Source organism: Ornithorhynchus anatinus, chromosome 7 (assembly GCF_004115215.2).
Source record: "Ornithorhynchus anatinus isolate Pmale09 chromosome 7, mOrnAna1.pri.v4, whole genome shotgun sequence".
In the NCBI taxonomy this organism is placed as follows: domain Eukaryota; kingdom Metazoa; phylum Chordata; class Mammalia; order Monotremata; family Ornithorhynchidae; genus Ornithorhynchus; species Ornithorhynchus anatinus.
This window is the reverse complement of record NC_041734.1, coordinates 18,942,972-19,087,150: the sequence shown is the minus strand read 5'-3', so window position 1 is coordinate 19,087,150 and position 144,179 is coordinate 18,942,972. Positions and strand designations below refer to the sequence as shown.

The window sequence follows — 144,179 nt, the reverse complement described above, 5'->3', positions numbered from 1 at the left end:
AACACATTGATGTCAGCACTAGGAGGGAGTCTCATTCTGTTGTTGAGTTGCATTTGGGAACATGTCTGTTTATTGTGGTATTTTATCCTCCCAAGTGCTTAGTACAGTGCTCTGCACACAATAAGGGTTCAATAAATGCTACTGATGAATGAGTTTCCATCATTTTCCAGTTACTGTCCACTTTGACTTAAACACTGAGGTTTTCCTTTGCAAGTCTAAAGGGGGATGGAAGATACTGTCAAGAGGAACAACTATTCAGTGCTTTGCACAAATAACCAGATGATTGTTTGGATTCTGAAGAGCAGGTTCCTGGGTGGTTACAGTTGAATGCTAGGACAGGAGACCTAGCAAGCTGAGGGAAGGGGAGGAAAAAAATTTAAATTTAAGAAAATCCAGATCTTATTTCTAAAATTTTCAGATGGCCCATGAGCATAGTACAGCGAGCTGCACATAGTAAACCCTAAGTGCAGCACTCTTAATTGGTGTATTGTACTCTCCCAACTGCTTTGTATAATGTTCTGCACACAGTAAGCGCTCAGTGATTGAACTGAACCAAACAGTAAGTGCTAAATAAATAAAGAAATTTTCCCCTACGGTTTCGATTCTGAGCCACTCGATACCAGTGGTGTGAACATACATCCGTGTCGGTCTTTAGCTGTAGTGGCCGCCGGGTCTACTGACACAGACCTATCTGAGATTGTGCCCTGTGAAGAGTCAAATGGATTTCATCCCTCCAAACTGAAGGGTCTTTTCATCTGGATAGGTCCTGGATAAAGAGAAATCAGACAAGAGTCCTGCTTAGTTCCTCTTTAAACAATCGATCAAGCGATCGATAGATCAATAATATTCATTGAATGCCCAAGGCACGCAGAGCCCTGTATTGGGGAAAGTACGAAGAGTTTACAGTCAGGTGGGAAAAAGAGAGGGCTAAAGAATTACTGAGAGGTGGAGTGATAAGAGAATTTAAGATATGTGCATAAACAGGGAGATTAGAGGTGAGTCAGGAAAGCCCTCCTGGAGGAGGTGTGATATCAGAAGGGCTTTGATGAGGAGAGCTGTGTTCTTTCAGATATGAATCAGGAAGAAGTCCCAAACTGTCAGTCAGTCACTTGTATTTATTGAGTACTTACTGTCTGCAGAGCACTGTACTAAGACTGTACTAAGAGTACAATATAACAATAAACAGATGCATTCCCTGCCCACAAGGAGCTTACAGGCAGGAGAGAGGGTGTGAGCAAGGGGTTTATAGCTAGAGAAATAAGAAAAAAATACAGTGTAGATAAGGGCAAGGGAGACAAAAGGTGAGGGAGAGGGAGGAGAGGGTGGGAGGGAAGGAGAAAAGAAGATTGGAAAAATATCCAGGCAAAACAAATGATTAGTCTCTGTCACAATGAATGAAACATTGCAAAGCAAATACTGGATTTACCTACAAATATATCCAGTTCCCCGTGGGTTTTAAACAAGCACCTTTTGTCCTTTATTTATTTATTCATTCATTCATTTATATTTATTAAGTGCTTACTGTGTGCATATCACTGTACTAAGTGCTTGGAAAGTACAACTCAGCAACAAAGAGAGACAATTCCTGCCCACAACGGGCTCACAGTCTAGAAGAGGGGAGGAAGACATCAAAACAAGTAAACAGGCATCAATAGCATCAATATAAGTAAATAGAATTATAGATTTATACACATCAAAGCAAGTAAACAGGCATTAATATAAAGTCATAGATATGTGTATATATATATACACACAAGTTTTAGCCTGTAAACTCTTTGTGAGCAGGAAATTCAATCATATTTACTCAGTTGTATTTATTGAGCTCTTACTGTGTTCAGAGCACTATACTAAGGGCTTGTGAGACTACAATAGAATAATAAACAGACACATTCCCTGCCCACAGTAAACTTACTGTGTCTGTCAACTCTGTTGTATCGTCCTCTTCCAAGTGTTTAATACGGTGCTCTGCATACAGTACATGCTTAATAATCTCAAAACAGTGTGTGTTCAATAAATGATTGTTCTGTGGACTGCTCCCTGTACGGGCCTTATGGATAGACTATACCTTCAAATGGTGGACCAGACTTCTGCCTCCTTGATTCTCTGAAACTGAAGGCTCTTTGTGAGCAATGTTTTCACAGTGCGGAAGGGAAGAGAGCAAGGTGGGGAGGACCAGCAGAAATCATCCAATCCAGAAAGGGAATATATGAGAATCCATGTCTACCCGGCCCCGAATCCCAGTCGAATAGTGAGGGAATCAGGTGGGACGAAATAGAAGGCACCGGGTAGATTATGCAAATTTCAACCAATTACCCATCTGAATGCCATCATCTCATTGCCGGAGCGGGAGTTGCTTGGATGGACACGTGGTCCATATTGAATGGCAGGAAGCAACAGACCATCAAAAAGTCTTCAACTGCCAAAAAGGAAGCCTGGCTCTATTCCCTACGAGGGCTGGGGAGGAAGGGGAGATTGGGCAAGATGTGGAGTGAGGGGAGGGGGCTCAGAAGGCAGTCTGCCTTGGGACCTGCTGGAAGGTTAATCCTCATTTCGGCATCAGACCAGACTCAAAAGTAGGAACCTGGGATCTGAGAAGACCCAACAGCCACGGCTCACAAAACAGCAGGAAAAAATGCGTGTTTACCTGACCGTGGCCGCTAATAGCCTGATGGAGCGAAATAAAAGCTAAACTGGGGATACACAAATCCGCCTTGCCCTCCCTGACCTCCGAGGAAAGTCACCTCGCGCACTCTGTGGAGAGAGGGGCAACAAGGAAGAAAGAAAAGGGAGGCAGTGGCTTTCATCCATGTGACAGACCCCACATTCCAGGCCTGAAAGAGGCCCGGCTTTCTTCCTAATTACTTTTACCGTTTAGTCTTGTTGGTTAACTTTTGGCCTTTGACTCCTAGTTGAACTACGCCACTGGGCCTGCTGGCTTCGGTCGGACTCACTGTTCGAAGGGAGTGTATCCCACAGGCCAAAAGGCCAAGAGGAGATCGTTCAGCTTTCCTCCCGGAGAAATCCAGCCAACTCTTCCTCCGGCAGCTTGTTGCGTTTTAAAACATTGGGTTCAATCAAATTCCAATTTGGGGTATAAAACTCCAGACTGCTTATTTCTTTTGCCAACCCAAAGTATTCTGCAAGCTTAAAATGTTGAAATAAATCTTTTATGTGGTAGTGGGAGTAAATTATATGGATTATTAATTCTGTTTTATGCCTTTTTGGATAAAGAGCATTGGTTTTTCACACCACTGGGTCTGTACATACACATCATACATTAGCAGTTTCCAGGATCTCCTTGGTAAGTGTTAATTTCTCTTGGTTAATGGAAATTCTTTCAGTGCCTGGGTGGAACAGAAGGAATTTTGGTCCTGTGGCTATTTTCACCCTCTGGTACCCCGTCGTTTGGGTTGGCTTGGAGTTTTTGGTAATAGAAATTTTAGGAGTTCGTTGTCAGCCCGGCTTGTAAATGAATTCACTCTGACCGTGTTTTCTAAAGCAAATGGAGTCGATGAATACTTAAATTTGGCTTAAACGAGAGGGTTCCGCTTTGCTGTGGAGCCCGACCCTTGAAATTCCACTCGGGTGCCCGCTACTCTTCCACCTTCCCTCTTTCTGGGGCTTCTCCATTCTTCATCATCTCCACGAAAATGGTTCTGATCCAATCTCTAAATCCTCTTAAGTAAAAATAAAGGCAATTTCAGACAATTGGGGGATAGGGTTTACAAATGTGGCTCTATAAAAAGTAATGAGGTTTTGAATTGTAAAACCCTCAGTCGAGGGAGGAGCGCGCTACAACGAGTGTGATGCTAACGGAAAGATCTAAAGAGTAAACAGCTCGGATCTCTGAACGGACCTCCGAGGAATGAAAATCCATGTAAAAACTAGCGGGAGGGAACAGCACAATATTAGAGTAAATAGGCTGTACCGATTCCAAGAGATAAGATTGATGAAATCCAAGGTACTGCTAATATAGCCAACCCACGTCGTCATAGAAATGGGACACGTTACCCTTGGCTGCCAAAATTGCAGGCTCTACCAAGGCATAGAAGAGCGCCGGTTTTGTGTTATGAACACATCGTTTGTTGCCCTGAGACACTCTCATAAACCAAAGCAGATCCTGGGTGACATAGAGTAGAACGAGACTACCAACTCTGTTATATTGTACTATCCCAAGTGCTTAATCACTCACTCATTCTTATTTATTGAGCGCTTACTATGCACAGAGCACTGTACTAAGCCCTTGGGAGAGTTGTTGTTGTCTTATGCCCTGGAGTCATCTCCGACCCATAGAGACACATCTCTCCCAGAACGTCCCGCTTCCATCTGCAATCATTCTGGTAGTGTATTCATAGAGTTTTCTTGGTAAAAATCCAGAAGTGGTTTACCATTGCCTCCTTCCGTGCAGTAAACCTGAGTCTCCGCCCTCGACTCTCTCCCGTGCCGCTGCTGCCCACCACAGGGGAGTTTGACTTGTAGCAGGCTGCCTTCCACTCACTAGCCTCTGCCCAAGCTAGGAATGGAATGGATATGTCTCCGCTTGATTCTCCCTCCCGTAGTCGAGATTGGTGGAGCACTGGAAACACTCCAGGTGAGACCCTGAGAGTTTCTTGGGAGAGTACCATATACCAATATAACAGACACATTCCTTGCCCAAAAGGAGCTTAAAGCTTAGTATGGTGCTCTGCACAGAGTAAGCATTCAATAAATACGATTGCCTGATTGATTGATCATTTGTGAATTTGTCTGGTTGGAAACTGTTCTCCCATGTAGAAACAGTGTGACCTAGTGGAAAGAGCGTGGCCCTGGGAGTTCTAATCCCGGCTTTACTACTTGTTGGCCTTGTGACCTTGGGCAAGTCACTTAATCTCCAGGCCTCGCTTACCTCATCTGTAAAATGGGGGTTAAGACTGTGAGTCCTATGTGGGACTTGGACTGTGTCCAACCTGTCAGCTTGTATGTATTAGTTGTGCCTAATGACCGACTAGCTGGCCAGCATCAAGGTCAAGACCGGTGTGAACCGGACCAATGTTGCCCCCAGATCCTCTTTTCTCTGACATTTAATGGGATTCCATTCCCTTGCCTATATTTCAGTCAAGACTATCAGGAGCCCCAACGAAGAAGTAAATCCTCTAAACTGTCAACCATCGATCAAATGATGGATTGATTGATCGATACACAGTGGCCGACCTCTGAAGTGGTGAACGATGTCTTCGATGCTGCCTAATTCCTCTCTGACTTGTTACTGTCCTGGTCCCCGATCTGCTGCAAGCTGAATTGTGGCTTCCCATCACGGTGTGTGACCTCTCCCACCGCCAGACCATCTAAGGGTGCCAAGCTTCTCTGCAAACGCATTATCCATCCTTTCTTCTGAAAGCGCAAGTCCCAGTGGGCAGCAAAGCAGAGGATCTGAGGGGCAAAGCCCAAGTGACTGAAAATACCCCACCTAAGGAAGTTGAGGAAGCACCTAGAGACAGTTTGTCTTCGAAGGACTGGAATTCTGGTTTGTCTCTATTGCAATCTCCCAAGCGGTTCATACAGTGCTCTGCCCATACTAAGCACTTAATAAATACCACTGATTGATCGATTGATTCCTGGGGCAGGGTGGGGCTTTTTCTGCAGCAGAGCTGGGGGTAGGAAGTGTCTAAAAAAAAAATTGCATGGAACAAATTCTACCTTTCTGCCAAAAGCAGTTAGAGAAGGCTATTGAGCAGTTAAAGCTGCACTGGGAATGGTTTGATTTTCTTTGCTGTGGTTAGGTTGCAAGGACAGAGAACAGCATGGCCTAATGGAAAGAGCACAGGCCTGGGAGTCAGAGGACCTGGGTTCTAATCTCAGCTCTGCCACCTGTCTGCTGTGTGACTATGGGCAAGTAACTTCACTTGTCTGGACCTCAGTTTCCTCATCTGTAAAATGGGATGCAATACTCGTTTTCCCTCCTTCCTAGACTGTGAATCCCATGTGGGAGGGAGACTGTGTCTAATCTAATGACTTTGTATCTACCCCAGTGCTTGGCACATGTATAACAAATGTCACATTTTTTATTATCATTTTCCTTGGACAAGAGGTATGGAGTGTCTATGCACCTAGCTCTGTTAACCTTGGGGCACTTGGCATTCACCCCACCTTCAGCCCCATGGCACTTAAGCCCAAATCTATAACCTTTATTTATATTAATGTCTCCCCCTCTAGACTGTGAACTCACTGTGGACAGGGAACATGGCTAACTCTGTTGAACTGTATTCTCTTCAACACTTAGGACAGTGCCTTGCACTCAGTAAGTGCTCAGTAAATACCATTGATTGATTTATTTATCTACCCCAGCACTTAGTACAGTGCCTGGCACATTGTAAGAGTTTAACAAATACCAATTTTTTTAAAAATGGCCCCACCTCTTCCCTTGACTAAAAATGTTCCCAATCCCAGAAATGGACTAAAAAGTGACTTTTGAAACTATTGCCCAGGAGGAAATGCCATCGAGGAGATCCTTTGTTATCACTATAGCGTGAGGCCGCCACACTCATCTAAAGTAGCAAACGATTCCCAGAATGCTTAGGGAAAGCTGACATACTGAACTAATCTTTAATATATTGATTTGCGACTTTACTAAAAAAGGAATCTATCGATAAATGGCTTTAGTTAAGAGGCTGAGGTCTAAGAAGCTATGGTAAGAGTTTGCAGAGGTACATCAAGGCTTATAAACAATAAATTCAAGAGCTTGTGGGAGAAAATTGATATCTGGGAAAGACACAAAAGCATCAAACAGTCCAAACTTTTTAAGCTCCTCAGTCACAACCTTGTTTCATTTTTATAATGACTTCTTTTTCTACAAAAGCGTAAAGGATGGGTGAAATTTTTCAGAAAAGACAAGAAGAAAACAATCGGTGAAATGAATAATTTAGGATTCCGGCATCCAGAAAATATAACTTGGGAACTTGAGCCTGTGTGCTTAATTATAATGATCAATTAAAGAAATCTCTATCTGAAGATTCCAAATAAGAAATGCTCAAATTATCTTACTATTCCCAAACAAGAATGATAAAATCAAAAAGACTGTGTAAGAGGAGAAAGACAAGGATATAAAATTAAAATGATCTTTAATTCTGAAGATGAAAAAAGTCCCCAAACATAATCAAATTGCTTCTAGGTCCCACAGTCGTTATATTATTCTAGCAGACAGGAGGAGACCGCAGCATCTGAGATTGTTCCTTCTCAGGTGTCTAGTGGCATTCTCTCTGCTTCCCTTCAAGTCTTGGAGCCCTTCCTGCTTTATTTATTGATTGAACGATTTATGGTATTTGTTAAGCACTTACTATGTGCAAAGCACTGTACTAAGCACTGGGGTAGATACAGGCTGATCAGGTTGGATGCAGTCCATATCCCACATGGGGCTCACAGTCTCAATCCTCGTTTTACAGATGAGGTAACTGAGCCACAGAGAAGTGAAATGATTTGCCCAAGGTCACAGAACAGACAAGTGGAGGAACCAGGATTAGAACCCAGGTCCTTCTGAGTCCCAGGCCCGGGCTCTATCCACAGGGCTGAACCGCTTTGCAGTTAAAACAGCCACCTGGGTCAAGGTGACTCCTTCTAACAGTGACAGGTCCCATAACCTGAAGGATGCTGGAAGCACTATCTATCACTCAGGCTTGATCATGTTGACCCGGCACTTAATACAGTGCCCTACACATGGTAAGCCCTTAATCAATATTACTAGAAGAGGCGGTCTAGTAAAAATAATGTTAACTATGGTACTTGTTAAGTGCTTTCTATGTTCCAGGAACTGTACTAAGCAATGGGGTGGATACAAGCAAACCAGGTTGGACAAAGTCCCTGTCTCATGTGGGACTCACCTTCTCAATCTCCATTTTACAGATGAAGTAACTGAGGCCCAGAGAAGTGACTTCCAAAGGTCAAACAGCAGACAAGTGGCTGAGCCAGAATTAGAGCCCATGGTCTTCTTACTCCCAGGCCCAGGTTCTATCCACTATGTCATGCTGTTTCTGGATCAGGGATCTTTTCCAGCAGCCCCCTGAGAAAACAGAGCTTAACCTAATGTATAGAAGGTGGGCCTGGGAGTCAAAAGACCTGGGTTCTAATCCTGGCTCCTCCACTTACCTGCTGTGTGGCCAAGTCACTTCACTTCCCTTTGTCTCAGTTACCTCATCTGTAAAATGAGGATTGAAACTTTGAGCCCCATGTGGGACGTGGACTACATCTAACCTGATTAGCTTGTATCTACCCCAGTGCTTAGAACAGTGCACATAGTAAGTGCTAAACAAATATCACTATTATTATTATTATCATTATTAATAAGCATCTAAGACCCTGCACAATGCTGGTGATCATCAGATCCACATCCATCCAGCCAAGGATCCAACTCTCTTGGAGGAGATATGCTCCAGTCAGATCTTTCTGGACATCCATTCTCAATGTGAAGGATGGATCAAACTTTTGCCTCTTTCTCCCCCGTGTTTTCCAACTTCCTGGCTCCACGTCTTCCAGGACTTCTCCTCTTTGGTCCAACCCTGTATGGACCATTAGCCCTAATGCAGATTCTCAAAATTTATTTTTAACCACAGAGTCCCAAAGTATCGGCTTATGTTCTCCACTCGAGTTAAAAAAAAAAAACAACAATGCCAGAATCACCCAGAGCCTCTCAGGCCCTGCCTACACTTCTTGGACTGAATCCAGGAGAGCCCATGTAATATCCTACAGCACGTTAACTTCTGTTTGTATTCTCCCAGTGACTGTAAAACATCTAGCGATCATTTCCCCAGAATGGGAATTTAGGTACTTAGGTTTGGTGAGGGGTTTTCATCTCTCTCTCCTCGGAGAAACCTCATCTCATCGGTACTTAGGACAGTTTGTCAGCAAAGTCATTGCCGCATTAGCAGGCTGTTTTTCTTAATACGTTTACTCACTGCAGGTTCCATCTCTCTTTAAGGGAAGCCCGTTCGAAAGCTTCAAATTCCAAATTCAACAAAGGGCATCAGGTGATGCTTCTTTCCGTCCCCTCTCCATCCCTAGGCAATAGCTGTCCAACAGAAGTGCTTCTGACTACTCAAGAACAGGAGAAGAATGGCTTAGTAGATAGAGCAAGGGCCTGGGAGTCAGAAGGACTTGGGGTCTAATCCTAGCTCTGCCACTTGTCTGCTCTGTGACCACGGGCAGGTCACTTAATTTCTCTATTATTCGGTTACCTCTTCTGTAAATTGGGGATTAAGACTGTGAGCCCCATGTGGGACAGGGACTGGGTCCCACCTGATAAGCTTGTACCTGCAACAGTGCTTGACCCGTAGTAAGCACTTAAGAAATGCCATCATCATTATTATTATTATTATGAGTTCACTGTAAAAATGCTCTGTCTCCATCAGCTCAACTTCATGCTTCTGAGTCACCCCATAGGCATTTTTTGACTGGGGGTCTATAAATCAAATCAATTGATAGATCAATCAATAGTATGTACTGAGTACCTACTATGGGTAGAGCAATGTATTAAGCACTAAGGGGAATACAATGGATTTAATAGGCTCAGCTCCTGCCTTCACAAAACTTACAATTGAGCACGAGTTGGGGATGGGCAGAGATTATATTAAAATAATTTACAGATAGGATTCGAAAACTCCATTTGTCAGCCAGCTAACATATGAATCGGCATTAGTATCATTAAGACACTAAGGAATTCCATGAAATGGGTTCTACTTGATATTGCATTTTACTTAGACTGTGAGCCCCATGTGAGTCAAGGACTCTGACAGATCTCATTATATTCTATCTACCCCAGTGATTAGTATAGTTAGAAGTAGAGAAGCAGCTTGGCCTAGCGGATAGAGAACAAGCCTGGGAGTCAGAAGGACCTGGGTTCTAATCCCCGCTCTGCTGCTTGTCTTCTGTGTGACCTTGGGCAAATCAGTTAACTTCTCTGCACCTCGGTTCTCCTCCTATTTAGACTATGGGACAGGAACTCTGTCCATCCCAGTTATCTTGAATCTATTCCGATGCTTAGAAGAGTGCCTGGCACCTAGTAAGCACTTAACAAATACCATAATTATTATTATCACAGTGTTTGTTACACAGTAAGTGCTTAACAAATACAATACTCAGTCAAAACCACTGACTGAATCAATCAGTGTGTCACTTATGAATTTAGACCTGTACCTTTAAGCACTTGATAGTCACCTCACCCTCAGCCCCACAGAATTTATGCCCATAGCTCTAATTTATTAATATTAATGTTTATTTCCCCCTCTAGACTGTAAACTCCTTGTAGGAAGGGAAAGTGTCTTCCAACTCTGTTGCATTGTATGTATACTCCCAAATGCTTAGTACAGTGCTCTGCACAGCCGTAACTGCTCAATAAATACCGTTGATTGGATCAATCAGTGAGTCTGAGTTTGGATTCTGAGCTGTACTCTTTAAGCATTTGATATTCACCTCACCCTCAGCCCCGAGGCACTTATGTAAATGTCCATAATCTGTTTTAATGTCTATCTCCCCGGTTGGGCTGTAAACTCTGTCGAATAGTATGGACTCTCGCAACCATTCATTCAATAGTATTTACTGAGCGCTTACTATGTTCAGAGCACTGTACTAAGCACTTGGAATGTAGAATAAGCAACAGATAGAGACAATCCCTGCCCAATGATGAGCTCACAGTCTAATTGGGGGAGGATTACTCCTTCCTCCCTACCCCCTAGAGCTTAGTGTACCACTTCGTACGGTACTCTGCAGTACTCTGCACACAGTAAGTGCTCAATAAAACCATTGATTGATTGATTGACTGAACATGTACACTACAGATCTCCCAAAGGCTCTCTTTTTTTATGGTATTTGTTAAGCATTTATTTTGTGCCAGGCACTGTACTAAGCTCTGGCCTAGATTACAATAATAATAATAATTGTGGCATTTGATAAGCTCTTACTATGTGCCAGGCACTGTACTAAGCTCTTACTGTAGATGATTATAATAATAATAATTGTGGTATTTTTTAAGCACTTATTATGTGCCAGGCACCATACTAAGCACTAGGGTGAATACAAGCAAATTGAGTTGGACACAATTCCTGTCCAACAGGAGGCTCACAGTCTAATCCCCATTTTACAGAGGAGGTAACTGAGGCACAGAGAATGAAGTGATTTGCCCAAGGTCACACAGCAGACAACTGACAGAGTCAGGATTAGAACCCAGGTCCTTCTGACTGCCAAACCCTTGCTCTATCCACTAGACCACCCTGCTTCTCTTCAGAGATGAGTCTCATCACTCTTCAATGCGTCTCCACTGCCACCAACACCCAAATGCAATCATTTGGCCCCAGTGCTCACTTCAGAGACTGACTCAAAGAGGAAATCCAACTGAACTAAATATGTTATTTCCAGCTTGATGACTGAGGCGTGAAATGGGGACCCACGGGATGAACAATATAAGGGAAAAAACAGAAGACTACTAGTCGGTCAGAAAGGAGTTTTTCCCCAAATCCAAGAAATATAAGCTTGAAGAAGGTCTTTATCTTTATCTCTGTCGTGGTTTTTCTTTTCCCATCCCCACCCACTCCCTGATCACAGATGATCCTGTTTAGAGAAGCAGAGTTGCCTAGTGGTTAGAACCTGGGCCTGGGAGTCAGAAGGACCTGGGTTCTAATCCCAGATCTGCCACTTGTCTGCTGTGTGATCTTGGGCAAGTCACATCACTTTTCTGTTGCCTCAGTTACCTCATCTGAAAAATGGGGATTTAAGACTGTGAACCCTAGGTGGAACATGAAGGTGCCAAACCTGATTTGCTTGTATCCACCCCGGGGCTTAGTACAGTTCTGGCACACAGTAAGTCCTTTACAAATACTACCATAATTATTATTTTTATCCCTAGACCCCAAAGAGAAAGTGCCAGTTTTTACTCTTTTTTTTAGTTTTTACTTTACAGTTTTTACTCCCAGGCCAATACTCTATCCACTAAGCAATGCTGTTTCTCTGTACTGAGTGTCTGGGAAAGTTCAGTACAACAGTGCCGGTTTTTATTTGTCTACCAACCCTGTTGAATTCTACTTTCCCAAGTGCTTAGAACAGTGCTCTGCACACCGTAAGTGCCCATTAAATAATATTATTAATAATAATAGTACTGTATGCCAAGCACTGTCCTAAGCGCCAGGGTAGATAGAAGGTAATCATTCATTCATTCAATAATATTTATTGAGCGCTTACTATGTGCAGGGCACTGTACTAAGAGCTTGGAATGTACAATTCAACAACAGATAAGAGACAATCCCTGCCCAGTGATGGGCTCATAGTCTAAACGTTGGACATAGAAGGGCGTGTACAGTAGACACTGGTGGCATTAGAGAATATCAGGAAACAATCAGCATTCATTCTGTAGGTTACGTGACATAAGAAATTAACATCATATGAATGCATGAAAAGGTTCTTTGAGAAAATCTGCAGTGCCTCGAGCATGTCTCCCGGGATCACCCACCACCCCTTTCTTCATCCACAGCTGTTGCATCACCCTTTTGTTTTCCTGTAAACATAGGCACTGTCTCCGAGCCCGGGAACTCGGCAGCAGAAGCTCAAGAAGAAGGAAAAATACAGTTCTTTCTCAGTACTGAAAACCTGACTGCCCAATATAAAAAACTGGGCAAATACCCACCCTAGTTTATAGGCTAGAAATCCAGGTTCTGCTAGATTGTCACCTTCTAGAGGGCAGGGATTGTGTTTACTTACTCACCGTACTCTTCCAAGCACTTAGCACTTAGTACAATTGATCAATCATATTTACTGAGCATTTAACTATGGGCAGAGCACAGTAATAATAATACTTACTAATATTATTATGGTTTGTGTTAAGCACTTACTATGTGCCAAGCACTGTTTCAAGCACTGGGGTAGATACAAGTTAATCAGGTTGGATACAGTCCCTGTCCCACATGGGGCTCACACTCTTAATCCCCATTTTACAGATGAAGTAACTGAGGCCCAGAGAAGTTATGTGACTTGCCCAAGGTCAAACAGCAGACATGTGGCGGAGCCAGGATTAGAACCCAATTCCTCCTGACTCCCAGGCCAATACTCTATCCACTAAGCAATGCTGCTTCTCTGTACTAAGCATTTGGGAAAGTTCAGTACAACAGAATTAGCAGACACATTCCCTCCCATAGCGAGCTTACCATCTAGAGACGGCTTGCAGTCTAGTACAGTGCTCTGCACCCAGTAGGCACTCAATAAACTCCTTGGAGGGGCAGATTGATGGCCCCTCTGAGGCTTATGCCAATGGAGCAAAGAGGCTGCACCTTACCCCAACTTTTGTGAGATATCTAGAGGAGGAGGGGCTGATGAGAAGAATGGAGAAAGCTGGCCAGGTCATTCCAGGAATAATAATAATTGTGGTATTTGGTAAGCGCTTACTATGTGACAAGTATTGTACTAATCAATGGGGTAGATTTGAGATAATCGTCTTCCCCTCTTCAAATCCCTACTTAAAGCTCACCTCCTCCAAGAGGCCTTCCCAGACTGAGCTCCCCCCTTTTTTCCCTCTGCCTCCTCTACCCCCCCTCACCTCTCCGCAGCTAAACCCTCTTCTCCCCCCTTTCCCTCTCCTCCTCCTCCTCTCCCGTCCCACCCCCTAAGCACTGTACTCGTCCTCTCAACTGTATATATCTTCATCACCCTATTTATTTTGTTTAATGAGATGTACATCACCCTGATTCTATTTATTTGCCATTGTTTTTATGAGATGTTCTTCCCCTTGACTCTATTTATTGCCACTGTTCTTGTCTGCCTGTCTCCCCCGATTAGACTGTAAGCCCATCAAAGGGCAGGGACTGTATCTGTTGCCGATTTGTACATTCCAAGCACTTAGTACAGTGCTCCGCACATAGTAAGAGCTCAATAAATACTATTGAATGAATGAATGAATAATCAGGTGTTTATAAGATAATTTCTCTGGACTGTAAGCTCGTTGTGGGCAGGGAATGTGTCTGTTTATTGTTCTTTTGTACTTTCTCAACCACTTAGTAAAGTCCTCTGCATACAGTAAGAGCTCAATAAATATGACTGAATAAAAGGTCCCACATGGGGCTCGCAATCTAAGTAGGAGGGAATCACCATTTTGCAGATGAGGGAATTGAGGCGCAGAGAAGTGACGGAATCAGGATTAGAATCCAGATCCTCTGACTCCCAGGCCCGGACTCTTTCCACTAGGTCACGCTGCTTCACCTACAGGATCCTCTCCAGGAGCAGAAAGAGGACAGAGACAAGACAGATCAATGGCAGAATGACCAGCCAGCTTCTCTGGACTGGCCACCATGGAAACTTTTCAGCTACCCCAGGCAATTGGGAGTAATTAGCCAAGTTCTGTGGATCGATTCGCTGCAGAAAACTCCATGGCCCTTGAGCACCATTACCATCATTTGAATATTAATCTGCTTGCTTGGGAAAGGGAAGGGGAAGAGTTAGGGATGGAGATGCACAGAGAAGCCAGGAGAGCTGGATTTTACGTGTCCATCCACAGCCGGTCTGGTGAGGAAGGCCGCGATTGCTTTTCTGAGACAGCTATTCAATATTTCTTCCACTAACTGTTCGCCGTTCCAGAGAAAATCTTTGGAGAGCAGGAATTGATGGTAATGGGGGAAGCAAGACCAGCCGTGGAGAAACCAGCGGAAACGTGCTCCTTATGTCTACTTGACAGTTTTTGCCAAACTAAAAGGCCAACTGGGGCTAGATTGTCACCAGCTATTTATGTTTTTTTATTTATTTATTATAATTTCCTTTTGCATTTAAAAAAAACCAGAGGAAGAAAAAAAATCAACTTATTATATCCTAGGGGGTAAATTTTGGTCTCAGTGTGAAAGAGTTTAATGCACATATCTCATCCTAACAATAATGGCATCTGTGTTAGCCAAACAGCCCCTTCCTCTGCACTGCAATAAAAATCTACTCTTCAAGGAGAGACACTTCCTAAGAGATTAATTTTATTTAAGTTTATTATTGAGGTGGAGGAAGAGAACAGCCTGGTCTCCCGGTGACAAAGTCTTCACTGTGCTTCTGAGAGCTGTAACGTCCAAAACTTCATTTGAGACCCGATCCCTCAGACACTCTGGGCAGAATGGTATGTTTAACCCTGGCCAGCCTGAGTATTCACTCCTGAAACAAAGAGCTGTCCTTTCCTCCAGACTGGAAGTTCCTCTTCTGGACTGGAAGTGCCTCCTCTAGACTGGAAGCTTCTCCTCTGGACTGGAAACTCCTCCTCTAGACTGGAAGCTTCTCCTTTAGATGGGAAACTCCTCCTCTAGACTGGTAACTCCTCTTCTAGACTGGAAATTCCTCCTTTAGACTGGAAACTCCCCTTCTAGACTGCAAGTCCCTCCTTTAGATTGGAAACTCCTCCTCTAGACTGGAAACTCCTCTTCTAGACTGGAAGTTCCTCCTCTAGTTTGGAAATTCCTCCTCTAGATTGGAAGTTCACGGTGAGGCAGGGAATGTGTCTAGCAACTCTGTCATAGTACACTGCCTGTCCCATAGTAAGAGCTTAACAAATGCTATAATCATCATTATTACTCACTCAAGTGCTTAGCACAATACAAACTCATTATGAGCAGGGAGCATTTCTGCTATTTCTGTTGTTTTGTACTCTCCCAAGCACTCCGTACGGTGCTCCGCACATGGTGAGAGCTCAATAAATACCACTGATTTCTCTACACATGGTAAGCTCTCAATTATAATGTCGGGTTGATGGTCAGCGGGGGAGAAGCCACCCGAACAAAGAATCAGGGGCCTCCATTCAGGACCTGGATCAGTCTCCTCCCAAATGTTTTGTCATCACCTTCCAAGATTCACCCTCCTAGATCAGGTCCTCCCACCCCCAATCCTCCACCCTTCCTCCTCTTTACATTAACGCCACAATTCCTCACTTTATACCTTTCCATTAGCCAGAACAAAGTGAGATAAATGTCCCGGGCATATAGATGTCCAGAAAAAACGTCTCTATAGCAACAGTAACTAAACTCGAGCATTTGAACTTTATTGCCATACATGCGATACATTGAGATTTGTAAATATTGATGGGGGAGGGCATATATAAACAAGATTCTGAATATAAAGGACAAATTGCTTCTTTATGGGCTATTTATGCAAAGAGAGTATATGAAAATGGATATGGACTATAAATACTTTTAAAATGCCCCAACGTTCTTTACTGCAAGGTTAAGGTTGGAAAAGTCAACTGAAAATTTGAAGTAAAGAGTTTCTATAGCAACGAGAATGCTGCCACATTTTGCCCTCTGAATATTTCATACTCTTAAAAACATATGGGGATAAAGACAACCCATGTAACTCCAGAGAGTCATTCCACTAGATGTGCTTAGGAAGAGACCGAAAAAATCTATGAAAGGAAGCTTTTTAAAAAGAACCCCACCAGGGCTGCTTTGAAGGAGTCCCTATGCAAAAGGTATCAATCAATCGATCAATCATATTTATTGAGCGCTTACAGTGTGCAGAGCACTGTACTGAGTGCTTGGGGGAGTACGCTATAACAGAGTTTGTAGACAACAAGCTTAAAGTCTAGACAGACATTAATTTAGAGCTTGAGCTGAAGGAGGGTAATAATACTTTAGATTTGTATAATGCTCTCATTTCTAAACCCCTATCATATTGTTGATCTCATTTTCACCTATAAACAACCCTGTGAGGTTGGAAAAGGGGAGTTTTATGAGCCCCAAAACTGTAAGCCAGTCAATGGGCAGGGATATTCTCTATCTGTTGCCGAATTGTACATTCCAAGTGCTTAGTACAGTGCTCTGCACATAGTAAGCGCTCAATAAATACTACTGAATGAATAAATGAAGTACCTGAGGTTCAGAGAGGTTAAGTAGCTTGCCCACTGTCACACAGCAGGCTAAGGGTAGAGCTTTGATTCGAACCTGGGTCTTCTGACTTCCAGGCTGGTGCTCTTCCACTATGCCACGCAGCTTCTTTTAGGTAAGGTCAGTGTGTTTGTTAAGGGCTTATTATGTGTCAAGCACTGTCCTAAGCACTGAGTTAGATACAACCTAATCAGCTTGGACATGGTCCCTGTCCCATATGGGGCTCACAAACTTAATCTCCATTGTGGGCAGGGAACATGTCTGCCCACTCTGTTGCACTGCACTCTCCCGGGTGCTTAGTACAGTGCTCTTCACAGAGTAAGCTCTCAGTAAATACCACTGATGATGATGACTCATTCATTCCTTCAGTCGTATTTATCGAGTGCTTACCACGTGTAAAGCACTGTACTAAGCACTTGGGAGAGTACAATATGGTAATAAACAGACACAGTCCCTGCCAACAACGGTGATGATGATGATGGTGATAGAAGAAGTATGATAAGCCATTCACAGGGGTGGGATTCAGGTAAAGAATACAGAATTCTGATTTCCTGTGGACCATTTAGATCCACTTAGTGACCTCAAAATGGGACAAGAATCAATCAATCAATAAGTGGAATTTATGGAGCACTTACTATGTGCAGAGCATTGTACTGAGCGCTTGGGAGAGTCCACTATAGCAGAGACATTCCCCACCCATAACGAGCTCGCAGTCTAGAGGAGCTCATAGTCTAAAGCAGAGCAAAGACTGAAATCACCTTGCTCAAACCACTAGCACAACTAAGCAATTCCCTGGTGGAGGTCTTCAGGATTGAGGTCTCAGGAGGAGACGCTATCATTATCTGAGCGGGCTATGGATACCATCAGGTTGTGGATCGGATTTATTGAGCGCTTACTGTGTGCAGGGCTCTGTATTAAGCGCTTGGGAGGGTACAATATGCCAATATAACCGACACATTCTCCGCCAAAAATGAGCTTATGGTTTAGATGCTGGATTTGCCAAGGTTCAGGACAAGTGACCTCTCTGAACGGGTATTGAACATTCAGAAAGGTCCCTTCATTTCACCTGGGCCAACTAAGTCATCTTCAAATGTTCCAGTTCAGTTTTCTCCTTTGTTCCTTTACTAAGCTTGAAGTAGAGGAAAGTAACTTTCCTGCTTATGGAGAAATGTGGCTTAAGGGGTTAACTTACCTAGAAGCATGTTTGACAGTGATAAACTGTTACAGTCCTCAAGACTGAAAGCTCTCTGTGGGCAGGGAACATGTCTAGCAACTCCCTTCTATTGTGTTCTCCCAAGCAATTATACAGTGCTCGGCAACTGTGAGCACTCGATAAATGTAGAGAAGCAGCGTGGCTCAGTGGAAAGAGCCCGGGCTTGGGAGTCAGAGGTCATGGGTTCAAATCCCGGCTCTGCCACTTGTCAGCTGTGTGACTGTGGGCAAGTCACTTAACTTCTCTGTGCCTCAATTACCTCAACTGGAAAATGGGGATTAAGACTGTGAGCCTCACGTGGGACAATCTGATTAGCCTGTATCCACCCCAGTGCTTAGAACAGTGCTCTGCACATAGTAAGTGCTTAACAAATACCAACATTATTAGTAGTAGTATTATTATTATTATTACTAAATGTGGTCGGTTGATTGATTGAAAGATCTTTGGGAAAACAAGTTATCATTATTGTCACTCTCAAGCTGTGTAAGATGGGGCATTTTAGGCACTAGGGATAATGGGTAACCAACATAATTGAGAAAAGCAGATACTCCATTACCCATCCACCTCCCTGCACATGAATAATTAATGTTGTATTTGTTCAGCTTGCTGTGGGCAGAGAATGTGTCTGCTACATTGTTGTACTGTACTCTCCCAAGCACTCTGTACAGGGCTCTGCACATTTTAAACGCTCAGTAAAAATGGTTGACTGATTGATTGAAAGCTCTTTGGGCAATCAATTAAGTTATTATTGTCATTCTCAAGATGTGTAAATCGGGGTGCATTGCTGGCACTGGGGGATGGTGGGTAACTAACATAATTGGGAATACCACATACTCCATGACTCAGGGCTCTGACTCCACGACTTGTCGAGTGCAGCACGATATCTGTCATATTGCTCTCCGCTCTCAGTATTGAACCTTGCATACAGGAAGCACTCAATAAATCTGACTGATCACTTGTTAAACGCTTACTATGTATCAAAGCACCGTACTAAGCCCTGGAAGTGATACCAGACGATAAATTCAGTCAGAGTCCCATCCTCCTGGGACTCACGGTGTAAAGTAGGAGGGAGAAGAGATAGTGAATCTTCACTTAGATGAGGGAACCGAGGCACAGAGGAGGTAAGTGATTTCCCCAAGATCACACAGAAAAGTGGGGGAGCCGGGATGAGAACCCAGGTCCTCTCATTCCCAGGCCTGTGCTCTTTCCACTATGTCAAGCAGCTTCTATAGTGTTTCTCAGCAGACAGACCAGTTATAGTAGTTGCAATAAGAGTATCTATGAAGCGCTACTATCCAATACAAAACCAGGTGACTGATCAGTCTGCTGGTAGGTCACTCCCAGGCCAAGCCAATCTATCAATCAGTCAGATTTACTGAGCGGTTCATGTGCAGAACCATGTACTAAATGATTGGGAGAGTAGAACAGAATTAGCAGATACATTCCCTCCCATGGAGAAGTAGCATGGCGTAGTGGATCGAGCACAGGTCTTGGAATCAGAAAGGTTATGGGTCTTAATCCTGGCTCTGCCACTTGTCTTCTGGGTGATCTTGGATAAGTCACCTCTCTGTGCCTCAGTTACCTCATCTGTAAAATGGGGATTGAGACTGTGAGCCCCACGTGGGACAGGGACTGTGTCCATTCTGATTAACTTGTCATCAGTCATCGTTAACCCCAGAATTTAGTAGAGAGCCTGGCACACAGTAAGCATTTAACAAATACTACAATTATTATAATGAGCTTACAGTCCAGAGTTACTTATTAGTACTACTACTGGCCCTCTGAGTTGGGATTGTAGGCTCATCCACATTCTACAGATGCAGAAACTGAGGCAGGAGGTTAACTGTCTTTGCCCGAAAGCACCAAGAGGCTTCCTGCCTCAAAAACTATAGGTGTAGCAGATGAACTGCACCAGATAAAAACTCCAAAAGGGCTTTTTCACATTTTTGAATTCTGGAAGGAAAGTTACTAAAAATCATCATCAGTTCTCCTCTGACCATCATGTCATTCTATGGGTAAGCATTTTAATTTTTTGTGTGATGAAATATCGGGAAAAAGGTCAAAAATGGAGGGAAAAACATCTTCCTTTCTGCCTTTGATCAAAAAGATAAATGGACATTTTTCTACTGCCATCCTCAGATATGGAATTTTCGATCTTCAGAATGTAAAACGTATTAAATCACTTTTCTTTTAATTCGGGTTCATTTTCTTTTCTCATCGAGAATCAAGCCCACAACCAGTTTGAATTGTATGACTTTGGCCTTTTTAGTCATATATGCACAAAAGGTCAGAAGGGCTTTTTTTTGGAAGGGAAGGCATTTTTTTAAAAACTCTAGCATTATTCAAATATGGCTAAAGTGACCTAGCTTAAACCTTAACATAAAAATGATCTAAGGACTGACATGAAAGCTTTCGGCTAAAAGGAAACTTGAAGAAAACTCTCGTTTCCGCCTTAATTTTCAGACCTCCTACAGCACAGCAAACAAACAGGTTTGTGTGCTTTATGAAGTCTGCCTTCACAAACTGTCTACTGTAATAAACATAATTCATTTTTCTCAAGTCGGCTTTCAAAAAAGAAAGCAGATACAGTAAAAGAAAATATTTTATTGTCGCAATTAGAGTCATTATCCTCACATTATTTGTAAAATAATAGGTAGTCCACTGAATGGAGAATGTGTCTGTTTATTGTTGAATTGTACTCTCCTAAGTGCTTCGAACAGTGCTGTGCACACAGTAAGCGCTCAGTAAATGCGATTGACTGACTGACTGGCTGGCTGACTGACTGAATGTACATCATCCCACTCAATGAGAAGCAGCATGGCCTACCACATAGGGTACAGTCCTGGAAGTCAGGAGAACTGGGTTCCAATTCCAGCCCCTTACCTGCTGTGTGATGTTATGCAAGTCTCTTAACTTCTTTGTGCCTCAGTTTCCTCATCTGTAAAATGGGGATTAAATGCCTGCTCTTTCACCCTCTTACACTTTGAGTCCAATGTGAGAAAAGAGCTGGATCTGAATGCACTGAATCTATCCCGTGCTTAGCAAATATCCCGTTATTATTATTATTTAATACAACTCCAAAATCAAATTCTTGCTTAATAATAACTATGGTATTTGTTAAGCACTTTGCATGTGATAAGCAGTGTACTAATAACAGGGTTAGATACAAGATAATCAAATCAAACATAAGTCATTTTCCACATGGAGTTAAGTAGGAAGTACAACGGGTATTTTATCCCCATTTTGACAGATGACAAAACTGAAGCAGAGAGAAGTTAAGGGACTTGTCCATAGTCATACAGCAGGCAAGTGGCAGAGCTGGGATTAGAATTCATGTCCTCTATCTTCCAAGCCCGGCCCCTTTCCATTAGACCACACTTGAAACTTACAAGTAAGAAAATCTAAGTGTCGAAAGCAGAAGTATAAAACAGGGTAGAATTGGAAAATGAGGTTCGGGGAAAGGAAAAATTTAACCCGTGAAGTAACGGGGGAAGAGAGCTGAAGTGATAAATGGAGGTTTGTGGAGAGCCTTGAAGTCAATGGTAAATAATTTTTATCAGATGCTTTGGAGGGAGATGGGCAGTGACAGAAGGCTTTGTTTGAGGTGGACTGAGTTAAGGGCTGAGAAACATTTCAGGAAAATGTCCCAGGCAGTAGCTGGTAGCAGGTACTGAAATGGGATAAAGAGGGAAGCTGAAGAACCAGAGAGGAGGCAAACAGAAAGGTCTAATCATGCTATGGGGAGAGCTTAAGCCAGGGTGGGGAATGTTTGGAGGGATTAATCAATACATGAATAGCATTTATTGAGTGCTCACTGGGTGCAGAACACTGTACTAACCATTTGGGGGAGTACGGTTCAACAGAGTTGTAGATATGTTTCCTGCCCACAGTGAGCTTGCAGTCTAGAGGGGGAGAATGAAAGAAAGAAGAATCACTTTTCTTTCATCATCATCACCAACAACAACAGTGGTATTTATTTAGTGTCTACTGTGTGCAGAGCACTGTACTGAGCTCTTGGGAAAGTACAAAACAACAGAATTGATAGATATGTTCCCTGCCCTTAAGCTTACAGTCTAGAGGAAGGAGTGGATCTGGGATGTATTTTGGAAAGAAAAATCCACTGGATTTGGTTTGGGATTGAATGTGAGAGCTGAAAGGCAGGGAAGAGTCAAGGATGAAGCCATTGCTGAAGGAAGGATGGTGTGATGATCATCAAAGATGGAAAAGTTAAGAGAATTAATTCATTCAATAGTATTTATTGAGCGCTTACTATGTGCAGAGCACTGTACTAAGCGCTTGGAATGAACAAGTCGGCAACAGATAGAGACAGTCCCTGCCATTTGAAGGGCTTACAGTCTAATCGAAGCAAAGGTTTAAGGAGGGAGATTAATTTTAGACAGATCAGGTTGGAGGTGACAGTAGCATGAGAAAAGTAATGAAAACAGGAGCACCTTGCAAGGGAATCAACTGGGGATGACAGAGGAGAAGCCAGTCAATTAATCGATCAATCAATCCATAGTATTTTTTGTGTACTTACTGTATGCAAAACACTGCACTAAGCGTTTGGGAGAGTGCAAGAGTTGGAAGACATGATCTCTGCCCTCAAGGAGTCTATGATCTAGAAGGGGAGACAGACATTAAAGTGAATTATAAATAAGGGAAGCAGCAGAGCATAAGGTCATATACGTACATGTTGTCGGGGTAGAGTGAGTATCAAAATATTTAAGGGGTACACAGCCAAGCACATAGATAACCTAGAAGGGACGATGAAGAAGAGAAGGAGAATAGGGGGGAGAAATGGAGAGATGAGAGGTTAGTCAGGGAAGGCTTCTTGGAGGAAATGGTATTTTCATAGGGCTTTGAAAATAGGGATCGTGGTGTCCTGTCAGATCAGGACGGGAAGGGAGTTGCAGGAAGGAAGGAAGATAATAATTATGGTACTTAAAAGCTTACTATGTACCAAGCGCCGTTCTAAGCACTGGGGTAGATACAAGTTAATCAGTTTGGATATAGTGTCCATCGCTCATGGAACTCACAATCTTAATTTCCATTTTACAGATGAGGAAACTGAGGTCCAGAAAAGTGTTGAGACTTACCCAAGGTCACACAGCAGACATGTGGTAGAACCAGGATTAGAATCTAGGTTTTTCTGACTCCCAGGTCCATGCTCTATCCACTAAGCCACGCTGAGCAAGAGGTCAACAGTGGGTGAGGTGAGAGCGAGACCCAGTAACCAGGTTGGCTTTAGAGAAGTGAAGTGTGTCAGGCTGGGTTGTAGGGAGAGAGGAGTGAGGGTTAGGTAGGGTGGAAGGTGGGGTGAGTTGATCAAACCAGAGAATGAGCCTGAGAATAAATAGTCAGTGGGTTGAGGAGAATGGGGTGAGAGAGTTAATAGGTGAAACCAAGATCAGAGAGCATTCCAAAGAAACAGGAGATGTCACCAATGTCAAAGGAAGTCAAGAGGAGCTGCATGGCCTAGTGGATAGAACACAGGTCTGGGAGTCAGAAGGGCTCTACTCCCGGCTCCACCATTTGTCTCCTGGGGGACCTTGGGCAAGTCACTTGACTTCTCTGCGCCTCAGTTACTTCATCTGTAAAATGGGAATTACAACTGAAAGCCCCATGTGGGACAGGAACTGTGCCCTACCTTATTACCTCGTATCTATCCCAGCACTTAGAGCAGTGCCTGGCACATAGTAAGCGCTTGACAAATACCAAAAAAAAAGAAGATTGCTACTAAAATAGAGCCTGTTGGATTTGCCTTTGGTGATTTTGGAGACTGCAATTTCAGAAGAGCAAAAATAGCAAAAAACCTGACTGTAGTGTGGCCTAGTGGATAGAGAATGGGTCTGGGAGTCAGAAGGACCTGACTTCTAGGCCGGGCTCTGCCACTTGTCTGCTGGGTGACCTTGGGCAAATCAGTTCAGTTCTCTGAACCTCAGTTACCTCATATGAAAAACGGAGAGTAAGACTGTGAGCTCCATGTGGGACAGGGACTGTGTCCAATCTGATTACCCTGTATCAACCCGAGAGCTTAGAAAAGTGCCTATTCATTCATTCATTCAATAGTATTTATTGAGTGCTTACTATGTGCAGAGCACTGTACTAAGCGCTTGGGATGAACAAGTCGGCAACAGATAGAGACAGTCCCTGCCGTTTGACGGGCTTACGGTCTAATCCGGGGACACGGACAGACAAGAACAATGGCAATAAATAGAGTCGAGGGGAAGAACATCTCGTAAAAACAACGGCAACTAAATAGAATCAAGGCGATGTACAATTCATTAACAAAATAAATAGGGTAACGAAAATATATACAGTTGAGCGGACGAGTACAGTGCTGTGGGGATGGGGAGGGAGAGGTGGAGGAGCAGAGGGAAAAGGGGAAAAAGAGGGTTTAGCTGCGGAGTGGTAAAGGGGGAGTGGCAGAGGGAGTAGAGGGAGAAGAGGAGCTCAGTCTGGGAAGGTCTCTTGGAGGAGGTGAGTTTTAAGTAGGGTTTTGAAGAGGGAAAGAGAATCAGTTTGGCGGAGGTGAGGAGGGAGGGCGTTCCAGGACTGCGGGAGGACGTGACCCAGGGGTCGACGGCGGGATAGGCGAGACCGAGGGACGGTGAGGAGGTGGGCGGCGGAGGAGCGGAGCGTGCGGGGTGGGTGGTAGAAAGAGAGAAGGGAGGAGAGGTAGGAAGGGGCAAGGTGATGGAGAGCCTTGAAGCCTAGAGTGAGGAGTTTTTGTTTGGAGCGGAGGTTGATAGGCAACCATTGGAGTTGTTTAAGAAGGGGAGTGACATGCCCAGATCATTTCTGCAGGAAGATGAGCAGGGCAGCAGAGTGAAGAATAGACTGGAGCGGGGCGAGAGAGGAGGAAGGGAGGTCAGAGAGAAGGCTGACACAGTAGTCTAGCCGGGATATAACGAGAGCCCGTAGCAGTAAGGTAGCCGTTTGGGTGGAGAGGAAAGGGCGGATCTTGGCGATATTGTAGAGGTGAAACCGGCAGGTCTTGGTAACGGATAGGATGTGTGGGGTGAACGAGAGAGACGAGTCAAGGATGACACCGAGATTGCGGGCCCGAGAGACGGGAAGGATGGTCGTGCCATCGACGGTGATAGAGAAGTCTGGGAGAGGACCAGGTTTGGGAGGGAAGATGAGGAGCTCAGTCTTGCTCATGTTGAGTTTTAGGTGGCGGGCCGACATCCAGGTGGAGACGTCCTGGAGGCAGGAGGAGATGCAAGCCTGAAGGGAGGGGGAGAGGACAGGGGCGGAGATGTAGATCTGCGTGTCATCTGCGTAGAGATGGTAGTCAAAGCCGTGAGAGCGAATGAGTTCACCGAGGGAGTGAGTGTAAATGGAGAACAGACAGTACCTAACAAATACCACTTAAAAGAAAAAAAGGGAAAAGAGCTAGTGAAGAGGAAGAAATGAAGGTAGCAACTGTATGCAACCCACTGAAGAAGTGTGGACAAGAATTGTGAACTCCCTGAGGGATAGGGATCGGGTTTAATTCCTATCTGTGTATTCCCTCTCAAAGCTTGGGACAGTGCTCCGCACAAAGTAAGAGCTTAATAAATATAACTGCTTCCATTACTACTAAAGAATAGTAGTAATAACCAAATAATAATAATAATGATATTTGTTAAGCGCTTACTATGTGCAGAGCACTGTTCTAAGTGCTGGGATAGATACAGGGTAATCAGACTGTCCCACGTGGGGCTCACATTTTTTAATCCCCATTTTTCCAGTTGAGGGAACTGAGGCCCAGAGAAGTGAAGTGACTTGCCCAAGGTCACACAGCAGACAAGTGGCGGAGTCGGAATTAGAACCCACAACCTTCTGACTCCCAAGCCCGGGCTCTTGCCCTGATTTCTCTCCCTCTCTGCAGTCTCACACCTCTTCCTGCCTCCAGGACATCTCTACTTGTACGTCTCACTGTCATCTCAAACTTGGCATGTCCAGAACAGAACTCCTTATCTTCCCACCCAAACCCTGTCCTCCCCGTGACTTTCCCGTCACTGTAGATAGCACCTCCATCCTTCCTGTCTCACAAGTCCATAACCTTGCCGTTTTCCTCAACTCATCTATCCTTCTCTACCTGCACATTCAGTCTAGCACCAAATCCTGTCAGTTCAACCTTCACAACATCACTAAAATCCACCCTTTTCTCTCCATCCAAAATACTAAATCGATCCAAGCACTATCTTGCCTGGGTTACTGCATCAGCCTTCTTGCTGACCTCCCTGCCTCCTGTGTCTCACTACTTCAGTCCATACTTCACTTTGCTGCCCAGATAACTTTCCTACACATTCAGCTTATGTCTCCCCACTCCTCAAGAAACTCCGGTGGTTGCCCATCCACCTCTGCCTCAAACAGAAACTCCTCACCATCGGCTTTAAAGCAATCACCTAGCACCTTCCTACCTTACCTCACTGATTTCCTACGACAACCCAGCCCGCAAACTTCACTCCTCTAATGCCAACTTCACTCCTCTAATGCCAACCTACTCGCTGTACCTCGACCTCATCTATCTCGCTGACAACCTCTCACCCGCATCCTTTCTCTGGCCTGGAATGCTCTCCCTCTTCATATCTTACAATGACTCTCATCACCTTCAAAGCCTTACTGAAGGCACATCTCTTCCAAGAGGCCTTCCCCAACTAAGCCCTTGTTTCCTCTTCCCCCACTCCCTTCTGCTTCACCCTGACACTTGGATTTGTACCCTTTACTCACCCCTCCCTCAACCCCACGGCACCTACATACACATCCATCATTTATTTATATTAATGTCTGTCACTCCCTCTAGACTGTAAGCTCGTTACAGGCAGGGAACATACTTATCAAAGCTTTAATGTTGTACTCTCCCAAGCACTTATGCGCTCAGTAAGTGCTCGGTAGATTCGATTGATTAACTGATTGAAAAAAAGAGAGGAGAGAGATGGGATCATAGCTGAATAGATCTGTTTGAGGTAGAAAGGACTTTTTAGGTATGAGCTGACCAGAGAGTGTTTGAAGGCAGAAGGGAAAAAACCATCTGAGAGACATTAAAAATAGAAGTAGTACTAATAATATTTATTATTACACACCTAGTGTGTGCAAAGCCTAGGAAAAGACTACTGCTGATAGGTATAATTTGCTCTCCTTGACCCCCAAGAGGATCTAAGAATAAAGAGGAAAGGAGGTGTTGGCGACAGACACAGAAAGAAAGATGAAATAATAATGAAAAACATCATTTTAGACGAGGACTAGGATAAATGCCGTAAAAGCAATAGGATAGAATAAAAGCAACACGAGAAGCGGTATATGCAGGGGAAAGAGCATGGGCCTGGGAGCAAGAGGACCTGAGTTCCAATCCTGACTCTGCCACTTGTCCATGTGACCATGGGCAAGTCACTTAACATCTCAACATTATATTTACATTATATCTATGTCTGTTTATTTGTATTGATGTCTTTCTCCCCAGCCTGTAGACTGTGAGCTCGTTATGGACAGGGATCATCAGTCTTTACTGCTGTATTGTACTTTCCCAAGTGCTTAATACACTGTTCTGCATACAATAAGTGCTACGATTGATTGAATGAATGAATGCATGAATGAATCTCTGTGCCTCAGTTACCTCCTCTATAAAATGAGGATAAAGACTGTGAGCCCTAGGTGAGGCACGAACTTTTGCCTACCTGATTACCTTATATCTACCCCAGTGCTAAGTACAGTGCCTAGCACATAGTTAGAGCTCAACAGTAACATTAAAGAAAAAAAGAGTTGTCGGGAGGAAGAAAGAGATGAATTGTAGCAGGACAGAGTGACTTTGAAGGAGACGTAGTCTTAGTGCCTGGGATTTTACCCTGCAGCACTAGTGCAGGAGTGGAGAGTGTGAGGCAAGAGAGAGGTTATTTCTCTCCATTTTTCACAGAATAGAAAAATGCACCCAATTCTCCAACTAGGATGCAGGGAACAGGCTTCTAGAGGGTGCCACAAAATGCTCTCACTGTCTTGCATTCTTGAACTTACATTTTACTCCTCCTCCGCACTTCTTTATATGTGTGTATTTTGTATATCCAATTGGACATTCATATTATTTCTTCTGATAAATTTCTAGTATTTCTATGTCTGTCTTCCCTATTAGAGTGTAAGCTCCTTGTGGGCAGGGCTGCTTCTCATCCTGCTGCTGTAGCTTCCCAGGCATTAAGGACAGTTCATTACACTCAGCAAGTGCTCGAGAAAAAAGAACACTAATAGTAATCAGTGTATTTATTGAGCGCTCTGAGCAGTCCATCAGTCAGTGGTATTTACTAAGTGCTTACTGAATGCAGAGCACTGTACTAAGTGGTTGGGAGAGTACAACAGAGTTGGTAACACGTTCCTTACCCTCACTAAGCTTACAAGCTAGAGGCAGAGACAGACGTTAATATAAATAAGTAGTAAATAAGCTCTGTAAATTTACGTACCTAAGCTCCTTGGGGCGGAGGGTGGGGTGGATACCAAATGCCCAAATTGTAGTGATCCAAGTACACAGATAATGCAGAAGTGAGAGGGAGTTGGGGAAAAGAGAGCTAAAGGAGTAAAAGATAATAATAATAGCTATGGCATTTGTTCAGCACTAACTGCGTGCCAAGCACTGTGCTAAGAGCAGGGTTGGCACAGTGTAATCAGGTCTCACAGACAGTCCCTGTACCACATGGGGCTCACACTCTGAGAGGGAAGGCATAATTATCATTGCTCTCATCTTCCATACAGGGAAAGGTCACGCACACAACAGACCCGCATACGGGCAAAAGCTCCACAGATAGAAGCAGGCTTGATTGTGGTTTTTCATGGTATTTATTAAGCTTTTGCTATGTGCCAGGCACTGTACTAGGTGCTGTAGTAGAGGCACACACATGGACCTGATTAGTCCCTGTCCCACATGGGGCTCACAGTCTTAATCCCCATTTTCCAGAGGAGGGAACTGAGGTCCAGGGAAGTGAAGTGACTTGCCCAAGGTCACATGGCAGACAAGTGACAGAGTCAGGATTGGAACCCAGGTCCTCTCATTCTCAGGCCTGTCTCCCCCGTTAGATTGAAAGCTCCTTGAGAGCTTTATTGTCTTGTGCTCTCCCAGGTGCTCAGTACAGTACTCTAGACACGATAAGTGTTCAATAAATATGACTGATTGAATGAGCATGGATCGTGTCTACTGACTATATCGTATTCTCCTAAGCACTTAGTACAGTGCTCTGCACAAAGTGATTGTAAGTACCAGTGATTGATTAATAATAATAATAATAATAATTCTGGTATTTCTTAAGTGCTTAAGTGCCAGGAACTCTACTAAGCACTGAGGCAGATATAGGCAAACTGGGTTGAACGCAGTCCCTGTCCCACATGGGGCTCCCCTTCTTAATCTCCATTTTAGAGATGAGGTAACTGAGGCCCAGAGAAGCGGAGTGACTTGCCCAAGGTCACACAGAAGACCTTCTTACTCTCAGGCCCGTGCTCTATCCTCTAGACCACACTGCTTCTCTACTTCCCTCCGCTTCCAGGGAGGTGTCTGGCTTCTGGACGGCTAGTGGGGAAGAAAGTCAAAGAAAGAACCTCCATATCCACTTCAATGTCTGACTCGGCTTAAAACAAAACCTCTCCAGTGGAGGTGAGGAATCTAAGGTGAGACCAAATTGACACCTCCACCCTCTTGGCCGCAGTGTTATCGGATTAGTTCAGCTCTCTATTAAGGCCCCCGGGGGTGGAGGAGGATTGTGCTAAGTTGGCTTCAATGTGAGACTTTCCCAATTTTCTTTCAGCGGTCTGCCTCCTGGCCAGTAATATCCCCCTTCTTCCTCTCTCTGTGGTATTATTTTAGAGTTTCATCAGCCTCTGCTTAATTTTTACCAGATCCCTGCAGAGTTTGCTGGGAAGTGATTCTTTTAATTGGCTATTTATTTTATATTTGGTACTTTTCTTTTCTTTTTGCTACATTTACCCAGATTCTATTCCATGAGGAAGATGAGTCATCGAGAAAGTTTGAAGTTTGTGTGTTTGGAAGGTGTCGATGGCAAAAGGTAGCCTTTGGTTTCTTTTTAAATGATTACAGCTTATTTTCCCTCTCTCTTTCAAGAAGGCTAACTTTGACTGAAGAAAGAACCCAATATCAAAAGACTCATTCCAATTCTCAGTAAATGTTTGAGGTTTTGAAATCAGTTATCTGATAACAAGTTACTTTCAATATTTTATCACCAGGTGGATCAATCAGCCAATAGTATTTATTAAGCTTTTGCTGGGTGCAAAGCACTGTCCTAACCTTTTGGAACAGTACAAAAGAGAATACGCAATCATTGCCCTCAAGCAGCTTTTCTTTTTTTTTTAATGGTATTTCTTAGGCACTTACTATGTGCCAGGCACTGTACTAAGTGCTGGGATAGACACAAGTCAAAATCAGGTTGGACACAATCCATGTCACACATGGAGCTCCCAATCTTAATCCCCATTTTACACATGAGGTAACGGAGACACAGAGAAGTGAAGTGAGTTGCCCAAGGTCACACAGCAGACAAGTGGCAGGACTGGGATTAGAACCCAGGTCCTTCTGACCTCCAGGCAAGTATGCTTCCCACTAGCCCATGCTGTTTCTCAAGTTTAATAATGATAGTATTTGTTAAGCGCTTACTCTGTAACAAGCACTGAGCTGAGCACTGGGGTAGATACAAGATAATAAGGTCAGATAGTCCAGATAGCTGAGTCCAGGGATCTGAGAATGGGTATTTAGTCCCCATTTTACAGATGAAGGAACCGAGGCACAGAGAAGTTAAGTGACTGGCCCAAGGTCATGTAGCAAACAAACCAGAAGTAGAACACAGGACCTCTGACTTCCAAACTCTGCTCTTTCCATTAGGTCAAGATGCCGCCTACAGTCTAACTTGTCGGGGCAGCAGGAGGGATGATACATAAATTACAGATGGGGGAGTAAAGGAGTATATAAATTATGAACAATATGAACATTCTAAGGAGCTTGTGTTAGCTTAAGTTCTCTGGTGGTGTAGAGGGGCTGAAGTGGTAGTTGTGGAATATATATTCAGATGTCTGGATTGTAAGCTTGCTGTGGGCAGGGAATGTGTCTGTTTATTGTTGTATTGTACTCTCCCAAGTGCTTAAGTGTTCTGCACAAAGTAAGCACTCAGTAAATGCGACAATGAATAAATGATTGAAAGGTGATTATGGATTACTACTCTCCCAAAGCCAGTTATCCATTGATAAATATATCCAGCTCCCCCACGCCCCTTCTCACAAAATTCAAATTAATAAGAAAAATCCATATTGCAGGATTCGGTGTCTGACACCACATTCATAAGCTCACATACACAACGTATTTTCAAGCCATTTCTTCCAACTCCTCGGCTGTATCCTGTCCCAAATCCTAACAGGCTCATTCTGTTGGATGAATATCCCTTAATTCCTTGGCAACAGTCCAGCCAAACTGGGTGGTAATAACAGGTGTTGATATTGTATGATAGAAGCAACGAGGCCCAGTGGAAAGAAGACAGGCCTGAGAGTCAAAGGACCTGGGTTTTAATCCCAGCTTTACCACTTGCCTGCTGTGTGACCTTGGGGAAGTCACTTTTTTTTTAATGGTATTTGTTAGTGCCAGGAACTGCACTGAGCACTGGGGTATATACAAATTAATCAGATTGGATCCAGTCCCTACACCATGTGGGGCTCACAGTTTTAATCCCTATTTTTCAGATGAGGGAACTGAGGCCCAGAGAAGTTAAGTGACTTACACAAGTCACAGAGTAGACATATGGAGGAGCCGGGATTAGAACCCACAACCTTCTGACTCCCAGGCCTGTGCGCTATCCAATAGGCCATGTTACTTCTCAGGGTCTTGGTTTCCTTATCTGTAAAATGGGGATTCAATGCCTGTTCCCCTTGCTACTTAGACTGTGAGCCTCATGTGGGACAGGGACTGTTTATGACCCGAATATATTGATTCTACCCCAGAGCTTAGTAGAGTGCTTGACCCACAGTATGTGTTTTAGCAAATACCACAGTTATCTTGCTTTCTGATAGAAATGATGGTTTCTGGGAATGGGTGAGTGGATTCATTTAATCTTTTGTATATCGAGAGTTTATACGGTGCTTTGCATACAGTAAGTATTCAATAAATATGATTTAAAGAATATGTGGAGAAAGGGACATGAGGGTTAGTGATTCTCATTTATCAGATGAGACAACGATGTGACAAAGATGAATTTGACTGTGCACTTTATTTTCAGGATTAATAATAATTGTGGTAGTTGTTAAGTGCTTATTATGTGTCACACACTGTACTGAGCACTGGGGTAAATATAAGCAAATTGGGTTGGACCCAGTCCCTATCCCACATGGGGTTCACAGTTTTTAATCCCCATTTTTACAGATGAGGTAACTGAGGCCCAGAGAAGTGAAGTGACTTGCCCAAGTCACATAGCAGACAAGTGGCAGGGTTGGGATTAGAATCCAGGTCCTTATGACTCCTAGCCCTCTGCCCTTTCCACTAATAATAATGTTGGTATATGTTAAGCGCTTACTCTGTGCAGAGCACTGTTCTAAATGCTGGGGTAGATACAGGGTAATCAGGTTGTCCCATATGAGGCTCACAGTTAATCCCCATTTTACAAATGAGGTACCTGAGACACAGAGGAGTTAAATGACTTGCCCACAGTCACACAGCTGACAACCTGATCACCTTCCAATTTGCTTTTGCTTCTGACATAACCAAGACACTCTTAAGCCCAAGTTTGCTAACCAAAACTGGCTTAAGAAATGGAATCAACAGTTGTCATTCGTATCAATCGATCCATCAGTGGCATTTATCAAGCACTTGCTGTATATGGAGCACTCTACTAAGTGCTTGGGAGAGTACAGTTATGAAAGAATCTGTAGACACATTCTCTGCCCACCATGAGCTTACAGTCTGTCATCACAGAGAAGCAGCGTGGCTCAGGGGAAAGAGTCCGGGTTTGGGAGTCAGAGGTCACGGGTTCGAATCCCAGCTCTGCCACTTGTCAGCTGTGTGACTGTGGGCAAGTCACTTAACTTCTCTGTGCCTCAGTTCCCTCATCTGTAAAATGGGGATGAAGACCGTGAGCCTCACGTGGAACAACCTGATGACCCTGTATCTACCCCAGCGCTTAGAACAGTGCTTGGCACATAGTAAACGCTTAACAAATACCACCATTATTATTATTATCACTAGAGAACTGGATTCCTTTCCAGCCTTTCAGTCCATTTTTGTGGGGTCTACAGTGGGCCCTTAATTGATTGATTAATTAATTACGGTCTCAATTAAGTGACTTCTTTGTGTCAAGCACTTTTCTTAGCACTGAGATGGATACCAATTAAGGGTTGGACACAATCCCTATCCCACGTGGGTCTCACAGTCTAAGGAGCATGATCCTGGGAGTCAGAAGGATGTGGGTTCTAATCCCAGCTCTGTCACTGTTCTGCTGGGTGGCCTTGGGTGAGTCACTTCACTTCTCTCAGCCTCAGTTACCTCATCTGTAAAATGGGGACTGAGATTGTGAGCCCCTTGTAGGACAGGGACTCGTCCAATTTGATTAGTTTGTATCTACTCCAGAGCTTAACACATAGTAAGCACTTAATAAATACCATCATCGTTGTTGTTATCATTATTATTATTATTATTAAGCAAGAGGGAGAGTGCTTGCTGTATGAAGAAATCTTTACGCTTCTATCCGGTCCCTGAAAAGTTATGTTAATCGTGCACATCCCCTCATGGCCCCTAAATCTCCTGAGGCCCAAATTCCCTGCCCCAAAATGGGTATTCTCACAACTTCATATCCTATATTTGATTACCATTGCCACGTGGTTCACCATTGAGTTACTTAGCCTGCTTATTACATAAATGTATTAAAAACTAATAAAGGCAAAATAATGCAAAACGTGAAGGTTTTGCTTGGCACCCTCCCTGACTCAAAAGCCTGCAGATGTTTAGCTGCCGGTGATATATTTTAGAGGATGGAGTTAGCAACTGTTATAATTAAGCAATACCATGAAGTCACCCGAGACTAAATTAGAAGCTAAACTAGTGCTGTGTGCTGAGAAACCCAACATTATGGACTGAGATTTCTATTGCGCTCCCTTCAAATTGATCCCCAAATAAAAAGCAATTCCAGGATCCTCCACCGAAAGACGGAAAGAAATTAAACTCGTCCTAATCAATGATTGGGCGGGCAAGTTGGAATCTTAAACTGTGAGGGAGAAAAAAATGAGTCAGCGGGGCTATTTCTGATCCATTACTACCGTCTTGGTTGTCACCACCAAGAGAAATGTGCGGATCTGGATTCTTTCCAGAGATTGGCTGGTTTTGACAGTCCCCGGAGTGGTTTTAAAAAGATAGAGGAGAAAATGGGACAGGGGAAAGGGAGAATTCAAGAACACCCTGTCGCAATAACAGTGCACCCCATCGTAATAATAATAACAACAGGAGAAGCGGCACAGCCTAGTGGAAAGACCGCGGGCCTGAGAGACAGGAGACCAAGGTTCTAATACCAGCTCTGCCACTTGCCTGCTGGGTGGCCTTGGGGAAATCACCTGATTTCTCTCGATTTCTTCATCTGCAAAAATGAGGATTCAATGCCTATTTTCCCTCCCCTTTGGACTATGAGCCTCGGGTGGGATAGAGACTGTGTCAGACACAGTTATCTTGTATCTTTCCCAGCACTAAGCACAATAAGTAGCACAAATTAAGCACTTATCAAATACCACACATAATTATAATAATTCTTCTGTCTCCCTGAACAACACATCTCGGGGATCCATCAATCATTAGTATTTATCGTTTACCGTGAGCAGAGCAGTGTACTAAATGCTTGGGAGACTACAATATAATGCTGTATTATATCCCCTGCCCACAACGAGTTTACTGTCTAGAGGAGTTTACAGTCTAAGAGATGATAGACCCACCCCCAAAATCAGCACCTTAAATGAAAGATAATCAAAATATACAATGCAGTGTAAACCATCCCCTCAATTTAAGTGAACACAAATGATTTTTAAGGTGCTTGTTAAGTGCTAACTATGTACCAGGCACTGCACTAAGCATTGGGGTAGCGGGAAGCTAATCAGATTGGACACAGTCCATGTCCCACATGAGGATCACCATCTCAATCCCTGTAACCGAGGCACAGAGAAGTGAAGTGACTTTCCCAAATTCATATAGCGGTCAAATGGCAAAGCCAGGATTAGACCCCAGGTCCTTCTGACTCCCAGGACCGAGCTCTATCCATTGGGCCACGCTGCTTCTGAGGAAATCAACCATCCCGCTTCCAGTTCCACCCTTCAGAAAGGCTTCACGCTTCATGAAGATTTGCCAAACTAAGATCAGGGGCCTATCGACTTATCTGTCTCTGTCTCTTTCCTGCTTCCGACTCACTGAAAGCTTTTTTCATCACTGACCCCTATGCTCTGAGCTCACTGTGGGAGGAATGTGTCTGCTTGCTGTTCTATCGTACTCTCCCAAGCGTTTAGTACAGTGCTTTGCACACAGTAAGCACTCAATAAATATGATTGAATGAATCTCCAGTCCCTCTCCAGAGTTCGGTCTTTGCCCAGGCTGCTTATCCTCTAACTTATACACTAGCGGGGTCTCCTGCTGGCTTTATTTCATCTGCTCTCCCCCTGCTGTCAATCAAGTCTTTGACTTAGAGACTGAACCCCTCTCCCCAAAAGTCACACTCCACTCTGGCAACCTCCAAGAATTCTTCACAAACAACCCCTTGTCTCGAGGATTTAATCTCCCTTTTTTGTTCAGCTGAGCCGCCTTCACTCCACCATCTCCAGCCCCCTTGACGAGATATCGATGTTGTACATTTTCAATTTAGTCCTTAGACTGATCTTTCCGCACCTGAATTGCCATGACGATGAATGGCTTTTCTCCCCCAACCTGACATATGTCTCCCCTGATCTCACAACCTGTTCCAATTTGGCAGCCCAGACCAATGAAGTTTTCCATCCCTCTTCCGGCTCCTCTCCAACAATCACCACGGCGCTTCCTTCCTTCTTGTGTCCGGCTTTAATCGGTTTGGATCTGGTAGCCTTCACAGGGAGGGCAACTCTTTGTAGCGTGAAAATGGCCCTTTAAGGTTCTCCCCACTCAGTCATTTCTCTTCCTTCAGAGTAGCTCACAAACTTTCCTAGAACCTTGTGCTCATTCTCCAGCCCTGTCAGTCTTGACTCCAAGCCCCTCCAATCAGAACCCAGGCACCAAGGCAGATGGCAAAATGGCACCGTCCCCAAGGCCATATTTTCTTTAATGATCTCCGGAAAGAAGAAGCAGTCATCCAGGGACCATTCCACTGTGTTTGACAAGGTACAAAATGATTGAATGATTTGGCAAAGTCAGATTAATCACCTCATTTATTGGATTGTCAAACACTGTTTGAAACTTTTCAGAAGGCCTAGATGTGCTTTGTTCTGTAGAAAGCCTCTAAAGACTGCACAGAAAGAGAGAGAGAAAGTCTCTTCATCACCTTCCTCCTTGATTAGGTTCAATTGGACTAAACAAAGTTGGTTCTATTTTCACTTAACAGTGTCTGTTTTGCCGTGCCTCTCTATGATCTCAAACCCATAAATCATTCGAGTAAGCAATACACCAAAAGCTGAATTCCCAGGAAAGTTTCCGCAAGGCTCAGTTTTTCAAATTTCCATTTTCATCTTGGAGTTCAAGAGTCTCTCCCCTCATCGGAGGATGTGGACACCAGAGCTGATTCTGCTTTTTGTATTGCATTAATTTCTTCAGTGGGTCTTCTCAAAGCCAAAATCGGATCACTCCCTTCAATTGCTGCTCCATCCCCTCAAATTTGAATTGAGGATCTCGCTGTTAATTAAGGGGCTTCTGTGGTACTTTCCTCTTCTGAACCCTTTCCCTCACTCCGGGAAGCTATCAGCTCAGAAAGTCTTGAAGGTTTTTCCAATCCCCAGGGTGGCCTTCTCTTGAGTACCAAAAGAGGTAGACATCTCTGCAGCAAATCAAACACAATTTTAGTTAATACATTTCTTCGTTGTCTCAATTTAATTTTTTCCTCCCCAAAGCGAACCTTTTTCTCCTGCAATTCCCACCCTCCTATCTATCGGCACTCCGTGTTCTGAACCTCTGTGGAATTTACCTCATCACATTTTCTAAGCAAGTCCATGTGGTATCCTGAGCCCTCTTTAGGCAAGGCAGACTTATTCTCGAGGATTTCCTCTCCCCCACTCTAGTCAGTCAAGTCTCGCCATTCCTGCTTCTGATTTGGGCATTGCCAGGAAGGGGGTAAAATAAAAAACAAATGACATTCTACAGAACCATTGTCTTCAAGCATCTGGAACATGAGTTACAGTCCTGGTCCGGTACATCGTGGGAGGATAATGGTGTTATTTGTTAAGACTATATGCCAGGCGCTGTACTAAGCGCTGGGGTGGATACAATCAAATCGGGTGGGACGCAGTCCCTGTCCCACTTGGGGATTGAGACTGTGAGCCCCACTTGGAGGAGGGACTGTGTCCAACCTGATTTGCTTGTATCCACTCCAGCACTTAGTAAAGTGTCTGGCACATAGTAGGTGCTTAACAAATGCCATAATTATTGTTATTATTATTATTAGGAGTCAGAGGACTTGGATTTTAATCCCAGCTCTGCCACATGCCTGTTGTGTGACCTCGGTCAAGTCACTTAACTTCTCTGTGCCTCAGTGAACTCATCTGCAAAATGGAAATTCAGTGCCAGTTCTCCCTCCTACGGGCTTGGGAACCAGAAGGACCTGGTTTCTAACCCTGGCTCTGCCCCTTGTCTACTATGTCACTGTGGGCAAGTCACTTTACTTCTCTGAGCATCAGTAACCTTATCTGTAAAATAGGGATTAAGACTGTGAGCTCCATGTGGGACAAGAACTGTGTCCAACGTGATTACCTTCTATATACCCCAGCATTTAAAATAGTGTCTGGCACATAGTAAGAACTTAACAAATACCATAAAAAAAATCCTTAGGCTTTGAGTCCCATGTGGGGCTCTGATTACCTTGCATCTAGCCCAGCACTTAGTACGATGCTTGGTGCATAGTAAGCACTTAACAAATACGACAATTATTATCATTATTACTGTTAAATAATTTGCCCGAGATCACCCAACAGGAAAGTGACAAAGTCAAATTTAGAATTCAGGTCCTCTTCCTCCCAGGCCTGTGTTTTTTCTCCCGTGAGGTCTTGAAAGGCTTTTAATCATTGAGTATTATGATTAAATAATACCTGGCCATACTTCCTATACTCTCCCAAGCACTTATTACAGTGCTCTGCACACAGTAAGTGCTCAATAAATACCAGTGATTGATTGACCGATGGTGGGTCCCCTGTTGGACTTTCTCTTTCCTATTCGCTAAATCTTCCCCCGGGGCTCAGCTCAACTAGTACTCCACACAGCCTCTCCTAGGGAGACAGCAGAAGAGAACATGGAAACAGAACTATAATATTTAAAAGGAAGCTGCCGGATTCAACGAAACACAGGACAAATTAAGATTTCACTCCTGCCGGCTATAAAAGGAAATCCCGACACGAGCGAGTGAATGCTTTTGTGGTGGTCCCTAAACTCTACCCTACAGATCCAGTTTGTTATCTCATTAGACCCCCCACCCCACCTCAAGTCTGACCTAAAGTGCATCACTGCCCTAAGTGATTCTGGCTGATTTTTTTGGCAAACCCTCGCCGAAACAGCAAAGCCAGTCCCCCTCACTGCTTTCTCTTCCCCGTTCCTGGGGTCTCCCCACCTCTCTAATTGGTATTCATCCAAATGCCGAACAGCAGCTATCAATACTCGATGATTAAAAGCCTTTCAAGACCTCACGGGAGCAGGGAGAATTGGCTCCGGAAGGCATCATTTGAAAGGGAGTCGGGAAGATGGGATTGTTGTTTTCAAGAGGCCCAGGCGGATGGCTTTATGCTTTCCTCCCCCTCTAGACTGTAAGCTTGTCGTGGGCAGGGAGTGTGTCTGTTTATTGCTATATTGCACTTTCCCAAGTGCTTAGTACAGTGCTCTGCACACAGTAGACGCTCAATAAATACTACTGACTTAATTAATTAATCTGAGGCTTCGGCATCAATAAGGGAACTTGGAGTATTGTTTGCCTTATGGTACTTCTTAAGCACCTCACTGCGCGCCAAGCACTCTTCTAAGCACTGGGGTAGGTGCAAGTCAATTAGGTCTGACATAGTCCCTATCCCACACGGGGCTCACAGTTTTAAGTAGCAGGGAGAACAGGAATTGGATCCTCATTTTACAGTTGAGAAAACTGAGGCGCAGAGAAGTTAAGTGGCTTGCCCAAAGTCACACAGCAATTGGCAGAGCCAGGATTAGAACACAGGTCATCCGAGCCTTCACGTTTCCTGGAGAGGCGGGTGGGGAGGGCACTGCTGGAGGATGAGAGGAGAGAAGAAGCCAGTGAATGAAACTGAGGAAGGTTCTGTGAGATGTGCAGTGGGAAGTAGGTTGGTGAGACAGGGGTTCCACAGTCAGAGGATGAGAGGCAGAGAATGAGCCAGTGAATGAAACCGAGGAACGGTCCGTGAGGTAGGAGAAGAACCAGTTCACGCTTCCCTTCTTACCTCCACAGCAAATCGTTTCTATCTCGGAACTGTGGAGCCCAAATGAACAGCATCACCAGTCAGGACTGCCAGCACTGTCAATACCTCTACGGAATTGAGAGGACAACTCGGTTCTAACAAACGCCTTTAAAGAGGTGGCCTGGAGCAGACAAACGGCAGGGGGTAGACAAGAGACCCAGAGAACCTTGCCCACATTCCCTTCCACCCTGAATCCACCCTGGGGACATGCCATGAAGGCGGCAACCACATCTGTATGCTCATAGAGTCCATCTTGCCCGCAAAAATCACCAGTGATGCCCTGGAATAGTGCACGGCCCTGGAAGTCAGAAGAACCTGGGTTCTAATCCCGCTCTGTCACACATCTGCTGTGTGATCTTGGGAGAGTCATTTAACTTCTCTGGCCCTCAGTTCCCTCATCTGTAAAATGGCTTACAGTCTCAGAGGGAAGGAGAATGGGAATGTAATTACCATTTTACTGATGAGGAAACTGAATCAGAGAAAAGTTAAGTCATCTGCCCCATTTCGTACTGCAGACGAGTGGTAGAGCTGGGATTACTCGTTCACTCGTTCATTCATTCAATTATATTTATTGGGCGGTTACTGTGTGCAAAGCATGGTGCTAAGTGCTTGGGAGAGTACAATATAACAGTAAACAGGGTCATTTTACAGGGTCATCTGTAAAATGGAGAATTAGACTGTGAGTCCCATGTGGGTCAGGAACTGTGTCCAACCTAACTTGTATCTACCCCGGTGCTTAGAACGGTGATTGGCACGTAGGAAGCACTCAACTAGTACCATAATTATTACTGTTATTATCATTATTATTATTAAAGTGGTTCATAGAGACCAAAGCAAAAGTAGTGTTATTATGTATGGTATTTGTTGAGGACTAGACTGTGAGCTCACTGTGTGCAGGGAATGTCACTGCTTATTGTTGTACTGCATTTTCCCAAGCATTTTGTACAGTGTTCTGCACACAGTAAGTGCTTGATAAATGCAATTGAATGAATAAATGTGTTCTAAGGGCTGAGGTAGTAACAAGTTAATCAGGTCCAACACCATTCCTGCCCCTTACGGGATTAACAGTCTAAGTAGGATGGAGAACAGGCATTGAATCCCCATTTTACCAACGAGGAAACTGAGGCACAGAAAAATCCCTCACCAGCAGTCAACTTGGCAGATCTGGGATCAGAACCCAGATCCTCTGAGTCCCAGGCCGGTGCTATTTCCACTAAACCTTGTTGCAGATCTCCCCATATTCTTTTAAAAATCAGTTTCTTTTGACTGAGATATCTCGATTTCAGGAACGTCGGTCCACCAATCACAGCGTCAACACCCACCCCTTGACATGAGCTATCTCTAGGGTTATGGACAACATGGGAGAAGAATCCTCACCCCACTAAGCAAAAAAACTGCTATGGTGCCCCAACCCATTCGTTCAGCAAAGCCAGATGATTTGGGACAGGGCAGAAAGGGCAAATACAAAATTCTGCCACAGGATTTTGGATAGCATCAATGCCCTTCCATTTTCCTCAGTTTTCTGGGGAATCGGTTTAAGAGGGTTTCAAAAACCTCTCGGCAGTATTTCCATCTTGCTTCTGGTAGGATTTGGAGGGAAACTTTTTTAAAGATTTCTGAATCAGAGACATCCTTTAAAAGTCTGCATTACCCAAGACAGATCAAGTTCATTCTGTGAGGCTGATTATTTTTGCATCTGTTCTCAAACAAATAGCCAAAAGGCACATTATTTTGAGATTCCTAAAGGTAATGGAAACAGCAGGGTTAGAAAAAAGCATGATGGTATTAAATTTCATAGGTGAATATGAGTTGCTTTGCTCTCCCTAATTACGTTCGGTCCTGCTCAGTTACCAACATTTTTAATGGTATATGCTAAGAGCTTACTAGATGCCAGGCACTGTATGCTAGACTGTAAGTGCGTTACGGGCAGGGATGTTTCTGTTTACTGTTATATTTTACTCTTCCGTTCAATAATGTACTACTGCTTCTCATTAGTCTATTATCATTACTGTAATACTGTCCCTCTAGACTATAAATTCGCTGTGGGCAGGGAAGGTATCTACTGGCTCCGTTACATAGTACTCTCCCAAGCTCTGCACACAGTAAGTGCTCGATAAGTGCCACTGATTGACTAATACCGTATTATCATTACATATTGCTATGGTGGGCATAACAGTAATAGAGGAGTTTGTAGGAGTTTGTATTGCAATAGAGAAGCAGCATGGCTTAGTGGAAAGAGCCTGGGCTTGAGAGTCAGAGGCCATGGGTTCTAATTCTGCCTCCACCACTTAGCTGTGTGACTTTGGGCAAGTCACTCAATTTCTCCATGTCTCAGTTACCTCATCTGGAAAATGGGGATTAAGACTGTGAACCGCATGTGGGACAACCTGATTACCTTGTATCTTCCCCTAACACTTAGAACAGTGCTTGGCACACAGGAAGCGCTTAACAAATACCATTATTATTATTGTTATTGAAAAGTATCACTCTACCCTCTAACCCATAACACGATTTCTTCAAGAACCCAACTTATCATGTTTCACTGGCTATGACTCACTAAGACATAGGGACAGGAATAGTACAAGCGGGAGATGGGTTACTTCCATTACGCTCTCAATTGGCCAGCTCCTTATTAGAGTTCTGGGTCCAATTTGGATCCCCAAGAAACCGGAGAGGATCCGGAGAACAATAAAAGAAGTAAAGGAATGGTTCTGTAAGGGAAGGTTAAATGAATCGGGTCTGTTTAGTTCGGAGAGGAGAAGGCTAAGGGGTGATTAATTGTCTTTAATTAAGTTTATGATGAGAATTTATGAAGAGGATATTCCGGCCGGTCTTCTCCGTGTCTGTTAGGAACAAAGATGAGGGAATGGAGAGTCTGTGGAGAGATGAAAGAAATAAACGATCCATCAATCGATTGTATTTATCGAGCGCTTACTCTGCGAGGAGTGCTGGGCTAAGCACTTGGGAGAGCAAAAATACAACTGAGTTGGTAGAGACAATCCCAGCCCACAAGGAGCTTCAAACTATAGGGGGAGACCGACAGTAAAATAAATAAACCATGTTCCCCTCCCCCACTACCCACCACCCCCCCCACCCCGACCCTGATGACCCTCTTTAATGCTCTCAAGCCAATCTCCCAAGCTCTGCACACAAGAAGCACTCAATAAATACGACTAAATGAATGAAACTTCGAACCGTACTTGACTCTCCTGCCTCTGACTCCAGTGTGGAACTCCCTCCCTCCTCAAACCCGTCAAACCACAATCAATCGATCAACCACCTGTTTTTATTGAGCGCTTAATACGTTCAGTACACTTGCACTTGGGAGAAAACAATCCAACGGAATCAGCAGGCCCGTTCCCTGCCCAAAATGAGCTGAGAGTCTAGAGGGGGAGACAGACGTTACCCTAAACCATCCACTCCACTTCTAAAGCCCTCTTAAAAAGTCATTTCCTCTGATGAACCCCTACTGCTTCCTGGTTGTGTACTCCCAATCCACTACCTACCTCAGCTCTCATGCTTACATATGCTTGGTTGTTAACTATTTATTTATTTTTATCATTTGTAACTAAGCAGCATGGCCTAGTGAGAAGCAGTGTGTGTAGCGGATTGAGCACGGACCTGGGAGCCAGGAGGACCTGGATTCTAATCCCGCCTCTGCCACTTGTCTGCTCTGTGACCTGGGCCAAGTCACTTCACTTCTCTGGGCCTCAGTGACCTTATCTGTAAAATGGGGTTTGAGACTGTGAGCCCAAAATGAGACAGGGACTGCATCCAATCTGATAAGCTTGTATCTACCCCAGCGCTTAGAACAGTGTTTGGCACATTGTAAGTGCTTACCAAATACCATCATCATTAAGCTTACTTTTACCTCTACTTATGTATAATTGCAAAGAGTGTATCTGTTATATTGTTTTGCAGTACTCTCCCAAGTGCTTAACTCTACAGATACACTGCTAGAAGGATTACAGATGGAGGAGTGGCATTCTGGGAGAAACGTGTCCATAATAATAATAATAATGGTGGTACTTGTTAAGCGCTTACTATGTGCAAAGCACTGTTCTAAGTGCTGGGGGGTTCAAGATGACCAGGTTGTCCCAAGTGGGGCTCACAGTCTTAATCCCCATGTTACAGATGAGGTCACCGAGGCCCAGGGAAGTTAAGTGACTTGCCCAAAGTCACACCGCCGACAAGCGGCGGAGTCAGGATTAGAACCCATGACCTCTGACTCCCAAGCCCAGGCTCTTTCCACTGAGCCATGCTGTCCATGGCATCGCTATGGGTCGAAGACGGCTAGACAGTATAAACAAGACAAGCGCTTAGTACAGTGCTCTGGACAACATAAGTGCTTAATAACTACCACTGATTAATTATACTTGGCCAATTGTCTCCACATAACTTCCCTCATAAATTGCACGTTCAAAAGAAGAGCTCGTGTCTTTCGGTTTCAGTTTGAGTGCATTTTCCAGAGGGCTTCTGATAGTGCTCTGTCCCTGGAAAAGCCTCAATATATACTCTTGTGGCAAAAGACTGGCCCAAATGACCTCTCGAGGACCTTTCCAGCAGCAGATGCTGTATTACTGAGATAGCGCGCAGGCCTGAGAGTCAGAAGGATGATGGTTCTAATCCCGGCTCCGCCACTTGCCTACTGTGTGACCTTGGGTAAGTCGCTTAACTGCTCTGTACCTCAGTTACCTCATCTGGAAAATGGGGATTAAGACTGTGAGCCCCAGGGGGCCGAGGGACTGTGTCCAACCCCATTACCTTGTATCCATCCCTGCACTTAGTACAGTGCCTGGAACACAGTAAGTGCTTGACAAGTACCACGATTATCATCATTATTATTATTATTATGACTTCCTCTGACCATTCTGCCCGAAGAGGCTACTTCTCATCGGATTTTAGATCGGGGCCTAAGGAAAGACTGGGCTTAGGAACCCAAAGGAATTTAATTCTACCTTTAAATTCGATGAGTGTCAAGCTGACCCTGAGTTGCTCTCCTCTCCCATAAAATGGAGGAGAATTATTCAACACCGGCCCAGATTTAAAACTCTAAACTGAGCCAAATCCATCTCAGACAGGATTGAGACGGGAACCGAGTAAACAGCAGGCTCAGATAAACTCTCTTTACCAAACAAAGCCTCCATTCTCATGTAAATATGCAGGAGAGAGACCTGCAGGAAATGGGAAATAAAATCACAATATTTTCCAAGAGGAGTCAGCAGATTTTATCGAGTTAATAAATTATGACAATGGAGTCTAAGGAACCAAACTCCTGCAGGATTAGGCCTGAGACCGGCAGGAGGAGACGCGGGGATTATCAAGCGGGAACGATAGCATCGATTTTTGCGGAAACACGGGATCCTGGGGATTTTAAAATTAGGTAAGGACCCTGACCTGGTTTGGGTGGGAAAAGCTAAGAGGATCCCCAGGAGTAGTCTCTGGGGGAGCAGTTACTTGCAACCTTTCAGACCCGCATGCCAGAGTATTCGGAAAACTGAAGGCAAGAGTTGACTCTCCTTTTCCCCTGCTGTAGATCTATGCACAATATTTATGGGGACAGGAGGATGAGGGGAGTCTTGTTGGATTGATTCCCAATAGCTGCCCTGACTTTCAGTCAGTCATACTTATTGAACATCTACCGTGGGCGGAACACTTTCATTAATTCATTCACTCAGTTGTATTTATGGAGCACTTACTGTGTGCAAAGCACTGTACTAAGCACTTGTAAGAGTACAATAGAATAATAGACACAGTGTGTAGACAGTGTAGAGGGGGAGACAGACATTAATAGAAATAAATTACGGCACTGTAAATTTGGAGAAAGCAAAACCAATGCCGCTATTTGTTTCATTCAGCATGTGGTAGAGCCAGGGTTGGACTCTTCTCTGAGCCTGATTAGGCTGAGAAATGCCAGGTGAAATGAACATAAAGGCTCAAGGTGGAGCAGCCGGGTCGGGGGGGGGGGGGGGGTCATTTAAAAGCGTTGTAAAAACATCTACTTCCCCAGGTGTTTTTAGAAGGCAATAAGGTGGGTTTGAGAGCATCCTCTGGGAAAATGCTTGAGAGATCCAGAAAGTCACAGTACCATTAAGCAAAAGGCAAGTTTTAGAACAGTATTGTACTCTGAAATTTTTATACTCCCAAGGGCTTAGTACAGCGCTTTGCACACAGTAAGCACTCCGTAAATACTATTGAATGAATATTCCTCTCCCGTGGCATATATTTTCTTCTGAACTGCAAGGAGTATGAGAACATAAGCCATACCACATCTGAGCCAGAACTTATGACTCCTGGGAGCCTAAGAAGAGGTAGGAATGGGAATTATTGGCACGGATCAATCAGTGATTGCTTCTTGGGAAGCAGCGTGGCTCAGTGGAAAGAGCCTGGGCTTGAGTCACACGTCATGGGTTTGAATGCCGCCTCTGCCACTTGTCAGCTGACTGTGGGCAAGTCACTTAACTTCTCTGTGCCTCAGTGACCTCATCTGTAAAATGGGGATTAACTGTGAGCCCCATGTGGGACAAGCTGATTACCCTGTATCTACCCCAGCACTTAGAAAAGTGTTCTGCACAAAGTAAGTGCTTAACAAATACCAAAATTATCATTATTATTAGTGGATAGAGCACGTGCCTGGGAGGCAGAAGGACCTGGGTTCTAATCCCGGCTCAGCCACTCGTCTGCTGTGTGACTTTGAGAAGCAGCGTGGCGCAGTGGAAAGAGCACGGGCTTCGGAGTCAGGGCTCATGAGTTCGAATCCCAGCTCTGCCACTTGTCAGCTGTGTGACTGTGGGCAAGTCACTTAACTTCTCTGTGCCTCAGTTCCCTCATCTGTAAAATGGGGATTAAGACTGTGAGCCCCACGTGGGACAACCTGATTCCCCTGTGTTTACCCCAGCGCTTAGAACAGTGCTCTGCACATAGTAAGCGCTTAACAAATACCAACATTATTCTTATTATTATAGTCACTTTACTTTTCTGTGCCTCAATTATCTCATCTGTAAAATGGGTTTTGAAACTGTGAGCCCCATGAGGAACAGGGACGGTGTCCAACCTATCTTGTATCTTGAGAAGCAGTGTGGTTTAGTGGAAAAACCCTGGGCTTGGGAGTCAGAGGTCATAGGTTCTAATCCTGGATCCACCACTTGTGAGCTGTGTGACTTTGGGCAAGTCACTTAACTTCTCTGCCTCAGTTTCCTCATCTGTAAAATGGGGATTAAGACTGTGAGCCCCATGTGGGAAAGGGACTGTGTCCAACGGGATTAACTTATATCTACCCCACTGCTTAGAACGGTGCCTGGCACCTTGTAAGCACTGAACAAACACTGTTTAAAAATAAATAAATAGATGCCAAGTCCTACCTCACACCGTCCCAAGAAGCACTAGAACCTTCAAGCCAAAGAGTTTCACTCATCCTTGCACCATGAAGCTCAGTAGGCAAGAGAACAAACAATCCATCAGTGGTACTGACTGGCTGCTTACTGTGTGCGGAGCACTGTATTAAGCGCTTACGGGAGTACATAGAGTCCAATAGCCCTCGGAGAGCCTCACAAGACTTGAATTCAGGGCTTCCTATAAAACGGAAACAAGTACTGTTTCGAGCCAGCTTCGAGAACGTATACCCAGGGCACACAAAAATAGGACTTTCCAACCCAGACTCCTCCCAAAGGCACGGGATTCAAAAACACAGGACTGCCATAGACCCATCAGAATAGATACGTACGCAGATTTCATCTGGGGGAACTAAAATGGGTTAAATATCATTGATCTGCAGCTTGAAATTCAATTTCTCCCAAGGAAAACACATTTATAACTTATTAAAAACTCAGGATGCTTTGGGGGGAGGAGGGGAGCGGCGGGGGGAGGGGAGGCTAGCGAGGGTGAAATAGCCTAAGTCGTGAATAAAGAAAAACATCGCTGTGTTTATTTAGAGTGTATAACCCTTGGAGCCAGCAATGGCACTAATGCATTTTACATTAGTAGTGCCGCATCAGGAAATCCTGACTTTTGGTGCCAGGGGGATAATTAATATCAGTTCATGTTTTCAAAATGGTTGTGTTTATGTGGGAATGAGGGATGAGCACTAACATGTAGAGCTTGAAGTATGAAGCCTTGCTGTGAAACCAGATCTTGGGGAAGAGAGGGAAACAGAAAGTTAATGAACAGGAAATAGGATTTCTATGGAGAGAAAGATGCCCATGTTGAGGAAAGAAAGTCGTGATACACTTCTCTGCTCTTAAGGTACTAAGAAGCAGCGCGTGGGTTTCCCCGGGGTGGTTTAATTCGTAGGGGGAGAGGAGACGGGAGTTGAAAAACCAAGCCAGTATTTTGCTCCGGGACCTCCAGAGCCTATCAATCAATCAATCGACTGAGGTATTTATTGAGCACTCACTGTGTGCAGAGCATCTGTGCTAAACACTTGGGAGACTACAATATAACAGAGTAGGTAGGCACATTCCCTGCCGGGTCTTTGGGGCAGCTTCAATCATTCATTCATTCAGTTGTGTTTATTAAGCACTAATTCATTCATTCATTCATTCAATAGTATTTATTGAGCACTTACTATGTGCCGAGCCCTGTACTAAGCGTTCAGTGGTATTTACCGAGCTCTTACTGTTTGCAGAGCACAGTACTGAGGGAGCAATCAATCAATCAATAATATTTACCGAGAGCTGATTGAGTGCAGACCACTGTCCTAAGCACTTGGGAGAATACAATACAACCGAGTTGGTAACAAGTCAGTCAGTTCATTCATTCAATAGTATTTACTGAGCGTTTACTATGTGCAGAGCACTGTACTAAACGCCTGGAATGTACAATTCGGCAACAGATAGAGACAATCCCTGCCCATTGACGGGCTCACAGTCTAATCGGGGAAGACAGACAGACAAAAACAACAGTAATAAATAGAAGCAAGGGGATGTACATCTCATTAACAAAATAAATAGGGTAAGTTGAACTTATGGTGTTCAGAGCACTCTACTAAACCCTTGGGAGAGTCCAATATAATGATATGACACTTCCCAGCTCACTGTGAGCAGGGAACGTGTCTGTTATATTGTACTCTCCCAAGCCCTTAGTACAGTGCTCTGCACACAGTAAGGGCTCAATAAATACAACTGACTTACTGACTAAGCTCATTGTGGACAAGAAGTGTGCCTACCAACTCTGCTGTATTGTACTCTCCCAAGCGCTTAGTACAGTGCTCTGCTCACATTAAGCACTCAATAAATAACACTGATGAAGATGGTATTAATGTGTCTCCCCCACTCACCCCAGGACTGTAAGCTCATTGTGGGCAGGGAACATGTCTACAAATACTCTGTTGAACTCTCAAGTGCTTAGTACAGTGTTCTGCTCACAGTAAGCGTTCGATAAATACCATCGATGATGACAATTATATTAATGTCTGTCTGGCCCCTAGACTGTAAGCTCTTTGTGGGCAGGGAACATGTCTACCAACTCTCTTGAAAACTCCCAAGTGCTTAGTATAGTATTTTGTACAGAGTAAGCGCTCGATAAATACCACAGATTGATCAACTGATCAGGAGCTTCCCAGTGGAGAAAATCCAACCAGCGCCAACCTGGATTGGGTAAACCCAATTTCCCTTGCCTTCCTGAATGGCCCAATTCAGCATTCCTCATCAAGACTAATGGACCAGACTCTCAATCTCCTGTTCGACTCCAAGTCAAACCTTTCAGTTTGAATGACCTGGCCAGGAAATTCACCAGCATAAAACCCAAACTGTTTTTAGCATAACTTTAAAAGAGACCTAATTGCCACTTCCCAGTCACTGAAAATCAAGCATCTCGCTTCGTTTTTTACTATATTTGTTCAGTGCTTACTGTGTACAAGGCACTGTAATAGAGAGGAGCATAGCCTAGTGGATAGAGTCCGGGCCAGGGAGGCAGAAAGGTTGTGGGTTCTAATCTCTGCCCTGCCACTTGTCTGCTTTGTGACCTTGGGCAAATCACTTCATGTCTCTGCTTGTAACCAACCTAGAGCTTAGTACAGCTCCTGTCACACAGCCAAGTGCTTAACAAATACCATGATGATTATTATTATTATTATAACTAAGTGCTAAACATTGGTTAGTCAAGCACATCCTTGACTTTGAAGTGTTGCAGGGATGACCAACGATATCAGCTAATTTTTTTTTTTATTGCATTTGTTAAACGCTTACTGTGTGTCAGGCACTGTTCTAAGCGCTGGGGTAGATACAAGCTAATCGGGTTGGACACGGTTCCTGTCCCACATGGGGATCATGGTCTTAATCCCCATTTTATATACGAGGGAACTGAGGCCCACAGAAGTGAAGTGACTTGCCCAAGGTCTCATAGCAGACATGTGGAGGAGCTGGGATTAGAACGTAGGTCCTTCAGATTCCCAGGCCCGGGTTCTATCCACTAGGCCACACCACTTCTCTTGCTACACTGTCTCTCAATTTCCAAAGCTCGGGCTTCACAACTGAAAATGACAAAGAGAAACCAATTCTCATCTCGTAAGACACAACGAGGAGGGTGTCAGTGACAACTTCAGGGTGGAAGTCAACCACTGGTTTCAAGCTTTCTTAGCATACCCAAAGGAGAAATAGCTCAAATGAACTGTAGAAGGATGCAAAAGATATCATCCTGAAACCAGCATGCAACAGTGGGGATGAAAACCCCAAAAAGCAGGAGTTATTACAACCAGTAAGTTTCAGAGAAGGGAAACGTGACGGGAAAACTACGATTTCGAAGGAACTTTTAACTAGGATTCACCACAGCGAAGAAAATGGCCTGTAAAATCAAGGACATCAGAAGACAGTCGGAGCGTTAACGACAAAGGGGTCCTTGTCTAAAGAATTCCTGCCAGTCGCAACCCAGTCTGCAAATATTCAGGGCATGGTGTAAAACGTACCATTTCACTCTGGCTTTTCCCCTCCACCAGGATCCGTTTCTGGGGCCAATTTTGTTTAATTGTGATGTTTATATTTGAACACGTGCCAAAAAGCCTGTGGATGATGGGTGTATTTTTATAAATAAAGAAACACTGCCAGGTTCAATAAATCATTCTCCGGTACAATTCCCAGGGTGGCAGATTTTAAAAAGCCCTAAGCTTTAGAGGTCCAGGTGGAAACAAGGGGAGTAATCTGGACGGCTGTACCTCTGGAGATGCTGGTCTACCTCACGGGGTCAGGAGTTTTTGTCTTGTTTGGGGGCGCTTTTAATAGTATTTGTTAAGTGCCACCCAAGTGCCAGGCACTGAACTAAGCACTGGGGCAGATACGAGCTGACCAGGTTAGACACAGTCTTTTGTCCCACTTGGAGCTCACAGTCTTAATCCCCATTTTCCAAAGGAGGGAACTGAGGCACAGAGAAGTGAAGCTACTTGCCCAAGGTGACACAGCAGACAAGCAGCAGAACCGGGATTAATAATAATAATAATAATACTAACAATAATAATAATGGTGTTTGTTAAGTGTTATGTGCCAAGCACTGTTCTAAGCATTGGGGAAGATAAAAGGTTGTCCCACACGGGGCTCACACTTATTCCCCATTTTACAGATGAGGTAACTGGGGCACAGAGAAGTGAAGTGATTTGCCCAAAGTCACACAGCTGACAAGTGGTGGAGCTGGGATTAGAACTCACGACCTCTGACTCCCAGGCCTGGGCTCTATCCACAAAAGCAATGCTGCTTCTCATTCTAAACTGTAAGCTTGTTGCAGGCAGGGAATGTCGGTTTATTGTTGTATTGTAGTCTCCCAAGTGCTTAGTACAGTGCTGTGCACACAGTAAGCATTCAATAAATACAACTGAATGAATGAATGGTTTTGCTTCTTATCATTTTGAACAATAAACTCAGTGAGTGACCGGAAAATTTGCCAAATGTTAAAGGAAGGTTTTGTTCCAAAATCAGTAAATATGAAGCACCCCTACAGCTGAAAAAAAATAGGAAATCGTTTGGTGTGTATTACAGATTTTGTTATAAACAGGTCCTGGGGAAGGTTCAGATGAGTTTGAGAGAGCTTCTCCAGATTTTAGGGTTCATTCATTCATTGCTCTCTTTGCAAAAACCACCTGGACCCCTTATCAGCCACTCCTGGATTCATTATTTCAATTCAGTCGCATATATTGAGTGTTTACTGTGTGCAGAGCACTGTACTACGTGCTTGATAGAGAAGCAGCATGGCTCAGTGGAAAGAGCCCGTGCTTGGGAGTCAAAGGTCATGGATTCTAATCCCAGCTCCTCCACTTGTCAGCTGTGTGACTTGGGGCAAATCGCTTCACTTCTCTGTGCTTCAGTTATCTCATCTATAAAATCGGGGGTGAGGCTGAGCCCCACGTGGGACAACCTGACTATCCTGTATCTCCCCAGCGCTTAGAAGAGTGCTTGGCACATAGTAAGCGCTTAACAAATACCATCACTATTATTATTTGCCATGTGACCTACCTTTAGACAATTTCACTCCAGTTAAAGAGCCTGGACCCCACAGAGCCCCAGAGTTAGCGAGGTCATCTGACGGAAGCAGCTGACTAGTCTCATTGAGACTAAATAGCCTCTAGCCTGTAAGCTCCCTCTGGACCGTAAGCGCGTCGTGGGCGGGAACGTGCCGACCCACTCCGTTCTACCGCTCTCCCAAGTGCTCAGTACAGTGCTCTGCACACGGTCAGCGCTCAATAAAGACCAAGGATCGATGGGTTGGTTGAGGGGAGCACAGGAGGGACTGATCAGAGGCAGGGGTCACTGGCAGACCACCACATGATCTCCTGGTGTCCCTTGGCACTGTGGACTAGGGGTAGAGGTGGGGCACTTGCAACCCACGGCTGGAAACGGCGACTAGTTTCTTCTGGAGACCCCTAGGAATCGATTTCACCTTTTTGTGCCTTCTGGGTGAGGAACCGGCTGCGGTTTTAAAGGCTTTGGGCCGAGTACCAGGGAACAGGGGAGAATAAAACAGTATGTTTGCAAACCTCTAAACGTCTCCTCCGGCTCTAGATTCACCGAGAAGAGAAAAGAAGGGACTCGGTGAACTCTGATTTAGCACAACATGAAAACAAACCGATCTCACCCACCACTCAACTTGCCTCGGCAGCTTGTCTTTTTCTTTAACGCCCCCTTCGGTGCCAACCCGCTGCCAAAGCAGGGCCAAAAAAGACAAGCTCTTTGATGTGAAGGAGAATTTGATTTCAGGCTGGGTAAAATTAATTTTAAGGCAACATAAAAATGTCCCCAATAACAAAAAAGCACACACGCACACAGGTGACACACGCACTCTAGCTTTTATAACCGAATCTACCAACAGCCAAGTCAAGCAGCTGACATCTAAAAAAAAAAATTTTTTTCAAAAACTACAGCCACTTAGGACGTTTACAAGGCTCAGATTTATGAGACAAAATCAAAGAGATTTATGTTCACTGTCGAGACGCTTCATTTCTTAGGTTTGAGGCACATCCATTTAGAACGGGTAAAAGGAATATCCATTTGGGCTGCTTTGGAGAAAATAGTGTTCTTTATTAGTAGAGCATTGGAAAAGAAACACAAAAACTCCTAGGATTCAATAATGGATACGTTAGGCCATTGGAAGTCTCTCCCTGGTTTTCTTCTCTATGAAAAAAAAACAAGTTTGGGTCATTCCTCTTTCGAAAAGTAGCCATATTCCAGAACCCCCGGATGCAACCATCTCATCCATCTATCTACATGCTTTGGCAGAAAAATTCCACTTACGCTTTCCCCCGACTTATTTCCATTAGGTGGCCAGACTGAGATGGTCTCCACCAGGTTTTGAAGAAAATCCAACCATCAGGGTAAGGATAATCATTTTAGCTGCTGTTGCTGAGCAGTAACTAATTCAATTCTCAATTACAAAGACAGGGGCACTTCATTTTTTAAGTGTTGATCAATCACCAATTTGCATCCTCCCTCAGACAGTCTTGCTCTTCCTCCTGCCTTGGTGTACGGATTTATTAAGGAATGGAATGATATTTGTCCTTTATCGTGAAACCTATTAGGATAAAATGAAATTTTCATTTTCAGCATCTCTAATCTAGATGGGAATACCAACTTCGGTGGGAAGCTACCGCTTAAGTTATTCTTCTAACTAGGTATCAGAGGAATAAGGTAATTTTTGTCACCACCAATTAAAAACTTTTACGAAATAGGACCGTTATAAAACAATTAAACCTTGCAAATGCACTAGTCTCCAGGAAGGAAGTCCTGGAGGAAATTCTGCTTATTAAAATTGCAATTTTAGTTTCCATTAAAAGGAGAATAAGACAACAGAAGATGGGTTGGCAAGACAAATTATTTCTTAATGTCAGTTGAGCTTATTTCAAATGAGATAACATATCTGCACCAGGTTGGGTTCAGATTTTTTTTGTCTCCTCAACTCATTTATCTAATTCAGTCATCTTGATTATAGCCTCATGGACTTCATTTTCAGAGGAGGAATTCTGTAACAAACAGCCTACACAACATGCTGATTACTGAACAGTTAATTCTAATTAACTTGGGCATGGCAAGAGAATTTTGATAAAGTCCTAGAATACAAATACGGTTTGCCTAGACTGGACTGACTTTATTGAAGGGGGAAAAAAAAAAGAAAGAAAGAAAGGAAGAAAAAAAAAACCCTCAGCCAAATCTCCAGATGGGACAGGAGAGCGAGAGAGATCTAATTTAAAGAAACAAATGAGAAAATTAAAATCACAAATAATTTATTCTTCCGTTAGAGTTGATACAGTTTTAAATAGCAATGAAGTACACAGTGGTGGGAAACTGGCACGGAACCTACTAGCATTTCAATCACGCTAATGTGATGTTCCCTGCTTTATCTGTTCACTCCTTGATGTGCATTTTCGACTGACCAACTTTACTCAAAAGAAAACTGTTCTCCCCTTAAAAAACAATGGGCGAATTGACACAGCTCCTCCGAAGTGTAGCCTGAACCGGTCCGGATGCTGTACACTCGACATCTGTTTCTTTCCTGTTAGAAGGGCAAAGGCCTCACTGGACGCTGAAGAATCGATCCCGCTCCCGAGGCAGAAGCCACTGTGCCCGGCCGGTTTATCGGCGGGCTGGTTTGGGTTTCTCCCTCCATCCTCCCGTACCGATTGCCGTCGAGGACATCCGCATGCCCATAGACCTACCCCCGGACCGCGTCTGGCTGCCAACCTGTGACTCGGGTCGCCTCACGTGGTAGCTGTCCCCGTGAACCGGGATGGAGGTCAGCGGCCGTCGGCAACCCCACCCCCCTCCGCGTGAACGGGGTTCACCGCCTAAGCCCGGACTGGACCTAAGCGCTCGATGTCTTATCATCCGTCACGGAACCGGTGGGAAAACAGACTGGGTAGGAAAGAAGAAAAAAAAAAATCCCCCCCTAAAGAAATCACTCCCAGGTAAGAAAGTTGAGATACAGGTTCACAAAGTCTATGCTATTTAGTTAGGCCCCGATTCTCCGGCCAATAACGGCCAAGATAGCTTTCTCTCGTCCGGAAGGTGTTTACTCGAGTCCCCGCTTACTCCAACGGGGCGAAAAGAAGACCTCCGGTTTGGGTTACCGCCACTGGGAGGGACAGGGCCAGTTCCGCGGAGGGCAAGTTGCGAGGACGCTGTCGTAGCTCTCGCCCGGAGGCGGTTCTTGGGATCGCCCTTTCTAAACTTTATTATAAACCCTTTGTACAAAAATGCTCTTCTCCAAAAAACTGGAAAGCTTTTAAAAAAAAAAAAAGTATTCTTACGTTCAAGACGGCACCCGCCCCGCATCGATCGATCAGACAGGGATGGAGGAGTCGGCATTTCCAGCCCGAGGACCTACAGGTGGGCCTGTGGTCTGCTTCTTTCACGCCTCTCTCCTTATGGGGCAACCCCGGACCCCCATTTACCACCCCCTGATCCGCGTCGATGGAAGGAGACTCCACCTGCCCGGTGAATAGTGCGTTGCCTTGCATATTCCCTGCCTGAACTAAACACAATATACAAAATATTGCTGCTGTAAAAAGTGTGCATTTCCCCTTGCCCCTTACAAAAGAATCTGTGGAAAAATATGAAATTCCCATAACCTTCATAAACATACAAAGCTGTTCACACCTTTCAGCCTGCAACCGTCCATTTGAGACACAGTCCTGAAATCATTGCAAATGGGTTGTTCTGCGACGGTATTTTCTGTCCAAGGTTGCCATCTAGAGTAGAGTAGTGAAACCGGAATATTCTGGAGAGGCGGCCTTTTAGAACCAGCTCATCGAAGCTGCTTACTGCAAAACAGCCGTTTATTCACAAGCTTTTTTTTTTTTTCCTTTTCTTGTGTTTTTTTTTTTTTTGGTGGTGTTGTCTGACTTCCCAAAGACCAGATGGAATGGAAGGCTTTCTTCACAGGGAGGTGTCCACAGTGCTGAGGTGACAATATGGCTGCTGCTGATAGATTCTGGCTACTGGAATGTAAGTTCTTTTTCACTGCTGGTAATTTCCATACTGACCCTAAAAAATACCAAAACATCAAAACACAATCGGATCATCGTTTGAAGGTGGGAAGGGTTCATTCATTCATCCAATAGTATTTATTGAGCGCTTACTATGTGCAGAGCACTGTACTAAGCGCTTGGAATATACAATTCGGCAACAGATAGAGACAATCCCTGCCCAATGACGGGCTCACGAGGGTTCAAAACAGCAGATCGCCCCTACTGACTTCTTTCACGAAAAACGATCCATCAAGTTATAGGGGGGACATCGCTCCCAGAATTTACTCCAGCAGTCCCTTCAATTGTCAGTGTGTCACAACTGATCACGAAAACCTGACGCTCCATTTTTGAAAATATTTTTTTCAGAGCTCTTATCTGTGGCTTACGAAGTTAGGGGAAAGACCGGAGATTTTACAACAGAAAGAAAACACTGTTAAGGTACTCTCAGAACCGCTCATGCTACGTGAGGAAATGGTTTCACGAAGAGTTGGTCGCAGCAGAATTATTCAAAAGAAAAAATGGCCATTTCAAGGTGACATCACAGCCTATCACTGATATCAGCACTTGGCCTGTTGCATTGCCTAGGGTCCCCAATATAAGGAGTGTGAAAGAAGGCACTTACGTGTTAAAAGCAGAGATTCTTTTTAATTACTTTAATGATTTCACATTTTAATTTTGCCATAAAAATGGAGCTAAATTAATTAAAATCAAAGCTCAACGAGTTCTTCAAGTACGTCTACGGGTGTACAGTTGGACGCAGGCCTATATTTCACACAGCCTATCAGACTGAAAATTCAGTTTGGTCTTTTTATTTGGAGCAAGCAACTCAAAAGGCCAAAACACCTAGGCAAACGGACCATTCGGTTCTGTCATTTTGGACTAATACGGATAATCCGAATGGTTAAATAGAATCTAGAAAAAGCATTCTCCTTTTTTGGAAAATTATGGCAAAAATTTTTTTGGGTTTTTTTTTTTTTTTTGGTCTCTAATGGCTATATGTTAAGCGCTTACTATGAGTCAGAAGGATGTGGGTTCTAATCCCGGCTCTGCCACATGTCTGCTGTGTGACCTCGGACAAGTCGCTTTACTTCTCTGGGTCTAGCTGCCTCATCTAAAATGGGGATTAGGAGCATGAGTCTCACGTGGGACAAAGACTGTGTCCAACCTGATTAACCTGTATCTACCCCAGTGCTTAGAACAGTCCTTGGCACACAATAAGTGCTTAACAAGTGCCATTACTATTATAAAGCACTGGGATAGGCACAAGCTAATCGGGTCGGACACCTGCTCTGTCCCACGTGGGATCCGCAGTCTAAGTAGTAGAGAGGATGGGCATCGAAGCCTCATTTTACAGATGAGGAAACTGAGGCCCAGAGACGGGGTAAAAGGGGCACGGTGGGGCGGTGCCGTGAGGGGCAGGAGCCCAGATCTCCGCTGTGTCCACAGGAAGGGACTCGCTGCCTGATGCAGAAAATAAAGAAGGAGGCAGAGGAAATTACTTTCCCTACTACACCTTTGGGAGCTATGCTAGCCTGTCCTTGGGAGGGTTGGACAGGAGAGTCAGGCTGAACGATAGTCACGGCTGCAACGGGACTAACAGCCCAATAATATACAGTGGTGTTCACTGCTAATCATTACAAAATCCCTAACAAGAATTTGGTGGTGGTGGTGGTGGTGGTGGCGGCGGCGGCCAGGGGAGGGAGGTAATTTTATTTCATGTAGTTATAACCACAGATAGCCACGCTAATTATACTGTATACATTTGAAAAATAATGGAGTGGGAATCGTATGCATTTAGTACAGACGCTAACTCAGACCCACGGAGCTAAGGCCTAAAGGAGTTGGACTTACAATCCTAAAATTCCTAGTGGAAGCACCACCTTGGCTCTAGAACTCCATATTTTTAGTTTCCTGATGCTTGTGACCATCACAGATCAATGCTTCTGCTCCAATACCTAAAAGGTATAAAGCTGCACAAAAATTCTTCAAGCTGACAGTCTTAGGACTTAGCCCAAATGCTGTAGAAACAATCAAACAACGGTACTTATTGAGCGCTCACTGTGTACGGAGCACTGTACTAAATGCTTGGGAGAGTACAACGCAATAGCGTTGGTGGACGCGTTCCTCGCCCGCAAGGCGTTTACGGTCTAGAGACGTATGGTCACAATCTTCCCTTGTTATGTGTTACAGTGGAGTATTGGGAATCGCAAGTCATGTTTCTCTTTACTACTTTTGTTCGTGTAAATATATTTCCTTTTCTTCAAACCACTTGGTTTTCCCTAAAAGGTTCTATGTTGGAAGGCATTAGATTGGAAATGATTTGTTCCAAGTTCAAATAATTAAATGGACACAATCAATACTATTTCATTAAAATAGAATTGCAAGTACCCTTTCGTCCAGAAGAAACCACACAATCCCAAGTCTCCCAAAACATGGGAAAATGAGTAGCAGCGTGGCCTAGTGGCAAGAGCCCGGGCCTGGGAGACAGACGACCTGCCTTCTAATCCCGGCTCTGCCCTTGTCTACTGCGTGACATGGGGCGAGTCACTTCACTACTCTGTGCCTCAGTTACCTCATCTGTAAAATGAGGACTGAGCCTGTGAGAACCATGAGGGACATGGACTGGGACAAACTTGATTAGCCTGTATCTGCCCCAGCGCTTAGTACAGTGCCTGGGGAGTATAAAATACCATAAAAAGGCACTTTTGCAAGTCTGGTAAAGTTCTAATTATTCAATATAACTGGGGAGGAATCAAAACCGGTGCCATCAAAAATGGCGCATCCTGACGGTGGGACAAATGGAGGGCTGAAATGGGCAGAGTGACTATGGCTTGCCTGTCATTCCTCCTCCAACTGGTCCTCAGGGTGGACTCAACAGGCAAGCAGCATGGCCTAGTGGATAGAGCCCGGGCCTGGGAGTCAGGAGGACCCGGGTTCTAATCCCTGATCCGCCAGCTCTCTGCTGCGTCTCCCTGGGCAAACCACTACACTTCTCTGGGCCTTTCCATAAAATGGGGGTTAAGACCGTGAGCCTCATATGGGATATGGACTGTGTCCAGCCTGATTTGCTTGTATCCACCCCGGTGCTTAGTACATTGGCTGGCACAGAGTAAGTGTTGAACAAATGCCGAAAAGAAATAAAAATAAATAAAAGTCAGTTGAACATATCTAAGATGACCAACTTATCCCTTACTGGCAATCACTGATTCATTCACTCAATCTCATTTACTGAGCGTTTACTGTGTGCAGAGCACTGAACTGAGTGCTTGGGAAAGTACAATATAACAGACACTTTCCCAGACCGCAACGAGTTTAGAGGGTAGAGGACGTATCTGGATAATTAGGAAAAACCATCCCATAGTGGGAATGCCTTTTTTTTTTTTAACGGCATTTGTTAAGTGCTTACTATGTGCCAAGCAGTGAATTAAGCACTGGGGTACATAAAGGTTAATCAGGTCCAACACAGTTCCCGTCCCACACGGGGCTCACAGGAGGGAGTGGGAACTAATCCGCATTTTCCAGACAAGATAACTGAGGCACAGATGTTAAGTGACTCGCCCGAGGTCACGCACCAGGAAGGGGCAGAACCAGAATTGGAACCCAGGTCCTCTGATTCCTAGGCCCGTGCTCTTTCCACTAGGCCAGACTGCCTTTCTACTAAATTAATGTGAATGGGATCTGTCCAGCACCTTCTAAGTGCCAAGCTTTGAATTAAGCGCTAAGTACCACTAAATGCAGGGAAACTCGGCTATTTTCTATCAGCATTTTAGTTTTTGAATATCGTCTGCACAATCACTCAAGGGCTGATTAAGCAGCGGGAAGATTATTCAAACCCTCTGTTTCCCCTCTTGCGGCTTGTCCTTTTACCATTCCAGCCCTCTCTAGCACCTACCCCGGAGGATGGTTTTTCTGCTTTTTCTAGACTTCGATAAAGGGGCTGGTGGAGAACGGGGCTGAAATTGCATCATTTTGACAAATCCTAAAATGGCAAGATTAAATAGCACGAACCGGAGGGAGGGAAAATGAGCCTGCGCATTCGCTCCTGAGAGCGACTCGATAAATCAATCGATCCATCCGTCAATCGAGGGTTTTGCTTCCGCTCTTAATCTGTGTGAAGCACTGTACTAAGCGCTTTGGAGATTACGGTCGAGTTAGGAGGCACAATTCCCGCTCCGGAGGAGCTGACAGCCTAGCTGTTTCGGAGAAATCAAAGCACGATCGCCCCGAACGCTTCTGCCGGGGACACTTTTACCTGGTCGTATCCGTAAGGCCTCTGCTGGGGAGGCTGCGGGGGTCCGGGCTGGGCGGGCCGGTAGCCCCCGTATTGCTGGCCTTGTCCCTGCGGGTAGTTGGGGTACTGTGGACCTGGGCCACTCTGAGAAGGACCTGCACGAGAATTAGCAGAGAACAAAGGAAATATTACAAAATGCCGTGAACGAGCAAGCACAACTGGCCTCGGACCTGACAGGCGGGTTGAACATCTCCGTTCGTTGTGTTTCCACACCGGATCAGAGGTCTTTAGGCTTTCTCCTTGGAAGTGAACCCCCCAAACAACCTGGGAAGCCCCAGTAGACGCCTCCCTCTGACTGTTCTTGGGAGCGGGCGGCGGGAAGCCCAGGAGAGTTAGGCCTCTGCAGTTGTCTCCAGCTTCCATTCCTCGCCTTGGTATTGGGTTCCTTGTGGAGAATTTCCAGAAAGTTCTACCTTGCTGGGAAGGAGAGACTAACGGACAGCGCTCACAGTACCATTCTCTGTGTATCTGGGGAGGGGAGGTGGCCGAGGATTGGGCTGATGGTCCGGTCGCTGCGGACGGCGGCGAGTGACAACCCGCACCCGTTCTCGTCCCGGGGGGTGGGGCCGCTTCATCACTTCCACACACCCGGTACTGTTCAGACCATAACATCACCCGGTTAGTAATGATTCAGGTACACGTCGAGGGCTTGCTCTGTGCCAGCACCGTACGAAGTGCTGGGGTAGATCCGACATAAGCAAATCAGACCCAAAAGCAGGGTGGCCTAGCAGAGACAGCCCGGGCCTGGGGGTCAGAGGGACCTGGGTTCTAATCCCGGCTCTGCCGACTGTTTGCCGCGTGACCTCGGGAAAGTCACCTCACTTCTCTGGGCCTCGGTTTCTTCGACTATAAAACGGGGAGACCCGCTGACCTTCCTACTTAGACTATGAGCCCCTTGCGGGACAGAGACTGTGTCCAACCTAATTAAATTGTACCTACCCCAGCCCTTAGAACAGTGTTTGACACCTACTAAGCATTTAACAAATACCATAAAGATGTCCCCGCTTGGAAAAGGGAGAACACGAATATTATCCCCATTTTGCAGAGGAGGAACCTGAGGCATGGAGATGTTTAAGTGACTGACTCAGTCACACAACAAAGGGAGTGGTGGAGATGGGATTAGAATCCAGGTCCTCTGATTCCCAGGCTTGTGCTCTACCCACTAGGCCAAATTGCTTCTTTAAAGGGAATCTGAAGCTTCAACTCATTCTTCGAATTTAGATACCAGAGAAAAACTTTACTAGCCTGCTTCATTCAGACCATATTCAACCACGAACTCTTACTCCTACCATTCCAGACAAGCAAAACCTACCTAGAGTAGACCCAAAGTTGTTTTTTTTCTTTTTGGGGGTTTGATTTTTTCTTCAATCTGCAACACGCTTCTCCAGTTTCAGGGGATTAAACAAAAATCAACCCCCCAAATGTTGCTCCTGATCTTTCTAGACACTCAGATTTTCTAGTTTCGTGTTTTTACCTGGTGCATTAATCATGGCATTTTTTAAGCGCTTGAAACGTGTCAAGCACTAAGTGCTGTGGGAGGTTCAATTAATCGTGTGGGACACAATCCCCATCCCGCATGGCGCTCACAGCCTAAGTAGTAATACAGTCATAATAACCATGGTACTTGTTAAGCACTGACTATGTGCCAGGCACTGTACAGAACACCAGAAGGGATGCGAGCAATCGCTTTGGACACAGTCCCTGTCCACGTGGGGCTCACAGTCTCGATCCCCATTCTACTGATGAGGTAACTGAGGCCCAGAGAAGTGAAATGACTTGCCCAAGGTCACACAGCAAACAAGTGGCAGAGCTGAGATTAGAACCCATGACCTCCTGACTCCCAGGCCCATATTCTCTCCACTATGCCATGCTGCTTCTCCACAGTGTATTCTAACTCAACTGCCCAAATATAACGGTCACTGTCCCACCAGTGTATTCTTTCCCAGTGCTCTGCACACAGTAAATGCTTAATAAATCCTATTGTTGCTATGACTATTATTTAACTAGCAAGGCCCTTGCTAAAAAAATCGAACTCCCTTGCTACTACATGTGATGGCAATGGTGAAAAGCAAGAGGCCCAGGTGCAAGAATGGAAACAGACCCATAAACATACAGACGAAACAGGCAACGAATCTGTATGTCCACCTGGACCCCACCTCATCTCTAGATAGGAGAAGCCTAAACAGTTCAGGACAGACAAGAAAGATGGTATTTAAGTGCCTACCACGTGCCACACACTGTACTGAGCGGAAGGAGCACGGGTCTGAAAGTCAGAGGACCTGGGTTTTAATCCCAGCTCCGCCACCTGTCTGCTCGTGACCTTGAGCAAGTCACTTCACTTCTCTGGACCTCCGTCACCTCATCTATAAAATGAGGATAAAATACCTGTTCCCCTTCCTCCTTGGACTGTGAATCCCCTCTGGGAGAGGGACTGTGTCTGGCCTGATAATCTTCTATCTACCTCAGTGCTTGGTACACAGGAAGCGCTTAACACGTGCCGCTATTGAAGTGGGCGGGACGACCGGTACTGAACCTTCCTTCTGCAGATGAAGCAACCGAGGCCCAGAGAAATGAAGTGATTTGATCGAGGTCAAATAGCAGGTAAGCGGTGGAGCCAGGATTAGAACCCAGGACGCTGCTTAGAACTCTGATTCCTTCAGCCAGGGCCCAAGGCCCTCAACAGGCAAATCTTTACTCCCCCTGGACAAGAATGATTTGTCATAAGCATCCGAGAAGGGAACCGCTCAGCTTCTGGCCCTTCGGCCATCCAAGATCTCGTGTGCAAAGTGAGGAATGTCAGCTTTACTAGGATCGTGACTTCCCGTCCTTTAAGAGATCTTTAGGACCGCCGAAGCGCTTTGTACGGTGCTCTGCACACAGTAAGTGCTCAATAAATATGACTGGCTTTAGGACCTAAATATTTCCCATTATATGCTGGTACTCTAGAACTATCGATTGACAGCTGCCTTAGACAGCCGACTGGCGGCAGGCAACAACAAACTGAACCGGACTAGTAGTACTGAAATGTGCAAGAGGCCTCCTCACGTCATCTGAGCTTTAAATTCTATTGGCTAAAGGTTAAAACTTCAACTTTCTCCATGGCCTATTGGAGAGAGCAAAGGATCTGGCTCTAATCCCAGCTCCGTCCTTCTCTGGGAAAGTCACTTCACTTCTCTGGGCCTCAGTTACCTCATCTTTAATGGGGGGATTAAGACTGTGAGTCCCCTGTGGGACAGGGATTGGGTTTAGTACAGTGCCTAGCATATAGTAATCACTTAAACACATAAAGAAAAAGTGTTAGGCCTTTTAGGTCTCGAAGAAAGGCTAGAGAGGCCGCCTCTTAGGTTACCTTACCAGCACGCATAAAAATTTGATACAAATAACACAATTTTATTTTACATCTCTAACTCCCTTAATACCTTTTCTGAATCAATGATTTTCTTTTAATGGTATTAAGCTCTTACTGTGTGCCAGGTACTATACTAAGCACTGGAGGAGATACAACGTTGGACACAGTCCATGTCCCATTTGAAGCTCAAGATCTTAATCCCCGTTTACAGATGAGGTAACTGAGGCCCAGAGATGTGAAGTGACTTGCCCACGGTCAAACGGCAGATAGGCGGTGTGGAGCTCAGGTCCTTTTGGCCCCCAAGGCCCGTGCTCTATCAACTAGACCATGTTGCTTCTCAATTTGATTCAAGTAACCCAATTTTATTTTACCTCCCTCACTATCTTAATACCTTTTCCAAATCAATGACTTTTGCTTCTTTTCTGGGCTTTGGGGTGCTCCATTAATGAAGTTTTCCAGCACACCACACTTCCAGCTTCCCACTTATGTAATGGTGAGATCACAGGCCACTTTTTTCTACATAAACAAGAATTTTAAATGACTACAAACTCTCCGCCTGCTGAGCCTTTGGCCTGTGAATCTTTTTCGAGCCCCCCCACTCATTTGGCAGTTAGGAAGGGAGATGATTTCTGGCAAGTTAGTTAGAACGCCCTCCCCAGCCCCTAAGCCTCCCGGTCCTAGATCTTCTCCCACCCACTACACGACAAGGGGTTTAGAGAGGGAGATAGATGCGCTGCCGCAATCCCTATAGGATCTTGAGGGATTCCAGAACCCCACAGCCCAGGATCGGAAGTTCTGAATATAAATGATCCAGAGTTCCTATTTCCGGGAGATACCTTCGGTCACCAGAAATACAAAAGAGTTGCCATTCAAATGTGTGAGCAGGCAAGGGAGTGTACAGAGACCTAAGAGGCTTCACACCCGCTTAGTGTGGAGCTCAACAGACAGCAACCCACCAGACTCAGGAAAAATATACATGGTTTACACCCACTGTGCAGTCACGCACACACACGCACTCCCCTCCCCAACCCATCCCACAGTCCAACCTTCAACATTCCACCATCTTGAAACCTGGACAGCCCACGTTCTTTGTTTTTCTGAAGGGGAGAGAATAGATGAGTGGGAAGAGGAAATTACTCCCAAGTGCTGAGGAGAAGAAGAGTTGGGAAAGGGAGGGGAAGGGGTCGGGAGGGAAAGAGTAAGCAGCATGGGAAACAGCATGGCCTAGTGGAAAGAGTCCCGGCCTGGGAGCCAGAGAACTCAGGTTCCAATCCCGGCCCCACTGTTTGTTTGACCACGGGTGAGTCACATCCCTTCTCTGTGCCTCGGTTCCCTCATCGGCAAAACGGCGATTCAATACCTTTTCTCCAGGCTGCTTAGGCTGTGAGCCCCATGTGGGATCTGATTACCTTTTAGCTACCCCAGTGTTCAGTACAGTGCTTGCCACACAGTAAGTGCTCAAAAAATACCACTTTGAAGGGGAGGGAGAGAGAGAGAGCACAAAGAAAAGGAGGTGACAAGCAGAGGCAGCTACTAGCTCCGCAGCCCCCTACAAGTAGAGGAAGGTCCAGCAGAAACCTGCCCAGTTAGTCACGGTTTGGACACATCCAGTGTCTCCTTTAGATTTCGGTTGTGGCCCCTTGGGTGTGAAGCCAGCCCACTACGCATTATCTTTTTCGTTATTGTTAAGCCCTTCAATCAATTCAATTGCATTTACTGAGTGCTTATTATATGCAGAGCACTTTATTAAGGCCTTGGGAGAATAAGATAACAGTAAACAAATTCCTTGCTCACAATGAACTTACAGTTTAGAGGGGAGACAATGACCTAAATAAATAAATTACAGTTATGTACTTGTGCCATGGGACTGGGAAGGGAGTTAATAAAGAGATGCAGAAGGGAGTGGGAGAAGAGGAAAGGAGGCCTTAGTCAGGGAAGGCCTCTTGGAGGAGATGGACCTTCAATAAGACTCTGAAGGGGAGAGAGTCATTGTCGGATTTGAGGGAGGGTGTTCCAGACCAGAGTCAGGACGTGGGTGAGGGGTCGGCAGCAAGACGAGATCACGGCAGAGTGCCAAGGTTGGCATTAGAGGAGCAAAGCGTGCGGGCTGGGTTGTAGTAGGAGAGTAATGAGGTGACGTAGGAGGGGGCAAGGTGTTGAGTGCTGTAAAACCAACTGTGAGAAATTTTTGTTTGACGCGGAGGTGGACGGGTAACCACTGGTGTTTCCTGAGGGCTGGGGAAACGTGTCCCGAACGCTTCCAGGAGCTCTGCTAAGCACTGGGGCAGATACAAGGTTGTCAGTTGGACACAGTCCCCGCTCCCAGCGGGGCTTCACCGTCTTAATCCCCACTTTTCAGATGAGGAAACCAGGCCTCAGAGCGGACAACTGGCGGAGCCGGGATCAGAACCCAGGTCTTCTGACTCCCGGGCCCGGAGTCGGGTCACGAGGTTACGCTGCGCTCGGCTCCTTACCGTAGCCCTGCTGCTGGCCGGGGTAGCCCTGCTGAGCGGAATACTGCTGCTGTTGCGGTGGGTAGCCCTGCTGCTGAGGGGGGCCTTGGTACGCATCTTGCTGCTGTCCGTACTGGGAATTTCCTGCAGGGCGATGAAGGGAGGAATGAGAGAAAAAGAGAGAGAGAGAGAGAGAAAAGCCACTGAGAACACTGGTCTGCAACCCACCTTCCCTTCTAAGATGCACAGCCAACGACACGAGAACAAAAATGAAAAGGCGATCTTTCATTTCCAAAAGTTAACCAAACAAAAGGAAACTCAAACCAAACAGAAGGATTTCGGCCAAACACACTGCAGTTTAAAGCCAATTGTGCAAGGTTCAACTGCAGCGTTTTCAGAGTCTCTGCCATACGAGCAATACATTTACTGGAACACCACAGTCAAAGATCGGGACTACGCTAAATAAAATAAAAAAGACAAAATTAAAGACAGCTACGAGAGCACACACTAGCTACACAAGATCAGCAAGCTGTTTCCTAAAGGCGCTATTATTTGTATATGAAATTATATGTATAAACACACACAGAGGAAAAAAAGAAAAACCGAATCAACGGATTTATGTCCAAATGGTAAATTTCCATTAAGGGAGGGCCTGGGGGAGGAATATTTCAAAGTTTTACTATTGTTAGGAAAGACAAATTAGGGTGACACAATTGAGGTACTGGCAAGGAAATTATGTGATAGGTTTTGGGTTCCCTGTAACTTTCAAGCCAGCCAGCAACTGAAAGACCTGCACAGGTGGATTTAAGTTCTCTCGTGCAAGTGTTTTCAATCCTGAGGGGAAAGGATTAGATATATATATAAATACATATATATATATATATGTGTGTGTGTGCATATATATGTGGGTATATGTATGTGTATGAAGGTATATATAGATACCTCCTTCGTAGTAATGTTGTGAGGAATCCTCATAAGGCCTATCATAGCCTTGTTCAGGATACGACGGTTGCTGATAAGCGTAACCATTATGACCTACATCAATTCGACAAGAGACAGGAAGAAACGTTAATGGCCACTGAGTGCAAACCCTAAATATAGTTCAACTTTCAGAAAAGATGTACCCTGGAAAGACATGAAGAAGAATCGCACCAACTAAAGATTTACCGATATGAAGTGAGTTTCGGATTGTCAGATGTACTGATTATTATTATTATTTACAAAAAAAAAAGCAAAATGCAATCGTTTTAGAAACATCACAGTAAAGGCAGAGGCTTAACCCTCTGACAAGCCGCATAGGGAGAAAAAAACTTTATCTTCCATTAAAAAAAAAAGAAAGAAAATGAAAGCATTCGGTCCTTTCACATGTAAATAACCTGAATTGAATTACAATGAACAAAGGAAGCAATTATCATATTTTGTCTAACACCTGTTCTGCTGATCTTCAAATCCAGAGCATATGCTAAAAACAGGGCAAAATATAACAGAACTCAAATTTTTTTTTCCTTGAAAGAAAGAGACAAATGTACATTTCATTTACCCGTATAAAATGTTACGATTTGAAAGTGGTGGCAAGACTTTTGAGGACCGGCAGTTTTAGAATGATTTCAAAAATAACTTATGTCAAGATTATCCTTCCAAAATTTAAAAAAAAAATTTTCAGAAAAATCAGTTTTCCAAAAACGGGGCACACCGCCAATTTAGTCACCCAAATCCAAGAGAAATACGCTGTTCGTTGTTTTAAGACACATTATATTTATCCTGCAAAGGCACGTGGAATCTAGTTCGGAATACTACTCCTGCCCACATATAAGAACATACAGCAGGAAACAGACTTTGTTTGCTCTCACCTGTTTTAAAATTTTAACAGAATCCCTAACTAAAGGAGGGAGGTAGTTAAGAATAAATGTTATACTTAGTGCACGATCTCTTCCAAAGTTGTGAAAAAACCACTTCCCAAAGCACCTAGGTGGCTTTTGGTATAAATATCTGGACATTATAATTCAATGCTACTTAACAAAATTACTTGCAGAAGTTAATGGAATAAATGATCCGTGTAAATGTCAGGCACATCTATTAAGGTACTCCTAACTGGAGATACAATTTTAATCAACAGTCTTTAAAGGTAGACACTAAAATGAATCATCTTTTGTCATTTTAAAGTTCGAACAGCCATCCAATTAAAAACTAAACTTCTACTCTGAACAAATACACGGAAATGGGAGATCTGGCAATCCAGGAGTGAAGCAGCAAAAGACATTTGACTTTATTCATAAAGATGTGAAACAATCAGGAGGTTGAATTGAGCAAGGAACAACTCAACTAATTAAACATTCTAATACTATTGAATACTATTCTAATACTATAAAATACTACTGAACATTCAAGAAGTCAATACACGATTCAACTATCATTCTGACTTATTTGTTAAAAGTTCCTGCCCCGGTCCTTCCATGTATTTTTTAACTTACTTATAACGCCGAGGAAGATTCATGAAAATTAAAGTTGCCCGGGCAAAGGCGGAGAGTTGAGGCCGTTAACTGGATATTTCACACCCACCAAAACCCTGCTGAGGGATTCAAAAGGCAACTTATTTTTTTATCTCTATTTTCTGTGAAAACACCCTGAAATTCCAGCAGCTCGACAGTGCCCATCCTTCCATCTGCGTGGGCAGAGCTCCGATGACGAACGTTGACAGCAACGTTCTTGCTACACGCATAAGCGGCTCTTGACCCATTTTTCATCTGCAAATCCAAATTGGCAAGAAATTCTCATTCCCGCCCTTCCGCCCCAATCCCTAAGCATAACTGCTCTGTGCAGATTTGACCACGCAATTCCTAGGGTTTCACCAGGAAGGAACGAGTAGAGTTTCTGAGAAAAGTCAAAACTTCCCAGGATGACAGGATTTCATGACATCTGGTCTTCAGCCAATATGCCTGCTACTGAAACGCCCCGCTTTAAGTTTAGAAATAACTTACTCAGAAACTGTTCTCCACTGGTGCACACTATGCATGGCAAATATGACTATTTTCACTTAGATCGACAAATTCGCGACATAGTCTGGGACCCTCTTTGAGCCATTAACCATCATCATCATCATCGATCAATGGTATTTACTGAGCGCGTACTGCGTGCAGCGCACTGTACTAAGAACTTGGGAGAGTACGACACAAAAGAGTGGATAGGCAGGTTCCCCGCCCACGATCAGCTTACAGTCTGGAGAGGGAGACAGATGTTAATGCAAATACTGGCTCTCCAAAGGTGCTCATGAGGGGCTAAGACACCAAATCTCCTCTCAGTACATCGTGGCAAATTTGGGTTGCCAATTACGTAGCCACGTCCCCAACTGAGACGATCTGGCAAAGATGAAAATGACCAGTAACTACTAAGGCGGCCTGCTTCGTTTGTTTGTTTGCTTGTTCTTTACCGTCCCGTAAACCAGCATTTCCTGAAGACTGTATACCCTACTACTGAGCCTGTGGAGAGAGCCGGAGGGTGAACGTGAGGAGAGATTTTACCGTCGGTGTAATATTGCTGGCTCACGCCATCCGGAGGGCCTTGTCCTCCGCTGTGGTTATACTGGTCCCCGTAATAGTCTTCCTGGCCGGAATACTGCTGGGGCGGAGGGCCTGGAAAACCAAAAAGGGGCAACGGGTCAACGGTCCGTCCTCTCCATTATCCAAGGCCTGGCGGGAGATTTGTCTGTGGGGTTGGTGGGGCGCCTACTGCGTGCAGAGCTCTGGGTTAAGCGCTTGGGAAAGCCAGATACGCTAGACCGTCAGCTCGTCCTCTGGACTGTAAGCTTACTGTGGGTAGGAAATGGGTCTCTTTATTGTTCTGTTGTACTCTCCCAAGCGCTTCATACAGAGTTCTGCACACAGTAAGCGCTCGATAAGTACGACTAAGGACCGAACAATGGTACTGATGGAGCACTTACTCCGTGCACAGCACTGGACTAAGAGCTTGGGAGAGGACAATACAATATCTATCAATCGATAGCATTTCCTGAGCACTTACTATGTGGAGAGCACTGGGCTAAGCACTTGGGAAAGGACAACATATTACCGATCAATCAGTGGTACTGATTGAACATTTACTGTGTGCAGAACATTGGACTAAGCCCTTGGGAAACTACAATATACTATCAATCAATGGTATTGATTGAGCACGTAGTGCATGCAGAAAATTGGGCTAAGCCCATGAGAAGCTATAATAAAATATCAATCAATGGTATTGATTGGGCATTTACTGTGTGCCAAGCACCGGACTAAGCGCTTGGGAAAATAAAATATCAACTTATCAATGGGATTTATTGACTGCTTACTGTGTGCAGAGCGCTGGACAAAGCACTTGGGAAAACACAACAGAAAACAATTAATCAACAGTATTTATGGAGTGCTTACTGTGTGCAGAACTCTGGACTACGTGCTTGGAAAAGTACAATATAACAGATTGACGTGATCATTGCTCACAAAGAACTTACAGTCTATAGAGAGAGACACTTTCAACTAGATTTTAAAAGATTCCTGACTGCAAAAAAAACCCCCATTTGTCAAGGGGCGATTCCCACCTCACGTTTGGGCTTTTCACTCTTTCATTCCTGTACGCCCACCAAACGTAAAAACAGTAGTATGTCTTCGCATGGCCCCAGGTTCGCTAACATCCGTTTCAAGAACGTAAGAGAAGCAGAGCAGCTTAGCGGGGAGAGCACGGGCTTGGGAGTCAGAGGACCGGGGCTCTAATCTCAGCTCTGTCGCATGTCTGCTCTGTGACTGTGGGCAAGTTACTGTGCTTGAGACTGTGAGGCCCACATGGGACAGGGACTGTGTCCAACTCGATTTGCTTGCATCCACCCTGGTGTATACTACAGGGCCTGGCATATAGTAACCACTTATTACCATAATAATAATAATGTTATTGTAAGCAGACTCTCTTCTGTCAGATCATTAGAATAATAACTGTGATATTTATTAAGCACATACTACATGCGAAGCACTCTACTAAGCATAGGGGTAGATTCAAGATCATCAGGTTAGACAAAGTCCTTGTCCTACTTGGGGCTCCGAGTCTTAAAACAGGGAGGGACAAAAGGCATTCAATCCCCATTTTCCAGATGAGGTCACTGAGGCCCAGAGAAGCTAAGTGACTCGTCCAGGGACACCCCACAGGCGGGCGGCCAAGCCGGGACGAGAACCCAGGTGATCCGACTCACGGCCCAGAGGCTCTTTTCGCTAGGCCGCGCTGCTTCTCGAGCCCCGCTGGCCTGATCCTGAGGGGAAAACTGGTTAAGAGACCCCCGTCGAGACGGCCTTCTGGCTCCCGGGACTCACCCGCTCGGCTGAACGTCTGAAACGGTGGTCCCGCGGGGGCATCGCCTTACCTTGCTGGGGTGCCCGGTATGGGGGCATCTGCCTCTGCCCAATCATGTGATTTCCTTGGTTGACTTGGCTCATCATGCCCATGGGTGGCTGCTGGCCTTGGTAATGTTGGCCTCCGCCCTGCGCCATGCTGTACTGCTGTGCGGGAGGAGGCTGATGCATCATCGGGCCTGGGGAGACACAATCACATCCGGCGGCCCGTCAGTGGGGTCCATTTAATGAGCGCTCCCAGGGCGCTGCGATGAGCGCTTGAAAGACCGTCTCGACAGTCTATTCATCCCTAGAAAATGGCAAGGTGACGTCTTGTCTCCACGTGAGCTATCTCATTCCTTCGTTCAGCTCTATTTATTGATCGCTTAGTGCGTGCAATGATAATCACTCTGGTATCTGTTATGCATTTACTACGTGCCAGGCACTGTACTGAGTGCTGGGGGGAATAAAAGAAAATCGGATTGGCCACAGTCCCTATCCCACATGGGGCTCACGGTCTTAATACACGTTAGACAGATGAGGGAACGGAGGCCCAGAGAAATGTACCGACTGGCCCAAGGTTACACGGCAGACACGCGGCGGAGCCGGGATTAGAACCCATGACCTTCTGATTCCCAGGCCTGTGCTCTCCCCACTGGGCCATGCCACTTCTCATCCCCAAGCCAATGTTCGTGCTGCCCAAAGATGGCCTGAGGCACAATCTTCCACAAACTTACAACTCTTACGGGAGCGTCTTGGAAGTGACGCATCTGCCGTGTGTCCTGGGACAAGTCACTTCACTCCTCTGTGCTTCAGTTACCTCATCCGTAAAAGGGGGATTGAGACTGGAAGCCTCTAGTGGGACGGGGACTGTGTCCTACCCCATTTGCTTATCTCCAACCCAGTGCTTAGTACAATGGCTGCCATATAGTAAGCATGTAACAAATACCACAATTATTACTGTCAGTTGAAGGGTGCCTGGCCCAGCCCAGATCCACCCCTTCATTTTGGGGGGTGGGGGGACGGTCCCACCCTCCTGTTCGGCAGAGCAAATACTTCCACGGCTCGTGCGTTGTTGCTTCTTTGTAATGTGTTTTTAAAGAGGGTTGCTAGGTATTTGGATCATATTCGGTGAAACCGCCCCCATTTACTGGTCCACTTCCTTCCCGTCCTCCTTGCCTCTTCTTCCGCTCCCTTCTGCGGCGTCCTGACTTGCTCCCTTCACTCATCCCCCCCTTCCCAGCCCCACAGCACTTACGTACAGATCTCTAATTGACTTATTTATACTAATGTCTGTCTCGCTGTCGAGGCTGTCAGCTCAATGTGGGCAGGGAACGTTTTCTGTTATATCGTTATACTGTCCTCTCCCAAGTGCTCAGTACAGTGCTCTGCACACAGTAAGTCCTCCATAAATAGGGTTGAATGAATGAATTTATTGCGCACCTACTGTGGTCAGAGCACTGTACTAAGCCCTTGGGAGAATACAACAGGGCCAGCAGACGGGTTCCCTGCCCGTAACGAGCTTCCAGTTTAGAGGGGGAGACCGACATTAACATGAACAAATAATAAATAGGTACCATTAATTGATTATGGAACTTGTCCCTAATTCCGGGCACTTACAACAGTGCTGGATGCATATTAAGTGCTTGCTCCCTTGGTTCTTCCCGCTACCACGTCCCCGCCCCGGCACTTATGTACATAGCTGTAATTTCTTTGTATCGATGTCTGTCTCCCCCATCTAGACTGTTAGCTCGTTGTGGGCAGGGGATATGTCCGCTTATTGTACTGTACTCTCCTAAGCAGTCAGTACAGTGCTCTGCACAAAAGTAAGCACTCGATAAATATGAATGAATGAATAATAATGATTATGGAACATGTGTGAATATACCTAGATGCTAAGTCAGTGGCAGTGCTTCGGGGAAGCATTCATTTTCTTAAAATTGCAGTTGAATAGGAGTTGTGATCTAATGGCCAGTGAATAAAGAATACAGGCAAATATCACCCGGCCACCTTCAGACATGAGTGACCGATCATTCCGATGTAATTGGTCAATTTGTTTCCAGAGGGGTAAATGTACAAGGCCTTCTTTTCTTTCCCCAGAACCATCAGTAGTATAATCTAACGGTCTCATCTTAACAAAAAAGGTCTACATAGACTGCAATCTCCCTCCAAAATAAAGACAAAGTGGGGTGAAAAGAGGGGAGTCCAAAGACAGAATGAGCAGGAAAAAAAATTGGGGGGGGAGGGGGAGGGTGTGTGAAAAAGAACAAAAACGCCAGCCCAAAAACATGGTAATCCTTGTTTCCAAAGGAGAAAATAATTCAAGACAAAGTCCCTTGGTAAAAAACTCCCTGTCACTTGTCCTTTATCTTTTGGGACTGTCGGCAGCTTCATTCTCAATGATCTCAATTACCACCCCTCTATTCTTCTTTGTCTCTCTCCCTCCCCTAGATGTCTTTCTCAATATCTTTCAAGATAGAGCCAGTAGCCAGAGAGAACAGGCTAGGATGGCTCTCCTAGAGCAGGACACCTTTGATCTCTCTCCTTGAAGTCTCATTAGGAGTAAAAAAGGAACTCGAAAGACGACCGCTCGGTGTTGATTCTTTAAGACTGGGTACGCGTGCCGTGGTACTGCCCGTATGGTAACGAGGCACTGCCGGAAAACAAAAGCATTAGGTATTTGTGAGACGCATCTCGAAGAAATGTTTTCCCCGCTGTCTGCGAGGGCTCTGCTTGGAAGTAAAACAGCGACGCTTTCACAGCGTCCTTTCACTCCACCCGAGCCAACCTTCTTATTGCGTCTCACATCCAACTTGTCGCACGGCACCCTTTTCAACGATATAACAGACACATTCCCGGTCCACGACGAGTTTACGGTCTAAAGAGGGGGGGGAAATGAAAGAGCAATCGCTGATCACTGTGACTCTGGGGTAGAAGATGATTGACAGAGAGTCAGAGATGTGAACAAACAGCTCATTTTTACCCCACTCTGAAGCATCAGATTTTAGGGGGCATCTTGACCACAAAATACACTCACTGCTCTGGGGCCTGCTAACTGCTCATAGGTTTCATCTCTCTGCGGTGGATTTTAAGCCACATGTGAAATATTCCCGAGAGACTTTTTATGTAATTGGAGATCGTTTTGTTCCATTTGGATGATTAATACTTAAATTGGTTCAATCGAAGTTGACAGTGGGGGAGTAGAGAAATCCTGCTTTAAAACTCACAACTGCAAGCACGAAATTCCAGGTTTAATAGACACTTGGAAGATGTCATTCATGACAGTTACAGGATCCTTAAAAATTAAAGTATAAATAAGGCTAGGTCGCTTTAGTCGATTTCACGAAAGCCCTTTCGGGGAGGGAGAAGGGACGGGGGCGGAACTGGGCCAACGAAAGCAGCACGGCCTAGCGGCAAGAGCCCGGGCTTGGGGATCGAGAGGATGTGGGTTCTAATCCCGGCTCTGCTACTTGTCTGCTGTATGACCTCGGGCAAGTCACTTCACCTCTCTTTGCCTCAGTGATCTCATCTGCAAAATGGGAATTAAGACCCTGAGTCCCATGTGGGGTAGGGACTGTGTCCAACCTGATTACCCTGTATCTACCCCAGTGCTTAGAACAGTGCCTGGCCCACAGTAAGCACTTAACAGATACCAGAATTATTATTATTATTAACAAAATCACGAGCTTTCCGTTTTCACAAGAGACGAGGAATGGTTTTTCAGGTTTTCCCTCTCTGTAATTTACGGTAATGTCTGTCTCCCCCTCAAGTCTGTAAACTCCTCGAGGGCAGGGATCTTGCCTACAATTCTATCTACCGTATTCTGCAAGCGCAACGTACACAGTAAACGGCTCAATAAATATCACACTTGATTTGTCGACGGCTGAAACGGGAAGTGAGAAAGGCAGGGGGGATTAAAGAATACGGAGTTTAACGAGGGGTCCGAGCCTGAGAAATTAGGAGAGGATGCTGGGGGAAGGACGAGCAGACAGCGTGAGAAGCAAGAAGGAAAGGATTAGGGAAGCGGCATGTCAGAGTGGATAGAGCATGGGCCTGGGAGCCAGAAGGTCATGGTTCTAATTCTGCCTCTGCCACTCGTCTGCTGTGCGACCTCGGGCAAGTCGCCTCACTTCTCCGTGCCTCAGTTACCCCATCTGTAAAAAACGGGGGATGAAGAGTGTGATCCCAATGTGGGACAGGGACTGCGTTCAACCTGATTAACTTGTAGTACACCAGAACGTAGAACAGTGCTTGGCACGTAGTAAGCACTTAGGGAGTACCATAATTACTGTTATTAGTGTTACAGAACTTATCCCTCTCCAGAGTCAGATTAATATTCCAGGGTCACTTGGTGGTCAATGTCAGGGGGTCTGATGAGCTGAAGGGGTAAGCAGGCCAAGCTGAAGTGGGGCTCACTCAGCCAGATAAAGGGTTGAAGTGGGTCATGTTTTTGAAATCACTGATTTTAGTTTTTGGTCATAAGAGGCAGTGTGCCCTAGTGGAGAGAGCACAGTCCTGGGAGTCAGAAGGACCTGGGTTCTAATCCCAGTTCCGCCACCTGTCCACTGTGTGACCTTAGGCAAGTCACTTCACCTCTCTGGGCCTCAGTTACCTCATCTGTAAAATGGGAATTGAGACCGTGAGCCCCACGTGGGAGAGGGACTGTGTCCAACCCGATCTGCTTGTATCCACCCCAGCGCTTATTACAATGGCTGGCGCATAGTTAAGCACTTAACAAATACCATTATAATAATAATAACTAGGCCTTGAACGACAACGACTACAAAAACTCCACTTCTCTAGCAAATTTGAGGAAAAGGGCAGGACATTCCCGAATATTTGGAGGCTGGGCCAATAGGAAAAAGTAACCAGACTAAGTAACCTCCCAAGATCCCTTAAAATCCTTTGATTGGGTGAGTTACTAAAACCTCTCTGCAGTATGACGGACATTCGGAAGTGCCATCAAATGTTTCAAAAAAACCCCAAAACCCTGTTTAAAAAGAGTCTCTTTTGAATTGTAATTTGTGAACCTTCTGATGAGGCAACGATATCCTTTCCTTAGCAGCGTGGGAGATGTGGTTTTCTGATTGAAACTGTAAATATACTTGGTTCTTCGGGTTCCGTCACAATTCTGGAGAAGCAGTAACGAAGTTTCTAGCCAAAGAAAAAACAAACAAATCCCAAACTCCCCAGACCCCATCCATTTTTATCATGTGTTGAGTAAGAATATGATTGCTCATTAATGAATCTGTTGGAGCTGCAGGGCAAATAGCTTGATTGGTTTTGAGCCATAGTCTCTGTTAGTAGACTAAATTATGACTGTTACTTTTATGGTATTTGTTAAATGCACAGTATGTGTGTCAAGCACCCTCCTAAAGCGCTGAGGTAGATAGAAGTTAATCAGGTCAGAAAAATAGGCCCTGTCCCACACGGGGCTCAAAGTCTAAGTAGGAGGGAGACACTCAGTCAATACCATCAATTGAACATCCACCGTAGGCTTGGGAGAAGCCAAAGCAGTAACTGTAACAGGAGTAACAATAACGAATAATTATGGCATCCGTTAAGCGCTTTCTATGGGCCAGGCACTGTACTAAGCGCTGGGGTGGATACAGTCCCTGTCCCCACCGTGGGACTCACAGTCTCAATCCCCATTTGACAGATGAGGGAACTGAGGCCCAGAGAAGTGAAGTGACTTGTCCGAGGTCACAGAGCAGACAAGTGGCCAATTTGGGATTAGAACCCATGACCTTCTGACTCCCAGGCCTGTGCTCTATCCACTAGGCCATGCTGCTTCTAGTGGTGGTGACGGTATTAAGCGCTTACTACGTGCGGCACTGTACTAAGCACCGGGAGACAATACAGAGGTGTGAGTTAGACAAAGGCCCTAGCCAAAACTCTACCCTCAAAGGGTTTTCATCCTTAGGAAAGCATCATCAACACTACTGATTGAGTACTTACATTTACAACTAGGGTTCCTTTGCTGGAGCACAGACCTGGGAATCAGGTCATGGGTTCTAACCCTGACTCCGCCACAGGTCTGCTGTGTGACCTTGGGCAAGTCCCTTCGCTTCTCTGGGCCTCAGCTGTAAAATGGGGCTTCAGAGTGTGAGCCCCATGTGGGACAGGGACTGTGACCAGTTTGTACCTACTCCAGAGCTTAGAAGAGTGCTCGGCACATAGTAAGCGCTTAACAAGTATCGTAATCATGATTTGATTTGTAGCTCCTAAGCAGCACAGTTGAAGCTTTACTCTGGAGGAAGGGGAACAGTAAGTGGGTGGGGAAGGAGAAGGGGTGAAGAAGGAGAAGTGGGGAGAGGAGGAGGGAAGGGCTCGAAGAGCTTCAAGGGCTGAGAGAAGTGGAAAGAGCACAGACCTGGGAGGCGGGAGGGGGCAGAGGATCTGGATTCTAATCCCGGGTCTGATAATTGTCTGCTGTTTGTGCTGTTTGGGCAAGTCACTTCACTTCTCTGAGCCTCAGTCACCCATCTGGAAAACGGGGATTTAAGACTGCAAGCCCTACGTGGGATAGGGACTGGGTCCAACCTGATTTTCTCATAACTACCCTAGGGCTTAGTACAGGACCTGGCAAATAGGAAGCACCTACCAAATACTGTTAAAAAACAAAAGGGGCTGGGGAGGGGAGTGGGAACAACTTTGCTCCTGGGGCAAAGTGTTATCGCTGCTAAAAGATGCAGCACTAAGTCTGGGAAATGGGAAACGATGAAACACTGGCAACAAATACATCAAATTCTTGTATTTTGCAAACTTGGCTTCCCATTTAGCTTTCGGTAAGTGTCAGTGAACACCAAGTGCCCCCTGGCAAACCAAGAGGGCTCTAGAATCGGCTAAAAGGGAGAGCAACATTTCTCCACTTAAGGGGAGCAACAGACTGAACCGCAGCCGCTTAAACCGTTCAGAGTGTCATGGGGCTCTCCCACATCTACGCCGATCCAGCCAGTTCTCCCGACTCCTGGAAAGGCTCTGTGGGTGGTGGTGTACTGGGGTGGGGGTTCAGTTACGACATGTTCGACGCATCCCTGTTACTGGCCAGGGAATTGCAGGGGAGGAGAGGGGAGAATACATTTCCCAGGAAGCAAAGGAGTGGGCTCATTGGCCTTTCAGTAGCGGGGTGGCCCCGGGAGGAGTCGTGACCCCCGCCCCCGAGTCCTCTTGAAAGCGGGGAGGAAGGGTGGGAACTGCCTGTTCCCATCAGTGAGGAAGCTCTTCAGAGCTGGCTTGACCGAAATAAGACCACGTCCCCTAATTAAGCTGATGGGAAGGCAGGCCAGGGAAGAGGGCCGGGGGGAAGGCTGATGATCCATTTGGGAGTTTTTCTGGTGCAAATCCTGGTTTTTTATGATCTCGACTGGGATCTTGTATTCTTTTCTCTTGTTTACCCCAATAACATATCGCTTGGAGAAGCAGCATGGCTTAGTGGAAAGAGCACGGGCTTTGGAGTCAGGGCTCATGAGTTCGAATCCCAGCTCTGCCACTTGTCGGCTGTGTGACTGTGGGCAAGTCACTTAACTTCTCTGTGCCTCAGTTCCCTCATCTGTAAAATGGGGATTAAGACTGTGAGCCCCACGTGGGACAAGCTGATTCCCCTATGTCTACCCCAGCGCTTAGAACAGTGCTCGGCACATAGTAAGCGCTTAACAAATACCAACATTATTATTATTATTATTATTATTGTGAGCAGTCGCTTATGAGGCTGATGCCTCTGAGATGGCCCATTAGACAGTTTTTTTTAGTTCTTGAAAATAGTCAGGCAGAGGTGCCTGTGGGATTCTGACCAGATTCCACACCTCTTTTTTCCTTCTGAATACCCTGTCTGGCGTAGGATGGATATGAACTTTACCAAAGTGTCCCATTTCTCGAATCCACCCTTTCCTCTCCAACCAAACCGCTACCATGCCGGTCCAGACACTTCATTCAATAGTATTTATTGAGCGCTATGTGCAGAGCACTATACTAAGCGCTTGAAGAACTAAGGACTTGTCTCATCCTCCCCCGACTAGGGCATCAGCCTCCTCGCTGACCTCCCCTCCTCCATTCTCTCGCCTCTCTAGTCATACTTGGCTCTGCTGCCCGGATCCTTTTTCTAAAAAAAAGTTCTGTGCATGGTCTCCCCGCTTCTCAAGAACCTCCAGCGGTTGCCCAGCCAACTTCACGTCAGAGAACTCCTTACCGTCGGCTTTAAGGCGCTCGGTAGGCTCTCCCTCTCTCGCCTACCCTTGTTCATCTCCTACTCCAAGCCAGTCCAACCGCTTCGCTCCTCTCATGCCAATCAACTCCCTGAGCCCTCATCTCGTCTCTCTCCCCGCTGATCCCTCTGCTCGCTTCCTCCCTCTGGCCTGGAATTCCCTCCCACTTCCTATCAGACATTAACTGTCCCCACCTTCAGAGCCCTGCTAAAGTAACAACCCCTCCAAGAAGCCCTCCATGACAAACTTCTCATTTCCCCACCCTATTCACCCTCTCCTCTGCTTCACCTTTGCTCTTGGGCCGGTCCCCTTTAAGCACTCCGACACTCAGTCCAGCCCCACAGCACACATGTCCATATCTTTGTAACTGTGCTTTCCCTTCTCTGGGATTTATTTTTATATCTGTCTCCCAGACTAGACGGTAAGCTCCTTGAAGGCAGGGATCATGTCTACCAACTCTATTGTATAGTGTTTACTGATGGATAAGCGCTGACTGACTGGTGAGAGGAGGAGGGGAGAGGATGGGCCCCTATGAAAAGAAACAGCAGCTGGTTGAGTGGGTAATAATAATGACGGTGTTTGTTCAGCGCTTTCTGTGTGTTAGGCACTGCTCAAGTGCTGGGGTAGATACAAGTAAACAGGCTGGACACAGTCCCTGTCCCAGGTGAGGCTCACGGTCTTGAACCCCATTTTACAGATGAGGGAACTGAGGCACAGAGAAGTGAAGTGACTCGAATCCACTATCCACCCCAGCGTCTAATATGGCGCCCGGCACACGATAAGCGCCTAACAAGTACCACGATTATTATTATTAGTTCAATGGGGGACAGGGGCAGAGAGGATTTATTGGTGTGAAAGCCAGAGGAAGAACAAGGTTAAAGCAGGAAGCAGTACAAATACAGCAGGATGATTAAATGACGGCCGGATAATGAAAAGGACTGAAAGGTAAATGAGATCCACGAGTGAAAAATTAAGTAACAAAAGTAGGAAGTGGGTACGCAGCGACAAAACTCTCCGAGATTATGAATCTATTCTATACTGCACGAACGCCGGCCAGATCCACCGACTGCCTTTTCCTCTCCCAGTCAAAGCCATGAATTTGGGCTCTTTCAAGAGCTCTGGTGTAAAATATCTTTCCCATACACTAGTTCAATAATAAATCAGGATGAATAAACCAATCTAGCTAGTCCAAACAAATGTGTTCCACATGTGAAGGAACATTTAAGTGACAGGAACGCTCACTGAAACACTTTATGTGGTTTAATGCCTTATTGCCCCTACTCATTCAGAGCCAAGATGAAGAACAGATTCTTCTTTTGTAACAGATTCTTCTTTTGTCAGGTTCTTATTTATCTCATACGGTGTTCCCCGGTCCAGCCCAGAGACATCAGTGCAATACAACCAGAACTCTGGGTATGTTGATCAGCCCGACTTGTTACTATGAAAATACGGTGAACATGGTCAAAAATGACTCCAATAGTGGTCTACTTTTTTTGTGGCATTTGTTCGGCGCTTACTATGTGTCACGCACTGTTCTAAGCACTGGGGTGGATACCAGATGATCAGGCTGGACACAGTCCCTGCCCCACAAAGGCCTCACAGTCTTAACCTACATTTTACAGATGAGGACCCAAGGCCCAGAAAAGCGAATAATAATAATTACGGTATTTGTTAAGCGCTTACTATGTGCCAGGCACTGTACTAAGCACTGGGGTGGATACAAGTAAATCAGGTTGGACACAGTCCCACATGGGGCTAACATAATAAGCGCCTAACAAAAATACCATTAAAAAAACATATCTGACGTGTCTGGCCCAAGATGGGAGCCAGATGCAGCTGATGTCGAAGATGAACTGTTAGGATTTAGAGATGAAGGTGAGAGTTGAAAAGAAAAACGAGTGGAGGATAATCCAAAGTGAAAGGCTTCAGGTCAATCAATCACGTTTACTGAGTGCCTACTGTTTGCAGAGCACTGTGCTAAGCGTTTGGGAAAGGACAATATAATAAAGTTTGGTAGACACGTTCCCTGAGTCAGGGAAGATGATCTCTCGAGTTTTCACACTGGAAACGATAATGGAGTTTACAGACCTTTTTTCTGTTTCATCAGAAAGTGAGGGGTGATTTTCAGGGAAAAAATTTCAAAAAGTGGTAAGGATTATTTTTTTTTTTACACTAACGTTAGGAAAGTGCCTGACATAATGGAAATACCTAAGGGAGGAATTATCACTCATCTCCTACTAGTGCCTTTCCCTCTTGGCAGGGAATGTGTGTGTGCTATAATTATTATAATGTACTTTCCCCCAAGTGCTTAGGACAGTGTTCTGCACACAGTAAGCACTCAATAAATGCCACCGATCGATAAATGGTAGCACAGAAGTCGGCTACTGGTCCATTACTTAACCTTCTCCTATCTAAACTCTATCAGTCTGAAGACTCTAAGCTCATTATGATCAGGGACCGTATCTGCTGATTCTAATGGACTGTCCTCTCCCAAACATTTAGAACACTGCTCTGCACACAATAAGCACTCAATAAATTCTACTGCTCGACTGACTGACTGCTTTAACCCTTCTTCAGAGGTATTCCTTTCAGACCCTAGAACTTTGAGTTTCCCTTCTCCTGGCCCATTCCACCTGCTCTAGATTCCTACCAAACAGCCCGCTGATGAGCAAGCGGAGCAGAAATATTCCCAACCAACATTCCCGTGCCATTTACCATTTTCAGGTTGACGACTCAAACTTTTCTGCTCTGCTCCTGCTTAGTCGGTGATTTTCACTCTTGGATAGCCTGACGATTTGTTTTGATTGCCAAATGTTTGTTTCCAAACGTACTACCCTGTCTAACTCCATTTTTTCTTTAATTACGTTGATCTTTTCCTCTCCAGCACCATGGAAATTGTGAATTCCATCCTTCTGCGGAGGAGTTCGCAACTGGCCATAAACCTCCAGCTTCCCAGAGGCCGTTGCATCTACTTAGAGGATACAGTATGGGCCTGGAAATCAAAAGGACCTGGGTTCTAATCCCAGCTCTGCCACATGTCTGCTGTGTCACCTCGGGCAAGTCACTTCACTTCTCTGGGCTTCAGTTCCCCCATATGTAAAATGTGGAGAAGAGTGTGAGCCCCATGGGGCACGTGGATAATGTCCAACCTGATTAACTTGTATCTATCCCAGAGCTTAGAAAAGTGCTTGGCACATAGTAAGCACCTAACAAATATCATTTTAAAAAAAAGTCCTTTTACCTTATTCATCCTTCTCCCTTTCTTTCTTCTTTCCTCTACAGCTCATTCTTCCCCTCTTCATTGCTAGGCCTAATTCATATCGCCCTTCGATGTAAGCTCATTATGGACAGGGAATCTGCCTGCTAATTCTGTTGTCCCGCACTCTCCCAAGTGCTTAGTCCAGTGCTCTACACATCGTAAGCATTCAATAAGTACTACTGGTTGACTGAACGGTAGTTGAATTAGGTCCCGCTCCATCCTTGTTCTTCTCCCTGTTCCCAATTCTGGTAAATAACCCTGTCAGTCTCCTCCATTTGACGCCCAAGGAGCAGAAGATGGTGTGCCCTGCTTCCGTGGTACTCTCCTGAGCCCTCAGTGTCATGCTTAGCACTTGGTAGGGGCTCGGGAAACAGCACTGTTCGCCGTCTGTCGGCTGGGTCTTTTATCTCCCCGGCCATCCTCTCTACTTCCTCGTTGAAGATGGGTGCTCAACTGGCCTTCTTGCAGGCTCCATTCACTTCTCTTCCTCTCCATCACAGTCTCAAAAATAGCAGCTAAAGATGTGATTACAGAGCCATTAAGGTACTTAACGCCTGTCATAATAATAACGTTGGTATTTGTTAAGCGTTTACTATGTGCAGAGCAGCGTTCTAAGCGCTGGGGTAGATACAGGGTAAGCAGGTTGTCCCACGTGAGGCTCACAGTTAATCCCCATTTTACAGATGAGGTAACTGAGGCACAGAGAAGTTAAGTGACTTGCCCACAGTCACACAGCTGACAAGTGGCAGAGCCGGGATTCGAACCCATGACCTCAGACTCCCAAACCCGGTCTCTTTGCACTGAGCCACATCATGAGCCCCTGAGTTTGAAAGCGGCCAGCCCATAAGTACTCAATCACTTCCCATTTGACTTGAGTTACTCTCTACTGTTCCATACCGTACGATGCACGCGCTCTCCGTTTGCAAGAGGAGTTTGGGAAAACAGAGGGAAAAGCTGATGTCTTTTCAGAGGAAGAATTAGAATCTCTCAGGCAGGAAGCAGTGCCGCCTAGTAGAAAGAGCCCACTCCCGGGAGACAGCGGATCTGGGTTCTAATCCCAGCTCTGCCATGTGCCTGCTGCATGAGCTCGGGTAGGTCACGTCACTTCTCTGGGCTTAAGTTTCCTCGACTGTAAAATGGGGATTCAGTATCTGTTTTCCCTCTTACTTTGACTCTTGAGCCCCATGTGGGACTGGGACTGGGCCTGACCTGATTATCCCGTATCTCACAGTGCTAGACACATAATCAGTCCTTAACACAGACCATAAAAAAAAAAAAAAAGGAACTAGTTAGTAACAAGAGGCTGTTGGGAGGAGCCCCCTGACTTTGTGGGGGGTAGGCTCCTTGACATGGTTCATCCTTAACTGTTCCCCTCAATCTAAAATCCATCCGCTCCCCTCTTCCCGGTCCTTGCTTTCCTGGGGTTCCCGAGCCTTCTGAGATTTTTTTTTAACCTGCCCAGCTTCCTGGAAGAAAAAATATTATCAATGCAGGTCCGGCCGTCTCCTCCGGTTTGTTCCGAATCTCCCAGCTGCCGGCTTCGCCCCGCCGGAAGGCTGTGAGGGAACGGTTCCGGACCCTTCCCGGTCCTCCCTCTCCTCTCCAGCCTGAGGAACCCCGGTCCCTCCGGTCCAGCCTCACGCGGGACGACTGGGCTGCCTCGTCCGCTGAGCCGCTGCCGCCGGCCTCCTCCTCCTCTGCTAAAAATCACGGGCCAAAATGGATCCGCTATTCCACGGGCTCCAGGGCCTCCTTGCGCCCACGGGGACTAGGCAAATGTGAAAATCTGTAGGATTTCCAGTTTTGACCTGTCCACAGTTCATTTTTAACTGCAACTTGTCATGTATTAGTCTGAAGAATCTAATGAATCAAACTTCTTTACCTTCACTGGGAAGAAGACACAGAACGGCTTCAGTTCCTTTGCCCTGACTGCAGTTCAATGGCATTTTTTTCTTAAAAGCAAAAATGAGGACATTTCAAAGGCACAAAGGGTTAACTGCACTGAATTCCCATTCTCGTTTTTTCTCCTTAATAAATGCATCTACAAATTGTCAAGATGCCAAATAACTGAAGCCAGAAATACACAGAGCGCCACTTGCTGGTTATAAATGTCCTTCTCAGTCTTAAAACAGAAACCGGCTCCTCTCTTCATCCCCCGAAGTTGATAGTTTGTTTCCCTCCCTCAGCTCACCAACCCTATCACTTTGAAAAGAGCAAGAACTTATTATTATTGTATATTCTAGATAAATAATAATAATAGTAATAATTGCAGTTTTAGTTAAGTGCTTGCTATGTGCCAGGCACTGTACTTAGCGTTGGGGTGGATAGAAGCAAATCGGGTTGGACAGTCGCAACCCCCGTTTCACTGATGAGGTAACCGAGGCCTAGAGAAGTGAAATGACTTGCCCAAGGTCACAGAATAGACAAGTAGTGGAGCTGGAATTGGAACCCGTGACTTTCTGACTTCAAGGCCCATGCTCTACCCCTCTATGCCATGCTGCTTCTCTATAAAATAGCAAGTGTTTCTGGAATCACTTATTTCTCAGAGATAGCCCCCTAAATGCTCAGAAGAACAGACAAAATCCTTCCTAGTTAAAAAAAAAAAAAAAGGTGTGATCAATCAATCAATGGTACGTATTGAAGGCTTACTATGTGCAAAGCACTGGACTGAGTGCTTGGGACAGTACAATACAACAGAATTAACAGACACATTTGTTCGGCCAAAATAGCTACAACCTCAGTCAATATCAACTCCTGTTAATTTCCTAATTTGCCAATTCTCGACGAACCCATTTTCTTAATCTATATACTAGCTGGAATTAAAAAAAACCCAAAAACTCAAAATATGCAACAAACCGCCCATCCTGAAATTAAAAAAGCAATAAAACAAAACCCAAATTGCAAATCCACAAAAAAAGTACTATAGAACTTAGCTTACAACAAGACTATTTCATCTTTATTTTCTGTGGCTGCAGATGTGGATTTCAATCCTATACATCAATCAATCAGTGGTATTTATTGAGCGCTCACTGTGCGCTGCACATAATAATAATAATGATGATGATGCATTTGTCAAGCACTTACTATATGCCAAGCATTGTTCTAAGTACTGGGGTAGGTACACGGTAATCAGGTTGTCCCACGTGGGGCTCACGGTCTTCATCTCCATTTTACAGATGAGGTCACTGAGGCACAGAGAAGTGAACTGACTTGCCCAAGGTCACACACAGCAGACGAGTGGCGAAGCTGGGATTCGAACCCACGACCTCTGACTCGCAAGCCCAAGCTCTTGCCACGCTGTGTCTCACATTAAGCGATTGGGAAAAATCAATCAAGCAACTGTATTCATTGAGCACTGTGTGCAGAGCACCGTACTTGTGCTTGGACTAGTTAGTAGACATGTTCCCTATCTAGGTCGGGCTGACAGTCTAGAAGGGAAGAAAGACAATAAAATAAATTATGGATCTGTACTCTCCCAAGCACTTAGTACAGTGCTCTGCACATAGTAAGTGCTCAATAAATACGACTGAATGAATAAGGGCCGAGAGGCTACAGCAAACAGTAAATACAGTACAACAGAACTGATAGTCACGATCCCTGCCCACAGGATCTTACGATCTTAAGAGTGTGAGCCCCATGTGGGACAGGGACTGTGTCCACCCTGATCAACTTGTATCTATCTCAGAGCTTTAAACAGTGCTTGGCACAGAGTCCTTCCAATGGAGATAGTTTCTGAATAGTTGGGTACAGACCGGAGAGAAAAAGTTCTCTACATGCATCTTGTTTGTAAACCTTTTTCAAAAAAGAGATAGTAGATATCAAATCTGGAAGAGGGTAAGAGGAGGCTAGAAAGGAGTCTAGAATATGACATTTTCAGCATTTAACAAGTACCATAATTATTATTATTACTACTGTTACATAGGAATTAAGCACCATGGACTAATGGATAGAGTACAGGCCCGGGAGTCAGGAAGTCATGGGTTCTAATCCCGGTTCTGCCACTTGTCTGTTGTGCCATCTTGGGCAAGTCACTTCTCTGGGTCTCAGTTCCCTCATCCGCCAAATGGGGTTTGAGACTGTGAGCCCCACGTGGGACAGGGACCGTGTCCAACTCCATTCGCTTGCATCCACCCAGCATTTAGTACAGCGCCTGGCACATAATAATAATAATGTTGGTATTTGTTAAGCGCTTACTATGTGCAGAGCACTGTTCTAAGCGCTGGGGTAGATATAGGGTCATCAGGTTGTCCCACGTGAGGCTCGCAGTCTTAATCCCCATTTTACAGCTGAGGTCACTGGGGCACAGAGAAGTTAAGTGACTTGCCCACAGTCACACAGTTGACAAGTGGCGGAGCCGGGATTTGAACCCATGACCTCTGACTCCAAAGCCCGTTCTCTTTTCGGAAGCGCTTAACAAATACCATCATCATTCCTAAGGACGGAAAGGCATCGACGGAGATTCCGCTCTGGTTCCACCCAAGAGGATAGAGAACCGGGGGAAGGGGGAAGGAAGGGGGAGCATTTACCTTGGTTCGGCTGCATGTTCATGTTTGGTCTTGGCCCGTAGTTGCCCATCGGCTGCCCCTGGCTCATGGTCATCTGGTTCTGCACTGGCATGCTCTGAGAGGATGGCACCGAGTGGTTATAACCCCCCATGGACCCGTGGCTCCCGGGAGGCATGTTCATGGAACTGTTGGTCAGATTCAGCTGATTCGGTCCGGGTCCCTGCATAGGCATGTGGTTCGGCCCTCGGAAGAAAAATAAAAGAGCAACGGGACGGTTTAAGATCTCAGGTTGCAGAATCCCCCCGCCAAAAAAAAAGCGTGGTGGTCATCGCACAGAGCCACAGTGCCTTTGGATGGATCTGTCTAATGAGAGAAGAGACGACGTGGGGTCACCGTTCTTTTCCTCGAGGCCCTTAAGACACTCAAGGGGAAACGGCTGACCCGATAAACCGACAACTGACTCTTCCCAGGCGACAGATCGTCACACTCGCTTGGCTCTTGCAGAGTGCCTGCTTTCGGGGCGCGTTTTGGACTCGAGGGCGTTAGGGCACCGGGAAGTGTCTGTCGGAGCGTTCATTCATTCATTCAATAGTATTTATTGAGCGCTTACTATGTGCAGAGCACTGGACTAAGCGCTTGGGATGAACAAGTCGGCAACAGATAGAGACAGTCCCTGCCGTTTGACGGGCTTACAGTCTAATCGGGGGAGACGGACAGACAAGAACAATGGCACTAAACAGCGTCAAGGGGAAGAACATCTCGTAAAAACAATGGCAACTAAATAGAATCAAGGCGATGTACAATTCATTAACAAAATAAATAGGGTAACGAAAATATATACAGTTGAGCGGACGAGTACAGTGCTGTGGGGATGGGAAGGGAGAGGTGGAGGAGCAGAGGGAAAAGGGGAAAATGAGGCTTTAGCTGCGGAGAGGTAAAGGGGGGATGGCCGAGGGAGTAGAGGGGGAAGAGGAGCTCAGTCTGGGAACGCCTCTAGGAGGAGGTGATTTTTAAGTAAGGTTTTGAAGAGGGAAAGAGAATCAGTTTGGCGGAGGTGAGGAGGGAGGGCGTTCCAGGACCGCGGGAGGACGTGACCCAGGGGTCGACGGCGGGATAGGCGAGACCGAGGGACGGCGAGGAGGTGGGCGGCAGAGGAGCGGAGCGTGCGGGGTGGGCGGTAGAAAGAGAGAAGGGAGGAGAGGTAGGAAGGGGCAAGGTGATGGAGAGCCTTGAAGCCTAGAGTGAGGAGTTTTTGTTTGGAGCGGAGGTCGATAGGCAACCACTGGAGTTGTTTAAGAAGGGGAGTGACATGCCCAGATCGTTTCTGCAGGAAAATGAGCCGGGCAGCGGAGTGAAGAATAGACCGGAGCGGGGCGAGAGAGGAGGAAGGGAGGTCAGAGAGAAGGCTGACACAGTAGTCTAGCCGGGATATAACGAGAGCAGCCGGGATATAACGAGAGCGTGCGTGCGTCCGTCCGAGAGATCGACGTGTGTCACGAACACAACGCCTGCACTATAAGAGAACCGAGTGTCTTCCGAGACCCAGCCTTCCTGGGGACAAAGGGCCGCTTTTATAAAAGCTCACTGCCCACCTGACCAGATCCCCAATCCCTGCTTTATCCCACTGGGAGGCCGCAGGGCCTAAGTGGATAAAAACACAGGCCTGGAAGCCAGAGACCTTGGCTTCTAATCCCAGTTCTGCCACTTGTTGGCTCCGTGACGTCTGTCCCGTCCCTTCATTTCCCTGGGCCTCAGTTTCCGCTCAGCAAAATAAGGATTCAATCCCCGTCCTCCCTCCTACTTAGACTGTGAGCCCCACGGGGGACAGGGATTACGTCCCACTTGAAGAACCTGAATCTACCCCAGCGTTAGGAACAGAGCTTGAAAAACAGAAAGCGCTTAATACCAAAACTTACATTTTTTTAATAAAGACTCTAGACTGCAAACTCTTCCTTCTCATTCATTCATTCGGTTGTATTTATCAGCCATTTACTGTGCGCAAAGCACTGTACTAAGCGCTTGGGAGAGTACAGCGCAACAACAAATGGACTCGATCTCTGCTCGCAACGAGCTCACCGTCCAGAGGGGGACAAAGACATCAAAATAAATAAATAAATTACAGATGCATACGTATACGCTATAGGCCCGAGAGGGAGGACGAATGAAAAGAGCAAGTAAGGGCAACGCAAAAGGGAGAGTGGGAGAAGAGGAAAGGGGGGGGCCTAGTCAGGAAAGGTCTCTCGGAGGAGATGGGCCTTCAATGAGGCTCTGAGGTGGGGGAGAGCAATTACCCGTCGGAGATGAGGATGGAGAGCGTTCTAGGTCTGAGGCAGGACGGGGGCGAGGGGGTGGGAGGAGGTGGGGAAGAGAGAGCAAGAGAGAGTGTGTACGTGTGTTTCGGCGCTACCGAAGCCCAAGGGCAGACCGATAAACAGTAAGTACAAGTTACACCACTTGGTAGCTGCCAGTGTCATAGCAGTTTTGTCGTCCACAGCCTGGCATCCCTGGAGCCCCCCCTCCACCCCCAAGGTTGACGTTGCGGTTGCCAAGCGACCCCGGCGCGAATGTCTTGGAGGGAGGAGACTTACCGGGCATCTGGCCGTTCATCTGCGCCTGCATGTGCGGGGCGGGGAGGGCGCCGGCTCCCATTCCGTCCGCGGGCAGGCTGTGGGGGCGGGCCGCCGTCGCCGGGCCCGCCTGGCTCACCCCGCCGGAACCCAGGGCCATGTTCTGGCTGGGGGGCTGAAAGGACACGGGCCGGGGAAACACGGAGCCACGTGAGAACCGCTGTCCATGAAGAGTCACGATAACGAGGTATCTGTTGAGCGCTTACTCTGTGCCAAGCGCCGTTCTGAGCGCCGGGGGAGATACGAGGTCGTCGGGTTGTCCCAGGTGGGGCTCCCGGGCTTAATCCCCATTTGACAGATGAGGCGACTGAAGCGCAGAGAGGTTAAGTGGCCTGCCCACGGTCACGCAGCGGACCCTTGGAAGAGCCGGGATTTGAACCCACGCCCTCTGACTCCCAAGTCCCGGCTGTGCCACTAAGCCATGCTGCTTCTCGCTGAGCCCTCCTCTCCTCTTCTCCCACTCCCTTCTGCACCGTTCATACTTGCTCCTTCATCCATCCTCTCTCCCTTCCCCACAGCGCATATGTATAGATCTGTCATTTATCTATCTATTTATTTATATTAATGTCTGTCTCCCCCCTAGACTGTGAGCTCACTGTGGGCAGGGAATGTGTTTGATGTTATATTGTACTCTCCCAAGCACTTAGTACGGTGCTGTGCACACAATACGATACTATCAATAATAACAACAGCGAAGGGGCCGGCGGCTGGGCACCTACCACACGCCAGGCACTGTACTGAGCTCTGGGGGGTTTACAAGATCATCAGGTCCCGCGTGGAGCTCACGGTCTACGTAGGAGGGAGACTAGGGATGGCATCCTCACTGTGCAGATGAGGGAACTGAGGCACAGAGGAATTAAATGACGTCCAAAGACAAATCTTTGGACTTACATTTGCATATACTACATATACGTACAACTTAACGGATCCATAAATTATTTATATTAACATCCGTCTCCCCTTCTAGACTGTAACGACGGGAAACGTCTACCAATTTGGTCACATTGTACTCTCCCAAGAGAAACAGTGTGGCCGAGCGGATAGAGTTCGGGCCTGGATGTCGGATGACCTGGGTTCTAATTCCAGCTCCTCCGCTTGTCTAATGTGTGAACTTGGGCAAATCACTTCGCTTCTCTGTGCTTCAGTTATCTCATCTGGAAAACAGGGATAAAGACTGTAAGCTCCAAGTGGGACGGGGACTGCGTCCAACCCGATTACCTTGAATCTACCCCAGCACTTTGCTCTTCCCCTCTACCATCCCTAGAGTACTTCTATCCATATCTGTAAATTTATCTGTATTGACGTCTACCTCCCCATCTCTAGACTGTGAACCTGCGGTGGGCAGGGAATGTCACTGTTTATTGTTTAATTCTTATCCTCTACTTTCCCAAGCACTTAAGTACTGTGTTCTGCACACAATAACTCCTTAATAAATACAACTGAATAAGCATTGCTTGACATGTAAAAAACACTTCACAGATCATTAAAAAATGTTTAGTACAGTGCTCTGCACACAAGCGTGCAATAAGTATCACTGATTAATAGATGCAGGCGGCACGACGGTTTGCCCCCAGTAAGTGAGGCACGAGGTGTAGCGCAAATGCATTTTTCACTTTTCTCCTAATGTGTCTAACTCGTTTCCGTAGTAATTGCAAGTGACGGGCTATTTCCCTCGACCTTAAGTAACGGAATGGCTAACACACACCCCGCAGGATAGTCTTGATAGAAGACCGCCACGACTAGCAGTGTGGCCTCATGTACAGAGCACGGGCTTGGGAGTCAGAAGGACCTGGGTTCTAATCTGGGCTCTGCCACTCTTTTCCTGGGTGACCTTGGGCAAGTCACTTCACGTCACTGAACATCAGTTACCTCAACTGTAAAATGGGGATAAAGACTGAGAGCCCCGGGTGGATACAGAGTGTGTCCAAACTGATTAGCTGGTATCTTACCCCGGCTCTTAGGACTGTACGTTATGCACAGTAAGTGCTCAATAAATACAATTGAATGAATGAATGAATGACAGTGCCTGGCACCTAGACTGTATTTAACAAATACCATTTTGTTAAAAAATCTAAAATGAAGGGGAAACTGACTGAGGGGAAAAAAAAAGACCTTCAGGGGAGTGAGACTGTGAGCCCCATGTGGGACAGGAGCCGGGTCATTCATTCCTTCATTCAATCATATTTATTAAGCACTTACTCTGTGCAGAGCACTGTACTGAGCGCTTGGGAAAATACAGTACAGCAGTAAAGAGTGATAATCCCTGCCCACGACGAGCTCACAGTTTAGAGGGGGGAGTCAAACAATACAAATATGCAGACATCAATATAAACAGACATCAATTTAAGTAAATTAAATCCAGTCTATCTCGTATCTACCCCAGCTCTTAGAACAGTGCTTGGCACTTAGCAGGGGTTCAACAAATGCCACAATTATCATCATTATGACACGTTAACGCCTCCCTCACTTTATTTCACAAAAAATCCTCCATCAATACTGGACTCTTGGCCAGAAAAGCACATTCATAGAAAAGATTAAGAAAATGATGGCCAGAGTGGATATTTTGCCACTACTTTATATTCTCTTGGGAGGCATGGGTGAGGTAAGAGGAGAAAAAAAAATCTAATCGTTTTTCCTGTCAGCGTTTTAAGGGGAGCGGGCCCCACAATTTGGGCCGAATGCCCCCCATGGATTGGAAAGAGACCCCTGCCGACGCAGAGACAGCTGCCTCTGGCAAGCTTCCTAATGAAATGGTGAGCAAAATAACCAACTAACCTTGAGAGTTCAAAAAGAGACAGAAAGAAAAATACTGACATGACGTGGGGGGTGGAGAGGGGGAGGGAAGAGGTTCTGTAACACCTGGCTCCATTCTAGGGGGTGGACGGCAGGGGCTTGATGGGCTGCTTTGCCCCCATCCGCTTCTCAGGGCTCAAAGGTCACCCGGGAGACCTAGCTCCTTCTCCTTTCCCCCTCCCCGCCCAAAGCCCTTTAGCATGGCGTAGTGGACAGAGCAGGGGGCTGGAGGTCAGACGGTCAGGGGGTCTAAACCCGCCTCTGCCACTTGTCTGCTGTGTGACCTTGGTCAAGTCACTAGTTACCCGACCCCCTCGGTGACCTCAAACCCTTTCTGAAGGCACGTCTCCTCCAAGAGGCCTTCCCACACTAAGCCCTGCTTTTCCTCATCTCCCCCTCCCTTGCCCTGACTTGTTGCCTCTGCTCTTTCCCCCTCCCAGCCCCAAGGCACTTACGTTCATTACTGTAAATTTATTTATTTGCATTCATGTCCATCGCCCTCACTGTAGACTGTCAGCCCGTTGTGGACAAGGAATGTGTCCTTGTACTGTTGTACTGTACTCTCCCAGGCACTTAGTACAGTGCTCTACACATAGTAGGCACTCAATAAATACGACTGAATGAACTGAAGGCTTAGTCAGGGAAGGCCTCTTGGAGGAGATGTGATTTTAGGAGGGTTTGGAAGGTGGGGAGAAGGGACGGGCTGTGCTTCTAAATCCTTTCTGTCCCCATTTCCGGAACGTTTTCTTCCTCCACACAGGCTGTTCCATCCCTCCCACAATCACACTCATCTCTGCTCTTGCCCTGACCTTAATTCAGGCAGTCCCAGGACTTGGGACACAATTAGTTCCCAAGACCCACCTCTTAAAAATCCAAACAAATTTTTTCAAAACGAGGGCTGGAAATTAGAGGATATGTCTCCATCCACAGTTGGCTATTCTATTTTTTTAATCCAAACTCTCCACTATTGGGTACTCAGTTACAGATAAGCGATAGAGCTACCTGAACATACGTATGTTGCATCAAAGCAGTTTTGCAATAGGGTACCGGATGAAATTCCCTGGAAATAAGATAGGTGTCTGTCTAGGATTTTCAGGTAAACAAACCCTCTTTCTCCTGCTCCACTTTTCTTGTCTCTCCTTCTCCCTTTGAAAATTTAAAATCGGGCTTTTAAAAGTATTCCCCCTCTTCCACACGACTCTCCTACATCTCCACCGCCATCCACTCCCCGAAGCTGACACCTTTAGGGGTGGAGGGATGGCTAGTGTTGAAACAGAGCAGGGCCTGGAAGTCAGAAGGTCGTGGGTTCTAATCCCAGCTCTGCCACTTGTCTGCTGAGTGATGGCGGGCAAGTCACTTCACTTCTCTGTGTCTCAGTTACCTCATCTGTAAAATGGGGATTGAGACTGTGAGTCCCATGTGGGACAGGGACTGTGCCCAACCCGATTTGCTTATCTCCATCCCAGCAGGTAATATAGGTGCTTATATGCCATCATCATTATTATATATCCCCCCTCTAGACTACAGGCTCATAGTGGGCAGATAACACGTCTACCAACTATCTACCAACTTCTCTACCGACTCTTCCACGTTGGTAGAACTTTTCTACCAATTCTCCCAAGCGCTCATTAAATACCACCGATGGATCGATCTGAAAGCTGAAATGGATGGGAAATGGAAATCCTAGAGGAGCTTCATCCTACACTCAAAACCTCTTAGGTTGAGGATGGCCTGTATTTTGGCTCGCCTCTCTCCATCCATTCTGCCACGATGATGAGAAGCCGTGATTCCTCTGCCCATTTGTTCCTGTCCTTCCTCAATCCTAGCGACCTGGCTCACTGCTTTTTCCCCGAAGTGTTTCTCAACTTTCCTCCCTTCCCTCTTCAAAAGAGGGAAGTGTGTGTCTGTGCGAGGAGGGAGGAGGGAAAGGTTTATAGCTTTAAAAGCTTTTATCCACAGGTGCAGACCAAAGAGGTATCCCTTAGTCCAAAAGGGCAAAACTGGAATCTACAACAACAAAAACATCCCTGGAAACTGTTGACAGCTTGTGGTTCCGAACTGGCTCCAACGCCGAGCACGCTGCAGATCGATGGTACCTTCTGGGCGCTTACTTTGTGCAAAGCACCTTACTAAGCGCTTGGGAGAATACGACAGGGTCGACTGCCCAAAACATGACTGTAAGCCTAGAGTTACTGGATCATGAAATGAGCTCATACTCTTACAGCCCAGGGTGCTATGAAGACAAGTGCTGTTTTTTGAGTAAAATAAATTTGAACTGAATCCAAATTGCCAGCATTTTTTTTCCATATTCACCTGGGGTGGGGGGAGAATGAAACCTTATAGTCAGTCGTCTTTTTTTTTCAAATTGATCAAACAATTTGCATTTATTGAGTGCTTACGGTGTGCAGAACACTGTACTAAGCACTTGGAAGCGTACAACAGAATAATAACGGTGGTATTTGTTAAGTGCTATGTGCACAGCACTGTTCTAAGCGCTGGGGTAGATACAGGGTAATCAGGTTGTCCCAAGTGGGGCTCAGTCTTAATCTCCATTTTACAGATGAGGCAACTGAGGCACAGAGAAGTTGTGACTTGCCCACAGGCACACAGCAGACAAATGGTAGAGCCAGGATTCGAACCCCGACCTCTGACACCCAAGCCCGGGCTCTTTCCACTGAGCCACGCTGCTTCTCTTATAAAATAGAACAAAATGGTTAGGCACGCTCCCAGGCCACAACAAAACAAGTGACATTCTGGGTGTGAATGTCGGTTATGCAGCTATTCTCACATTTCAGCTAAAAAGACTTTGGGAATTTGGAAGAGTCAACAACGTTTAAATGCTCTGGGGGATTTATTTTTTATGCCAATTAAATTTAGCAATTAAAGATAAACATTTATTTTAGCTAGAAACTTCCATTAAAATTAAGTCAACAGCCAAATGGCCCCTGGGCGACGTTGCCAACTTTGGATCAATAATAACTTCCATATTCAACAGGTCGCTGCGTTCGAACAGTAACATCCTGAAGAGCAACTGACAGAAAGACTGCCGCAATTAGTTAAAAGTAGTCTGTGGAATATTTAAATATCAGGTTCGTTTCTATTTTATTGGAGTTTCACATTGAAAGCATAAAAAACCCACCATTTTCGGCCCGTCCTTTAACACCGCATTTTGAATTATTTTTAGAGTAGTCGCCACAAGGAGGCACCAAAATAACAGATTAAAAATAATCATTTTGATTCAACTAAAGGCTGCCTAAGTAGACGGCAATGAGCAACTGAACTTCAAAATCCGGTATTTTCTCCTCCCGCAATTTTCCATTACTTTAAATGTAAAAATAAGCCACGGAAAGCAGCCCTGATTGAGGCTACTGTGACTTTGGTATCAAGTAACTCTCTCGTGCGTGGGATCCGGGGTTGTAAACTCATCATGGGCAAGTACATCTGTCGACTTTGTCGTACTGGACTCTCCCGAGCGCTCAGTATATGCTCTGCACATGGTGAGAGCTCAAGGAATACCACAGATTGATTGGTTGGCTCTCTATGCCTTGGGCGCTTGGCATTCGTCAGACACCATGCCCTTATAAGACATCCTTATATAAGACATCTATAGATAGATGTATATAGTTATCTATAGATCTATATAGACGTATAGACATATATATAGGCATATAGATATCTACAGATCTATAGATATATATGAGACATATAGATATCCTTACATGTCTCATATATATCTATGTCTATATATCTATAGATATATAGACATATAATAACAATAATAATAATAATATTGGTATTTGTTAAGCGCTTACTATGTGCAGAGCACTGTTCTAAGCGCTGGGGTAGATACAGGGTAATCAGGTTGTCCCAAGTGGGGCTCACAGTCTTAATCCCCATTTTACAGATAAGGTAACTGAGGCACAGAGAAGTTAAGTGACTTGCCCACAGTCACACAGCTAACAAGTGGCAGACCGGGGATTCGAACCCATGATTTCTGACTCCCAGGCCCCTGCTCTTTCCACTGAGCCACGCTGCTTCCATATAGATATATATATAAGACATATAGATATCCTTATATAAGACATGTCCTTATAAGGACATGACCACGTCCTTATCCATAATTTATTTATTCCCTACTAATGTCCGTCTCCCCCTTTCGACTGTAAACTCGTCGTGGGTGGGGAACGTGCCCGCCAACTCTGTTGTACTGCACTCTCCCCAGCGCTTCGTACAGCGCTCTGCACATAATAAGCGCTCAATAAATATCACTGATGCAGATTGATGGTTCTCCGGACTGGGAGAGCAGTGGGCTGAACGGGAGGATTTACAGGACAAAAGACTTTTAGTTGCACGTGATCGCTGATCTTGGACAGCGCTGGATTGCAAAGCCAAATGATATTCTGTAAACTGGTTCCCGGTTAGATTGCCACTGGAAGGCCAGAAAGGTCAACTGATTTGTCTGCTTCATATATATGTGTATGTATGGATATAATTATATATGTGTGTGTGTGCATATATATACATATATATATATGCATACGTATAGATATATGTACGTGTTTATGAATATATGCATATGTATTTAATCATATATATATACACTTATGTGTATATATATATACATACATGATGCATTATTCCACAGCTACTGTGCTGAAGCAGACGAATGTACATGTGTCCGTAAATATACGCAATCTAATTTATCTGTAATTTATTTATTTACTCATATAAATAAGAGCTCATCTGCTCTTTGGCAAAGACTGAGCAAAACGAAGAGAAGGAGGATGGCTTAGTGGATAAGGCCCGGGCCTGGGAGTCAGAAGGACCTGCGTTCTAAACTCAGCTTGACTGCTGGGTGACCTTGGGCCAGTCACTTCACTTCTCAGGGCCCCAGTCATCTCATCTGGAAAATGGGGATTAAGACCTTGAGCCCCTTGTGGGAGAGGCACTGTTTCCATCCTGATTTGCTCGTATCTACCCCTGGCATGTAGTAAATGCTTAACAAATACCGTAAAAATAAAAAAGGCAATAAAGTCCCAACTGCATGGTAGCTTGGCCCAGATGACTGCGGTTTTTGGTAAGCACTTATTATGTACCAAGCACCGTACTATGCGCTAGGGTGGATACAAGATAATCGGGCACCCCAAAGGACTCAAAGTAGAAGGAGGGAGAACTGGTATTGAATCTTCAATTGTGAGGGAACTGAGGCGCAGAGAGGTGAAGTGTTTGGGTGACCCAGCAGACAAGGGTGCGGGGCCAGGATTAGAGCCCAGGCTCTCTGACTCCCAGTGTGCCATCTGCCTGCTGTGTGACCTTGGCTAAGTCACTTAGCTTCTCTATGTCTCCATTTCCTCATTTGTACAACAGGGATTTAATACCCGCTCTTTCCTACTTAGAATGGCAGGCCCTGTGGGACGGGGACCATGAAAATCGGATCACTAACTCTGTTGTATTGCCCTCTCCCAAGCGCTTAGTTCAGGGCTGTGCACACAATAAGTGCTCAACAAATACCATAGATTGATCGATTGATTACAAACAGAATGTGTTCAGCCTCTAGACTGTAAGCACCCTGCAGGCGGGAAACCCGTCTACCAATTCTGTTGCACTGTACTCTCCCAGGTGCTTAGTACAGTGCTCTGCACACAGTAAGGGCTCAATAAATACCGCCGAATGAATGATGGGTTCAGTCCGGAAAAAGAGGGCAATACAACTACTTCTTGTGTCCGTTGAACTTTCTGAAGCGTTCAGAATAGAGCCAGGAGCAGGAGGCAGTCAAATACCGGGAGGATGTGTGCCTTGGGTGAGGAAGAGAAAAAGAAAGAGGAAGATAAATGGGAAACAACGAGAACAAGCTGAAAGGGGTGGGGGAAAGGAAATAAAAGACGTGAGTAAAAAGAGAGGGGAGAGGAGAGGCACGTGGGGATAAGAGGAAGGTCAAGGAAACCGAGGAGAGGAGGATGGGGGAGGAGAGGAGAGGAAAAGGGCGGGAGGAGGGAAAGAAGAGAGAGGGAAAATGAGGGGGAAAGAATGGGAGAAGCAAGAGACGCAGACAGTGAGGAAAAACACAACAATCCCCATCTTTCTGCATGGCTTCCGGTGAATTACTAGCAAATTAGGTGGAAATAACTGAATATTCTCAATCTTTAATTTGAGGAATTTAACGACTGATTATCGGACCCCAAAACGTGCAACGTCGGGGATGTCACGAGTTCAGTAAATGACTATTTTATTATTTGATCATAAGAGTGCCTTCGGGGAGGCAAATGTTGCCAGGGGAGTGATTTCTGGAGGCCTATTAGAGCCGGAAATGTAGCTGAACAGAAAATGAGACGTTCGATTAAGGAAGTTCTTATTCCTAGGACCGTTCCTCATCCTCTTGAATCCAATTTGTGTACCAAAAACGTTATCGATCTTCACCGGAAAAAGGAACTAATTGTTCACGGAGCGGCATCGAACTGGCACTTACTTAAAAATAGGGACTGCCTAAACTTACTACTGTCAATAAACTTAGTCCCGAAAATACCCCAGCAATTTAACAACCTTAATTAGAATGCTAAGTTTACCACTTTAGTATTACTATGGGGGAAAGAACCCTGAGATACAATCCTCAACATTAATGGTATCTATTGAGCGCCAACTATATGCAAAGCATCATTATTACCATCATCGATGGTACTGACCGAGTGCTTACTATGAGAAGGGCACTGTACTAAGCGCTTGGGAGAGGTAAAAGACAGCAGAGTTGACAGACACGCTCCCTGCCCACAATGACCTTGCAGTCTAGAGGGGCAACGTACGAACGTAGGTCAGGGGTTCTGATCTCGGCTCCGCCACTTGTCTGCTGTGTGGCCTTGGGTAAGTCACTTCACTTCTCTGGGCCTCAGTCCTTCATCTGTAAAATGTGGATTAAGACTGTGAACCCCATTCGGGACAAGGACCGTGCCTAACCCGACTCGCTTGTACTCACCCCAGCGCTTAATACATTGCCTGGCACACCTAAGCGCTTAACAAGTATCACAATTATTATTATTACAGAGGCCAAGTGGACAGAGGATGGACATGGGAGTTAGAGACCCAGCTCTACCACTTGCCCACTGCGGGACCTTGGGCAAGTCCCTTTATCTTCTTGGGGCCACGGTTTCCTCATCTGTAAAATGGGAATTAAATACTCCTCTGTCTTTGACTGTGAGCCCGGTGTGGGAGAGAGACTGGGTCTGACTTGACCCATTGTTCAGAGCGCACTGGTACACAGCAGGCACTTAATACCCACCATAACTTATTAAGGACCACTGACGAGAACAGCGAAGGGGTGATGGACACTGCGGGTACAGCCTACTGACTTCTCCGATTCCGCCAATCACATCCAGCGACTCACAGTCCGGCCTCCTTGGTAAGGAAAAACCCAGGACCGTGCCAGATGATGCTGTCCGTATTCCGGCATCCTCAGGAATGGGACCGTGATTCAACCCCCCGGACCCTCCACTCTCCTAACCCCTGGGAATTTCTCTGTTCGGCATGTGCCCGGCGGGCGGGAAAAGACTTCTTCCATTTGGCTATTCGTCCCAGAAAATGTAAATTCTGTAGCCAACTCTCCATCCTGCTAGCCACCAGTCAAGCTCACTGAAAAAAGAAAAAAATTTGAGAAATCTCTCACTGCTTCGACTGGAGAGGCAGCACGGCCCCGTGGTAGGAGCCCGGGCTTGGCAGTCAGAGGACGTGCGTTCTAATCCTGGCTCCGCCACGTGACACTGTCCCCGCCCCAGGTGGGGCTCACAAGTCTCAAACCCCATTTTGGGCAAATCACTTCACTTCTCTGGGACTCAGGCAGCTCATCCGTAAAAATGTGAGCCCCATGTGGGATGAGGGCTCTGTCCAACCTGATTACCCTGTATCTAGTCCTGCGCTTAGAACGGTGCTCGGCACATAGCAAGCACTTAATACCATTATTGGGTGCGTTTCTGACTGCAGTTCAGAGGCACCACCAAGACAGCTGACTGAATGAGATGTCAAAGCTGAAGTTGCCAAATTTGGCTTGCCTTCTTATTTCTCTTCCCGTCACTTCTGTCTCCTCCAATTTATTTTTCCTCCAGCTTCCATATTAGTCCTCCCCCAATTTATTGAGACTGTGAGCCCCAGAGGGACAGAGACTGTGTCTAACTCTATTTGCTTGTAACCAGCCCAGCGATTAGTACAGTGCCTGGCACAAACTAAGCACTTAACAAATACATTATTACTAATTAAGTACTTATTTTGTGCAGCACTGTTCTAAGCACCAGGAGAGGACACACAGGTGGGAATTAGACACAGTCTCTACCCAAAACCCTATCCTTAAGGAGTCTACAATTTTAGGGGCACATCATCAAAGGTATTAATAATGATGGCATTTGTTAAGCGCTTACTATGTGCCAAGCACTGTTCTAAGCGCTGAGGTAGTTAGAAGGTAATCAGGTTGCCCCACATGGGGCTCACGGTCCTTAATCCCCATTTTATCGTTGAGATAACTGAGGCACCGAGAATAATAACAATAATATTGGTATTTCTTTAGCGCTTACTATGTGCCGAGCACTGTTCTAAGCGCTGGGGTAGATACAGGGTAATCAGGTTGTCCCACTTGAGGCTCACAGTCTTCATCCTCATTTTACAGATGAGGTAACTGAGGCACCGAGAAGTGAAGTGACTTGCCCAAAGTCACAGCGCTGACAAGTGGTGGAGCCGGGATTAGAACCCACGACCTCTGACTCCAAGCCTGGGCTCTTTCCACTAAGCAGAGCACTGTACTAAGGGCTTAAGCACCCTTGCCTCTCCAAAACCATACGTATCGCCATCCAGGTGACTGTGGATTTGCTAATAATAGTAATAATAATACCAGCGTGGAAGGTAGCAATGATAAACCATTTCCGTATTTTTCCCAAGAAAACTCTATGGTTACACCACCAGAGCGACTGCAGATGGAGAACGGGGCGTTCCGGGAGCGATGTGTCGCTATGGGTCAGAAACGACTCGACGGCATAAGACACGTGGTATTCGGTAAGGGGCTAGTACGCGCCAAGCACTAAACTAAGCGCTGGTGTAGATACGAGATAATCAGGTCCCATATGGGGCTCACAGCCTACGTAAGAGGGAGAACAGGTATAATAATGATATTTGTTAAGCCCCTTACTCTGTGCCAGGCTCTGTACTAAGCGCTGGGGGAGATGCAAGAATCGGGTTGGGCAGAGTCCCTGCCCCATAGGGTGCTCACAGACTTCATCCCCAATTTACAGATGAGGTAACTGAGGCACAGAGAAGTTAAGTTGAGAAGCAGCGTGGCTCAGTGGAAAGAGCCCCGGCTTGGGAATCAGAGGTCATGGGATCGAATCCCGGCTCTACCACTTGTAAGCTGTGTGACTGTGGGCAAGTCACTTAACTTCTCTGTGCCTCACTTACCTCATCTGTAAAATGGGGATTAACTGTGAGCCTCACGTGGGACAACCTGATGACCCTGTATTTACCCCAGCGCTTAGAACTGTGCTCTGCACCTAGTAAGCGCTTAACAAATACCAACATTATTATTATTAAGTGACTCGCCCAAGGCCACGCAGCCAACAAGTGGCGGAGCCGGGATTAGGACCCAGGTTCTCTGGCTCTCGGGCCCGGGCTCCATCCACTAGGCCACGCACGGCGCTTGGCCGCCACAGCAAAGGGACGGGAGAGGGGAGGGCAAAGGCAGGGAAGGCGTAACACGATCCGTTTGGAAACACACCGCGCTGGCAAAGCGCGGCAGGCTGCTTCGGCAGGCTGCGAGTACCTGTAACTCTTTCTGCTTTTAGACGTACTTACAGCTGGTAGAAGCGACTGCATGTTCTGATTGGAGTCTGCTATCGTAGCCAGGTAGACCAGGTTTGTGTGTAACATCTGTTGATACCTAGCGAAATAAAACAAGTCTCCTTGAAAAGTGAAGCATTTCTCCCCGCTCACTTACATAAATTCCTTCCGATGTACTTTCTGAGTGCTCACTGTGCACAAAGCTCTTTCCTAAGCGCTTGGGAGAGTACCATATAACAGCAGCCGCACAACGAGCTCAAATGTGATCTTGGAAAGTAGTGAACAGACGCATTTTAGGATCAGCAGGGCATCAGTAGAATTTTCCCCTTTTCCATTAGCTCGCAAGCTCTCAGGGAACGGGAAGACGCCTTGGCCTCTGGTTTCACTGTTACTTTCCAAAGAAGGAAGAGCCGAGTAGACGCAAGTTTGATCTTTGCGGTCACTCTGCTTTCCCCTTCCGGGGCCGCGAGGGGATTGCGAATCCGGACCCAATTACTGGACTCTGCTAGGATAGAGAAACAAAGGGGAAAAAACCCACCCCTTCTTCTCTGTTCGCTGCTGCAGCAGCAGAGAACCTGTGGCCCCCGAGCCTGGCAGCGCATGGGCTGGGCAGGCGCAGGATTAAAAAAACTGCGGAAAAATCTGTCAGTTGCTCGCTCCTGATTCCGACGGAGAAAATGTTACAACGTATCGGTCAGGAGATTCGAGGAAAGAAAACATCCAACGCTGACTACCACTGGCTTTCACTTATTCATTCAATCGTATTTACTGAGCGCTTACCGTGCGCCAGGCACTGTACTGAGCACTTGCAAGAGTACGACGCAGCAACGAGCAGACGCATTCCCTGCCCACAGCGAGCTCACAGTCTCAAGGGGTTTCTACGGGGAATAAAGATTACCCTTCTTCAAAACCCAGCAAAATCTTTTCACTGCTCGGAGACGATTTCAAAGAGGCGGATCCAGACTTTAAGCTCGTTCCCGTTTTTATAAGTAACAGACTGATTTAAAGAAAGAGGATTAAAAGCGTTAGCACCTCCCAGAAGACTGATCTGTGACCCATCAACAGGGACTGTGAGAAAAGAGGCTTGAAACAAATTTTAAAAAAGATAAACTTGTGCAAAATGTGGTCTTTCTTTGACACTCAAGTATTTTCTTATCTGATTCCAGTCACTCCAGAATTTCCTTCCCTTGCATTTATATCTCCGTAAACTGGATTTGTTATTTGTGAACTTTATTTTCTTGGTCATACTAATGAATTTTAGGACTGTCCTTTTTTTAGGGTATCTGTTAAGTCAATCATATTTACTGAACGCTGACTACGTGCAGAGCCCTGTACTAGGCGCTGGAGAGAGTGCAATATAAGAGTGTAACAAATACACATCCCTACCCACAACGAGCTTACGTTCTAGAGGACAACTTGAGGCGGTTGTTCGGTATTATGTGCCAGGCACCTATAAAAGACAAGCAGGTTGGACACGGTCCATGTCCCCCGTAGGGCTCAAAGTCTTAAGCTCCACTGTGCAGATGAGGTAACTGAGGCTCAGCGAAGTTTAGTGACTTGCCCAAGGCCATGCAACAGACAAGTGGCAGCCCTTCTCCCCCTTGAGACAGTAAGCTGCTTAAAAGGAAGGCACTGTCTCCTTGCCTCTAGACCACAAGCTCACTGTGGGCAGGGAAGATGCTGACCAAGTCTGTTGTACCATACTCTCCCACGTGCTCTGCACATAGTAAGCGCTCCTTAAATACCATCAATTGCTCATCGCCCCGACTCCCTCCCTCTGCTCTACCCCCCTCCCTGTCCCACAGCACCTATGTACATTTTTTATTCTATTTATTAATGATGCATATATATCTATAATCCTATATCTTGATGCTGTTGATGCCTGTTTACTTGTACTTGTTTTGTTGTCTGTCTCCCCGCTTCTAGACTGTGAGCCCGTTGTCGAGTAGCGATTGTCTCTGTTACTGAATTGTACTTTCCAAGCGCTTAGTACAGTGCTCTGCACACACAGTAAGCACTCCGTAAATATGATTTAATGAAGCAGCGTGGCTCAGTGGAAAGAGCATGGGCGTTGGAGTCAGGGCTCACGAGTTCGAATCCCAGCTCTGCCACTTGGCTGTGTGACTGTGGGCAAGTCACTTAACTTCTCTGTGCCTCAGTTCCCTCATCTGTAAAATGGGGATCAAGACTGTGAGCCCCACGTGGGACAACCTGATTCCCCTATGTCTACCCCAGCGCTTAGAACAGTGCTCGGCACATAGTAAGCGCTTAACAAATACCAACATTATTATTATTATTATTAATGAATAAGCCCGCCTTTCCTCTTCAGCCACTCCCTTCTGCGTCGCCCTGACTTGCTCCCTTTATTCATCCCCGCTTCCCACCCCTCGGCACTCATGTCCAGATCCGTAATTTTACTGGTTTATATTAACGTCCGTCTCCCCGTCTGGACTGTAAGCTCTCTACGGGCAGGGACTGTCTCTACTTATCGTTACCCCGTGCGCTCCCGAGCGCTTAGTTCAGTGCTCCGCCCGCGGTAATCGCTCAATCAATATGAACGACACATGGAGGGAGAAGAGAGCGTAGAGGGGGACGACTGCAGCTGCGTAAGCTTCCCTCTGCCCTTGCCAGGGCTGTTTGAGGAAAGCCGCTGTCCGGGAGGAGTGAGGCTGTTCGTTGGGGTAAAAGGGCCACTCCTGTCGTCGACCCCGTCACCGGCTGGACGTGGAGAGAACGGGAGTCAAGCCATGCTGAGCGTAAGCAAGGCGTCACGAGCGACGCTCTGCCCAAGTTCCCCCTTAATCCGGCCCGGCCCTCGGCTCGTCCCCCTCCTCCCACCCTGGCCGACCTCGTTCCGGTGGCAGGAGCCGAAGCCGAGGCGGGTGGGCCCGGAAGACAAACCCCGCTCGTGGACGTGTCCGGGGCCTAGCGTCGGACCCGATCAGGGGACAGACTGGCTCCGGACGGCCGGTGTCCGCCCCCGCCTCCGCAGAGGGCTCCTCAACACTTAGTGAAGCGCTTAGTACAGTGCTCTGCACAGAGTAAGCGCTCAATAAATACCACTGAATGAACACCTGGTGCCTCCCCCCAGCTCTTTATCGTTGGCGTCTACCCGCTCATCGCGGAGGGTACGTTTTTAAAGTTAGCTCTGGGGCAGAGCCACCGCTGAGAATCGTCCTTCCGTTCGGACATCATCACCCGTCACTGAATTCGCGCCCGAGTACCCTTCGATCGTTACCTTAAAAACAATACGGATGCGATCAACTCACGGCCGCTTCGTTCCGTATCATCCTTGGCAACGTTTTGGAACCCAGCTGGAAAACCTCGATGATAAAGCTGCCTCATTTTCCCACTGATTATTCGCCGTACAAACCTGGAGCTATTCTAGGGTCTGGAGTTTGTACAGTGAACATATCTCTCCGTTCTAAATTCTATCCCCCCCTCCACCAGCTACCCTTTGGAAATCTCACTTCTGAAAACCTCGATCCTCTCTGAAAGAAAAGTTTAACTCTCACATAAACAGTCAGTACCGAGAACAAAAGAAAATTCAGATCTTACTGAGAGCACTCTGAGGTCTTGCCTTTATTCTGATAGTCCATTATACATTGAATAAGGTGGTTATTTTCATCCAGCATCTGAAATGAAAAAGTCTGACGTTAATGACGGCTGGAAATATTTCTAGATGGATTTCGATGCGGGTGCTTACAGACAGATAATTCTCAGACCCAAAAGAATCTCACATCAAAAAAACGCACAGACGAAACATGGAAAAGGGACTCAATCTGCAATTTTTTTTTCATTTACGCTTCACGTCTAAAATGGTACTCTCCCTACAATCAAGTTTTAAAGCCCTTAAAAACCTTAACTATGGCAGAGTTGAAGGGGTGGTGGTGTTTTTTAAAGCTTAATTATCCCAAAGCTTTGAGCTACAGATAAAATATCTTAACTTTTAAAAACTGGAGGCAGACAGGCAACCAACAGTTGTTAAAACCCTCTCCATCCCCTAAAGACTGAATCTTTGGGCCGACTTTAAAAGGTATTGGCAATCTTTGAATAAATACTTTTTCAAGTCTGCACCAAAGAATCAGTCTAATGGGTCTTTTGACTCCACTGAGTAAGGCCTCATTGTTTAAAATAGAAGAATAAACAATGAAGTCTTCATATAGCAAACACGACTCAGCCCGAAAGTTCAGGCGTTTTCAAATTCGTGGTATTCACTGAGCACCTGTTCTGCGCAGAATACTGGACTAAGCACTTGGGAGAGTAGAACAGACTAAGTAATCATAATCCCTATCCTCACGGAGTTTCTAGTGGGGGGTATCTAATTTACAGTCTGATATCGATTCCTTAGTCCTCTCATGTCAATTATCACCATCCCGTGCCTTCCCGGGGTTATTAATGGCATACATGACTTGCCAGCCCAGTGTTTCATTTCATAGTTTGTCACCGATATTTCACGATTTGTCACCGATCACGTACCTTGCGTTTCACAGAAGCGAAACCAAAGCCCAGGGCAGTGTCCTTTGACTAAGACGTGTTTTGGCGGTGTAGTGTTTTAAAAGGGAATCCTAGGGTGGGAAGGACCTTGAAACGTCATCTTAACCCACCTTGTTTTCCAACCAAGCCACAGCCGAACCACCTCAGATGCCTCATAAACGATCCCATTTCGGAAAACCATCTCCCTCACCAAACCATTCCAACGTCTGCCCACCTGCACCACCAAGAAATTCCTTCTACCACAGTTTTACCCCCTCTTTCTTGCCTCACTAATAATGACGCTGATATCTGTTAAGCGCTTACTCTGTGCAGAGCTCTGTTCTAAGTGCTGGGGTGGATACAGGGTCATCAGATTGTCCCACGGGTCTTAATCCCCATTTTACAGATGAGGTAACTGAGGCACGGAGAAGTGGAGCACCAATTCAGGACTCCCCCGAAGACAGGGCCTAGTGGATAGAGCCCGGGACCGGGAATTCTAATTCCAGCTCCGCCCCTTGCCTGTCGTGTGACCTTGGGGAAGTCACTTCACTTCTCTGTGCCTGCTTCCTCATCTGTAAAACCACCTCTTCTCCCTCCCCGCTCGACTGTGAGTTCATTCATTCAATAGTATTTATTGAGCACTTACTATGTGCAAAGCACTGTACTAAGCGCTTGGAATGGACAAATCGGCAACAGATAGAGACAATCCCTGCCCACTGACGGGCTTACGGTCTAATCGGGGGAGACGGACAGACAAGAACAATAGCAATAAACAATCAAGGGGATGTGCATCTCATTAAAACAATAGCAATAAACAGAACTAAGGGGATGTACATCTCATTAACAAAATAAATAGGGTAATAAAAAATATATATAAGTGAGCGGACGAGCACAGTGCGGAGGGGAGGGGAAGGGAGAGGGGGAGGAGCAGAGGGAAAGTGGGGGAAAAGGGGGCTTAGCTGAGGAGAGGTGAAGGGGGGGAAGAGGGGGAGCAGAGGGAAAAGGGGGGGGGGGGTCTGTCTGGGAAGGCTTCTTGGAGGAGGTGAGCTCTCAGTAGGGCTTTGAAGAGGGAAAGAGAGTCAGTTTGGCGGAGGTGAGGAGGGAGGGCGTTCCAGGACCGGGTCGAAGGCGGGACAGGCGAGACCGGGGGACGGTGAGGAGGTGGGCGGCAGAGGAGCAGAGGTGAGTTCTGTGCGGGAGAGGCACCGGGCCAGAATCGATTTGCGAAACAGCGTGGCCGAGCGGGTCGAGCGGGGGCCTGGGAGCCGGAAGGCTCTGGGTTCCCATCCCGGCTCCTCCACTGGGCCCGCTGTGAGACCTCGGACAAGTCACTTCTCCGTGCCTCAGTTCCCTCACCTGCAAAATGGGGATTAGGACTGCGAGCCCTAGGTGGGACAGGGACCCGATTACCCTGTACCTCCCCCAGCGCTGCGTACCGTGTCTGGCGCACTGTAAGCTCTAAAGAAATACCGCAATTCTTATTCTATACCCCGGTGCCTGGCACACAGTAAGCGCTTAACAAATATCACAATTCATATTATTTTACGGATAACCATCCCCATCTGATGGGATATTTTTCAGAGTCCCCGCTGAGGTCTGAGGACAAACAGAATCGCCTGGTAGACGTCCACCTGAATCCCACCGGCCAAGCGTGCCGATATACGACAGGCTCGTCAGGCAATCGGCCAATGGTATTTATTGAACACTCACTGTGTGTGGAGCACTGTACTGAGCGCTTAGGAGACTACAATAAGACACCAGCACTGCTCTTAGGGAGTCTGTACTCCAGGGGAAGGCCAACATTAAAAGAAATTACAGATAGGAGAGGCACAAAACCACCTGGGTAAGTGATGATGATAATAGTGGTATCCGTTAGGCGCTTACTATGTGCCGAGCACTGTGCAACGCAAGACACAAGATCATCGGGGCTCAGTGGAAAGAGCCCGGGCTCGGGAGTCAGAGGTCACGGGTTCGAATCCCAGCTCTGCCACTTGTCAGCTGGGTGACTGTGGGCAAGTCACTTCTCTGTGCCTCAGTTCCCTCATCTGTGAAATGGGGATGAGGACTGTGAGCCTCACGTGGGACCACCTGATGACCCTGCATCTATCCCAGCGCTCAGAACAGTGCTCTGCACATAGTAGGCGCTTAACACATACCAACACCATTATCATCATCGGGTTCGACTGAGTCTCTGATGCCGACACACTGCGCTGTCCCACACGTAATAACAGCGGTGGCACCTGTTAAGCGCTTACTAGGTGCCAGGCACTGTACTAAGCGCTGGGGTGGTTACAAGCAAATGGGGTGGGCCACAGTCCCGGTCCCACGTGGGGCTCGCAGTCTCAATCCCCATTTTACAGAGGAGGTAGCTGAGGCCCAGAGGAGTGAAGTGACTTGGCCAAGGTCACACGGCGGACGGGTGGCCGGAGCTCAGGCTGCTCGTGGGCAGCGACTGAGACCACCAACTCTCGTGGCTCAGTGGAAAGAGCATGGGCTTGGGAGTCAGAGGTCATGAGTTCGAATCCCAGCTCTGCCACTTGTCAACTGTGTGACTGTGGGCAAGTCACTTCACTTCTCTGTGCCTCAGTTACCTCATCCGTAAAATGGGGACTAAGACTGCGAGCCCCAGGTGGGACAACCTGATTCCCCTGTGTCTACCCCAGCGCTTAGAACAGTGCTCTGCACATAGTAAGCGCTTAACAAATACCAACATTATTATTATTATTTATTAAGCGCTTACTATGTGCCAGACGCTGTACTAAGCAGTGGGGTAGACACAAGCTCATCTGGTGGGACACAGTCCACGCCCCGTTCATTCAATTCAATCGTATTTATTGAGCGCTTACTATGTGCAGAGCACTGTACTAAGCGCTTGGAATCTACAATTGGGCAACAGATCGAGACAATCGGGCATGGGGCTCAGTCATGGCCTCGTGGGTAGAGCGTGGGCCTGCGGGTCTAGGGTTCTAATCCCGACTCTCCCCCTTGTCTGCTGTGTGACCTCGGGCGAGTCGCTTCTCTGGGCCTCAGTTCCCTCATCTGCAAAATGGGGATTGAGGCCGAGCGTCTCGTGTGGGACAGGGGCTGAGTCCGATCCTATTTGTTCGTATCTGCCCCCGTGTTTAGTCCAGGGCCTGGCACACGGTAAGCGCTTAGAGAAGCAGCGTGGCTCAGGGGAAAGGGCCTGGGCTTGGGAGTCGGAGGTCGTAGGTTCGAATCCCGCTCGGCCCCTTAGCTGTGTGACCTTGGACAAGTCACTCAACCTCCCTGGGCCTCAGTTCCCTCATCTGTAAAATGGGGATGAAGACTGTGAGCCCCACGTGGGACAACCTGATGACCTTGTAGGGTGGCTCAGGGGAGAGAGCAAGGGCTTAAGAGTCATAGGTCACGGGTTCTAATCCTGGCTCCGCCACCTGTCAGCCGTGTGACTTTGGGCACATCACTTGACTTCTCGGTGCCTCAGGTACCTCATCTGTAAAATGGGGACTATGACTGTGAGCCTCACGTGGGACAACCTGATTATCCTGTATCTACCCCAGCGCTTGGAACAGTGCTCAGCACACAGTAAGCGCTTAACAAATACCGACATTATTATTATATCTAACCCAGCGCTTAGAACAAAGCTCAGCACACAGTAAGAGCTTAACAAATACCAACATTATCATTATTGCATCTCCCCCAGGGATGAGAACAGTGCTCGGCACATAGTAAGCGCTTAACAAATACCAACATTATTATTATTATTATTCTATCTACTCCAGCGTTTAGAACAGTGGTTGGTGCATAGTAAGCGCTTAACAAATACCAACATTATTATCATTATTGCATCTACCCCAGCGCTTAGAACAGTGCTCAGCACATAGTAGGCGTTTAGCAAATACCAACATTATTACTGTATCCACCACAGCGCTTAGAACAGTGCTCTGCACACAGTAAGCGCTTAACAAATACCGACATTATTATTGCATCTCCCCCAGCGCTTAGGACAGTGCTCGGCACATAGTAAGAGCTTAACAAATACCAACATTATTATTGTTATTGTTGCATCCACCACAGTGCTAAGAACAGTGGTCGGCGCATAGTAAGTGCTTAACAAATAACATTCTTATTGTATCTCCCCCAGCGCTTAGAACAGTGCTCAGCACATAGTAAGTGCTTAACAAATAACATTATCATCATTATTGCATCTCCCCCAGCCCTTAGAACAGTGCTCTGCACACAGTAAGAGCTTAACAAATACCCACATTATTGTTATTACTGTATCTCCCCCAGCACTTACAACAGTGCTCAGCACATAGTAAGCGCTTAACACCCACATTATTATTATTGTATCCACCCCAGCGCTTAGAACAATGCTCTGCACATAGTGAACGCTTAACAAATACCAACATTATTACTGCTATTATTGTCTCCACCCCAGGGCTGCGAACAGTGCTCTGCACATAGTGAGCACTTAAACACCAACATTATCATCGTTATTGTATCTTCCCCAGCGCTTAAAACAGTGCTCTGCAGATAGTGAGCACTTAAATACCAACATTATCATTATTGCATCTCCCCCAGCGTTTAGAACAGTGCTCTGCACATAGTGAGCACTTAAATGCCACCACTATTATCATTATTGCATCTCCCCCAGCGCTTAGAACAGTGTTCTGCAGATAGTGAGCACTTAAATACCAACATTATCATTATTGCGTCTCCCCCAGCGCTTAGAACAGTGCTCTGCACATAGTGAGCACTTAAATACCATTATTGCATCTCCCCCAGCGCTTAGAACTATGCTCTGCACATAGTGAGCACTTAAATACCAACATAATTATCATTATTGCGTCTCCCCCAGCGCTTAGAACAGTGCTCTGCACATAGTGAGCACTTAAATACCATTATTGCATCTCCCCCAGCGCTTAGAACTATGCTCTGCACATAGTGAGCACTTAAATACCATTATTGCATCTCCCCCAGCGCTTAGAACTATGCTCTGCACATAGTGAGCACTTAAATACCAACATAATTATCATTATTGCGTCTCCCCCAGCGCTTAAAACAGTGCTCTGCACACAGTGAGCGCTTAACAAATCCCAACATTATCATTGCATCTCCCCCAGCGCTTAGAACAGTGCTCTGCACATAGTGAGCACTTAAATGCCACCATTATCATTATTGCATCTCCCCCAGCGTTTAGAACAGTGCTCTGCAGATAGTGAGCACTTAAATACCAACATTATCATTATTGCGTCTCCCCCAGCGCTTAGAACAGTGCTCTGCACATAGTGAACACTTAAATACCATTACTGCATCTCCCCCAGCGCTTAGAACTATGCTCTGCACATAGTGAGCACTTAAATACCAACATAATTATCATTATTGCGTCTCCCCCAGCGCTTAGAACAGTGCTCTGCACATAGTGAGCACTTAAATACCATTATTGCATCTCCCCCAGCGCTTAGAACTATGCTCTGCACATAGTGAGCACTTAAATACCAACATAATTATCATTATTGCGTCTCCCCCAGCGCTTAAAACAGTGCTCTGCACACAGTGAGCGCTTAACAAATCCCAACATTATCATTGCATCTCCCCCAGCGCTTAGAACAGTGCTCTGCACATAGTGAGCACTTAAATGCCACCATTATCATTATTGCATCTCCCCCAGCGTTTAGAACAGTGCTCTGCCGATAGTGAGCACTTAAATACCAACATTATCATTATTGCGTCTCCCCCAGCGCTTAGAACAGTGCTCTGCACATAGTGAGCACTTAAATACCATTATTGCATCTCCCCCAGCGCTTAGAACTATGCTCTGCACATAGTGAGCGCTTAAATACCAACATAATTGTCATTATTGCGCCTCCCCCAGCGCTTAGAACAGCGCTTAAAACCAACACTATTATTATTATTATTGGATCCACCACTGCGCTTAGAACAGTGCTCTGCACATGGTGAGCACTTAACAAATCCCAACATTATTATTGCATCTCCCCCAGCGCTTAGAACGGCGCTCTGCACATTGTCAGCGCTTGACAAATACCAACATTATAAAGGGAGCTGTAAGGGCCGGTCCCCCCCCCCCCCCATTGGGGGAGAATGGGCGGGTCCACGGGGCGGAGAGCAAAGGGCCGGACGAGTCCATTGGGGCCGCGGGGGGGGGGGGGGGGGGCGGCTCTCACGCCCGGACGCTTCCAACGTGGGGCTCCGTCACAGGGGCGCAGGGCGCATGCGCGCTGGGCCGCGCCAACGGCCGCCCGCTCCCCTCGGTGCGCCTGCGCGGAGAGCGCGCGCCCTTCCCCGCGCGCGGGGGGGGGGGGGGGAAATCCCACGCGCGCGCGCCCCGCTTTCCCCCCCTACCCCAGGGCTAGGCCGGGCCCGGCCGCCCCGACCCCGCGCGGCTTCACCTTCTGGATGGCGGCGGGCGTGATCTCCCCCTTGCCCCGCTGCCTCGGGGCGGCGAAGGCCACCGACATGGCGGCGCCCGGCCGGCCGTCCGCCTCCCACAGCCGCGCGTCCCCGCCACCCGCGGGGGGAGGGAGGGAGGGAGGGACGGAGACCGGAAGTTGGCGGGGAGCGGGGGCGGGGACACGCGGACTCACCCACCGCGGAGGGGAGGGGGGGGACGCCGGGGCGGGAGGGAAGACATGCGGCCGCGGAGCCTCGGCGGAGGGACGATCGATCGGCCCTTTCGGCAGCCTTTTCTTCCCCTGGGTTTCGACCCCCCGCAGCGTCTCCCGTCGCTCTCCCCCGCCCCATCCCTTTCGCCCCCCGTTCTACCCCCCCCGGGGTTAATGGTACAGTCCGGGCCCCGCCGCTCCGGCCGCCCACAAAATGGTTCGGCCCCCCGCGGGGGAGGACGGGGGCCCGGGAGGGGTTTTTTCGAGGCGCAGGATAAACGGGAGGCCGACAGACCCCCGCAGCCGCAATCACAAGATTTATTTAATCAGGAAGCCCGTCGGAGCGGCGCTTCTGAGCCTTTTCCCGCCGAACGCTTCTCCTGCTGTCCTCGGGTCCCCCCCGGGAGTCCGCGGGTGGTACGGTCCGGGGGGGGGGGCGCCTGCAGGACCAGCTAAGAGTCAAGCTGCTGCTTGCTAAGCGCTCACTTTGTGCAAAACGTTGTGCTCATAATAGTGCCGCCGTTTAAGCGCTCACTGTGTGCCAAGCGCTGTTCTAGTCATAATAATGCTGGTGTTTGCTAAGCGCTCACTAGGCGCCAAGCCCTGTTCTCATAATAATGGAGAAGCAGGAGTCAGAGGTCATGAGTTCAAATCCCCGTTCGGCCACTTGTCAGCTGGGTGACTGTGGGCAAGTCACTTCACTTCTCTGGGCCTCAGTTCCCTCATCTGGAAAATGGGGATGAAGACTGTGAGCCCCACGTGGGACAACCTGATTCCCCTGTGTCTCCCCCAGCGCTTAGAACAGTGCCCTGCACATAGTAAGCGCTTAACAAATACCAACATTATTAATGCTGGTGTTTGCTAAGCGCTCACTATGTGCTAAACACTGTTCTCACAGAAATGCCGGCGTTTAAGCGCTCACTATGCGCCAAGCGCTGTTCTAGTCACAATGCTGGTGTTTGTTAAGCGCTCACTATGTGCCAAGCACTGTTCTCATAATAATACTGGTGTTTGTTAAGCACTCACTATGTGCCAAGCCCTGTTCTCATCATAATGTTGGTGTTTGCTAAGCGCTCACTATGTGCTAAACACTGTTCTCACAATAATGTTGGCGTTTAAGCACTCACTATGCGCCCAGCGCTGTTCTAGTCATAATAATGCTGGTATTTAAGCGCTCACTATGTGCCAAGCACTGTTCTAGTAATAATAATGCTGGTGTTTGAGCGCTTACTATTTGCCAAACACTGTGCTCATAACAATGCTGGCGTTTAAGCGCTCACTATGCGCCAAGCGCTGTTCTCACAATAATCCTGGTGTTTGTTAAGCACTCACTATGTGCCAAGCACTGTTCTCATCATAATGCTGGTGTTTGCTAAGCGCTCACTATGTGCTAAACACTGTTCTCACAATAATGCTGGCGTTTAAGCGCTCGCTATGCGCCAAGCCCTGTTCTAGTAATACTAATGCTGGTGTTTGTTTAGCGCTCACTATGTGCCAAGCCCTGTTCTAGTAATAATAATGCTGGTGTTTGAGCGTTTACTCTGTGCCAAACACTGTGCTCATAACAATGCTGGCGTTTAAGCGCTCACTATGCGCCAAGCGCTGTTCTCATAATAATGCTGGTGTTTGCTAAGCACTCACTAGGTGCCAAACGCTGTTCTCATAATAATGCCGGCGTTTTAGCGCTCACTATGTGCCAAGCCCTGTTCTAGTAATAATAATGCTGGTGTTTGCTAAGCACCTACTATGTGCCAAGCACTGTTCTCACAATAAGGCTGGTGTTTAAGCGCTCACTATGCGCCAAGCTCTGTTATCATAATGCTGGTGTTTGTTAAGCGCTCACTATGTGTCAAGCACTGTTCTCATAATAATGCCGGCGTTTAAGCTCTCACTATGTGCCAAGCCCTGTTCTAGTAATAATAATGCTGGTGTTTAAGCGCTTACTATGTGTCAAGCACTGTTCTCATAATAATGCTGGTGTTGGTAAAGTGCTCACTATGTTCCAAGCACTGTTCTTATAATAATGCTGGCATTTGTTAAGCGCTTACTATGTGCCAAACACTGTTCTAAGCACTGGGGTAGATAGAAAGTCATCAGGTTGTCCCACGTGGGGCTCCCAGTCTTCATCCCCATTTTCCAGATGAGGTCACTGAGGCCCAGAGAAGTGAAGTGACTTGCCCAAGGTCACACAGCTGATAAGTGGCAGAGTCGGGATTCGAACCCACGATCTCTGATCCCCCAAGTCCGGGCTCTTTCCACAGAGCCACGCTGCTTCTCCTGCTGCAGAAAGCCAATTTTGCAAGTTCCCGGTCCCCTTTAGCCGGCCCAAGTGGTGGCCATCTCCAAAAGACGTCTCTAAAAACCATCCTTTTGGCACTTGCCTGCTCAGTGACCTTGGGCAAGTCACGTCTCTGTGCCTCGGTTTCCTCATCTGTAAAAATGAGGATTAAGACCGCGAGCCCCATGTGGGACAGGGACGGTGTCCAACCGGATTAATTTATAATAATAATGATGATGGCATTTGTTAAGCGCTTGCTATGTGCAAAGCACAACCCCAGTGCTTACTACAGTGTCCGGCACATAGTAAGCGCTTGACAAATACCATTTAAAAAAAAAAAAATTCCAGAAAGACGTATGAACTGTGGCAGAAAACTCAGAGAGTGCTTAGTACAGTGCTCTGCACATAGTAAACACTCAATAAATACGATTGAATGAATGAAGGGTGATGAGAAGCAGCATGGCATAGTGAAGAGAGCACAGGCCTGCCAGTCAGAAAGTCATGGGTTCTAATCCCACCTCTGCCACTTGTCTGCTGTGCGGCCTTAGGCAAGTCACTTCACTTTTCATTCATTCGTTCAATAATATTTATTGAGCGCTTCCTATGTACAGAGCACTGTACTAAGCGCTTGGAATGTACAATTCGGCAACAGATAGAGACAATCCCTGCCCATTGACGGGCTCACAGTCTAAATGGGGGAGACAGACGGACAAAAACAATAGCAATAAATAGAATCAAGGGGATGTGCACCTCATTAACAAAATAAATAGGGTGATAAAATCACTTCTCTGGGCCTCAGTGACTTCATCTGTAAAATGGGGATTGAGACTGTGAGCCCCACGTGGGACAGGGACTGTGTCCAACCCAGTTTGCTTGTATCCACCCCAGCGTCTAGTGCAGTGCCTGGCACACAGTAAGCCCTTAACAAATACCGTAATAATAATAAAAGTGGCAGAGATGGGATTAGAACCCTGGTCCTCAGCCCTCAAGCCACCAGCACATGCCCAAATGCTTACGGGGCTTCAACAAGGAACGTAGAAGAGTCAGTCCTCGACCACCCAAGGACCGAGAAATTCAGGAAATGCCCTAGAAGTAACTAAATTTCCATTCCGCTCCCATAAAAGTGGAAGCTCCTGCGCTTCGGTTGTATTTCAGAAGCATTTAGTACAGTTCCCCACACTCACGGGGTGTTCAATAAATACAGTCACAGCTATTGAGAGCTCACCTCCTCCAAGAGGCCTTCCCAGACTGAGCCCCCCCTTTCCCTCTACTCCTCCTCCTTCCCCCCACCCTCTGCTCCTCCCCTTTCCCCTCCCCTCAGCACTGTGCTCATTTGTATATATTATTTATTACCCTATTTATTTTGTTAATGAGGTGTACATCCCCTTGATTCTATTTATCTTGATGATGTGGTCTTGTTTTTGTTTCGTTCTGTTCTCCTCTGCCGTCCGTCTCCCCCGTTTAGACCGTGAGCCCGTCGTTGGGCAGAGATGGTCTCTATCTGTTGCCGAATGGTCCATTCCGAGCGCTTAGTCCAGTGCTCTGCACCTAGTCAGTGCTCAGTAACTATTATTGAATGAATGAATATTGTTGCTACACAGTGATTCAGAGGAACAAAGAGGAGACTTTTTTTATGTTCTCTGCACTTTGAAGAAAGAATTTCCCAAATCCGGCTTCTAGATCAATTAATAAAATACTGGTTCAGCCCTGTACCCGTGATTTACTTATTTGCAGGTCTGCGCGGTACCATAAATTCCTCGGGGTCTAGTGCAAAGACGCGGGCCTTCCTGTCCGTTCTTAATTGGGCTCAGAGCAAAACCCCTCAGGTAAAATCCTTCAAAATATTTTCGCTCCCGCGTCTCTGTGGCATTTGATAAGTCACTTTGAGTTGCGACTTCCATAGATTTCGAGACAGCGAGAAGAGCAGCGGGCATCTAGGTAATCATTATTCCTGGCAAGAACAAATCACCTTTCCTTCTTCTCTGGGAAGAATTTCATTAACAGCATTCCCCACTAAAGCTACCTTGGGCATTCAGTGTCTGTTGCAGCTAATTCAAGTTTTGTGTGAAGTAGAAATGGAACAATTCTCTTAACTGGGTTAATTGATCAAACTCCCATCTAGGTGATCTTAAGTTCACGGAGCTTTTGGGGGGGGGGGTTGTTTTTAAGTTAAGTTCAAAACGAAGGTCTATTCTATCCATTCCAGGTTGGCTGGGGTTAAGAGATCAACGGTATCAAGCAATCAGGTAATCAGTGACGGCTTATGGTGTGCGGAGCGCTGCATTAACCACTTGGGCCTAAAAGCGGACCCGCTCTCAGGCCAAGGCGACGGAGGAAGCTATTCTAGAGGTTTGCTTCTGAAGCCTGAAATCCTCTTCCAAGATGGCCAAGACCCTCCCTGCCTCCTTCTGCTCCCGCCCCATGTCTCGTGGTCTTCAGAAGCAAAGCTGAAAGTTACTGGGGAGGACTTTGAAATGCCGGGGACGTAGAGAAGCATCCTAAATAATAATAATGTTGGTATTTGTTAAGCGCTTACTATGTGCAGAGCACTGTTCTAAGTGCTGAGGAAGATACAGGGTGATCAGGTTGTCCCACATGGGCTCACAGTTTTAATCCCCATTTTCCAGATGAGGTAACTGAGGCACAGAGAAGTTAAGTGACTTGCCCACAGTCACACAACTGACAAGTGGCAGAGCCGGGATTCAAACCCACGACCTCTGACTCCCAAGCCTGGGCTCTTTCCACTGAGCCACGCTGCTTCTCTGATCCTAAATCCTCAGTGGTATTTATCAAGTGCTTACTATGTGCCGAGCACTGTACTAAGTGTTTGGGAGAGTACAGTATAATGATAGACACATTCCCTGCCCACGAGCAGACATTAACAGAAAGAAATAAATGACATATAGGGACATAAGTTCTGTGGAGCTGGGAGCAGGGGGTAAATAAAGGGAGCAAGTCAGGGTGAGGCAGAAGAGAGTGGGAGAAGAAGAAAGGAGGGTTTAGTCAGGGAAGGCCTCTTGGAGGAGATGGGCCTTCAATAATTATCTGATGATCAGCGAATCATTACGAGTATTAATAATAATAATTATTATGATACTTGTTTGGCGCTTACTCTGTGCCAAGCCCTATTTTAAGCCCCGGCGTAGATACAAGTTAATCTGGTGGGACCCAATGCCTGTCCCACATGGGGCTCACACTCTTCATTCCCATTTTCCAGATGAAGTGACTGAGGCTCAGAGAAGTGAAGTGCCCTGCCCAAGGTCACAGAGCAGAGAGGTGATGGAGCCAGGATTGGCACCCGGGTCCTTCTGACTCCCAGGCCTGGGTTCTATTCACTAAGCCACGCTGCTTCCACGCTGAGTTGGAAGGGGCCTCAAAGGGGTCATTTGGCACAGTCCTGACGGAGCCCAGGATTGTCTGTTTACCCAGAATCTTTTGGGTCATTCATTCAGTCGTTCGGTAGTATTTATTGAGCGCTGACTATGGGCAGAGCACTGGACTAAGCGCTCGGAATGGACCATTCGGCAACAGATAGAGACCATCTCTGCCCAACGACGGGCTCACAGTCTAAACGCGGGAGACGGACGGCAGAGCAGAACAGAACGAAACAAAAACAAGACCACATCATCAAGATAAATAGAATCAAGGGGATGTACACCTCATTAACAGAATAAATAGGATAATAAATAATATATACAAATGAGCACAATGCTGAGGGGAGGGGAAAGGGGAGGAGCAGAGGGTGGGGGGAAGGGGGAGGAGTACAGGGAAAGGGGGGGCTCAGTCTGGGTAGGCCTCTTGGAGGAGGTGAGCTCTCAATAGCTGTGACTGCATTTATTGAGCACCCCCACACTCACGGGTGCTAAATGCTTCTGAAATACAACCGAAGCGCAGGAGCTTCCACTTTTATGGGAGCGGAATGGAAATTTAGTTACTTCTAGGGCATTTCCTGAATTTCTCGGTCTTTGGGTGGTTGAGGACTAATTCTTCTACGTTCCTTGTTGAAATCCTTTAAGCATCTGGGCACGTGCTGGTGGCTTGAGGGCTGAGGACCAGGTCACTTCAGACCCTCATGAATTCCCCTCCCTGCAGGTGCCTGCATCCACCCCCGGCCCGCTCGGGTCAGTTGGGACTAAATCCTTCCCCACCTTCCATCAGTCAATCAGTCAATGGTATTTACTGACCACTTTCCATGTGTGGAGCACAATGCTCGGCACACAGTAAGCGCGTAACAACTGTCATCATTCTTATTATTACTAACCGCTTGGGAGAGTACACTATAACAGAGTTGGTAGACACGTTCCCTGGCAGGATAGAAATGGAAAATAGCTTCTCTTTAAACCCTCAATAGGCCATCTCAGGGAGTAGCTGTGGGAAATCTGTGTGTACCATATCTTTAAAATATATGTTTCTTATTTATTTATATTAATGACTGTCACCCTCTCTAGACCATGAGCTTGTTGGCAGAGAACACGTGCTAATTCTGTTGCCCTCGCCCACGTGCTCGGTACAGTGCTCTGCATACAGGAAGCGCTCAATAAATATCACTGATGGTTGAAATCCGGTTTACAGAAAATTAAATCTCAACCGACTTAACAACTACCACTATTATCATTATTATTTTTCATTAGGATTATTTTACACGATACCTGCCCTCGAGGAGCTGACAATCTAGCAGGGGGGACGAGTCTTAAAGTAAACACTAATTCTCTAGGAAAAGGATTTTGACAGAAGAGGAGTTACCTTGAAAATTGCCTCTGCTTATTGAATCATTTTTAAACGGATCTTTCCAATCGGACAGGTGTGTTTGGATTGTCCACGGTCCGGGATCTTTAACAAGCTAAATTTGAAAAATGAGTTTCTATATCCGGAACTCCCCCAACACTCTTGTACGCGACGTAGATTTTGATGCCTCAGCCGCTTTCCAAAGAGACAGTAATAACGCAAGGAAGATATCGGGTGTGATGCTAAATTTTGATTTTCCCACCTGACACGTTAGTTTGCAAAACCTGTCATGCTCTGGAGTCAGCATTAACGGAAGCCGGCGGTTGAGACGATGTCTTCCAGGGCCCGATTTAGTTTTTTGACTGGGAACCACCGCCTCGTGAACCGTCTGTAATGGAGAAGAAGTCGTCTTAGTCGATTCCCCTCGGAGCTGACAATCTGATCGGAATGACTCCAGGGGAAGGTTTGATTTCAGAACTTCAAAACCGTTCCCGCGGGTCAAACGAGATGTGCACAGGAAGAAATACAGCCCAGGAAACCTAGCGAGGAGGAAGAAGGAGAGAGCCGAAGATGCTGCCCCCGCTCCCATCCTCCTTAGAGATGTCCCTAATGAAAAATACGAGCTCACGCACTTTCCTCACAAGATGTCATTCCCCTCGGCCGGGAACCTCTTGGCTTCCTGGGAAGCTGGAAAGCAGCGTGGCTCAGTGGAAAGAACCTGGGCTTCGGAGTCAGAGGTCATGGGTTCGACTCCCGGCTCTGCCACTTGGCAGCTGTGTGACTGTGGGCAAGTCACTTAACTTCTCTGTGCCTGTTACCTCATCTGTAAAATGGGGATTAACTGTGAGCCTCACGTGGGACGACCTGATTACCCTGTATCTCCCCCAGCACTTAGAACAGTGCTCTGCACAAATACCAACACTATTATCATTATTCCGGGACACCCATCTCCGAATTTATACCCAAAGTCACCCTCATCAACCACAGTGTTGAGAGAAGCAGCGTGGCATAATGGATAGAACACAGGCCTGGGAGTCAGAAGGACCTGGGTTCTAATCCTGGCTCTGCCACTTGTCTGCTGGGTGACCTTAGGAAAGTCACTTCACTTCTCTGGGCCTCAGTGACCTCATCTGTAAAATGGAGATTGAACCTGTGAGCCCTAAGTAGGACAAACACTGTGTCCAACTCGATTTGCTTGTATCCACCCCAGTACTTGCTACAGTGCCTAGCACACAATAAACGTTTGACAAATATCATTATTATTATTATTAGTGTTACTGTGCTTTTCTTCCCAGCTGAGGAAACACAGAGCTGCAGAGGGGCCCTTTCCAGAGATAAAGCTGGCAGTCAAAAAGGAAAGTAAAATCATCAAATTGAAGGTCGATCCCATCTCTGGTGTTTGTACAGATTTCAGGCCTGACATGGTGATAAGCACCCCCCAAAAATCTAGGTTCCCTGGAACAGCATTCTCTGCTCTAGGTCTTAGGGCACTGATTAGAGTGCTTAGTACAGTGCTTTGCACGCAGTAAGTGCTCAAGAGATACGATTGAATGAATAAATGAGAGAAGCAGCATGGTCTAGTAGATGAGCACGGGAGTCACAAGGACCTGGGTTCTAATGCCGGCTCTGCCGCTTGTCGGCTGTGTGACCTTGGGCGAGTCACGTCACTTCTCTGGGACTCAATTCCCTCATCTGTAAAATGGGGATTAAGACTGTTGAGCCCCATGTAGGACAGGGACTATGTTCAACCCAATTATCTTGCATCTACCCCAGCACTTAAAGTAGTGCCTGCCATGTAGTAAGCACCTAACGAGTACCGTTATTATTATCAGAATCCTCCAGGTCAGTTGGTAGTATTTACTGAGCGCCTACTCTGAGCGGAGCACTGTACGAAGCACTTGGGAGAATACGATTTGATGGCGACGGGGGACGAGATCCCTGCCCTTGAGTACCTTGCCGTCTAACGAGTAAGGCAGACAAAAATTATTTAGAGATGTCCAGGAGAGGTAAGCGTTTGCTGTGGGACCTCAATAGTCTGTTCTTCCTGGGGGTTTCTCAGGGCCATTATTTGAGCAGAACCTACTTGATTAAAGCAGGGGATTTATCTTCTAGACTGTAAGCTCCTCATGGACGTGTCTACCAACTCTATTGTACTCTCCCAAGCGCTTAGTACAGTGCTTTGCAAACAAGAAGCGCTCATTAAATACCACTGATTGATTGGTTGATTCAGTTGGCGTAGTGGATAGAGTCCAGGCCTGGGAATCATGAAGGTCATGGGTTCTGATCCTGGCTCTGCCACTTGTCTCTGTATGAACTTCAGCAAGTCACTTCACTTCTCTAGTCTCAGTTACCTCATCTGTAAAATGGGGATTGAGACTGGGAGCCCCACATGGGACAGGGACTGGGTCCAACCCGATTTGCTTGTATCCACTCCAGCGCTTAGTACAGTGCTGGGCACATAGAAAATGCTTCACAAATTTCATAATCCAGCACTTAGAACAGTGCCCGGCACTTACAACAGTGCTTGGCACATAGTAAGCACTTAACAAATGCCATAATTATTATAAGAATGGAGAGGTCGACTCAGAGCAGCCCCTTCGGCCAACAGACACGAGATTGGGAGCTCCCTGAAAGCAGGGTTCGTGTCTACCAACTCTATGGTGTTGTACTCTCCCAAGTACAGTGTTCTGCACATGGTAAGTGCTCAATAAATTCCACTGATTGATTGATTGACGGCCCCTCCCAGCGACAAGGTTCCCTTCCTAAAGCAGAACCCATTCAGTATTTCTCTCTCCCTCTCTTTCTCCTCTGCTTGAATCTGGGACCATTTTTGTAAATCAATCATACTTATTGAGCACTTACTGTGTGCAGAGCACTGTACTAAGCGCTTGGGAGAGGACAATACAACAGAGCTGATAGCCACATCCCCTGCCCACAGTGAGCTGGTAGGCTACAGCCTCCAACCTATAACCAGCTTCAGGCCATCAGCTCAATGGAAAGCAAGATTTAATCATCCACGATTGGGCACGCTGGTAACTTTTGTTCATTCGGTCGAATTTATTGAGCACTCACTGTGTGCAGAGCACTGTTACTAAGCGCTTGGGAGAGTGTACAACGTAACAATAAATAGACACATTCGAGAGCAGTCTTACGTAGGATGCATATAGCAAAAAGTTTGAAGAACATAAATGATCCCAAGTTTTACTCTTTAAACACTGCAAAGAGATTTCCTCAAAAGTTTTCTTTAAGGAAAGTTTTTAATAGGCCAAAGAACAACAATATAAAAGGTGCTGAGCAATGTAGAAGTAGCCTGAGAAGAACCTATAGGCCCAGAGCTACCAAAGAGCCAAACTAACTACAAGGAGGAACAGGGATAAAAAAAAGCTGTCTTTTTCCAACTCTCAAATTATTCCAACTCTCAAATTATTCCAACTCTCAAATTATGTAATGAAATTCATAGGGACTTCATTTTTCAAACCGAAGCCAACTCATTTCCACATTTTAATCCCTTCTGTATCCATCAAATAGAAGGGATAATAATGGTGAGTTTAATACCGCTTACATAATCCCTTTCATTCAAGAACCACAGAGTCCTTCACAATTAATTAAGAACGTCTCACAGTATTGCCCTGAGTTTTTATTACCCTTTTATTGAATCCAATTCTTCCTCCAGCATCTGGTGGGTATGTTAATTTCCTTCAAGTGCAGCCTATGTCTCCTCCTTCTTCCCCTCCTCCTGTTCCTCTCTCTCCTCCTCTTCTCCTTCCAACATTTCATCTATCATTCGATTCTCTCACACCTCTCCGGCTCCAGCAGGTAGAAGTATCCAGACTCCTCTCCTGCCCGAAGCAGTGAGAGAGTGAAAACTATTCCTTTAACAGCGATATGTTGGGCCCACAGCTCTCTTTTTTTTGGTTTGTGATAAGCACTTACTACGTGCTAGATGCTGTTCTAAGCGCTGGGGTGGATATCAAGCACATCGGGTTGGACCTAGTCCCTGTCTGCCATGGGGCTGACAGTCTCAATCCCCATTTTCCAGATGAGGTAATGGAGGCCCAGAGAAGTGAAGTGATTTGCCTCAGGTCACACAGCAGACCAGTGGCAGAGCCAGGATTAGACCCAGGTCCTTCTGACTCCCAGGCCTGTGCTCTACCTACTAAGCCATGCCGCTTCTCAGCTCTTACCATTTTGCCCTGGTTCTTGGGATGATTTTACTTTTTCAGGTTGTTCTCTTGAAGAAGCAGCATGGCCTACTGGATGGAACACAGGACTGGGGGTCAGGATACCTGGGTTCTCATCCCGCCTTCACCTCTGGCCGCCGTGTGACCCTGAGCGAGTCACTTAACTTCTGTGGGCCTTGGTTTCCTCGTCTCATAAGTTATTTATTTAGAGTAACGTCAGTCTCCCCGGCTAGACCGTAAGCTCACTGTGGGTCGGGAACGTGTCCAGCGACTCTGTGGTAGCGACTCTGCCAAGCGCTTAGTGCAGTGTTCTGAGCACAGTAGGCACTCAATAAATATCTTTGATATTTATGATGATGATGATGATGATGATGATAGAATGGGATGAAATATCTATCGTCCCACTCCATTAGACCATGAGCTCTAAGGAACAGAAATCTGTGTCCAATCTGATTGCGTCGACCCTTGCGCTTAGCACTCAGTAAGCACTTAACAAATATAATTATTGTGTCGGTTGTAAATTATCAACCGATCAGTCAATCAGTGACATTTATTGAGTGTTTATTGTTGTGCAGAGCACTGCACCAAGCATTAATGCCCGTACATTAAGTTGGTCATACTTACCTAGCGCATTCTGTTTCCCGAGAGTACCGGTAACTGTACAAGTACCATTATTCGTGGTATTTATTGAGCACTTATTCATTCAATAGTATTTATTGAGCGCTTACTATGCGCAGAGCACTGTACTAAGTGCTTGGAATGTACAAATCGGTAACAGATAGAGACAGTCCCTGCCCTTTGACGGGCTTACAGTCTAATCGGGGGAGACGGACAGACAAGAACAATGGCAATAAACAGAATCAAGGGGAAGAACATCTCATTTAAGCAATAGCAAATAAATAGAATCAGGGTGATGTACATCTCATTAACATAATAAATAGGGTAATGAAGATATATACAGTTGTGCAGACGAGTAGTGTTGAGGGGATGGGACGGGAGAGGGGGAGGAGCAGAGGGAAAAGGGGGAGAAGAGGGTTTAGCTGTGGAGAGGTGAAGGGGGGGTAGAGGGAGCAGAGAGAAAAGGGGAACTCAGTCTAGGAAGGCCTCTTGGAGGAGGTGAGCTTTAAGTAGGGTTTATGTGTGCAGCGCACTGTACTAAGCGCTCCCCTGTCCCACATGGGGCTCACAGTCTTAATCCCCATTTTACGGGCGAGGTCACGGGCACAGAGAAGTTAAGGCAAGGAATGCGTCTGTAAATTTGTTCTATTGGGTTCTAGTGGCTAGGACACGGGCCTGGGAGTCAGAAGGACCTGGGTTCTAATCCCCACCCCGCCACTCACCTGCCGTGTGACCTTGAGCAAGTCACTTCGCTTCTCTGGGCTTCAGTTACCTCATCTGTACGATGGGGGTTGGACTGTCAGCCCTCTGCGGTAACCCGATTGTCTTGAATCTACCCCATCGGTTAGAACCGTGCCTGCCATGTAGTAAGTGCTTAACAAATGCCTTTAAAAATCAAATAAAAGGAAAAACTGTGAATTTCTCCTTTCCCCTCTGTACTTGCAGGCTCCGGCCGCCCCCTGGTGGGAGCCGAGAATCAGATCTCGAACAGCACCTAGGACCCTCCGGAGGAAAAAAGGCTCAGATCCATTCCTACAAATTGTTTCTTTTTTTATCTCCCGAGGATGAGCCTATTTTCGTTTCCTTTTATGATCCTCCCTCGGACCCCTCACTTCTTTTGACTTTCAAATTCAAAAAAGATCCATCCTAGTCTCTTCCCATTATTAAAACCCAAAAGGTCGGCCTTCAGTTTTCACTCGAGGTGCTCGCTGGGCTAGAATGTCATCGGCCAAACCCAGAACCACCTGGTACCCAGGCAGCTTCGAATTTTGTCTCTCCCCCAACTTCAAAGCTTTACTGCAGAATTTTGTCTCTCCCCCAACTTCAAAGCTTTACTGAAAGCACATCTCCTCCAAGAGGCCTTCCCTGATTAAGCCTTCCTTTCCTCTTCTCCCACTCCCTTCTGCGTCGCGCTGACTCGCTTCCCCGCAGCACTGATGTACATGTCCTTGTATATATTTTTATTACCCTATTTATTTTGTTAATGCAGTATACATCCCCTTGATTCTGTTTATCTATTTATCGTGATTATGTTGTCTTGTTTTTGTCTGCCTGTCTCCCCCGATTAGACTGTAAGCCCGTCATCGGGCGGGGATTGTCTCTATCTTTGCCAAATTGTACATCCCAAGCGCTTAGTACAGTGCTCTGCACACAGTAAGCACTCAGTAAATACTACTGAATGAACGAATATCTGTAATTTTATTTATTTCTATTACTATATCGCTCTCCCTCTAGACTGTAAGTTTGTAGTGGGCGAGGAATATGTCTGTTATTTTCATTCATTCATTCAATCAATCGTATTTATTGAGTGCTTACTGTGTGCAGAGCACTGTACTGAGCACTTTGTCCTCTCCCAAGCATCTAGTAACAATAATAATAATAATAATAATGTTGGTATTTGTTAAGCGCTTACTATGTGCCGAGCACTGTTCTAAGCGCTGGGGTAGACACAGGGGAAGCAGGTTGTCCCAAGTGGGGCTCACAGTCTTAATCCCCATTTTACAGATGAGGGAACTGAGGCACAGAGAAGTTAGTGCTGTGCACATAGGGAGCGCTTAATAAATATGACCGACTGGCTGTCTCTGGCAGAAACCCTGCTGGAAACCAGCAGGAACCCTGATTTGCTGAATTGCTGAATTGTACTTTCCAAGCACTTAGTACAGTGTTCTGAACACAGTAAGCACTCAATAAATATAATTGAATGAATGAATGAGTGATTCACTCCCTTTATGGACACCCTCCCCACCCCCAGGCCCAAAGCCTTTATGACCAGATCAGTAATTTATTTATTTATATTACTGTCTGTCTCTCCCTCTAAACTGTAAGCTCATTGTGGGCTGGGGTCGTGGTTACTGGCTGTGTTATATTTGTACTCTCCCAAGTGCTTAGTACCGTGTTCTGCACACAATAAGCACTCAATAAATACCATTGATTTGTTGATTGATTGGAGGATCAATTCAATTTCATATTTTTCTCTACTTTAAGATAGCAAATATGAGGTTATGACGGTTCTGACGCGCCAAAATATCTGGGCGACTATTGATTTACCTCTGGAGATAAACGGTGGCTCATTTTCTAATTGCTGAGAAGGGGCGTGTATGAAACGTGCGTGAAGGTCCACAGGCTTAGCTCCTAAGAGCAGGAATTAAAGAACGGCAATTATAATTGCCGTCCTCATCCCGTGTTTAATTTTTCAAGGCAAACGCACTGCTGAAACTGCCTGTCGGTTTCAGGAAAAGAATTACACAGAAGACTCAACGGCAATTGACAATGAAGCCGTCAAATTAACATTAAAAACCTTGCTGGAAATAACCGATCCAGTACAATGCCTACAATAAATGCTTGGAGAAAAACTAGTTGTTTTCTTTCCCCCTCCCCACTTAGTTACTTTATTAAAGCTTAAAATGCTGTGTGGACAGACTGGTAATGTTATGCTTGTTCTAATCCAGGCTGTGCAGTCTGATGGAAAAAACATTGAACTTGCTATAATAAAAAGAAACCATCCATTGACTGTACAGATGATTGATTAGCTAAGGAATAAGCAGGGAATTAAAAGATATCTGCTGAATAAAATCTTCTGACAAAATTGATCCTCGTTGACACCTGTGCATATCAATCAGAGGCTTGAGGTGTCCCCGACCATCTGTTGTTTCATGTTCCTGATTTTTGTTGTTGTCTCTCTAGACTGATAATGTTCTTAGTAACGGCTGCTAATTTATAAGGAGCTCAATTCCGGCAGGGCCTAGTGGCTCCCTGATTCCATCTTAGGGTATCTGGGAGGAACACCTTTGGATTTCTGGGGGGGTCCTTATTCTTCATTTTTTTTTTAAATGGTATTTTGCAGGGGGGTTATGGCATTTAATGTTGGTATTTATTAAGCGCTTACTATGTGCCGAGCACTGTTCTAAGTGCTGGGATAGATACAGGGTAATCAGGTTGTCCCACATAAGCTCACAGTCTTAATCCCCATTTTACAGATGAGGTCACTGAGGCCCAGAGAAGTGAAGTGACTTGCCCAAAGTCACACAGCTGACAGGCAGCGCAGCCAGGATTAGAACCCATGACCTCTGACTCCCAAGCCCACCCTCTTTCCACTGATCCACGGTGCTTCTCTAACATTTGTTAAGACTTTTAAGTTAAGTTACTGTTAAGTAAATTTGTTAACATTTGTTAAGTCTCTACTAAGTGCCAGGCACCGAACCGAGGGCTGGAGTAGCTACAAGATAATCAGGTTGGAAACCCTCCGGTTCCACGATAGGTTCACAGTTTAAACCCCCATTTTACGGATGAGGTAACTGAGGCACACAGAAGGGAAGTGACTCCCCCAAGGTCAGACAGCAGGCAGTTGGCAGAGCCGGGATTAGGACGCAGGTCCTCTGACTCCCAGGTCTGGGCTCTGTCCACTAGAGTACTATCGGTCGATTGTACTCTGCAAGAGCTTAGTACAGTGCTCTGCACACAGTAAGCGCTCATTAAATACGATTGAATGAAATAGCCTATGCTTCTTCTCTGACATCAATAGTGCTCTGACATCTCACCTAGCAAAACTGAAGCTGTTTCCCTCTCCTGCAATAATAACTGTGGCATCTGTTAAGCATCTTCCATGTGTCAAATACTGAGGTAAATACAGAAGCTCATTATGGGCAGGGGACCAGTCTACTAATTCTACTGTATTGTTCTCTGCCAAGTGCTCATTACAGTGCTCTGCACCTAGTAAGTGCTCAATAAATACCACTGCTTGATTGATGGATGTCAGGTACAATCCCTAGCTCAAAGAAGCAGCATGGCTCAGTGGCAAGAGCCTTGGGCTTGGGAGTCAGAGGTCATGGGTTTGAATTCATTCATTCATTCATTCAGTAGTATTTATTGAGCGCTTACTATGTGCAGAGCACTGTACTAAGCGCTTGGAATGTACAAATCGGCAACAGATAGAGACAGTCCCTGCCCTCTGATGGGCTTACAGTCTAATGGGGGGAGACGGACAGACAAGAACAATGGCAATAAATAGAGTCAAGGGGAAGAACATCTCATAAAAACAATGGCAAATAAATAGAATCAGGGTGATGTACATCTCATTAAACAAAATAAATAGGGTGATGAAGATATATACTGTTGAGCGGATGAGTACAGTGCTGAGTGGGTGGGACAGGAGAGGGGGAGGAGGAGAGGGAAAGAGGGGAGAAGAGGGTTTAGCTGCGTAGAGGTGGGGGGGTAGAGGGAGAAAAGGGACAAAGGGAGGAGCTCAGTCTGGGAAGGCCTCTTGGAGGAGGTGAGCTTTAAGTCCCCGCTCTGCTGCTTACCAGCTGCGTGACTGTGGGCAAGTCACTTCACTTCTCTGGGCCTCAGTTCCCTCATCTGTAAAATGGGGATTAAGAGCGTGAGCCCCACGTGGGACAACCTGATCACCTTGTATCCCCCCAGCACTTAGAACAGTGCTTTGCGCATAGTAAGCGCTTAACAAATACCACCATTATTATTATTAGCTCACAGTCTGAGCCCGGAGAACAAGTATTGAATCCTTATTTTACAGATGAGGAAACTGAGGTGCTTAGTACAGTGCCCGGCACATAGCACATGCCTAACAGATTGTCTTGCCTTATGCTGTCGAGTCGTCTCCGAGCCGTAGCGACCCCGTGGACCCATCTCTCCGAGAACGTCCCACCTTCATCTGCAGTCATTCTGGTGGTGTATTTATTAATAGAGTTTTCTTGGTAAAAATCCGGAAGTGGTTGACCACTGCCACCTTCCGTGCAGGCAACTTGAGTCTCCGCCCTCGACTCCCTCCCAAGCCCCTGCCGCCCAGCACAGGTGACTTTTGAGTTGTAGCAGATGGCCTTCCACTCGCTAGCCACTGGCCCAGCCAGGAATGGCATGGACAGGCCTCTGCTTGACTCTCCCTCCCGTAGTCGAGACCGGTAGAGGACTGGAAACTCTCCAGGTGCCACCCTGAGAGGGGACCTACCCCAGCACTTAATACACGGTAAGTGCTTAATATCATTTATCAGACAGTGCTGTGGTTCAGTGGAAAGAGCCCGGGCTTAGGAGTCAGAGGTCATGGGTTCTAATCCTGGCTCTGCCACCTGTCAGCTGTGTGACTTTGGTCAAGTCACTTCTCTGTGCCTCAGTGACCTCATCTGTAAAATGGGGATTAAGACCGTGAGCCCCCACGTGGGACAACCTGATTACCTTGTATCTACCCCAAGCGCTTAGAACAGTGCTCGGCACATAGTGAGCGCTTAACAAATACCAACTTTTTTAGAGCAGCAGCATGGCTCAGTGCAAAGAACCCAGGCTTGGGAGTCAGAGGTCATGAGTTCTAATCCCGGCTCTGCCACTTATCAACTATATGACTTTGGTCAAGTCACTTAACTTCTCTGTGCCTCAGTTGCTTCATCTGGAAAATGGGGATGAAGACTGTGAAACCCAAGGGGGACAACCTGATTACCTTGTGTCAATCCCAGCGCTTAGAACAGTACTCTTCACAGAGTAAGCACTTAACAAATACCATAATTATTATTATTTATTTCTTCTTATTAGGGGTGTTGTAAAGCCCATCATGTCTTTCTTAATCTCTCCCCTGGTTCCAGTAATGGCCAGTTTGCTGATTGTAGCACTCACTCTGTGTCAAACACTTTCCTAAAAGCTGGGGTAGTTACAAGCTAGTCAGGTCGGACACAGTCCCTGTCCCTCATGGGGCTCACCGTGTTAATCCCCATTTTACAGATGAGGTAACTGAGACCCAACAAAGTGAAGTGTCTTGCCCAAGGTCACACAACAGACAAATGGTGGAGCCAGGATTAGAATCGAGGTCCTTCTGAATCCCAGGCCCGAGCTCTATCCATGAGGCCACCCTGCTTTTCCTTCTGGCCGACTGCTCTGCGAGGTCGACATTTCCAAACCGAGGAAACGTCTGGAGCAAACCTGCCACCTCCAATCTTGGTCTGCCTGGTCGGATCCAGTCCTTAATACTAATTATTATAACATTTGATAAGCGCTTACTATGCACCAGGTACTGTAGTGATTGCTGGGGTGGATACAAGCAAATTGGGTTGGACACCACCCCTGTCCCATGTGGGACTCACCATCTCCTTCCCCACTTTATAGATGAGGTAACTGAGGCACAGAGAACTGAAGTGACTTGCCCAGGGCCACACAGCAGACAACTGACGGAGTGGGATTAGAACCCACCACCTTCTGACTTCCAGGCCCATGCTCTATCCACTACACCATGCTGCTTCCCCATCCCGCCTGGGGCTCACAGTCTAAGTAGGAAGGAGAACAGCAATCCCCATTTTACCGTCGAGGAAACAGAGGCACGGAGGGGTTACGTGACCTGCCCTAGATCACACAGTAAGCACTTGGCGGAGCTGGGATTAGAACCCAGATCCTCTGACTCCGAGGCCCATGCTCTATCCACTAGTCCAGGCTGCTTCTTTCAGATACACATAATGAACACTGATAGCTTGGGCTGCTCAGTCCAAAAGACAGATGGAAGAAGGAAAAACTTCTAATTCTACCCAAGTGCTTCTCGAATCATTGGGCAGAGCTGCAACTTGGAGAAATCGTTAACTGGGTTGTTAGCTCCTAAACAGGAAGTACCTTTAAATTATCTAGGTAATTATAGAGCTCGACACCTCTGTAAGAGTAGACGAATCCAGCCAAATGGAGAGTTTGTCAAAAGGATAAATTGAAAATTCATTTTCTGGCGAGTTTTCTTGGCCTGCCTTTAGAGAAACAGGGCAGAGAAACAGGAAATTTAAGGAAGAGTAGATTATTTTGTGACTTGCTTTGGGTCAGAGATAGGTAGGAATTGCTAGCCAGATAGGGGTTCTTTCATTCATTCATCCATTCAGTCATATTTATTGAGCACTTACTGTGTGCAGAGCACTGTCCTAAGCGCTTGGGAGAGCACAATACAACAATAAACGGACCCATTCCCTGACTACAACGAGCTTACAGTCTAAGAAGACCGCAAGCTGACGAGCTAGTCGTTTCATGTCTTCTAACTCTATTGTACTCTCCCAAGCACTTAGTATAGTGCCCAGCACGCAGTAAGTGCTCAGTAAGTATTACTGACAGATCGATTGATTCCAAAAAGACCTTTTAGAGAAGAGGAGGCAGCAGGATGTACACAGACCTCTAGACCTTATGGGCAGAGAACGTGTCTTCCAACCTTGGTGTACTGTCCTCTCCCAAGTGCTTATAACAGTGCTCTGCATACATTAAGTGCTCAATAAAAAGGTCATTTACATTTCCCCACCCCTCCACCAATTTTACCTCTCCCACGATGCTTGAAGGTGTAGCCTGGAGTCAAGTTCGATTCACATGTCAATTGGATTCCTAATCGTGATCTCCCTGCCATCAAACTGACAGGACTCTTTGAAGCCACCGAAATGGGATTTCAGAAATTCGAGAGGGACAGAGTGCAAGAGGGGAGAAACACGAGCAGAAGAGAAATAATGAGGTCAGTAGAGCACTTCCATTTGGATCGGGACCAAATGTCCCCTGCAAATTCATTCATTCATTTAATCGTATTTATTGAGAACTTACTGTGTGCAGAGCACTGTAGAAATGATAGTGGTTTGTCAATTTAGGCTCTTCCGGAGGGCACAGACAGATTCAGAACTTCCATCCATCTCTGAGTTCTTTTTGCACATAGGAGAAAAGCTCAGGAAAACAAAATGGAAAGGAATTAACTTTTTTATTATATTTATTAAGTGCTTACTATGTGCCAGGGACTGTACTAAGAGCTGGGTTAGATACCAGCTAATCAGATTGGAGACAGTCCACATCCGCCAGTCTTGATCCTCATTTTACAGACGAGGTTATTGAAGCACAGAGAAGATAATTGACTCGCCCAAGGTCACCCAGCAGGCAAGCGATGGAGGCGGGATTAGAACTCTTGTCCTCTGACTCCCAGGCCTTTGCTCTTTCCACTAGGCCACCCTGCTTCCCCTGTTTCTTCCCTTCGACTGGCCAAGCTAGTTGCTGGTGAGAACGGAAATCTTCCGGATTCTCCAAACAGCAAAGAAAGAGAAGAAATAGCACAAATGATTTTTCAACGAATTAAAAATAGTCACGGCTGCACTGCTATCCTGGGCTTCACCAGTATGGGCTGTAAGTAGAAATGTGAGCAGATTTTGTTCACGTAAGTCGTGGGCAGGGAAGGTGTCTGCCAACTCTATCATACCGAACAGTGCTCAGCACGTAATAAGCGCTGAATAAATACCATCGTTTGATTGAAAAAATGAAGAAGCCACAGAAGAAATGTTCTTTTAAGGTAGACAGTGGAAGATGGCTTTTGTATTTCAGTACTTGGAGAATGGCCACCTGTCAATCATTTACTGTATTTTTTTTATAACAAATCAATGATCTGTAGCAACTCATAGGTTCCTTTATTGCATCTGTTCATTTTCTGATACCTTTGTTCCAAACGCTGTGGAGTTTGTCTTTAATCCCACACATCAGATCCAGACAGAGATTGTCATTAATCAGATTTTCCCAAGCAGGACATTTCAGGGACAGTTGATGACAGTCGCAATCTACCCACTGAGCTAATTATCTGTGATAGATTTAAATCAGGTTGAAGCTGTCTACACATGTTTTGGTGTTAATAACTTTGCGATGTCTGTTTGAGCTTAATCGGGAAAGGCTTCATGCTTGGAAGTTGTAATAGTATTTGTTGAAAGGCCATTTGGTACAATGCTCTTTAATAAACTTTTGGAAAATACAAAAAGACACTCTAATGATGGAGACAGACATGAGCAAGTTTACCTGCAGAATTATTGAGAGAAATAATTTTAAATACATTTGAAAGAGTGAATACACTAAAGGGCTTTTGGATCCTTTTCCCGAGGGGTTCTAGACCAATTAGAAATCAAGCAGTGTTTGGCAAGTCAAAACTGTTCCTTCTCAGGGAAGCAATTTAACATTTGATTTGACTAAATTGAAGCTGTGCTGTTGCTATGTTGTCTCTGAGCCTCTTGAATTTCTTCCAAGTTCTCACTAGCCTCTACTCACCTTTGAAAGTGATTTGCCAGTCTGCAGAAATACCTGATATTCCCTCTTTAGGGGGTCAATTCAAAAATATTTTGAAAAATACCAAGAGCATCTCCTTATTTTGTCATTCTCGTTCTGATGCAGCTTTTCCAGGCTCTGCTGTCACCGATATTTGAAATTACCCTAGACTTTCTCCCCCTCTACACTGTAAGATCCTTGTGGGTAGAATAAGTGCAATCCACTCTGTTGTACATGCCCAAGCAGTCAGTACAGTGCTCTGCACAGAATAAGTACTCAGTAAATACCATTGATTGACTGCTTGATTACAAAGTCAAATTGCTCCTCTTGTGTTTGCAGTTTTTAGTTTGTTATGGCAACTTTTTGGAGTGTAAATGGGAAAATGTGAAATTTTATAAGTAATAATAATTATGGTATTTAATAATAATAGTAATGTTGGTATTTATTAAGCACTTACTATGTACAGAACACTGTTCTAAGCGCTAGGGTAGATACAGGGTAATCAGATTGTCCCACGTGGGGCTCGCAATTTTTATCCCCATTTTTACAGATGAGGTAACTGAGGCACAGAGAAGTTGCCCAAGGTCACACAGCAGACAAGTGGCGGAGCCGGAATTAGAACGCACGACCTCTGACTCCCAAACCCAGGCTCTTTCCAGTAAGCCACACTGCTTAACAAAAGGAACCTGAGGAACTGAGAACAAGGCAAAGGCCTGGATTGGTTTAGTGTGACGATCAAGAAACTGCACTCAAGAAAAAGAATGATAATAATAATAATAATAAAAGGATTTGTTAGGGGCCTATTAAGTACCAAGCACTCTGGTGGATACAATGCAATCGTATAATAATAATGCCATTTGTTAAGTGTTGACTGTGTTCCAAGCACTCTGGTAGATACAATGGATTTGTATTATCATAATAATGACGTTTGTTAAAACGTTGCCATGTGCCAAATTGTTGTAGATTCAGTACAATCAGATCAGACCCAATCTCTGTCCCAAACAGGGATTGGTTTTAAGGAACACACTGCTCACTTGGATCATGTAAAGGGTAAGAAAAGGTGGTCTGCTCTGTAAAATTTGTGAAGGAAAACAGCAGGGAAGAGACTGCCTAATAACAACATGGTCTTATCTTGAAATAAATATAATAATAATAATAATGTTGGTATTTGTTAAGCGCTTACTATGTGCACAGCACTGTTCTAAGCGCTGGGGTAGTTAGTAGATACAAGGTAATCAGGTTGTCCCAATTCAGCAAAAAGAATTGCGGTATACCAGAATGAGTGCTTTCACTATATGTTTTGGCTAAAATGCTACTGCAGAATTAGGGAATATTCTCCTCATCATGGAAGTCAATCAATTATCAAGGGTATTTATTGAGCGTGTAGTATTTGCAGAGAACTATACTGTGCTTGGGAGAATGCAACAGGGTTCATTCAATCATATTTATGGAGCGCTTACTGAGTGCAGAGCACTGTACTAAGCACTTGAAACCAGCAAGTACCCTGCCCACATGGACTTTACAGTCTAGAGGGAAAACAGACATTCATAGAAATAATTTATAGTATATAATAAAAAGATACGATATATAATTTAGATATATAAGATATATAATTATATATATCACATATAAAATATATGATATATAAGATATGATATATGATATATAATTTTAGAGAAGCAGCATGGCTCAGTGGGAAGAGCACGGGCTTTGGAGTCAAAGATCATGGGTTCGAATTCCGGCTCTGCCAGTTAGTAGCTGGGTGACTGTGGACAAGTCACTTAACTTCTCTGTGCCTCAGTTACCTCATCTGTAAAATGGGGATGAAGACTGTGAGCCCCACGTGGGATAACCTGATTCCCCTGTGTCTACCCCAGCGCTTAGAACAGTGCTCTGCACATAGTAAGCACTTACCAAATACCAACATTATTATTAATTTAAAGTTAAGACTATCTGGACAGAGTACGATGCAGTCAGGAAAAACTGGTTGTGTGTGCGTATACACAGTTGTGTAATGTCAGATTTTTTAATAATGGTTTCGTTAAGCGCTTACTCTGTGCTGGGCATTGTACCAGTCAGGTTGGACACAGTCGATGTCACACTTGGGGTTTATAGTCTTAATCCCCATTTTGAAGATGAGGCGACCGAGGCACCGAAAAGCAAAGTGACTGGTTCAAGGTCTAATCCCAGCAGGCAAGTGGCTCAGTGGAAAGAGCACAGGCTTTGGAGTCAGAGGTCATGGGTTCGAATCCCAGCTCGGCCACTTGTCAGCTGTGTGACTGTGGGCAAGTCACTTAACTTCTCTGGGCCTCAGTTACCTCATCTGTAAAATGGGGATTAAGACTGTGAGCCCCACGTGGGACAACCTGATTCCCCTGTGTCTACCCCAGCGCTTAGAACAGTGCTCTGCACATAGTAAGCGCTTAACAAATACCAACATTATTATTATTAAGTTCATTCATTCATTCATTCAATAGTATTTATTGAGCGCTTACTATGTGCAGAGCACTGTACTAAGCGCTTGGGATGAACAAGTTGGCAACAGATAGAGACAGTCCCCGCCGTTTGATGGGCTCACAGTCTAATCGGGAGAGAGAGTGGCAGAGCTGGGATTAGAATCCAGATCCTCTGACTCCCAGGCCCCAGCTCTTTCCACTAGACCATGCTGCTTCTCTTAATTATGGTATTTGTTAATTATGGCACTTGTTAAATGCTTACTATATGCCAAGCACTGCATTCAGAGGTCATGGATTCGAATCCCGGCTCCGTCACTTGTCAGCTGTGTGTCCGTGGGCAAGTCACTTGCCTTCTCTGTGCCTCAGTTCCCTCATCTGTAAAATGGTGATTAAAACTGTGAGCCCCACGTGGGACAACCTGATCACCCTGTATCTCCCCCAGCGCTTAGAACAGTGCTCTGCACATAGTAAGCGCCTAACAAATACCAACATTATTATTAAGCACTGAGGGAAAAGATGCGAGATAGGTTGGATGCAGTCCCTGTCCCAATTGGGGCTCACAAACTTAAACCCCATTTACAGATGAGGAAACTGAGGCACAGAGAAGTGAAGTGACTTGCCCAAGGTCTCCCAGCAGACAAGTAGCAGAGGCTGGATTAGAACCCAAGTCCTCTGACTCCAAAGGCTTGGGCTCTTTCCACTAGACTGTGCTGCTCCTCTGGCATTTGGCAATTGTAAGCGCTTACTATGTGTCATACACTGTACTGAGCCCTGGGATAGATGCAAGCTATACAGAATGGACACAGTCCCTGTCCATATAAGGCTCACATTTAAGTAGGAAGGCGAACAGACATTTAATCCCCATTTTACAGATGAGGTAAAGGCTACCACATTCAGCAGGGGGAGGGACACAAGCAGCGTGGCTCAGTGTAAAGAGCCCGGGCTTGGGAGTCGTAGGTCATGGGTTCGAATTCCGGTGTTTGCCAGCTGTGTGACTTTGGACAAGTCACTTACCTTCTCAGTGCCTCAGTTCCCTCATCTGTAAAATAGGGATTAAAACTGTGAGCCCCACATGGGACAACCTGATCACCTTGTATACCCCCCAGCGCTTAGAACAGTGCTTTGCACGTAGTAAGCATTTAACAAAACCCACCATTATTATTATTAATATAATCACTCATCCTCTCCTGCCTGGATTACTGCATCAGCCTCCTTGCTGACCTCCCAGCCTCCTGCCTCTCCCCACTCCAGTCCCTACTTCACTTTGCTGCCTGGGTCATTTTTCCACAAAAACGTTCAGGACACGTCACCCCACTCCTCAGAAAACTCCAGTGGTTGCCCATCCACCTCCACCTCAAACAAAAACGCCTCACCATAGACTTTAAAGTCCTCCATCACTTTGCCCCCTCCTACTCTCCTACTACAACCCAGCCTGCACACTTTTCTTCTCTAGTGCTAACCTTCTCACCAACCCTCCATCTCTTCTTATCTCGCACCCGACTCCTAGCCCACATCCCAACTCCTAGCCCACATACTATTACCCTTCCCTACTTCACAGCCTTATTGAAGACACATCTCCTCCAGGAGGCCTTCCCAGACTAAGCCCTCCTTTGCTCTTCTCCCATTCCCTTCTACATAACCCTGACTTAATTAATTAATTAATGTTGGTATCTGTTAAGCGCTTACTATGTGCAGAGCACTGTTCTAAGCGCTGGGGTAGATACAAGGTAATCAGGTTGTCCCACGAGAGGCTCACAGTTAATCCCCATTTTACAGATGAGGTAACTGAGGCACAGAGAAGTGAAGTGACTTGCCCACAGTCACACAGCTGACAAGTGGCAGAGGGGGACTTGCTCCCCCTTCCCGTCTCCCAACCCCACAGCACTTATGTCCGTATCTCTAGTTTATTTATTTACATAATATCTGTCTCCCCTCCCTCCCCCCAAAGACTGTAAAATAGGTGTAGGCAGGGAATGTAAGCCCGTCAATGGGCAGGGATTGTATCTGTTGCCGATTTGTACATTCCAAGCGCTTAGTACAGTGCTCTGTACATAGTAGGCACTCAATAAATACTATTGAATGAATGAATATGTCTGTTTACTGTTATATTGCACTCTCCCAAGTGCTTAGTACAGTGCTCTGCACACAGTAAGTGCTCAATAAATACAACTAAATGAATGGACATAATGCATATATCCACATATAATAATTAACAATTATGATATTTGTTAAGTGCTTACTATGTGCCGAGCACTGTTCTAAGCGCTGGGGTAGATGCAGGGTAATCAGATTGTCCCACGTAGGGCTCACGTTTTTGAACACCCATTTTTACAGATGAGGGAACTGAGGCCCAGAAAAGTGAAGTGACTCGCCCAAGGTCACACAGCAGACAAATGGCGGAGCCGGGATTTGAACCCATGACCTCTGACTCCCAAGCCAGGGCTCTTGCAACTGAGACACGCTGCTTCTCTGTTGCATATAACATATATATGATATGATATATGATATGATATATCTGATATGATATTCATATATGATATATCATATATATATATATGTGGATATATATTTCTAGACTCTAGAATCTAGACTAGAGTCTAGTCTCCTAGATTCTTCTGGTTTCCTAGACTCCTAGACTGTGAGCTCGCTGTGGGCAGGGAATAATAATGTTGGTATTTGTTAAGTGCTTACTATGTGCAGAGCACTGTTCTAAGCGCTGGGGTAGATACAGGGTAATCAGGTTGTCCCACGAGAGGCTCACAGTTAATCCCCAATTTACAGATGAGGAAACTGAGGCACAGAGAAGTTAAGTGACCTGCCCCCGGTCACACAGCTGACAAGTGGCAGAGTCGGGAGTCGAACTCATGACCTCTGACTCCGAAGCCCAGGCTCTTTTCCACTGAGCCACGCTGTTGTGTTATGTTAAAGTGTTCTATGAGTGCTAACGAGGTGTAAAATAGAGTTATAAGTGCTAATCAAGCAACAGTATCTCTTGAATGCTTTCTCTGGGCAGAGCACCATACTAAGCGATTGGGAGAATACAGTTTGAGTAAACAGGCATTGTTCTTGCCCTCAGGGAGTTTACAATCTGGAGTCGGGGGAGACAGGCATTAAAATAAATGACAGGTAGAGGAGACGATAATAATAATAATGTTGGTATTTGTTAAGCGCTTATTGTGTGCAGAGCACTTTTCTAAACCCTGGGGTAGATACTATGTGCAGAGCACTGTTCTAAGCCCTGGGGTAGATACAGGGTAATTAGGTTGTCCTCACAGTCAATCCTCATTTCACAGATGAGGTCACTGAAGCCCAGAGAAGTTAAGTGACTTGCCCACAGTCACACAGCTGCCAAGTGGCAAAGCCGGGATTCGAACCTATGATCTCCGACTCTCAAGAATCATATGACCTGGGGAAAAGAAAAAAAATCGGGGAACGAGCAGGGAACATATCTACCAACTCTGTTATATAATACTTTCCCAAACACTTAGTTCAGCGTGCTGCACAAGGAAAACGCTCAATAAATATGATGGTGCAATCGTGCGGGCAGGAAATGTCACTGTTTATTGGGGCATTGTAGTTTCTCAAGCGCTTAGTACAGTGCTCTGCACACAGTAAGCGCTCAATAAATACGATTGAATGAATGCACGTGTAAAGCTCCGAATTGAAATTTGGAAGTATATGACCTAGGGAAAAGAAAAAAAAGGGAAGGAGCAGGAAAGGTATCTACCAACTCTGTCATACTGTACTCTCCCAAACGCTTAGTTCAGCCCACTGCACACGGTAAGCTCTCAATAAATATGGTTGTGAGCAGGGAAAGTGTCTATTTATTGTTCTATCATCCTTTCCCAAGCGCTTAGTACAGTGCTCTGCACACAGTAAGTGCTCAATAAATACAGTTATAAGCAGGGGAAGTATCTGTTTATTGTTGTATTGTCCTTTCCCAGGATCTTAGTACAGTGGTCTGCACATGGTAAGCACTCAATAAATGCGACTGAATGATTGATTGATTGATTGATTGATTGACTGGGACCAGGTAGACCAACTATAGCCCAGTTTCTACACTGTGAGTCCATTGTGGGCAGAGTTTGTCTCTGTTGCTGAATTGTACTTTCTCAAGCGCTTAGTACAGTGCTCTGCATGCAGTAAGGGCTCAATAAGTATGATTGAATGAATGATTGACTGATTGATTGACTGGGACCAGGGGGCGGCATTTGCAGCCCAATGAGATTAGCCCAATTTCTAGACTGCGAGCCCATTGCGGGCAGGGATTGCCTCTATTTGTTGCTGACTTGTCCTTTGCCAAGTGCTTAGTATGGTGCTCTGCACATAGTAAGTGCCCAATAAATACGATTGAATGAACAGTAAGTGCTCAATAAATATGATTGAATGATTGATTGATTGATTGAATGATTGATTGAATGAATGACTGGGACCAGGTGGTGGTGGTTGCAGCCCCATGAGATTAGCCCAATTCCTAGACTGCGAGCCCGTTGCTTGCAAGGATTGTGTCTATTTGTTACTGAGTTGTCCTTTCCCAAGTGCATAGTTCAGTGCTCTGCACACCAGAATGCTCAATAAATACAATTGAATGAATGATTGATTGATTGATTGATTGACTGGGACCAGGTAGTAGTGGTTGCAGCCCAGTGAGAGTAGCCCAATTCCTATTCTGCAAGGTCGTTGCATGCAAGGATTGTCTCTGTTTGTTGCTGCCTTGTCCTTTCCCAAGCGCTTAGTACAGTGCTCTGCACACAGTAAGGGCTCAATAAATACGATTGAATGATCGATCGATTGATTGATTGACTGGGACCAGGTGGTGATGTTTGCAGCCCAATGACATTAGCCCAATCTCTAGACTACGAGCCCCTTGCATGCAAGGATTGTCTCTATTTGTTGCTGACTTGTCCTTTCCCAAGATCTTAGTACAGTGCTCTGCACACAGTGAGGGCTCAATAAATATGACTGAATGAACAGTAAGTGCTCAATAAATACGATTGAATGAACAGTAAGTGCACAATAAATAAGACTGAATGAATGTTTGAATGATTGATTGATTCACTGGGACCAGGTGGTAGTGGTTGTAGCCCAGTGAGATTAGCCCAATTCCCAGACTGCGAGCCTGTTGCAAGCAAGGATTGTCTCTATCTGTTGCTGCCTTGTCCTTTCCCAAGTGCTTAGTACAGTGCTCTGCACACAGTGAGGGCTTAATAAATACTTGAATGAACAGTAAGTGCACAATAAATATGATTGAATGAATGTTTGATTGATTGATTGACTGGGACCAGGTGGTAGTGGTTGCAGCCCAGTGAGATTAGCCCAATTCCTAGACTGTGAGCTCGTTGCATGCAAGGATTGTCTCTACTTGTTGCTGCCTTGTCCTTTCCCAAGCGCTTAGTACAGTGCTCTGCACACAGTAAGGGCTCAATAAATATGATCGAATGATTGATTGATTGATTGACTGGGACCAGGTGGTGATGTTTGCAGCCCAGTGAGATAAGCCCGATCTCTAGACTGCAAGCCTGTTGCATGCAAGGATTGTCTCTGTTGCTGCCTTGTCCTTTCCCAAGCGCTTAGTACAGTGCTCTGCACACAGTAAGGGCTCAATAAATATGATCGAATGATTGATTGATTGATTGACTGGGACCAGTGGTGATGTTTGCAGCCCAGTGAGATAAGCCCGATCTCTAGACTGCAAGCCTGTTGCATGCAAGGATTGTCTCTGTTGCTGCCTTGTCCTTTCCCAAGCGCTTAGTACAGTGCTCTGCACACAGTAAGGGCTCAATAAATATGATCGAATGATCGATTGATTGACTGGGACCAGGTGGTGATGTTTGCAGCCCAGTGAGATGAGCCCAGTCTCTAGACTGTGAGCTCGTTGCATGCAAGTATTGTCTCTATCTGTTGCTGCCTTGTCCTTTCCCAAGCGCTTAGTATAGTGCTCTGCACACAGTATGGGCTCAATAAATATGATTGAATGATTGATTGATCGACTGGGACCAGGTGGTGCTGTTTGCAGCCTAGACTATGAGCCCGTTGCAAGCAAGGATTTGCGGCTGCCTTGTCCTTTCCCAGGCGCTTAGTACAGTGCTTGGCGCAGAGGAGGCGCTCAATAAATCTGAATGAATGAATGAACGAGTGACTGAATGAGGGGGCGGGGCCGGGGAGACCCGCCTGGCCCTGGAAGCCCCGCCCCCCCGCACGTGCCTCCAGGGCCCCGCTGACGTCAGGGCCCCGATGACGTCACGCCCCCCGCGGCTCCTCTCGGCCAATCGCGGGGCCCCGAGGTCCGGGGAAAGCCCGGAGGGGTGGGGGGGGCGGTGGCGCGGGCTGCGCATGCGCGGGCTCCGCGTGCCTCCTATAAACAGGTCCCCTCCCCCCCCGCCCTCTCCTCCTGCCCGCCCAGCCGCGCATGCGCGCCGCCCTGCAAGGACCGGCCGGGCCCGGAGCCGAGCGCGCTGCACCGCAGCGCACCGCACAGCACCGCAGGCGGAGCGGGCACGTGGGTGAGCCTCGCCGCCCACCCCGCCGGAGCCACCCCCCGTTGCCCGGGTCCTGCCCAGGGCAGCAGGAGCAAC

The 144,179-nt window shown here is 46.1% G+C and overlaps 1 protein-coding gene across 3 annotated transcripts; it reads right to left on the bottom strand.

Annotated features, from left to right (window-relative positions):
- Positions 1 to 54,356: 54,356 nt before the first annotated feature.
- SS18 (SS18 subunit of BAF chromatin remodeling complex) lies at positions 54,357 to 113,741 on the bottom strand. Of its 3 annotated transcripts, none has more exons than XM_029068768.2 (11): positions 113,618 to 113,741; positions 106,308 to 106,384; positions 102,765 to 102,849; positions 90,114 to 90,267; positions 87,547 to 87,768; positions 71,590 to 71,757; positions 69,728 to 69,838; positions 67,152 to 67,244; positions 66,231 to 66,353; positions 60,369 to 60,502; positions 54,357 to 56,132 (listed from the first exon to the last, which is right to left on the bottom strand). In XM_029068768.2, the coding sequence occupies exons 1-11, from the start codon at positions 113,684 to 113,686 to the stop codon at positions 56,106 to 56,108; spliced, it is 1,263 nt and encodes a 420-aa protein (XP_028924601.1). In that variant the 5' UTR covers positions 113,687 to 113,741; the 3' UTR covers positions 54,357 to 56,105. The 3 variants fall into 3 exon arrangements, with proteins under 3 accessions (XP_028924601.1, XP_028924602.1, XP_028924603.1); XM_029068769.2 differs by lacking the exon at positions 113,618 to 113,741 and adding an exon at positions 107,229 to 107,295; XM_029068770.2 differs by lacking the exon at positions 67,152 to 67,244 and having other exon boundaries at positions 113,618 to 113,740.
- Positions 113,742 to 144,179: the final 30,438 nt, after the last annotated feature.

What these genes read in the sequence shown, in the direction of transcription:
- SS18 (XM_029068768.2), bottom strand. Translation starts at nt 113,686, where the DNA reads ATGTCGGTGGCCTTCGCCGCCCCGAGGCAGCGGGGCAAGGGGGAGATC. An exon ending in CGCCCGCCGCCATCCAGAAG is followed by an intron (nt 106,385 to 113,617) that starts GTGAAGCCGCGC and finishes TTTTCATTTCAG; the next exon opens with ATGCTGGATGAAAATAACCA. An exon ending in GAACATGCAGCCGAACCAAG is followed by an intron (nt 71,758 to 87,546) that starts GTAAATGCTCCC and finishes GTGTCTCCCCAG; the next exon opens with GCCCGATGATGCATCAGCCT.